Source organism: Rhopalosiphum maidis, chromosome 2, assembly GCF_003676215.2.
Source record: "Rhopalosiphum maidis isolate BTI-1 chromosome 2, ASM367621v3, whole genome shotgun sequence".
NCBI classification, from domain to species: Eukaryota; Metazoa; Arthropoda; class Insecta; order Hemiptera; family Aphididae; genus Rhopalosiphum; species Rhopalosiphum maidis.
In genome coordinates this window covers 82,023,731-82,167,909 of record NC_040878.1, presented here as the reverse complement: position 1 = coordinate 82,167,909, position 144,179 = coordinate 82,023,731, and the positions used below count along the sequence as shown (strand labels likewise).

The 144,179-nt window shown below is 30.5% G+C and overlaps 6 protein-coding genes across 10 annotated transcripts in view; 2 read left to right on the top strand and 4 right to left on the bottom strand.

The window, feature by feature from the left end:
• LOC113552360 overlaps positions 1–33,596 on the bottom strand; it is a 45,639-nt gene extending 12,043 nt beyond the window's left edge. The window contains exons 1-2 of one of the 3 annotated variants that reach the window (XM_026955221.1): positions 33,467–33,596; positions 9–211 (exon numbers count right to left, since the gene is read on the bottom strand). In XM_026955221.1, coding sequence (XP_026811022.1) covers positions 9–182 — 174 coding nt within the window. In that variant the 5' untranslated portion in view covers positions 183–211; positions 33,467–33,596. Of the gene's footprint in view, positions 1–8; positions 212–4,874; positions 5,476–11,800; positions 11,916–33,466 lie in introns of those variants that run through there. The other 2 variants (XM_026955223.1, XM_026955222.1) reach the window with 2 other exon arrangements.
• A 19,018-nt stretch (positions 33,597–52,614) lies between these two features.
• Positions 52,615–96,736, bottom strand: LOC113554993 (DNA N6-methyl adenine demethylase). Its single transcript, XM_026959234.1, has 18 exons — positions 96,477–96,736; positions 93,023–94,391; positions 70,362–70,436; positions 60,107–60,238; positions 59,867–60,026; positions 59,357–59,712; positions 59,103–59,266; positions 57,369–58,826; positions 57,122–57,299; positions 56,785–57,008; positions 56,512–56,698; positions 56,195–56,422; positions 55,971–56,125; positions 55,744–55,900; positions 55,547–55,673; positions 54,868–55,436; positions 54,634–54,780; positions 52,615–54,120 (listed from the first exon to the last, which is right to left on the bottom strand). Exons 2-18 carry the CDS (start codon positions 94,334–94,336, stop codon positions 53,716–53,718), a joined length of 6,036 nt encoding a protein of 2,011 aa, XP_026815035.1. The 5' UTR covers positions 94,337–94,391; positions 96,477–96,736; the 3' UTR covers positions 52,615–53,715.
• Positions 96,737–103,562: 6,826 nt separating this feature from the next.
• On the bottom strand, positions 103,563–120,960 carry LOC113554994. The gene is made up of 6 exons (XM_026959235.1): positions 120,826–120,960; positions 108,014–108,207; positions 106,048–106,140; positions 105,822–105,983; positions 105,444–105,629; positions 103,563–104,100 (listed from the first exon to the last, which is right to left on the bottom strand). The coding sequence occupies exons 2-6, from the start codon at positions 108,205–108,207 to the stop codon at positions 103,920–103,922; spliced, it is 816 nt and encodes a 271-aa protein (XP_026815036.1). The 5' UTR covers positions 120,826–120,960; the 3' UTR covers positions 103,563–103,919.
• Positions 120,961–125,571: 4,611 nt separating this feature from the next.
• On the top strand, positions 125,572–128,049 carry LOC113554959 (transmembrane protein 242). The gene is made up of 3 exons (XM_026959121.1): positions 125,572–125,788; positions 125,890–126,131; positions 127,577–128,049. Exons 1-3 carry the CDS (start codon positions 125,713–125,715, stop codon positions 127,769–127,771), a joined length of 513 nt encoding a protein of 170 aa, XP_026814922.1. The 5' UTR covers positions 125,572–125,712; the 3' UTR covers positions 127,772–128,049.
• Positions 128,041–131,284, bottom strand: LOC113554956 (mediator of RNA polymerase II transcription subunit 16). The gene has a single exon (XM_026959118.1). The coding sequence runs from the start codon at positions 131,025–131,027 to the stop codon at positions 128,592–128,594; it is 2,436 nt and encodes an 811-aa protein (XP_026814919.1). The 5' UTR covers positions 131,028–131,284; the 3' UTR covers positions 128,041–128,591.
• Positions 131,285–131,428: 144 nt separating this feature from the next.
• LOC113554957 lies at positions 131,429–143,311 on the top strand. 3 transcript variants are annotated; one of them, XR_003405318.1, is made up of 14 exons: positions 131,429–131,636; positions 131,705–132,117; positions 132,194–132,361; positions 132,539–132,798; positions 132,911–133,063; positions 134,147–134,257; positions 135,051–135,198; positions 135,265–135,330; positions 135,408–135,725; positions 135,884–136,015; positions 138,087–138,225; positions 138,306–138,393; positions 138,798–138,902; positions 142,774–143,311. XR_003405318.1 is itself a non-coding variant. In XM_026959119.1 (13 exons), coding segments are annotated over exons 1-12 (1,968 nt in total). In that variant the 5' UTR covers positions 131,429–131,635; the 3' UTR covers positions 138,365–138,393; positions 142,774–143,311. The 3 variants fall into 3 exon arrangements, 2 of the variants coding, with proteins under 2 accessions (XP_026814920.1, XP_026814921.1); XM_026959119.1 differs by lacking the exon at positions 138,798–138,902; XM_026959120.1 differs by lacking the exons at positions 138,306–138,393; positions 138,798–138,902.
• The last annotated feature ends 868 nt before the right edge of the window (positions 143,312–144,179 follow it).

Here is a 144,179-nt window from a genome sequence, read left to right as displayed (position 1 = left end):
TTACTCGCCTGGAATATTAGGTACCCGTTGTCGTACATCCAGTACGGAGAAGTTTCCGCTTGTTGCGGAATGTACCGGACAAGCGACTGTTTCTGAAGATGGATGGCCATACATCGTTTCAGTATGTAGTGGCATCTGCATCCCACAGGACTTTTGATCCTGCTACTGCTGCGAGCACTCATCGTTCACCAACTACACCGATAACACCGATCTGTCAACAATAACGCCCCCGTTAGACATATTATTTATTATTATTACACCGTGTTGTAGCTGCAGATACGTGTAGCTTAAAACGCTGCGGTACACGGTCGTTAAAGTCTCTGCGCATAATATTATAATTTTAACAACTATAGCTGCAATAATTGCGGTAAGACGGGGTTTACGGATAAGTTTGGCGTATCGTATAGGCGCATAAAATGTATATTATACTATTATATATTATGTGTATAGCCCGTGTAGGTACATATATACATGTATTTATACGCACATATTAAACCATATATGATCAATATATAACTCGTGGTATATTATACATATGTATAGATAGATTGCCGGGAGACAAGTTTTATATACAAACTGGTTTCACATGCGAGCCGTTCCTTCGTCGTCCTGCATTATGTATGTATATATATAATATAATATATACCCTCGTTTCCACCATTGATGCGAAATATCAAAATAAAAAAAACTCACGCACTCACATATATATACCTATATGTATACCTGTATGGCTATTTATATATATATATATATATATAGGTAGGTACATTTAACTTTCACATTTCGCACAAATATATTATATTATATACACATATAATACAAGCGCTCGTATCAATCGTGTTTTTTTCTTTTTAAGTACCGCCGTGATAACAACACGCACCACGTATAGGTTTAAGCTGCATAATATTTAAATTGCATATATACCTATATACAATGTATATTATGTTATTATAAATATGTATCAATATCCAATATATATATGTATAAAGTATAAATAATATATTATCCTATAAACTCCATTAGCGCGACGCATTACGTTATTATTATTGTTATTATATATATTATTTTAAAGAAAACAATAAACTACGTGTGATCTTTGACTTTCACAAATCGGGGTTTATGTTACTCCACGATGATGGGAACGCCACGGGAAACTGGATACGACGAATGCGACGATGACCGATTCTGTTGGATTCACACTATCAGCATTATTCACGTTTAATAAGTGCCTAATAGGTACAGTAAAATTCTGTCGTGTAGCATTTTCTTGCTGAGAACACGACAACAGTTTCCGTACCTACATTTACGATATGAAGTTATGAAATATATGTATATCACGGTTACGAAAACGACTACAATGAACGTCGAAATTCTTGAAATACAAAATTTAAATTAAATATTATAATTTATATGTCTACTCGAGTCGTATATTGTTTCTTTTACGAGCAACTCGTGCTATTATACTGCAGACTACTGCTGCAATGGTAGGTTAGATTATATAGGTTTTGTATTTTTTTTTTTTTTATAACTATATATCTATTATGGCTTTTTTTTATCATTATTGTTATTATTATTTATTTACCTACCTTGTAATTATTTTTGCGGAACGCACATATTATATCCACGATGTACGCGGTACGCGTTGTGACACAAATTTCACTTGGAAACGCGTGTAGAAAAAAATAAATATTGTACAAACAATTTCTATATACAGGCAACGGAATAACAATCCTATAAAGGTAGATTTGTTTTCGATTCGTGGACCATAAACATTGAATTTATAAGTTGTTCCTAGCACATATTTTTCCCGCATCAGGATTTGCATCATACGACATCATATTATATTATGCACGTGTCCAACCCCTCCCCTCCATTGATAATAATGTATTGTATAAATCGTACATGTATGGTCACACACGACTATGATCGTATATGAATACAACGTGGAAAGTCAGATGTATCACAAAGGTATACTAAAGTATCTATACATATTAAAACGCATAGTTATTATATTATGTTTATATTATTATTGTATTTGTATTCATATTAAATTTTTATGTTATTATAAAATATAATAATATAGGTACCTATATATTATAGTCTCTGCAGTAGACATATATTTGGTGTTAAATTTCAAAAATAAAATAAATTTGTAAAATTCGTCAAATAAAATAATAATGAACAACCAAGAAATTTATCATTTGACATAGAATAATGCGTATAGGTATGTACTCAAAAAACGCGTATTATATCACTATAACAGAGAACATAAAAACTGTGCGTAATATTAGGCATGACGAGTTTAATTTATATCTACTCGTAATAAATTATGATTAAAGTCGTTAATAAGAAAATTTATAATTTTTATTTAATTATAGAGCTATTTCCAACGCTTTAACGTTATTGATTAATCGTTTACCTTATGATGTTTTAATTTATTATAAAAATGCATAGACTCGAACAATCATATGCGAGGATCTCTGCAGACTATCACTGTGTAGTCTTTAATCACCTCTCACTAGGAAATAATTATTATTATGAAACATAACATCGCATGTACCTACTTGCAATCATCTGTATGCATTATTTATTGAAGTATTTAAGTATAATTATTTACTCTCGGTTAGACGTTAGTTTTATTTGAAAACACCGAGTGTATCGAACACATGCTAAAAAAACCCTATCCATGTATTGTGCTCATCATATATTATTCTATAGAAAACTATTGAACGGATGAGCGCGTGCTTTTTATGTATATAATATGTTTAGTACAGCTGTTCAAATATCATAACATACTTTTTATCATATGTATGGAGGTGATCGGTGGTGTTCATTTATGAAACTTTAAACCATCTGCTTGGATGCATTTGGGTCATATAGATATGTGTGCTATTCATCAGGACCGCGTCTCATAATGTGCACTTTACGTCATTTTGTATTTTTCTAATGATTCAACTGGAAACAAAAATCTGTTTCGTAACATTCACATATTATAGGTAGGTAGGTAGGTATTCTACGTTTCAATGGATTTTTTCATTTATATATGATGATAAATAAGGATTTTAAACATTCACGATTGTTACACAGGCAACGATGAGTGTGAAAAAAACCGAGTATTTGATTTTAGGTAATAAAGCTTAACATGTACAAAGCACAATAACAATAAGATATGTTAATGAATCATAATACAATATTAGTTTTTAACCCACTGAAATTATTCACTCTCGAACAAATCATAATAATAATATTATTGTATATTTTTTTATTCATTTTTTACATATAATACGGTGTTTTTTTAAAAAAAATTTAATGTTATAAATATATCTCTAAACGTTATTAGTAAATTTTAAAGTGGAGCATATAAATATTTGTAGTACCTAGTTGAAATGTGTACCTAATATTTCATCAACAACGTAAATAACGTAAATAGGTTATCGAGCACAATGTAATTATTATTACAATTTATCTTGTAAAAATTTAGAACAAAACAAAATTAATAAACGATACGCTATATTATATTATGAGAATAAATTTGAATTATTATATTAATCATATTTGTTTTCAAATAAAAAAAGGTGAACTTTTATTTTTAAAAGAAAACGTGACGGATAGGTACTTATTAACGTTGCGGTTAACGTGTCGGATAATCATATTATAATTTCGTTTGTTTACCGATTTGAATCATCGAAATTATACCTCGTCGAAGGTTTTCGGAGCCGCGTTAATGCAATATACTAATGGACTTTAAGTAAAAGTAATTTGTTTTTCGGCAATACACGTATATTTTTATAGATTGTGTTGTTTACGTTGCGTGTTGGTTTGTGCATTTCTTGACTGAACCCGTCTAGAGGCATATATTATATGAGCAAAATACATTTATATACCGTATACCTATATTAATGGTATTTAATATAATAGTAGAATACATGTATGTTATAACAATTAAAATATATATTTATTTTTAATTTCAGACGTAAACGAGCTCAACACACGTGATGAGTGTTATATACGGTACAACAATAATAATATAATATAATCCCCTCGCACGATTGCCGCGGTATAATAGCGTGTTATATGTACAATGCTACTATACCTATATATATATATATATATATACCGATATATCATGTATTTTGATAACCCTCCCTCGCGTGCCCAAACTGCAGCTCGAAATAAAACCACGATTTCCAGTATGTATAATGTATATACCTATAATACATCTGCGCGCGCGTTATTGAGCAGTATAGGTTTTCGGAAAAGCCACAGCTGTCAGGGGTGAACGCGTGCCGAGTATAAAAACCTCTGCAGTGTCCTGTGTGCCCGACACGGTCAGGACACGCGTGCAAGAAGAAACGCGACCCACCTCCTCCCCCCCCGTTAAATGTATCGTGTATACGAAACCCTCGGAGATATCCTATTTCCTCTTTGAATGTCTGTGTCTTGTGTGTCTTGTGTGTGTGTGTGTGTGTGTGTGTGTGTGCATACCCGACGCAGCAGCCGCGCAATGTCATCAGTCGTCATTGCAATAATACCTGCATAATATTGTTATATTATGTTATATACACAGCAGATAAATGGTATTATATTTACGTATATGCAAACGTCGACCTTGAATAGACTGCGATAAGACTTTATTATTATGTATTGTTTTCTGTTCTGTTCGATCGAACGACCGTGATCGGTACGATATTATGGTATATCGATATATAAGACGTATATACACGCTATAATAATACACATTCACAGTGAATACGCATACACACACACACACTAAAATACGATTCGTGAAGCCGGATTAACGCTACACGTATGTCTTGAAAAATGCTCTTACGAAACGTGCGGACCCACATACTACAGTACCTATATACACTTACAGTTTATATTATGCTGATAAACAGCCGCATCGACCCTGGACGGACGGCCAAACATGTGTCATACGACTGGTGCGAAACTCCATTTTTGAATATCTCTCTGCGTGTGATCGATATCGTATCGGACGGATCGAAAGATCCACGGACCGGTCGCAATCGTCTATACTGCAGCGCATTTAACAGACGCGCATGATATATTACGTCCAATTCGATACTGTTATTGTAATAGTATGTAGACACGTAGTCATGTAGGTGTAGTTAATTATACTAGAACGAAAAAAAAGTCTCTCTCGTATCCGGTGGCGCTTTCGTATGTCATCGATGCGCTATAGCTCGTGTATTTAATATACACCAAATCATACGTGTCGACATAAACGTGAATAAAAAATAACCAATATATTCGAGATCGTAAATATTAAGGGTAAACTGTTCAATGTTCAGAGTTCGCCTATGAAGAGACGCACAGGACAACAAGCTGAACGAAAATTAATAGATTATAACCCCGAGAAGAGTTTGATATCGACACGAAATAAAATTAGTGTTTGGCATTACGATACAAAGCATGATTCGAGCCCGACCGCGTGCGCGGTTTAATTGGAAAGAACCTTACACCAAGTGTCGGAACAATCGTAGATTAAAATTGATTAGTTTGTTCAATTAAAACGAAATTAGATTTAGAGCATGGCTGTGAGTAATAAATCATGTTTACATAACAATCACAAATTATTTGTACATAGCTGAACTTGAATCTCGTGTAGTTAGATGCATAGTATATATATATATATATATACACATTGGCTATTATTGTACATGCGACGGCCGCCGAACAAATTTACACACAATATAAAATAATATATACCTTTACTGTCCGACTTGTGTAGCGCGCAAACGATAACAATGCAAAGCCTATATATCTATATAATAAAATACTGCACAAGTCAGGTAGGTACATGCAATATTATATTGCTTTTTTTTTCTACCATCGCCGACTCGTAAACGGCATCGAATTCGACATCGGTCCTGTAGTACGGTCCACGCGAAGAATCGGTTTACCGCACAAAAAACATAACCATTCAATTAAAGATCCGCGACGTTTTTTTTTTTTTTTTACTTTCTGTTCGTCGAGCGCGCGTTTAATCGTACACGACGCGACGGTCTGATTAGACTGATCTCGTGCCGTTTACGCGGAGCAGCTCGTAAGCACGGCGTCGGCACAATACGCATACATATATTATATTGCATCGTAGGTACGTGTCTGATTTGAACTACACGCTCGTCGTCGTGTTTAGTCGTAACGCGAGATCCGAAGGCACTTTCATCGACGCGCAGCTCTCGACTACAGGACGCGTGGCTCACGGTTAGGTCGACACCACGACCGGACCCGTTCTGACAAAAACATAATTATGTCTGCGCTATGCCGCTGTCGTTTTTTTTAATATGGATATTCGGGGGAATCGGCGTGTGATGTCATTCAACGCAGCGTTAACTCCACTAAGAAAACTACACTTTAAGAGACGTTTGGGATTAATAAGGGTTATCGTTAAAATTTGTCTGTATATTATTAATTTTACGACTGAAATATTGCGTATAATAAGGGTATACCGGTTAGGTTAGGTTGACATAAATCTCAAAATGTACGGTTTTTTAATTGTTCCTATAATTGTATAGGTTATTGTCCGATAACGGCTTTAATATAGATCGTTCAGATATACTATATGCATATTATAGGTTTATTGAAATAATTATGTTTAACTTTTAAACTTAAACGCGCACTTATAGGTAATTAGTAATCATCACTATGACACTATCAATAATAATAATTAATAGGTTTGAAAATACCTATATGAAAAGTTTTTTTCAAGAAATGTGTGCTGAGTCGAATTTTTAGATTTTCATATTTTTGCAAAATCGACGACAAATCATTATGCGCACTAAACATTTTTTTTCTTATATAAACTCTAAATCTATTGTTTCTACTCATTATAAAATCAATACTAAACATCACACGTAACAAGCAGTTACAATAAATTAAATTAAATCAATATACAGGGTGTAACAACTAACAGGACTATTTAACAATTACAGAAACATTTGTAATGGAAGTTTTTTAAATAGTCTTGTTACACCTTATATATATATATAAAAATAAAAAATTTAAAAAAAACTGTAAAATCTGTCTCAAACGTTTACAAGTCTAAACTCCCGTTAACACTGAACAATGGATATTTATATATGGAATACACGTGACATGTTTACTATTTTTGTAATCCACCGATCAAGCTTAGCTATATAGTGCTGCAACGTAAAATAATACAACACACACGCCAGTCCATCGGGGGGGGGGGGCACTTCGTACGACGTTTACAAGCGATGAATCTGCGTATAATAATATAGACGTTACACTCGCACGACGTCAAATACGTAACTGAGCATTTATACTCTAGTTTTTTGTACGATAACGTACGATATAATAAAACATCGCAAATATGTCTTGAAATTCGCATTTTTAGTAGATTTTCCCGCAGCACGGAAGAGTCATTATATACCTACCTATAATATAATATAAGTATATATTCCACGCGAGTCCCTCTGTACTCCGCGATGCGATATAAATATATACATATATAGTGTTTACCGTTGTTGTCCGGAGACTTGTCCGCAGATCACAACCATCGTCGTCGTCGTCGTCGCGATATTACGTACAACGGTCATGACTGGACGGCGGCGGCGGCGTGCATAACCCTTTATGGGAAAACGGTAAACGCCGTGCGTATATTTCGGACGTGCCTGCCGACGGAAACTCTGTTACCGCCGCCGCCGACAAGGTCGCGTGCGAAAACAAACCCGCCGCCATTGTCCGGTGCCGACCAAAGACGCCAGTACATAATGCGTACCGCGCGCGCGCGAGCGCACACACACACAACAAATAATACGCGAGCTGCATTGGCGGTTCGCTACGGCCACGCTCGATGTACTATATTATATACAGCGTGTGTAAAACGAGGTATAAATGAAGTGAAATTTCGAACGGTTAGTATGTATACGCGTAGATTGTTCTGCGTAACTTAAAAGTATCTAAAGTCTAGAGAGTTTAGACGGTCGAAGTGGAGTGGCGCACGACTGCAGAGATTGATACATATAATAGTGATGTGGTATTGGAAGATCACGAAACGCGTCGGTCCGCTATAACACTATAATGTTCTCAGCTAGTTCGACCATAACATAATATCAAATAATTTCAACTGGTTGTGAGTTATAGGTACTGGTTTGAAATTTGATTTTTATATGTATATTATAGAAAATGAAATCAAAAACGTACGCCATCGTTCGAAAGAGTAAAAAACTTTTGAAAAAAACTAACGATAAAAATGTGACATATTTTAAGATCGAATAAAAAACTATTCCCAAAAACGTTTATTTTTTTCGATAACAATCTTTGAAAAAGAATCACCTCGTGGTGTACACTTCAATGTAAATATATCGTGTACTACACAGCGAACACCCGCGCAGCACGAACAGCTCGGTATATTATAAATATTATCGTTTAGCCATCGTAGGAAAACTCTTCACCCCTCGTGCGTAGGTACTACAGAGATATATCGTCGCAGTTGGTTATATAAACATTTTTGCTTTTAATATAATAATAATAATAATAATAATAATAATAATAATAGCGTAGGTATGTATAATATATTGTTCGTGGTTTAATATTAATATATTAAGTACAGTGCGGGATGTAAGTGACGACTGCTGCAGAGTATTGCCCCAGACAGGGATACGGTTTTGTTCGCTGTCTGTTTATGGATGTGGTTTTTCAACCGGCGGTGGCATTCACGGTCCGCCGACACAAACGCGTTGGCCTCGCCCGACGTGGTGTGTAAAAACCGATCTCGTATCAGTGGCGGCGGCTGCGGCAATCGCGTCTCGTCTCGGCACACACCGCACACATAATAACAACAACGCTAATAACAATAATAATGGGCCCGAGTACCATTACACGAGAAGGATTATAATAATAATATATTATATCATATGGAGCTGACAGACGATGCGATTCGTTATGTTTTTCAAATCGTTATTTCAAGAGCCGTCTTTTATTGGTTTTTTTCTCCCACAAATAGTTTATTTATTAGCAAAACCACTTTGCTAATATAATGTTATATGTAGATAATGAACTCAGATTTTTTTTTTTGAGTGTGGTGTCACCAGCGTATAGATGCAGGAACACCGTGACTCGTGAGTACTACTTCCCCTACCTACCCAATCGGTCGAGACTTGAGGATTTAAACAAAAATATAACACGGTATAGTATGGGACAACCAGATCATCCCTTAACTATATGTACGTATATGTAAATTACATTTCTTATAGTAATACGATGATTAATTATTTGGATACATGAATATATACAGTTAATAAACTAAGACGTATTGAAAACTGCAATTATACCAAAAAGGTGTTTTAAACGTAGTTTTCACTTCACTAGCGTTACACTTAATCTCGCTCAATCACAGTGATGTACAGGCCGCGTCGTCTACATTACTGCAATTTACATCGACTAGCATAATCAGGTATCTATTATACTATATTAATATGTATGCATATTGCATTTACAGTAATATGTAAATGATAATGAATTGATTAATTTCCTTGCGTTCGATAAGTATAATAATATGTCTTAAGTTGAGTATCGTGCGGTGGGATACCTGAGTGAGCGCACCCTGGGCGGGGTCATCGACCATCGTCTTATTTAATGTAATATTATTAAGTTTAATACCTACGCATGCACACGCGACTTTGTATACATATATATATAGTAGTTATAATGTATAATATGTATTATATTTACTAGATTCTTTTACAGTTTATACAGCTGCAGATGTATCGATATAGGTATACTGCACACACGTATACGCGGTCTTCAACACTCTTCACGATATCAATATATATATATATCTATATTAATATGGTAATAATAATAACATAATATAGATAAAGATACCTGCTATACTAGATATATATATATTATAGTTTGACGCACGCATTACAGATACGTGGAGTTGTCGACGGTATCTCCGTGAGATCGTAATGCCTATACCTACGTACAATGCGAAAGTGCGAGGCGACGATCATATTATATATTTTTATTATTGTTATATACGTTATACATGTATCAAGTATAAGTATAATTTATTGAGATAGCGTGCGATAACTTATATAATATGTGAGTGTTTGTATACACATAAGATTGCAAGAGATCAGAATTTTGTTTTAAAACGCGTCATGTGCCTATGTAAAATATTATGTGACACGTTTAAGTAACATAATTTTTTTTTTTTTTTTATCAGACACGACGTCTAACGCGAGAAACACGAAACACGCGCTTGAAACAATCAAATTATTGTAGTCAAGCGCATGCTCATAATGTAACTATATTATATTATATTATTATGAATTTACAATGTTATTATTTGCGTGATGTATACGATATAATCACGATAATTTAATTGCACTAAATTATATTATATAATTAACACACGATCGTATTACGAATAAAATTATAATATATGGTGGAATTTTTGTTCTAAAGGAAATTTAAAAATGTGACAGACGAAATGCGTAACGAATTTTATGAATATACATATAATACATAATTCAATTTAATGATAAATATGCGGTTAAATGGTTAAAATTAACGAGTTATATATTTTTTTGTGTGTGAAAATTATTTATAGAAAAAAAAGATTTTTTGCTAAATTATAAAATATATATAATATTACACTTAATAAATACTTATATATTATTCTATATAAAAGACGTATTTCGAATATAATATTTATAATTACAGCCTCACAAATAATATACATAGGATATAAATTATGATTTACAAGACAGGTTTATGAAAAGAAATAAAAAATACAATATTCCATTATTCGAAACAATTACTTTAGTCGGATAAAATAAATGACAAAACGTTTATTATTGTTATGTTTTTTTGATTATTTTACTTGAAGTAATAATATATTGACAGATATTATAATACATAAAAGGTAGTGCAATTTATAATTCTGACGATTGGCTCACCAAGACAATTTAAATTATACGTATTATTCAAATTTCCAAAACAATAAACTCGTTTAAATTCCAATGTTATATGTGTACCTACTGTACCTAATACAACAAAAGGAAAATTGCATAATACTTTTGTATTTTACATGGAAATAGCTTATCATTTTATTCACTTTATAATGTTATACAATGTACATTTAAAAAGTAAGATTATTATACATTTATTTATACACGATTTTTTATTGTTGGTGAGAGTTTTTAAATTGTTGGCCACTAATTCCAACATATCTTTATGTAAGCTAAAATTTCACGTATTTACCTTAAACTATGAATGGTTTGTCTTAATTTTTATTTTTTACACCGTTAATATTTTTAAATTAAAATCCCATTAAAAATAAAACTACGTTAAATGATAGAATTCTAAATTGGATTTATAATTAACAATTTAATTTACTGTTTATTAATTGAGTATACCTATGATAAAATGATAACAAGTTTTTAAAGTTTATTCTTATACTTGTACAATATTAAAGATTTCTTTAAACTGGCGTAACTGGACGAAATATTATGTTAGGTGATATTTTTTTTAATTATTACTTTTATTAATTATAAAACCTTATTAAACGATTTAATGCAAACATTTTATTTAAGATTTTACATTTAATTAAAAAGGTTGAATAAAAATTTCAGATGATTAAATTAAGGAAATAATATAGACAATCTCCGGAAAATAACAATATCTTAAAAGAATTTGTATATATAAGGCGAGCCGGTAGAGGTACGTAAGGAAAGAATGCAAAATACTATATGATACATTGATATTTAAAATTTATATAGGTATATTATATCTTATAACTTACCATACTAATTCGAATCTATGAGTAAATTAAATACTTATAAATAATATATTGATTTTAAATTAATTTAAAACAAAACAAATCATACTTAAAATGCACAAGTTGATAAATTACATAATATTAAAATATAAAAATAATTGAATGAAATAAAAGGATATATATTTTTTTAAATACACATTTAATGACACTGTAAAATTTTAATTTGTCCAATAAATTAAAAAATTTAATCGTATTTTGTGACAACCTTAAAATAGAGACGTTAAAGATTTGTAACTGACGGAGTACCGAGAATAACTGCGTTTAGTAAATAATAATATAAGACTAACCTTCGACGATCCCACCCACTTTTACCCTGCTAGACATAAACATCTGCCAGTTTTGGGGTGCAAATACGCGCCTACTTGGGGGAAGGGTCATTTTAGGGTTTTAAATAGAAAATCTGACATGCCATTCTTTGTTATTTTGACGAAAACTACAGTTTTCCGTTAAAACTACTAAACGGCAAAGCATTCCGAGTCTAGACTAACGTACGCCCACAATGAAATATCGTGTATAGGTACATTCAAACATTCAAGTACCTAAACGAATACTTATTTGCTTTAATTAACCATTACGAATGAATAAATGTTTTCTAATTACCACACGCATATGTATAATTTTAAACAATAATTTATCAGTATTATCATGACATAACGATATTTATTCCACTCAAGAAACGTATTGGTAGTATTATAACACTGCACACGATATTTACTCTACAGACGTATGCTTTATAATAACGTGCAATATGCACGCAATAATATAACGTATAAAGTATACATCTATAGTTTATTCTCGTTCGTATTTAAATTATGATAAACCGCCCAGAAGCCGCGTCACGCTGTTCCAGAGGTGTGGCGATCGCACGTGGTGATCGTTTTTACAATTTGACCTCTGGAAAAATCGAATAGTGACAGCAGGATCGAGTGAGAGTGGATCGGGTCAAGTCCGAATGATTTTCAGTTCAGGTCACTATTTTGAACCGACAGTAGAAAAAATTGTATTTTCAATTTTCGGTAGAAAGTGCGATGATACGTACAAGTAAACCACTATAAGTATGCCATGTTAGGACAAGCACAATCGACTAATATCGTTTGAAGTGAATCATATTATATGAAATTATAATGTATTTTCTAACCATATGGCAATGAAAACATAACTACTATTATTAGAGAGCGAACAAAAATTATCTAATATCCATTATTTTAACATTATAGCGTATTCTATATACACCTCGTCAAACACTTGTAGTATAACAATTACAGTGTGCATTATCATGCCATAATGCCACATGGAAAATCCGAGAAGTTAACGATACGTCTAATAACATTACACGGGATGCTGCATATGTTTTAAAATTTTATTAAATAATATCATCACTGTCTGCAAGAACTTGAAAATATGTTTAAATTATATTTAATTGATTTCTGCTTATATGTGAAATATAAAAACCGGGTATTAGCACCTATCTAATCTCAATTTATTTTAATCATTTGTTATTATTTATTATGTACCATACAATTAGATGAACACGAGCCTAATAACATAGGTACCTAATAATTAAGTGCTTTATATATTATATATATATATATCTAAACAAATTTAAAATAGAAAAGTAAATTAATTCACAGCATCTTACTGTTTAGTTATTTAAATTGAAACAATCATTTAAAGAATCCATTTAGAAAATAATAAACAGTATCGTTTATGTCTAAATGAATGAAAAAATTGCTGGTCAGACGATTTAGTTGAAAGTTAATACCGCTATTACATTCGAGTGCGACGAAGTAGCTTTGAAAATATTTATACGCTTCCCACGTATAAGATACTCGGAAAATAAAAACGTGAATAATAAATCATTAAGGACAAAACCAACGAATACAAATGATACGTCGTCGAATTTATTTTTAACCTTTCAACAAAAGTTTAATATAAAGTTAAAATAAGTTTAATATAAGTTTAATATTTTGTTTGATATCAACAAACATATTTCGCAGTAAGGAAAAAATACAAAAATTAAATTAAATCGATGTATTTGCTTAAATATTAACAGACAATGACTGCATTCCTATAATAGGTACTATGTCGATGTATTATAAATAATAATAGACAAATATGATGAACGAATGGAAAACAGATACAACAGCCTTAGCAGTCAGGACTGGGACGCGAGACGCGTATAATTTTCTTAGTTGAATTTTTGCCGGTTTTAATATTATGCACAGCGCACTCATACGTACCTATAGGTACCTAACCATTCACGTAAACCTATAGCTCAGCGACTTACGATCTGTCTGTTCCTTACGATATAATAACTTATCATCAAAATAAATAGTAAACACTGGTATAACGTTATTTACAATAATACTATACGTGAAGTAGGTACATATTATGATTATACAGTTTTATTATCAGTATAGACGTCGCCTCGTCGGTGTATAGCCCCGCGGGATCGCAGGCGTTCGGAATACTGTAAACAGATCATTTTGCAAAAAACACAACATCGCTGCCGCAGTTGTATGTTGTAGGTACCTAATATAACATACCTACATTATAATGATACACCTAGCCCGGGAATGGTGAGTGGAAAGTAAAATCGCGGACGGCTTACGCCCGTATATACAATATAATATTATTATATATAATGACACGTTTCTTCCACACGTTAACGCGTACACGACGACGATGTCCGAGAGTTTGTATCTAGTACACCTACGCGTATGGTTATCATACCATAAGATATAACTAATATTTACTTTTTAAAAAACGACAAGGTATACTACGTTCCCAATAAACACGGTTGTACGCGTTTGAATATATTATATTTTTAGATAATATGATAAAAATAGTTTCTAAATATTATTTGTATAATGCATAAATGCAACACGTATTATAGGACCTACATACATTATAGGTTCTTGCAATTGTAACGTCTTGTATTTTATGTCTTGTCAATACGTGCAAAAACAAAATCGTGCTGTGAGCCGAGCTGGTCTTATATATTATTATTTGACTGTACAGTACGCAGTTTTGCGCAACCGCGGGGTTTCGTCACGATCGACATTTATCCCTGACATTTTTTGTTTTTTTTTTTGACATGTTATCTATGTACAAGTATCTGCGGATATAGGTATATAATAATAATATTGTGTTATATAGCAGCTAGGAAAAGTTTCATTTAAACGAGGATAAATCACTGAATATTATATTCTGCAAATTCTCTATAAACACGTGTTCAATTTAATACGTATGTGATATCGTGATTCGTGATGACTTAATCATCGTATATTAAAATAATACCCATAAAATATTCACATTTAAGTTTACAAATTGTAATCGTACAACATTTAAAAAAAATCAAATTATCACAACAAGAGATTTGTACTTGAGGCCAACCCGCTATTATAGTAAAGCGTGATTCATTTCTATAATTGATTGAACAAGGTCGACATATTGATATAACAGAGGAATTATACATACGTACATTAGATTATTATGTACGATATATGTACTTAAGTATCAACTTAATTTTGGACACTTTGCTAATCAGAACATAAAAATCACAAACGTGTATTGTACTTTCAAATTTCAAAATATTTATAATATTTAGTGAGGAGCAATTTGTTATGCTCTTTACCTAAAATATTTTAACGAAAATTATTTTTTGTTATGCGAACAAGTATTAAAGTATGTTTGGGCCATTTGGATATCTTAAATTTTAATAATATTATATGGGATAACATGTAACTGCAAACACACCGATATGGTCGTCTATGTATGACCAAAGAAAAAATGTCTAACGCAGAGTAATAAGTAAACGTTAAATGTAATATAATGGGTATAAGTATATAATGTATTTATAACCATGCATATGTATGTGGTATGTGGAAAACTATGCGAAGGGGATAGGTACGTTAACTTTCATAAAATTGAGCGAACTTATTATACCATTTATATACAACATATTTGACTAATAAATGGTAAACCATGGTGTAAGACCTTGTACTCTATACATTTATCTCAAGTATCATTAATCATTACTCATTAGTCATTAAATAATTAATTATTAAACGTGAATAATTTTTTACTATATATTTTAGTTTACTAATATTAGTAAATTTGTTGTTTATTGATACTTTGATTAATTATACAGAAATGAATAATAAACATGTATAATTCAATCTCCCCGACAATCGAGATGTGTGGTCTATATATTACACACTAATTATGTAAAGTACCTACTGACTTTTTTAACTACTCCATTTATAATTTATCATTCAATTAGACGGTTTATATTAACTTGTTCGTTATATTTATACCAAATTTGGTAAATACCGCAAAACGCGTTCTTTGGAGTTATTGTGTCAATGAATGACACATGGACGTATATACATGATATATAATAATATCATGCTGTCTGTGGGCGAGCCAATGTAAGCGATATACCTAAGTATGCTGAAAGTAATCTCAATCAATAATTATACAATTATTCTTAACGATATTTATTGACGAATTTTACTGACACGGGAAAATACTTTAATAGTAACCAAAAATAGTGTCAACATATGAAATCAGCTTGACTAAACTTCCGTATGACTATATATAGTTCAAGGGAAAAGGGACGTGAGAGGTGTTCACACGTTTAAACGCTGCAATTACCAGAACAGATCGATTTTCGACATACACTCTAGTCGAATTTTATGATAAAAAATAATAATTACAGTTATAATTTATCAAAATTGTATGTGGGCGTAGAAGACAGTTAGTATTGTTTAGTGGCCCATAGGTCAGACGAGAGCGGAATTGGCCGTAGGATGCGGCGTTCAAGATCAAGGAAATCGAGATTGCACGTGATCGCCGTGATATTATATCCGCCACGCCATCATCGTTGTTATAATATATAGATATACGCACTATATACATACGAATTATGAAATGCTCTTAAAAAAAATAAAAGAACTTTTTTTTATTTTTACTTTTCAATGCAGCGCGCATGTGTGCACGTGCATATTATATATCGTATATTATGTACTACACACTATATAATATACATGCATACATATACATATAATATATCGATATAATATACATCTATTGAGTTGAAGAGTGCATGTAAGTATTACTTATATACACATATTATATTGTACACTATACGTATGTACATCACATTTATGTATAATTAAGCGAATCGCATGATGCCCATTGTTTCGAGCCGAGGATCTCATGACTGTTATAATGTGAGCGCGAGCGCGCGTTTAAAAAAGTGAAAATTTCCGTCTGAAGCGACTGTCCACGAGACTTTTCACTTCGATCCGACGTCTTCCCATGATGGGCCCGCAGCTACGATGACTGATGACGGTCTTATAATAATAATATAATAACAAACGCCAAAACGAACGTTTAGAACGAGAACATCTGTAATGAACGCGTGTGAAGAACTTTCGAAACGGGCTCTATTTTATTCCCCGAATATTTATATAAACGTATATAATATAATATAATATTATAACAAGAAGCCGTACATAACCATATAGAGCCACTTATTATAGACACATGGGTACACTGTGGTGCCAATGAGATCGCTCGTCTGCAAAAACATACACGCGCGATGAGACCGTATAGTCATTATACCTATAGCATTATGAGAACATCGCATATCCGTGACCTTAAAAAGTCGAACAGTTCGAAAAACCATAATTTCGCACTCCATAATCGTAAGAATATATTTATATATATATTAGAATTACACCTCGAAAACGAAGTACAAATTATATTTTGAAATCATATGATGCACGTAAAAGGAATGATATGTACGCGATATTTACTTAATATAATACGTTTATATTATTAATTACTATTTAGTGATAGTAATTTACGAGATTTAAGGCGTATTCTTCGGGTAAATACTCGTATGTGGCCATAAGAAGAAAACAAATAATGAAACAGGCCAAGGAGTTTTAAGCATCATCAGTGTTGGGTATCATCATGGTCGTCGTCTTTACTGCTAGCTTGTTTAGTGAAATTAATATTCCATAAGCTCAAAATCCGCAGTGCGAATAAAAAGAATATTGTTTTTAAATATATAGCGCAATCGAACACTGCGAGTGTTGTACAGCTTATTTATACCGATTTCATTAATCGTCGAACCAACGCGTGTCAAACCAATCAAACTCGATTACTATACGTATGACCAAAATTATTGACTTTATATCTAGATTTGGTAAAAACAGAAAACTCGTTTAAGAATGTCAACGAACCGCGGCGACCGTGACGAAATCCTAATAATAACATTTTCCCGAAGGGTAAGAATAATAAGATATCGCATGTTGACTGTTGAAATGGATTTAAAAAGTAGTTTTCTAAAACGTCGCGATTGCGCATAAACTTTAAACGTTGTCTGCGGGATTGAAGTTAAATGACTGCGGTTTTCTGCTTGCTGTGTTGAATAATTCGAACGTTTTGAACTCTCCACAATTCGTACATGGTATACAAAAAAAAAGAAAAATGTTTTGATAACGCGATTTTAACTATTGCAACCGGATACTGAAAAAATATAACCAATTAACCATTGTTTCATTTGTTTAACGTAGAGACCGTGAAAAAAAAAGTTTAACTATTACGTAGTCTGGTACAATCATCATATACCTACGCATATCTACTATCTATGTATACAATGTATAATATAAAATACGACCGTGGCTCTAGACTATCATTTTACGTCAATCTAACGGTTTAGATTTTAACGAATTATGTCCATAGCGAAACGATAAAATAAACAAATAAACACACTTTTAACACGTTTTTCACGAGTATACATTATACATTTATAGTTTGTATTATATTTTATAATGAGCTACTTAGTATTTTCTTCGTTTTTTTTTGTCGTTTTGTCGTTTTTTCTTTTTTTTTTATGCTCTTAAATTAGAATTATTACGACACAAAAAACGATTTAATAAACGATGTCGTGAAATAGTCGTGACGTGTCCTCGGTACTAATTTAATATTTTAAGATTTGTTTAGATTTTTCGATTTCCACGAGTTCCATAACAATTACGAATTACAATATTTTCACCCGTTTCGATCCCTCTCGCTCGTGTCCGTTAAATGTAGTAACGAGGTAGGTCGTAGACAGTTAGGTATATAATAGGTATGCATAGTATACAGATGAACTCGGTGCGTCAATTGCTCAATAGGTACACGAATTACGTCAGTGGCGTTACTACAATACATAACAAGCAACATTATTCGTCGGTTTTCCGTGTGCCATACACGTACCGGAATCACATTACGCGAATATTATCTCCGAGACGATCCGGCACAATCATCGCTCCTAATGAATTAATATAATAATGATATATCCCGAAAATTATTTGGTAATAGCCCAGTGCGATGTATTTATAGATACGATACCGACAGTAATTAGTATGCTATTGGTGTGCTCGAAAAATTTTATCAAAATAAAAAACGTCATTATTACAAATTACGAAAGTACCTGTAGCTAGAGAGACCGTCCCAAGGTCCATTTCGTGCGTTTGAAATATTTAGTGTTATTATTACTTTTTTTTAATCATTTCTTTTTCCATGGCCTTCATCGAAACCGCTTCGAATCAAAACGTTTCGGGGCCTATAATGCTAGTCTCTTATAAGCTTAACTGAAGTCCTTGCCATAATATTTTATGTTTATGTAATGTAAATAATAGTAATTAGGTAATGTAGGTGCTATATAAGGTGCATATTTAAATAATAAAAATGTCATTAAATTATTCAAAAAAAAAAACATCAACCACAATTTTTTTACTTAATAAACTTGTTAAATTTATATTAAATTGTTTTACAATTGATATTTTTCAAGAATATTATAAAATTATTTTATGAAAAAAAGGCATTAATAATAATAATTTTTGTGTACGTGTATTTCCTTTATGAAAGTATGTTCCAAAAAAAAAAAAAAATAAATAAATAAATAAAATAAAAATAATAGAAACATTTAATACATGAACTAAATTGCAAATAAAAATATTTTTATTGTTCTGACAACCGTGGAAATGTTTATACGATTGTAAAAGTTTACTAATTTGGTTTAAAAATACTCGTAAAAACAATTAGTTTTATTAAACGTATATGTCGACCTAGTCTCAAAGTGATTGTCCTTTAGGTACTTTGTTTGGTTAAGTTTCTCGTTTAAAAAAATTACTTTCTGACAACATATAGTATATAAATCATTAATTTAACATTTTCTTCTTCTATGTAATACAATTTTTTTTTCATTATTATTATTGTTGTTGTTGTTTTTTACTAACGTTTCGTTATTTCTGTTTTTACTGTTATTTGTTTAGCTATAGTGTAATTATTGTAATTAATGAGACAAAAAATATTGCGATGTTTTGATTGTAGGAAAGGATAGGTAAGTGATATAGAGGTAAAGAAAGTTCGAAAAAAATTGTTACCTATGTGTTCTGATGTAGTTTTCCAAATAAAATACGCTATGAAACCAATAACTATTTGTCGCACTCAATAACTCAATAACTTATACTTTAGAAATTGTTTGGGCATTTGGCATTATATAATTACATATATTAGACGTATGCACGCACACGATGGTCCAATTCAATAACGTTTTAGTACTGGTTTTCACGTAGATTTCTTGGGAAGTAAGTATCTATATAATCTGTAACTATGATGATTGATTTCGTTTTTAATTCGGTCGATTTAAAAAATAATAATGATAATAACAGGAAACAAGTACTGTATACAGATATGTATATGCAATACATCGTGAAAAAAATATAATTGATTAATTATTATTATGTACTTGACGAACGATAGATAGTGAGTGTTATTTTACCATCACAGGACTCACAGACTTCTACTTACACTAGATATATATCTGGTAATTCATAAGCAACTACTCGTAGTTTATTCATGTAATCAAATAAGTCTTTATTCACTATATATTCTCGGATAGAAAATTGACACGAATTATGTACGAATACGATATGTATGTCGTATATCTTCAGTATTTTTATATGCCTACTACCTTTATAAATAGTTTGCAATTTTTATTCTATGAACATTTTTCTAGCCTGAAAAATGGCGAACAAACGTCAATTATCTTGTATTCGATTTTGTTAGACTTGCTTACTTAATAAACTGCTATAGAATGTAGAAATTTGTGACTTTACCACAAATACATACATATATCCATATAGGTCCTATATGTTTTGTGGATATTGCAAATTTCCTAAATATTTAACAATGAATATACTTTTATACTCCAGCTATGTTATTTATAAAATAGCACGCGTAGTACGTTGATATACCATAGGTCTTTTACAATCTATTAGATTGAATATTTTATACGATTGTATACTTGGTTAACGGAGAAAATATACCGAAATATATTTTGAAAACATATATAATATAATTGAACACACCACCGTTTATAGCTCTATAGTGATATTCTAGGATTTGTCAGTAAACGTTAAATGAGCGAAAAAAATATATATAACAAACAGTTTATATTGAATTGTCTACCTTTTTTGTTTAGCTATGACGGTATATTATGTGTTTATGTCCAATGAACCGTACAATTAATAATCCACGAATAAATGTATTTTATAGGCGTACTAAGAAAAGTGGAAACGTGAAGGTTCAGTGAAAATTAAACGGTGTCGGGTGTTAAATGCTAAGTTCTGACGTCAGCACATAACATTTTAATAAATTATATTTTATAGCATGGGATATACAGAGTGATTCACCAAACATATACTCACATTAATTTTGATTATACCATTTAAGCAATGAGTGATACAAACTTTTTACCCGGCATCTCTCTAACCAAATTGTTTACTGTTATTTGAAAATATGGTCTTTAAGTATACTTAAAAATTCCAAAAAATCATAATTTAAATAAAAAGCGAAACCTCCTGAATTATTATGTTTATATAGTAAGTTACCAAGCACACATATGTTTATATATAGATCACATTGTAGATAATTGAGGGTTCTGTATTTTTAGAATTGAACATGGTATCTCGTGAATATAATATTTTAATATTTTTAAGTGATGCGAACAATACGATCACTACCATTACAGGTGTATTGCTTTGATTAGTTCTGGAGGCACACGCTAAATTTGATCGGTTCGATTTTAACGAGTTTTATTTTAAACAAACTTAAACACAGCAGAGACACGTTGTGGTGAATAAATTCTTAAGAATATATATTTTTATTAAATTCATTACTATTTATTATTAATAATTAAATATATTTGCAGTCAGAAGATAGACGTTTGATTAAAATACTGATCTGTAAAATTAATAATTATAAACGTAGTTTATCTTATAAATATGTTATTAAAATTATTAAACAATACCAAATTATAGATATATTTATTTCTTTGACTATTAGTTACAATATCACGTCGGTCACGATATAGAAAAGCGTTGAAAAAATTACCAAAAATGTAAGCCATGTATAACAGTATACATGGCTTATCATTCTTATTTCATCAGCCATTTTTCAATCAGCTAAAAACCAGATATTCAAAGTTAACTGGTGAGTTTTCCATATTTAACGAAATTTAATTTTTAAATGTGTCCGAAACGTCATCTACGGTTCCGTGGGAAAGATTAATTATAACTATTGGTAACATTCGAATGGGCGTGTGATAAGCAACTGCACACATATTATAATATATAATATTATGTATGTTAATATTTTATATTATACTAAATGTAATAATTATACTTAACCTATCGTGTTTCTCGTTATAATACGTTTGATGTATAATTTGAAGGAACGGCTATCTGCGAACAGTTATAATCTTATATCGAATTACGTTTCGCCAACAATAGCTGCATCGCGGTCCATGGCGCATAATATATCGGCTGTGCCCAACTATAATATAATATTATAATAAACCTATTATACACCGGTGCGGCAGATAATAGGGTTAAACAATAAAAATCGTGCAATTACTCGTAAATCGCAATATGCAGTTAATACGTAGAGGTACTTATAATACGATATTTAATATATAAACAGCGTATACAGATATGTAGGTACACACGACTGTTAAACATGCGTTGTAATAATATTCCGCCGGCGATTCTGTGGAGAGGAAAAAATACTCGAGTCCTATAATAACGAGAAAAGGGTACGACCGTTTTATGTGCACACAACTCAAATGACTGCGGCCTGCCACTACTTCGAAGCAAACCACCATACGTACGATATAATTATCCTTTATAATACGCACACACGTATAATATATAATATATATATAAATAAATAAAAATAGGCCTTTTTATGTACCATATGTCCATATACCAAGTCTCTAACGACAGTATTGAAAGTTACGATATTTTCAGAGTTTATCCAAATACTTCTTAGAATATCCCCACGTCGTCCATTTTTTAATTTTTTCATTTTGACGATGCATTTGAATAATTTTACGATTTTTTTTTTTCACAACGTTGTTGAGTTGTAAAAAATAATAGTATATATTATATAAATAATTGTATAATTGTATTTCAATTCAAAACTGCAGCGCACGGTCGGATCCGAGGAATTCATCAGCTATAGTACCTATAATATTTATATTACGATATCTAACAAGTATAATGACTATAACGAGTAATACCGAAGCATTCGCTACCGCCGAGGAAAATAATTGATATATTCTGTTTGTTTTTGGAAAACAATAATTTTTGAACATATAATAATAATATATATATATATATATGTAACAGCAGTACGCAGTACAGACTACGTCAATATGTTGTGTATAGACAACATGCCCGTTCACGCGCCGTACCATAAGATATATTAGGCAAGTATAGGTCTTGCACAATGCAGTTCGTGATGATCTTTATGGTTTTCCCGCTCTCTGCGTGTTGTTGTGTACAGTGAAAATGAATATTTTTTTTTGGCATTTCTAATGTATACGATACCCACAGATGGAATAATCCATACATATATAATATACAACGCGTAACGGGCTCGCGTGATCCGTCCGAGTGAAACTATCGGCACAACGGAGAATCGTGTGATTGTGTCGCCGCCGCCGCTGCCGCACGTATGGACCCACAGTGGCACACCGGATATCGTGTCGTCGATCGCCGATCGAGTATAGCATTGGCAGTGCGCGCAACGTGCAGGTGTGCGTTACTCGTACACATTGTATAGATAGTTATGGGCAGGTATAAGGTATATATATATATAATAATAGTGCGCGGAGATACCTATTTGTAGATCGACCGGCTCACGATCGCGGGATCGACGAAAACGTGAGAAATCTCGAGGCGCGCGCGACGACCGCAGCACATATTATAGGTGTACATGGCTTTTGATATAATATATTTTATAGTTATCGGCGTTACCGCGATCGGATCGAAGAAGTCATAATGCACGGTCAAATTGATTATTGTTATTATTATTACTACCCGGTTTTATCTTTATTTTTAATCAGGACGACCGAAAATATTGCAGATTATTATACACCGTTTCTGTTTGCCGAAATAAACAATACATTATTTATTGACTTGTTACTTCTCGTTCATGGCTGTCGTACAAGTATGATTACAATATATTGTTATTGTAGTTGAGTAATGTGTAAGAATATAAAGTGAAGACTTCGGAACGGGGTTTGAACGCGTCTGCACGTTGTGATAATCATGACGTAATATATTATTATATTTATATTGCCATATCCTATAATCCACACGTGTGATATACATGATGTGATAAATTGAGAATTTAACTTTTTTACGTCTCTCCCCGCGGACATGGCGCGAGTGGGCAAGTGAGCTCTGATCCGCAATAGGTGCTGTGAACCGTCGCTTATGTGGAAAAAACTCTGAAAATGTGACGAAAATCATACTTTTAAACGAGACGCAATAACCTTATTCTTTATCAAAACGCCTGCGATTTCTTTTCTCGTTTTACACTACGACTACGTTATGCATATTTTGACGGCAAACGTCGTTTTAATACGCGCGCATTTGCGATTATCGGTGATATAATATCATATTATTATTATATATTGTTTTTTATTTTTATTTTATTTTTTTTTTTTTTTTGGTTTGTGCAGTGACGGTCGAGTGGGATCGTCGCTGAAATAACCACCGCCAGTGTTATGAATGTCATTATACGCTATGCTATATTATCGTATTGTTATAACGCAGCAGGAGCACGTCGCGACCGTATAAAATGTGCGCTTTTCTCGGCGCACGATCGGTCGATTAAAACGTCGAAATCAAATAATATAATAACAATCGCGGCCAAAGGACAACCGCTTCGGTAGCGGCGGCGGTGGCGGAAATAGTAAGAGGAGAGAAAAAAAGTACGCCGATAAGGTCCCGCGTTTTTTTTTTTCTGCGTCGACTCTAAACACTAATGATTCGAACGAATAACGAATTGGGCGTACGTATTATTATAAATATTTTCCCTCGGCTACACAGCACACGCTCACACATTTCGCCGGATAAACGCTACATATTGTTCCGTTGTCAGTGTATTATTATTAGTTATATACGGATAGAGTTAAATACGTACACACGTCACACATACACACACATACGTCTATACGTATTATAGACGTACGCAATGTTTTAAACTCTCGACCGAACCGCATTGCCGTCGGGACGGACATAATATTATTATAATATGCATCGCAGCCGTACCTTTATATCAGATATTATTATAATATTATATTATACCATTTATTCTTTGCGGACGAAGAATCGCCTCCGCCCGCGTATTGTGCCGAGTCGCAAAAAAAAAAAAAAATACAAAACAATTTCACTATTTCCGCCGCCTATCGCGCGCTGTTTGCCCATCACGATTCGACGTCGTGTGCAGATTCGTTTTCGGAATACATTATATTAGGTCCGCGACACATAAAAGATCCCTAGCCATACACATCACATAGTGTATCGAAGACGACGACGACGACGACCGTGCGCTTTGTACGTATATATATATATAATATTATGCATTATTATTAAATATATATTATGATATATTATTATGATTGTGTGTAGGTACTGCGTATAACCGGACACGCGCAACGACGGCGATTGATTCGGTATTCTATCGTAACAATAATAATAATTGCGATCGCCGAAAACGGTCATGTGAAATTCTCGGTTGTGTTTGCGTTTCCGTCACTAGTTTTTCGTCGTGAAACCTGAACGCGCGTGAGTATAACGATATTATTTCTATTGCCTATTATAAGGTCGTGACAACGGGCACGCACCCTGTCCGCGGAGAGAAATAATATAGCGTAACACGAGTTTTGTGTCCCGTTGAAATCCTGCATAAATATTATGTACCTATATTGTTATTAAGTACTATGCAGCAAACGGCGGAAATGATACTGTATTTTTGGTATTCTTTTCCCACCAACTTCCGACTCTGCTCCAGACACTCGCTAATAATATATATATATATAGAAATAGTACGTAGTACTTACTGTTTATGAATTATATGATATTATAATATGTTTGTCGTAGTTACAGTTGAACTTTACAGGCCGTACAGCGTATATTGAATCCCAATCATTCTTGATCTACGTATAGTCGTATTTTGTTTTTTATTATTCAAATTTAAATATAAGTAGAGATTTCCGAAATTGCGGTATAGCTGCAAGGGTGTCATTTAATACAATGGTTTTTTTTAACGCGCGAACGCGTGCATTATTATATTATAACATATTATTTTGTAGGACATCAGGAAGTCCTTATATGCACCATGCACCCTATTTTTATTTGTATTTACATATACGTGTCGTACTCCGATGCACCCGCGGTGACCCGCAGATTAGGTTGCTGTATAAATCTATAGGTATGATATGACTTTCGAAACAAAACAGAAAGTTTGAGATGACCTACGATATGAATCCGTTCGGTTGTGTACAACGCATTTTCAAGAACGAAAGCAATGCGCGATTTACATAATTTTTAGTCACAAGCTAACAATTTTTCAACAACAATACTTGAGGTTTTAGTGCTTAGAAACTATATAGAGTGTTTCGATTTTTGACCACAAATCAGACTTAACATTGCCAATTGTACTTATACACACAACAACAGATAGATATAGTATTTTACACACACGCATAATTTTACGGTATTGCGTACATAATAATCACATAGACACATAGTCATACCTATGTGGCTATGTAATGTATGAAAAGTGAGTGGTATAAATGTTAAACGCGCAAACGTACAAAATGTGGTCTAAGTATTTATATACCTTGCGGTATAAAGTTGGGTTTTACGTACGTCCAAGAGAGTATACCAAGTAGAAAAATTATAGCCGCTTGACGATTTCCGTGATAAACATTCTAAATTCGTTTTACCTTACGCAGTACGTAATATACTGTTAGGTATACATATAATTTATTGTATAATTTATCACACAAAAATGTTTTTAAACTTGAAAATATCAGCGCAAATTGGGTACAGTTTTAATTTAAATTAACAACAAATAAAAACTACGTTTGTCTAAAAAAAGTCAAACGTTATTTTACTTTAACGTCTTCAACTACAGTGTGCCAAAGTAAAATAATATTATTAATTAATGATTTATAATAGCGATATTGTGCGTGTTATATGGTTAATGCCAATGTCGTCATCTGATACTTGTATTTGTAAATTAATGCGCAACTGTACATAAGATCAAAAATCACGAACATCGAATGGTTGCCTCAGTAACAATTTCGAAATAATTGAAATGAAATCGATTGTAATATATTATTTAGATTATGGTACTATGGCAATAAATATTATGTACTTTATGAGTTACGAATAACAGGTTATTGCTATTCACATCACTATCACCATATTATGTTAATTAGATATATTTATAATTATAAATTGTTTTATATAAGAGATGTATATACTTATAGAGATTATGTTTTAATACAAAATTAAGTTAAATTTTTTTTTTAAAGATTTTATTTAAATATGATAAATAATTGCTAAATAGACGTAATTTCGCATATTATATAAAATTAATTAATTAAATTACTTGTTAATTAATCTTCGAAATGTTTATTAAAATTTTAATCGTGACTTTTCTAGAGAGTTGTATTTAAAACAAAAGCCATATTATACTCTTATGAATGGCTATTAATTATATATATTAATGTTTATGTATAATTACATTATTAAGTAACTATAATATTTCGACTAATATACCTACATAAATATAATATTATGTTTCGTCGTTATTTTCGTTAAATTTATTATTAGCTAGTCTCATGATTTAGAAAAGCTCAATGTTTTACTGAAAGTAGATCAAATTCGCAATTAGAAAAATATATTAATAAGCTCAATGGCTCATATTGGTCCATATGAGAAATCCTAGTTGTGGTTTTAAGGCCGGATTAGACATTATTACGCGGTTTACCTTGTTCGATTCGTCTTATTGAGTGAAAAATTTCAAGAATTTTAAACCAGAAAATTACCAGATATAATAATGTGGTTTTTCTATAGGATTGAATTATTAGAAAGACCTCTTAGAAACATCCTCGTATAGTCGTATGACCCAAAGCCAAATAAAAATATAAAAATAAAAAAAAAACAATAATAGGAAATAATTTGACCGTCATGGTGATACGGTCCGGTGACGTCTTTAATAGTAAGCTAATACGGCGAGTGCATCCTCTTTCGTACTGAGTAATAGTTACGTGAAGTGCACGCGTACATATTATAATATATATTGTCGTACATATTTTAATAAATGCTATCAAATTATTAACAGTTGCAGTTTTCCCGTTTAAAATACTTAATAGATACTTAATAATATATCTACGTGCATTTCGTGCCTCGTCCATATACATAATTTATTGCCGATTATTGGATTATGTATTGTTAGGAATGTCTGCATTTCTGCAATATGTATTTAACTGTATATTGTTGTCTAGGACCGTTAAGTGCGTATGTAATCGTGAAAGTTTAGGACAATTGGCGAACCATTATGGAATAAAAGAAAAAAACAATGTGTGATTCGTTTTTGTAGTATAAAAAACACGTCAATTATTATAATAATATAAAAACAAGTTAACCACATACAATTAATAAAAAATGACGATGTGTCATTACATTTTTCATTGGATATATCGAATATGGCGCGCATAAGCAGTATAGTAAATAATAGGTAGTTATGTATAGGTACATATATGAAATAATATGTTTTCACTTCCGATATTGTTCAGAAGTAGGTAGCCAGCTGGTGTATTTTATTTGTCTATGTTTACCATAAAATATTGTAAATTCGATTAATTCTTATTTAGTTTTTTATACCTATTTGCAATATCATTTTAAGTGTTTCGATTTTTAAAATATTTATTTGATAGACACTGTGATTGACAATTAGGTTTTATGATATATTTAAGATACAAACGAATAAACGATATTATTTTACCAAAAAAAAAAAAAAATAAATAAATAAATAATTGTAATCCTACGTTATAACTATTAATCGTAATAATAAATGATATACAATTTCAAAATTTGATGATTTATCGACTTAATAGTTATGTACAATATACCAATGAGATTTGACCTGTGCAAAACGGGTATGTAGAAAACGATAAACCTTTTATCGAAAATCCAATGCTCGTGTATCGGTATGCACTATACACTAACCTAAAAATATGATGACGGTCGTTTTGGGTTTAAATAGGCGTTTTCATCCGTCTGACGTGTAAAAAATCCTTAGTCAGTCTCACAGGTAATAAATCAAATGTGCATCGTTTTCATACACGTGTAAATGTTCCTTTCGTTCGATCTTTCGGAGAAGATAGAAAAAACTTGAAATAGTCAATATATATTGTGCTTACGTAAACATTGTTTTTTTCATTTTAATGTTTTGTTGTTCTACTAATCTCTGCGAAATCGCGTTTCAGCAAGCGAAATATATCGCCACCGCATCTGTTTGTTTCTTGTATAACTTAAAAATGTATAATAATACGATATATACGTATATTAACGGTCTGATACGGTTGCAATGTGTTATGGAGTAGCTGCACTCGTAATCGTTTTCGACGCGTGACGCACTATGATGTATTATTGTAGTAAGTACGCAAAGCACGCAGATAGATATGTATGAATATGTAGGTAGAGTTGCTAAACGAAACTAACTAAGCGCGGAACCTGACCGAAAAATGTGGTTCGCGACGAAAATATAATAATATTATTATTATTCGATGTACAATGACGATAATGACGACGACAGCGACACTGTTGACGAAAGGCGTACATGATATTTAACTGCAGCCAATACGAAATACAATACAATTATATTATTAATTGTACATTAAAATAGTAAAATAAATAAATCGTGAGAATTGGCCAATTAGCTGATGACGGCGAGATCTCGAGTGCAAAAATAGTAAAACCACAAATCACAAGTTGCTTAATGGCGTTATTATACGCACCTCTCTAAACGATATTATCACAACGATTTAATACGCGTAAATACGTTTTTCTGCTGCAGCGAGTGGCGGAATTCGCGTACTTCTATATACCTATAGGCATGTATATTTATAATAAATCGCGCGCCAAAAATCGCTTATTGGGCAATATATTATATAACTATATATAATGCATATACGTGATAATGGTCACTGCCGAGAGAGATTGACGGTGTATGGCTGCTGCAGCGGTTAACCTTTACCTACCTATCTGCGTACCGCAAAACACTTAAATGTCGTTATATAGCGTTGCGCAAAAACGGCCGTAGTAGTCCGCTGGTCGTATATACTGCAACTCGTGGTGCGTTGGGAATCTCGTCAGGAATCGAGTCACCGTGTGCGCCTCGGGACAGTGATGCTGTGTACCCGCACACAACCATATCATCTCAACTTTATGCACGTCGGAATAATGTTATAGTATATATTATACCCATATACTATAGGAATTTATGAGCTGACGAGACATCTTGCTGTGAATGCGCGAGCAGCATAATGAAGGTCGTCAAACCTGGTTTCGTCGTTTCGTCTATACGCCAGAGAAACTCATTAATTAGATATTCATTTATATATATATATATAGAATACTGTTTTTACGCGTATTATAACACTGCATCGCACTTGCCGCGGACGAATACCCGAAGTAACGTTCCACCATCGTGCCGCCGAGGGTCATCGTATCGAAAACAACTCAACGCAAATTTCAAACGGACGGTTTTTCGAATAATAATATAAATAATATATATATATATAGCATCGACACATATATAACTATATCATACTATATAATAATTGACGAGAGACTAAGCACGACATAAACTGATAATGGTGTAATATTATATACGTATTATCCTATAGTAATTTATCGCATTGTTTGTATTAGAGAAAAACATCGCGCACTGTTATAATATAGGTAGGTATATAGACCTATAGAAAAAAACGCGTTTCGGGCACGAGTGATGTACGACTATGAAACATATCGCCGTGACATACGATTCGATTGTGCTGCAGAATGCAGAATTGTATTCGTTTTAGGTCAGACTAAAACCACTTGTACTTGATTATGCACCTACTAATATATTATATACTCGTAAAAAACCGGAAATCGACAGTAATATATTAATGATATGACGTTTAATATATGTTAATTTCTGTAAGCATCTCATAAATTATTTTACATGGTTATACAGTACCACCGATACCGTTATTACTTATTGGAAAATAACTAATCTTGGTATGATTGAAACATAATATACGCCATTATTTGAAAACTATAATATTGTGATTCTGTTTTCTAATTTAATATGGATCTAATTACAATACTTAGAAGATTCGGTGTATATTCTATGCGAATCGCTTATATATTTTTCAAGAGAAAACTATGGTACTCGTGTAAGAATTACTCTAGACATGGAAATTGTAGTCATGTTTATGTAAGCATTCGGTACTCTAGACATAACTGCATATATCATTTACATGATCTACCTTTATATCAACAAAAATACGTAATTGATATATTGATTAATATTTGGAATATATTGTTTTACTCGTTTCTTGTTACAATGTTATTATACTTCAAACGTAACGGCACTCGTTAGTAACACTTCGTTACGATGTAAGTATTTGCATCTTGAATTTTTTTGTTACCTAACTATAATAGATTTGAAACAATTGATGTTATTAGAATACTGTATGCGCCTTTTAAATTTGAATTATTCAATAATATTAATTAAGACTTAATATACATAGACTTGAGTCTATTGTATTTACGATAAATAAAAATTTATATTTCATATTTTTACATATAAATGTAGACCGATATTAAATTCTGTATATATTTTAGGTTTATAATAAAACAAACTATAATGCAGAACAGGTGCAGTTTATTTTATGTAGCATATGCATTTTACATTGAAATTGTGATGATCAATGTAATGTAAAACGAATAAAGAAAAATGTTTGCTATTATATTATTAAATCTTGTTTTCAATCGGAACACTGCAGATCTTTAACAATAGGTTGTAATCCCATGCGAATCTTCCTTTAAAAACGAAATAAATAATAAATTGCCGCAAAAAAACTCATGTCCACACGACGAAAGTAGCACTAATATTAAGATATTATATGTTCGCAAATGATATAAATTATAAACACATACAATTTGGCCAATAAATACCGATTTCAATAAGCTAATTTGTTAGCTATAGGGAAACATAAAATGGGATCTGCAGAACAAATTAAATGTTTGTAATATTTTATACCAACAACATGTGTTTCGTTTGCGATTGTTAGAACATATATTTAGAGCATCTATATAATATTATATTTTCGTTGCATACTATAATAGATACAGTAGAACGTTGATGGCTTTACTAATATTATAATGTAATAAAATACGTTCATAATGCTTATATAGAACCGGCCTCCACTTGTGACTTTCAGGCGAAACGACTTCCTGAATGCGTGTACCGTAAGAGGATCGTTATATTGTTATTATATGTACTACGCATATTTAACATTGAGACATACGACTTACAACATGTGATGATGAAGGCCGTTATTTAGTAAAAACACTATTTATTATTTTTAACGACAACGACCCTACAACATTGTACAATTATTACAAAAACACTAACCCCCTGTAGAGATTTAAACGCCCCGTAGGCATCGTGATTAGTGGGTTCAAACATAAACAAAGTTAGAGTGGTATGCAGTTATGAGAGGCTCGTTCGTTAATATTCAATACTAATTTTTGTAAGAATAAAATTCGAATTTTAAAAGTCGGTTACTCCCAAAAAAACATTATACAGTGGTCAGAAATCGAACGTTAAAATATTAAACATAGCTACGATTTGCTCAAGTTATGGACCATCGTATACATTACGTAAATACCACGGTAAGTCGCTTATAGAACCGGACGCAACAGGAGTAGGTATTTTCGATTCGATGGAATCTATATTATTATATCTAAAAAAGGAAAAACAATTTCCGGGAAAAATTTGATTATAACATCCCCCAAAATCGGCGATCCGTATACTTAATATACAATATGTATATTTCTACTACACGTGTATGGTTAAAAAATACACTTGTACCGTGTGAACCAAAATAAACATACTATTACATTTCAATATGAGGTAGGTACTCACCACAGTTTAAGCAGTCATCCGAGTCGCACATGTCCATGGGGTTCGGATGTGTGTGTATAGAGAAACGGAACTCACTGAACGCGCACAACAGACGACGCTTGTTACACGACCGCACAACGGAATGAACGCCGAACGGCCGCCGCCGGACGCACTTTACCTGCGGTGTTATCCTCCCCCCTACTACTACTGGTAGTCGACCGATGTTTTAATTTTTTTTTTCTATTATCATTATTCACTACACCACAAACGCTCCGTATGTCCACCACCTCTCCGCCCCCGACACCACCATTACCACTACTTTCTCCTACCCATATTATACATATGAGCCACCGTGTCGTTGACTGGAAGAGGTTGGGGGTCCCCGAATAACAGAATCACCTGCTCTTTTATTTTTTTTTTTTTTTTTTGTTACTATTTGTCTTTGTAGGAATATACCTATGCTTATTGACTTTTGACCTGTTGCTGCAGTGCACCACGCGATGAATGATTATTATTATACAACGACGATGAACACGACTCCGCCGCCGCCACTCGTTTCGTCGTTTAATCGGTAGCCACTAGGGCACTAGCCACTATAAATATATAAATACTATACTATATGGGTATTTTAATATTATTGCCGAACCTTATATGAGTGTAAATTCATTGATGGCCGCCACTGTGCCGTAGTATATACACGCGTAGGCTTATTGATATTACAGTGATAATGTGTATTATTACGGTAGGTACTTTAAGTACGCACAGCTGGTGTGTTATTTAAAAAAAAAAAAAACAGATTTCGCGCACGTCAACGATTTCCGGACGTTTTCCTCGTTATAATACCGTCTATAATATATGCCGACATACGCCTACCTCACATCGAATCTCACGTCGTCTCCAATTTAATGAGTATTGAGTATACATAACATTATTATACGACACACCAAGTGCGATTATATACATATTCCACACGAAATACACGTTTATAATTAATATAATTACACTGGATTATATTATTATAAAGTTTTACCGCTACGTTGAGTAGAAATTATCCAATCATTTCGTATGTATGACATCGAAATATTAACTACCCACTCATGTTGCAGTATGTGCAAAACTTTCATAGCACAAAAAAGAAATTCAATCTGTCTGTCTAAAATATTCGAATATAATTAGATGTAAATAATTATACAGATCAATAATACAATAATAATAAAATTATAGATGCTGTTTTATTACTTATTTTATAACAAATTGACATTTACAACTATATTATAATAATATTTGTATTTGAAAAAAAAATTAGAATTATGATTACAATACTACACAAATAAATAAATAATATATTATATATTAAAAATACAAAGTTATTATTAATTATCTTTAAAGTTCTAGTCGAATAAAAACACGATTGTGAAGTATGACTTAGCAGGTATTATACACATTTAGACATTTAGTTAGATATTAATACATCTAACAAAATAAACATTACATTTTGAATCTTTAATAATCTAAATGGAAGAATTTGATTTCTACTCGAAGCAAGCTATTTTAATACGTTCCCGTTCATTACATGCAGTACTTCAAATAAAAATGAGACTTGACGGAAGTAAATTTAAACTGCATTAATTTTCTATATTTATTATAAACATTAAAAGTTTTATTTCAACTAGACATAATACATTATGTTTTACTGACATACTGTTTGAATACATAATAATAACGCTCAGATATCAAGAAAAAATATGCTTTTAGTAAATACTAAAAATTTAACTATATAGCGCGCACAATCATTAAAAATAAAAATTAATATAATAGGACGCAATTCACCGTAACATATTATATAGTAAAAACGATTGAAATACCAATAACCGTATTCATTTTATAATATTATTAAATTAGATTAATTTATTGCTACACCAATAATAATGAGTTCGAGAATCGCTTTAAAGATACATTCTATAGGTACCTATGTATTATTATAATACATTAACTAATAAGTAATAACCAACGAAATGTTGTTTATAAAAAGAGAAAATTATTTAAGTATGTGACAAATGATTCCCCCCGAAGGCACTCCAAAAACGTCTAAGGCACCATTTAATAAGTTCTTAGATGAAAATTTTTCTTGACATTTTGAAATCAAATTAATTCGACAGATCAAACGCTATTAATTCGGGCATAGTGAAAGTAATGAGTACGATTGAACAAAATTGGACGTGCACAAATTTCAAATTAATAACTACGACAAAATCATCGTTATAATCAACTCTATGATCTATATAAAATAGTATATAATCCAACATAATATTAAATTTATTTTTCTTATTAGCAGCAAGTCCACTTGTTAAATTAACAGAGAAATCCGTATAAGTTATTTTTTATGTTTGATAATAGTAGGTATATAAAAATAATATAAGATATTATATTACCAAAACATAACATCACAATAATACGCTTCATCGAGTTTTATTATAATAAAATAGTTATTCAATTGCAAGAAATAAGAATCCTTGAAAACAAATTTATTGGTTGGTAAACTATAACCGTAAAATGTCTTAATTAGTAATTATAAACACTTCTTGGTTTGGCGAATATTAGGTACATACTAAAAAAGTAAAAAAAAAAAATCATTGACACTATTATCTTAATTACTGTTTGGGTAGTTATAATAATTTTGATTACAAAATATACTTAATAATCTATTGTTCTGTTTTTCGTATCATAATGAATATTTTCATAAATTAAACTCTCATGAATTCACAAAATTGTTATGTTTAAAAATAATACGTGGACAAACAGCCGGAAATAACGGTTATTCGGAACTATTATATTTATATAAGTCACAGATAAGTTACAACATTCAGTATACATTCATCTTTAATGAGTAGTATTGTCATACAAAAGTAATATTGTATATAGAGATTGAAAACATCAGGTTCTTTAAAAAAAAATCAAATCTTCATAAAATATCACAATACATATTTCCATGCCCGACATTCAATAATACCTATTGGTAATTATACAATCGCATAATTTAAGTTTTTTTTTAATAATAATATTATATACATTGAATTTAACGTGTTTTATATATTTTAAATTGATTTTTCGTTTTCTTCGAGCATTATTATTATAATATTATGAACTCAAGCTATACGATAGTATGCATATACCAATGTTGTCATATTTTGTTTGAATATTTTTTTAGACTAATATTCTAATATTCTTTCATGTATATATTTTACTATTATTATTTTTCAACAGTAAACATTAATAAGTTTCATTTAAACAGAATTAAAGGACAGCATGAAGTGAATTGCATTGTGTGCTAAATAATTATTATTTTAATGAGCATTGTTGTATACATTTATACATGTAAATATTTGTAAATTATACTACGTACTTGCACATGTTTGTGGCCTGACAATTGTTTAAAATTAATACTGTATTATGTATATTTCAAGAGAAGGTCTTTTATTTGTATTGAATTACAAAATTTGCATTATTTATAATCGGACGGCTTAAAAGTAATTATTCTTAACAAATTAGCTCAAATAATTTTGTGGAAAAATATTTTTTACAATTATATATTATAAAAAATTAGTCTTGAACACATATTTATTCGTTTGGTTTTAATACCCGTCTAGTCTAAAAGTTATATATTGATCGACAGACGACAATTTTGTGGGCATTTGAAAATATTTAAACGTTTTACTGTTTTGTATTGAATGAAATATTAACATTATAAACGATTATATAATTTATTATCGAAATATATTACGTACAATCTTTACTCGTATACAGTTTACTAGAGTGTACAGTGTGGACTATCAACGACTGCTTTAGGTGGTTATTTTTACAAAATATAAAAATAATCTTTTTCCTTCATTATTTTATATCTTATTTTAATTGGCATATAATATGTTTACTTATATTTTGAAAGTCTTTTGATTACTGATCAATAAATAGCATTGATAAAATAATGAATTCAATATTTCAATTCAATAACACTATTTAACATTTTTAATTTAATTTAATTTTTGGAATTCAGTATTTATTTATATATGTAGTTATTATTAATAATGATGTTGTATTAATAATTATTGTATAATATATATATATAGTAATAATATCTATTATTAATTTAATATTATCGTTATAAATGTATTAAATTCAAAATAAAATAAATGTGTTCATATACAATTACAAAACTCTCTCAAAAAATGTATTTTTTTATTTTTATATTAACAATCCTATTTTTGATAGTACAATAATAGGGTACTCGAGAGTCGAAATACTATATAGGTAACATACCAGTTGTGCAATCCATATGTTGAAATTAATATGGAAGTCTTTATAGCTTAATTTTTTTTGATTCATTGTTTACCGATTTAAAATAAATACTTTAAATTCCTTTTATATAATATGTGTGTATGTGCTTCTCAGACTATATTATATACGTTTCTTCTATACCAAACGAATCATGATATTTTTTTGTTCAACAAAACTAACCACTTTTTATGTTCCTGTTTCAACAAAACATCTTCGGGTATATCTGTAACAAATAACAATATATAAAATATTGTGTGAGTGTGTGTGTGTGTGTGCATTGTAAGTATTATTAACATTTCAAGTTGTACAAGAGCACGAAAACTAGAATCCAGTTAACCCAATCTGTAAATAACAACGTCAAAATTTTCACGATTTTTTTTTTTATATTACGCTATAATACTATTATTTTTTAATTAAAAATTACTTAATAAAAAGTAAAACTTTTAGTTAGGTCCTATAATCATGTTTAAAAAATATTTTTAATGCGTAAAATACAATCAGCAATAGGATAAAAATAGTAATTAGTTTTCACTTTAATACTGTTTTAACGTATGTATAATATAATAATATATATTATATATTAATACGTTTTTCATTGTACAATGTTATTATTATCGTTTAAAGTTGTACACAAAACTTTAATTTAAATATTCGTAAAATAATCAACATCACCTATACATCAATAATTCACTTGCTATTATATAATTTATAACATATGTGGATATAGGTATTAGTAATAGTTATTACTTTTTATGTATTACAAGTATATTATTATAGTAATAAGTATCAATATATTATTACTCGTGTAGTAGCAGTGCAATAATTTTGCAAATGTGTTGATTTAAAGTTTGAATATTTGTTTGACTATAGCCGTAGTTAGTTACCTATACTAAATACACGCGGAGTACCCACACACATCACGGGTAGTGATGGTAAAAATTTTCCTAAAATTGACCAACATAAAGGAAATATCGCTGCTATCCGTTTGCGAACAATTCAATAAACAGACTAACCAACGAATATCACGTCTATGTTTATACGTATATACCACGGTCGTTTGTAGGTACATATCTACGCTGGATCACTGGCTCGGAACTTCGCCGGATTTTGCCGACAGACGTAATTGATGCGAGCGTCCAACAATAGTTGCTGACAAATTAGTATCAGAATTCTGCGGTGGGGTTTAAGATTTATCTGCCTAGTAATACAATATGTAATTTTTATATTTAATAAAAGTCTTGTATTCTTCATAATTTCACGGTGATGAGTTTTTTTTTTATTTATTTGTTTTGTACGTTATTATTAAGGACTAAACCCCTATCATCGTTTCTCTATTAAATTTTAACAAACCATTTTTTTTATTCACTATTTTTCTTAATATTATTATTATATTTTATTGCATTATTATTATTATTTTTTAATGACGCGTATTTAAAAATTCTTAAGCTTTCTTTTTTTTCGCATCTATCCGTACAAATATCTCTATGATAATCGTACTTGAATTTGTTATAAGTATCTATGATATATTCCTCAAATCATATCTGCTTGTTTTATACCCTTATTATAACATTATATAAAACGTGATTAATATAACACCTATTCTTATGTCTGAAAGCCGATTACATGTAGTATTATTTGTTTTACCTATATATCTTACATGTATACACACAATATATCACTCATACTCGAACATCTATCATGTTACGTACCTAGTGTATAATGTTAAAAATGTATTACATAATATATAATAAGTCTTCAAATGAATATTATGAATAGTACAAATAATAATTTAATAAAATATACACTGACTGGTAATATATGAATAAACACCCGCATATTAATACTTACATAATATTAATGTATTATGTATATGTTATGTATATATTACAATAATTTTAAGACTATTGTAGACTATAGCAGAAATATGCAATACAGACAGTAAATTTTGAATTTTTATTTCCGTATATAGAACAGTGATGTACATATGGGGGGGAGGAGGATGCTAAGCGGACTATAGAAAAAAAATTAACCTCAACTTAATACATACACTTGACATGCAAACATAGACAAAAAATAAAAAGGGTATTGTTACAACAAAGAATAACACTAATAGATTAATGCAATTACAAGTCCAGTATAATGGCTAGCCAATTATTCGATATTATAATTTTTATCTGATCTATATGTTGTCATTTATTATTTTGACGTTATGGTATATTATTTACAGCGTAGGATGAGATGACTATTTTTATACAAATATAAATAACTGGTACAGACGATGGTTGGTATTCGGTAGCATTATTTGACAATAATAATAATTATGATAAGAAAAATGCAATCGCAATAAATTATATGTGTACATTAGTTATTAATAATTATATGATTTTTTTAGTATTTCAATACTCTTGGTAGGTATAATTTTTAGATAAATTGTGTGCTAGCAGTCCTAAGTCTGTAAAATGGGAAAGAAAAAGGTTTTTTTTTGTACTTATAATTAGGTTATTTTTAGGACTTAATTAGCATTAGGTATAGGTGTATAGTTAATAAACTTCCAAGTAAACTGACGTTTTGGTGTCATTTAATATTAATAATGAGAACCTAATAATGTAGTTGCGTATGTTTGTCCTTGTATATTAAATTTATGGTTGATAAATAATCAATTAATACAAGATTCTAACATTTCATATCAAATGAATATATATTTTTTTTAAATTGAAAAAACCCAAATAATTGTTACTTTATTTTACATTTTTTATATTGATCACTGCTATTAATTATTAGTAGTATTTAAATACTATGAATCTAAAAAATTATATATACGTCTGCTTTTTGAATATTTATGATAATAGTTTGTTTAAAAATCCAGATAGCTTTCAAAGTAATAATAACAAGACTGCAGGGTAGACAAAACTAAAATATAAATATAAAAAATATACCTAGCCCATTCATTATTAGAAGAATTTTGGTTACGAGATTTCGAAGAATTTTGTATTGGTATTTCAAAGAATTTGCATATCATATATTATTAAGTAGACTATCGAATTGTTTTAATAATCACTATTCAGCATAACAAATTTTTGTTTGTTTCGTGTCGTTGAGCATCATAATAACTTTATATTCGTTTTAAAAACCCATTACTATGTTGTATAATATTATATAGTATAATGATGGATCTGACAAAACGAACAGATCATTCATTTTTGGAAGTAAAAACTATTCATTTTCAACGCGTTATTATATGTGTTATACACATTTACCTACTGCATCTTGTCAATATGGAATGTTAATGATATTTTTCAAAAATTTCAAACTATAATTTTTTACTCATTTCATTAAAGATCATTAAAATTTGTAAAATAATTTTTCACTTCGCTGTATAGGTACAACTAGAGCTTGGATGTTATTTAAACTAATTTTAGCAAATGTATTAAATCTATTGAAATCGATTAACAAAATAAGACACACATAACTACGGTGGTGCATCCAAGTCATTTGACGTCCTACAAGTGTTCAAGTGCCAATGGGAATAACCAATATCCTTATAATGGAATACGTCATCATATTGGTACCACTGATTTTGTAAATACATAAGACGTAATTAGCGTAATGAAGTGTATTTGTAAATTCATGGTCGCAACGCGCAGCTATATAAAAATATTATAATAATATAATACATTGAAGTAACGAAAATAATAATAGGAAATCATCCATGGTCTATGCAACTGTCCATTTGTATAGGTATGGTACACCTACCATTTATTTTTTAATATACACATATATCACAAAGTCACTTGTATTGGGTACTAAAATAATATATGTATGCGTGTAGTAAGTTGAACGAATAAGGAAAAATACATAGAAACGCAATAACATACTAAGAATACGTCAAAATTACAACAACAAAAAAAAAAAGAAAAAACCGAATAGTATATAATATTTCTTCAGATTATTATAATAATGTCAATATAAACCACGATTACTAATGTAAAACCTAATTACACAATAATAACATTATACATTTATCTAATATTTATGATAGGTACCTAACTGTATCTCTCTTATTTTATTGTTAAATATATGAACATAGGCTATAGCGTATTCAATATAAGAACTTGTACTCAGTTATTTTTACTTATTTACGGGTACATCGAATAATTCTATACTTTAAATACGATATCTCCAGATATGACTGTTGACATGTCATTTAAGTCTGTTGAAAATGCTTTATGTTATATAGTTTACCTCTTTATGTTTTATATTCGAGTTGCATTCGTAACTCACGAGCTTTAAAAATATTTTAGCTTTACTTGAACGGAGATCATTCGATGTAAAATTTAAATTTATTTTAACAATAACTTATGGATTCTGTGTTAATAAATTACGGTTGATTAAAACTCAAAATTGCCACATCGGGCGATTAACTTTTAACTACAACCTTCTACTATAGATTTCGAGAGTATAATAATTAATAATATTTTACACCTTGTGTTTATTATACGTAAGAAATGTATATATTATATAGGTACCTACATAAATATCAGCGGCCCACTACGTAACAAAAGAAATTTTAAAAGTAAATCATAAATAATAATTTATAACTACCAGCTAAAACTTCATTAACGGCTGGAATAATGTCGGTTAAAGTTTTTCGACGACAATCAATTTACCAATCAATCATTACATGATTATAATATTTTGTATAAGTATATAAAATCAGTCACGTCCTGCACAACGCGTCGTTGTTACGTAGGTAGTATATAGGTTTATCGTATACCGGACTGCACGAATTACAGTCGATTTTCAATGTAGTATCACAATAATGTACAAAAATGTAGCATTTTCCTTTCACCAATGTCGTATGTTTTTTTAATGTCTATTAAACAAGCAAATGTTCACTTATAATAACATACTAATATTATAATAAAATATTACATTTTTTATATTGTTTATAGCCAAGCGTTCATTATTATACGCACCCAAATCGTGAAGTAATATATTATATTGTGAACCGCTCCCGTTATTATATTTTTAATAGATCAGCCGGTATTTATTATTTGAACTTTTTTTTTGAAATTAAAATATCGACAAACTATCATAACCATTACGTGTTTACCATGTTTCTCGTACAGTTTTAAAAATCGAACCCAATTTATGTTATTACTTTATTAGATAACATCATATGCGTGTATAACCATACATAGTAATTCGCCAATCATGATTTATTCCTATCCATCAATAAGTAATAACAATAAATTTAATTTAATTCGAATTTTAGGAATACTTATAACTTTATAAGTATATCTAAAAACTATAATATTTTGAGAAAGTGATACAAACTTATTTCATAATTGACCAACCTTTTTTTTTTTTTTATTATTAATTGTTATTTTTTGTTGAAAATATCGATGTATATAAAAAAAATATTTTTAAGTTATTTTACATTAAGTATTAAGGATAATAGTTCATGATATAATAATTTTGGTATATATAGAGTATAAATATGATCCTATGATATTTTTAAAATTATAGTTATAGTAATTAATATAAAGCTTTATAATTAGTAAAAATTATCTGGGTATAATAAGTACTAGACTAAATATTACACGTATATATCTTATATTTTATGTAAAAGTTTTATAAAAGACAATATAATAATTAACACAATAAATTTATTAACTCAGAATCTAAAAGTTAAACATTCGATTTAAAAGTGTCGACATTTTCAAAAAATCGTCTAATTAAAAATTTTAACTAAAAAAGGTGGTTTTTATTTAAAAAAATAATTTTCAATAACATTAGAATACACCTAAAATAGTATAAACGTATAATGATTTTAAAATATATGATATCTTAGTTTAATCAAACATTTTAATAAGCACTCAAATATATTATTAAATAGTAAAAAGGAAGTGATCATGCTTCATGAATTAACCTGAAATCGATATATTTTTTTTTGAGGTTTCATAATATTATGTTATCGTTATTTAAATATTTGCATAATTCAAAACCGGAAGATAACAAAAAAATCGTGTACAAAAATCCTAGTGGACAATCACTGACGGAAAACTGTATGTACTTGTTTAAAACCGTAGACTATTATTGCAGTATACGTATATCTAGTGGGTGGTCTCGGTTGTAAAATCAAAGACATCAAATAACTCATATCTGCACCTTTCCACTGAACGGTTTGACATAATTTGAAAAGTACACTACGGTGACCATATCATATATGCATATAGGTAAGGTACCTATCTAAGTATAATATACATCATAAAGTATTTGTTTCTTTATTTATTTATTTCCAAACGTTCTTTGAAAAGTTATTCCGTGTTCATAAGCGGTACCACGTTCTGCGATTTATTATACATACATACCTAATACGACCATTCGCTAGGAATTAATAATGGATTCTGTCAGTTATCCGGCTGATAATAATTTACATGTGCATAAATATGCAAAAATGTATAATACCTACGGTGTACATGTTATATTGATTTGTTTCATACGAATAGGTACTTTTGCGTAGGAAAAACATCCAGAGAAAGTTTTGTAACATAAAAACTCAACGGTTATCATGATGGTTTCAATCACAAACGTACAATTATGTGAACAAAAACTATCAAATACGAGTATACCTATAAAATGTAATACATTAAATTTTAATTATTAACCAAAGTTATTTCATTCGATATACGTGGCATATTTTAAGAACAAATGCAATGCAAAACATTGTATAGTAAAACCTATACTTACGAATAACAATATAAGTGATGATAATTTTATTCTATGTCGAATTAAGAACCTAAATCGATCGCTTTTAAGATAAAATAATATAGATACATCGGTGTGTTCGTGTTTAATTTTGTATTTGCGTGTTCGGTGTTGAAAAAATATTACCTTCATACAAAAAAATTAGATATATTACTATAATTTGGACACAGATGTTATGCATCTAAAATTGTTTACTTCAGTAATTTATAACATATGATGTATTATTAAACATTATTACACTTGACGTGCTGTATGATAGACAAAGTACACACATGAGTTGGACGATATTTTATCATTTTGTATTATTAGTATAGTATTTGCCGGCATTGAATTATTGTCTTATATACTCAATTCATTAAATAATTCGCGGAAACGGAACCCAAAGGTGCAAGATCAAATTTTTTTAAATCAATTTTTTTTTACATACATTGAGGTTTAATCATCAATGTTTTATAGCTGAAGCTCACGAATAACCAAGTATCTAAGCCTATTGTTTACAGATTTATCCTGTTTATCCATACTCAAATATGTTAAATCAACACAATTTATATATTAATTTGTTATTTAATATTGATCTAAATAGAACCTTTCGCGGTTCATAACGATAGTTTCATAAGTTATAACCAACGCGTTATATCCACATAACTAAATTATAAAATATACAAAAAATTACTATTTAATATAATCCATCGTGTCAACCATGCGATAATATTATAAGATAGTACAAACAGATAGATGTTTCTGCTTACGAACATTCAAATAACTATTAATGCTTATTGGGCATTGATAAAAACAACTAATTTTATTAAGTATAAAAGATACTAAAAATGTACAAAATATCCATTTTATGAATATAATTATCATTAACATATGCAAAATATTCAAAGAAGCAAAACAAAAATATACATGTTTAATAAATTGAAACAGTTTAGAAATGTATAAAATGTTTAAATAAATTAATGTACTTATATTAAACTTATGTAACTCGTTAGAAAATTGCATAGCACATTAAATTTAAAATTTAAAATTCATGGTCGAAAATTGAATAAAAATAAGTATTTTTTTATACAGTAGACGCCGCTTATAAGACTCACGGATATAAGGTTCAGTCGCTTATTAGACTCAAAATCGTCTGGAACGGTACCGACGAATCAAAATACATTAAAAGAAAATCGGTTATAAGACTCAAATTTCGTAAAATAAATAATAGAAAATAAACTATTTTAGTTATAATTTAGAAATAAATTGGTATTGAAAAATTAAATAATATTCGTGTTGGTTATTTCTAGTTTCTGTTAGTACCTTATAACGTATAATAATTTTTATCGCAGATAAAAGTTCACATTTATCGCAACAATTATCGTTATTATATTTTTGGAATATTAGAACAAAATAAAAAACAAAATAAAATAAAATTACAAATATTTTTTAAAATAAATAATAAGTACATTATAAATACATTCTTTATAATTTTTTATTAATGTATAATTTTTATAATATCTTTATATGTAATATTTACCTATTATAATTTTAGTTTTTTTTATCAGAATTATTAAATTTATTCAATAATAAGTATGTAATATGTAATATGTGTTAAAGTATTAAAATTAAAGCAAAATATGTAGTAAAATAAAATTTATAAATACGTAATTAATTTTTTTTTCCACTTCGCCTATAAGATTCATTCAGTTATAAGACTCACTTAGTGCTGGTCCCAAAGTGAGTCTTATGAGCGGCGTCTACTGTATTATTTTTCATGTATCACCTGGAAATTACAATTGATTATTAAAAACTTGAGTCTTACATAAATTTTCAAATAAAATCCACGGCTTTTCTTCAGAAAATATATTCCTAAAACGAGAAGAACTTCCTTTTACAAAATCCGTGGGTAAATTTAGGTCACGATTGCATAAGTTTTTACACTAGTTTTAAATTAACGATGTTATCAGTGTGGTATGCTTTCAGAAAACATTATCTTGTTATAATAAGATTTATCATTAAAAAAGTAACTATCTATCAGTTAAATATTAATAATAATTAGATATTATTCGAAAAGTCAAAGATAAAAATAATGAAAATGTGAATATATGTTGAATTAGGTAATAAGTTATTACTAATAAGTAATAACGTACGTTTAATGTAATACTATTTTGTTTCAATATCTATGTGTAGATTTTTAAAATACCTATGCAAAATTTTATATTTCATATCGATTCAATAGGATAAAATGCAAAATATGTTTGTCTTACCTATAATAGGACTATAGCTACTTTTTAAACTAACAAAGAAAAATATTCAAATGTAATAAATTCATATAATTCAGGGTTTTATACTTATTAGTTAAATACTTAAATATTTCACCACTGTATTATATAATATATACATTATTATTATTATAATACATAATATCATATAATTGATCACTTATCAACTTTCCTTTTTAATATTTTTATAAATGATTTACCTAATATTATTAAAAAATCTGAATTTTTTTTTCCAATGGTACTAAACTCTTAAAAATAATTAATAAAATAATCAAGATGCTACAGATTTACAAACAGATTGTAGTAACTTATAAAATCGATGTGGAAGAAATCATCTTTTATTAAATATTAAAGATTCTGCGGTTTCATTTAATCAAGAACCCAATTATTTTTAACTATTCTATTTCAAATTCTAATCTTGAACTTGTCTCTAATTTTAATGATTTCGTGATTATTTTTGATATCAAACTAAATTTTTCTTACCATACTGAATTTATTAAGAATAAATACATATTCTTGGTTTTATCAAACGCACATGTAAAGATTTTTGTGATCCTTTTGCTTTAAAAATGCATTAATTTTATCTGCTTCTTTCGAACCGCGAGTCCATGAATATCGTCCACTTATCTGGATTCATAATACGTTAAAACAAAATTAAATTATTGATTCCATACAAAATAACTTTTTGAAATGTATGTATTTTAAGTTTTAAATGCAACATACTAAGGTCAAAACATGGTTCATATGATAATATTTTAAATTACTTAAATCTTATTCTCCTTAAAAACAGACGCTTATACAGTTGCTCTCCAATTTTCTAAATAAATTAATATCTACCTTGACCAATTACCCAGAACTACTTTGTTTAATTAATTTTAAAATTAATTATTTTAAGTTTAGAAATCTTGAGCCTTTTTATTCTAATTATTCTGACAAAAATGATATGTTAAACTCCCTTGCTAATCTGTTAATGTCTGTAGGCGCAATACTTATACTTTTGATTTCAACTAGTTAAGTTATTATTTTAAAATTTTCTTAGATCTGTTTAATATATTGTATTTAATTTATTTAGTGTAATATCAAATATGTACTATAATAATTGTTATATATTTACATTGTGTACTACAATTATTTTATTATCTGTACATCTTACGTCTGCAGTAAATTTAACCATATTGTATAAGGACAACATTCGTTTAATAATAATAATAAATAAATAAATAAATAAAATACATCATTCAACTTTAAACAGTTTTATTTACATATCATAAATAATGTAAGCTGAATTCTGTTATGTTTTTCATAAATATATGAAATATCTAGATTGGACCAGCTTTGTAAAACTTATTGCCCTATATGAAGTTAGTCTTTTGTTATATTACTCCATTATTGTAAATAAGGTAATATAGATACATATTACATAATCTAAATTATATTTATTTATTGAACTGTTAACAAAATTACATATTGATATATATTATAGTAATTATACACAAGTCGTTCATTTTTTCCGTTGGTGTACATTGTATGAACATGATATGCACGCGACAGTATGCAAATATATGTCGAAACGTATATTTGAATATTAATAATCACCGCTTAAAGTCTACTTGACCAAGAATATATTTCATAGTTAGTGGTTTTGTTATTAAATACATTATTCGATCGCTATAACAATTACAAATAACATACATGAACACCTGTATAACATACTTTACTTAACATATCATTGATAAATGAATGATCTTTTTAACAGTATTCACTGTCTCGAAAAATATTAAAATTACAAAATTTTTGAAAACCAGTTATAAGTAGTAAGTAAGTACCAAGTTATATTTTTTGAATGATAGCATATTTTTACTTTATATCACAAAGTAGAATATTTATCTTAGAATTTTGAAATATAAACAAGTTATAACATGAATTTGAAGGTTAAATAAGTGGAATGTGTAACACAAAAATACTTCACAAAATGTTGATCTAATACAACTAATCTACTTAAAAATGTCTCGACTTATAAAAATTTAATACTGATACAAAAAATAATTCTTTCGATATATTAGAGATAAGTGTACTATATCAATGTATTATAGGTCCTGATATAACAAATATTAGATACTGAATCTGATAAATTACAAAAAATTTTTTTGATAATTTTTATTAACTAAAGTTTGTACTAGAATGTAAAATGCCATTCAATATTTTCTACTTACATATATAAAAAAAATAATAGGCCTCTAAATCTCAGAACCGAACTCCCTGCCACCTTAACAATACAGAATTGCTTGTGCGGCCTACTTAAACACCATTTTCTGTGTTCAATGATAATTAAATTAGCAATGGAAATAACACGAGACAAATTAAAAATCTTATTCGAATAAATTATGATAATTTTCGTTTATTTTCAAAAAATAGAAAATAAATATTTCTTCTTTGGTAATCAGTTTTTTAAGTAAAAAATAAATAAATAAAAAATGATACAAAACACACCTACGAATAATACAATAATATTATATTTCGATTTAAGATACTTGATACAAATTGACATCCATAAAAAAATTACAGTATACAAGTATAAATCATCAAAATATGTATCCGAAACACTACTCCTGCCTTTACGCATATATCCATATTATAAATTTATAAAATGCCCAGCCATTTACTACATTAACCGTCTCTACACCACGGCGGGCAATACTTAACGGATAGTTACAACGGCGGCGATAACCATGACCACCGTGAAGGGGCTGGAGAAAATCCACGCAGACTTTCATAAGGCATAAATACATAATTCTGCAGCCAAAAAAAAAAAATAAATAAAAAAATACGGACTCGCGTGAGCAATTTATATAATAAGCAATTAAATCTACAGTTTTTGTACGATACTATTATTAGATGTGACTTAATGAAGGTTCGTATTTATAAAAACTACTATGTGGATACCAAAAAAAAAAAAAAACGTTGTTTTTTTCATCGGAAACCATAATATGTTTTATATAATGTGGGCACAAACAATAATATTATTATAGTCATGAAGAACTGTCATGTCGCAGCCGCGGGGTCTTTGTGGAATGAAACCGTAAACAGCCGAAGACATTGGACACAATAAACGGAAAAAAATAATACGCCAAAACTCGTTTACGGGATTCTGGGATTCGATTTCCAAACTGTAACCGTCCGCGGGGCAAGCTCAACCTATTACTATCACAATTTCGCACAGCATGTCCGTCGTGCGGTGTGCGCTGATGATATTACACACATATTTTATGCATATTATATACGCATATCGTTTATTTTGTCCGAAAATCAGTCCGGTGTATTTGTTTTCGTTTTCAATCGGTATTCGGTGATGTCGAAGCGCGGTAAGTAAACACACAGCCGCCGTACTGCCAGCACTCCCGTGACTTGTTAATAAATAACAATAATACCTATCGGTACCTATTCGTGTAAAAAAATTATCGTCCAATAGCTTCGCGGCGCGCCTGCGCGTGCATAATCGTTAACCCATTATCGTATGTGTTATTTGATTTTTGACGTACCGTAAAAAACTCATAAAAATACATGTAACATAATATTTTCTACAAGGTGATTCACCTAGCATGCTCACCCCCATTTTTCTTCAATATTTAATGAATTTATTTATATTTTGATTATCTCTGGGTTTTTTTTTTAATCGAACCAGTAAAGTTTACGTTTTTTTTTATTATAAATTGTAAAGCAGATGATTTTTTTCTAAATATTGATATATCTGAATACAAAAATCAAACGAAAAGTTTTTGAGTTATTAAGATCTTAAATCTATTTATATAAAGGATAATTATAGTCTTAAAAGATAGTTCTGTAAACATTTACAATAGATTTAATATTGAATTTATAGTATTTATTATACTTAAAATTTTTATAAATTATAAAACTGACATGAATCATTATAATTTTAAAATTATCATAGAATTTATATTTTTCAAAATCTATTGTCATGGAATTATTATCTATAATAGTAACACCACAAAAGTAAGTAATTCAGAAATTAGTCGTTTTTGAATTTAATTTATGTAAATCAACATTTTCAAAGTCGTCTGCTTAACAATTTACCGGTAAGAACTTATTCTCATTTGAAAAAATAAAATTATGATATTGCCACAAACACTCCTTAAATGTTATGAACAATCCAAATCATTAATAACACGGTCTTTAAGAATACTTAAAAATTCTTAAATCAAAATTTTTATAGATTCATAATCAAAAGATAAAACGGGGTGTGAGCTTACATGCAGTGAAACATTCTGTATATACCATGGGAAAAACATGTTTCAAACTGGTCAACCCAGGTCTCCATTATATTATTATTATTATTATTATTATATATGTAACTGCATTTTACTATTACTATTATAAGCGTATAGATGATGCACACATGCCTCGGCGATAGCTTCACGCGATGTTTATTAATTATTATTAATAATTAATAACGTTTGACTTATGTGCAATAAAAAATTATGTGGTTTCAGATCCGTCATGATAAAATTTATGCCTCCAAACGGATTGTGGGTAATTAAAGCTTGTATTTCGGCAACGATTATTAGGTCAATCGGTCAATTATATTTTTCCGATGAAGTTACACAGGTAATATTATATGACTTACGTCTGTGCTAAAGAGCGAGAGAATACGAAAACCGCAGCTTAAAAATGTGGTAATAAACACTGTTTTTATTTTTTATTTTTTCTATTGACATTATTACTATTATATTTAGACATGACCTCATGACGTCATTTCAATTAAGTTCATACTTTCGTTGTCATTGCAATCGCTTGTACAGTTACTTTACACGAAAAGTCCGCAAAAGCGCGTTTGCATATACCTATAATATTACATGGAACAACAATATCTATAGTTAATTCAAAAACTCGTGCAGGTATGAAATGCCCATACAAGCATATTGTATTAATCACCTTCAGACGATATTTGTTGTAATTACCTTGGTCGTAGGTGTAATAATTGTACCTCGTTAATATTGTGGTACAATAGGGTCATTTGGCTGGTCTGGGATGGGCTCGACGACAGTAAAACGAGGTTAGTAAAACAGTCATCGGTATACGTAGACATAGGTACAACATAATTATTTGAAAAGTGTGTACAAACTCTTTTTATTCGATAGAATCTCATCGGTAGGTACATTCGATTAACTTACAACACTAAATTAAATACGTTTTTTTTCAGGGTGTATAATCATATAAATAAGCCTTAAAATAAATTAAAGTAAGGATACGAATAGTAAAAAAAAAAAAAAATAAATAAATAAATAAATAATAATAAATACAAAAAATAGAATTAAATTAATTAAAATGTACACGAAAAAAATCATACATGGTTCGGCGTTTATGAACAAAAAAACATTTTGGAAGACAGACTTTTTTTTATCATGAAAAATCCAGGTTAAACGATATAAAAACAAAACATACAATTTTCAATGGCGTATTAAAATTAAGATACATATTTTTTGTACTCGTCGTTAAAAAAAGCTCAGTGCTTATCAATAATTTCACATCATGATTAAACTAATAAATATATGAATACGAATGTCTTTTTATTATTTCTTAAAATAATTATCATTTAAACTTACAATATTATGGAACACACAATCATCAATAATTAAATATAAATATTATTGTTTTTTTTTTCATTTAGAATACAAAAATCGCAACATCTTAAAATATTTATTTGAAATTCAACGCATTATTAAATTTTCTTATATTTTTATCCTAAAAAAAGTCTTCCAAAAATATAATATACTTTATAATATTATATGTTTATATATTTATGATTTTTTTCCATTTGAAATACTGTCTTTTTACACAAATTTATACACTTGATTTATTCTAAAAAAAATAAATAAATTTTTAAAAATTTATGAGCGTTGTCGTTTTGCATTATTACTTATGAATAATGATTAAAAAATATTCCTATAACTAAGTAGGTCACACACTACCTCTATGATAGCTACCTAACTAATCAGTCGAATTTGATATATTTTTTTATATATTATTATTACATTTTAATTCTGATTCCGCCAGTGTTTTGTACATACTAAACACTAATAAGTGTGATGGACTTTCTACTTACGATCGTAGAGAGATCTATTTAATGAACACAAAATAAATTATTTAATAATCTTATTTTAAAGGGTGATTGGGGAAAGGAGTATACCTAAAATCGATCATTTTAAAACTCGCGGGTGAGAATAGTAGGTGAGTTTATCGACAGAATTACTTTTAGAATAATAATTTAAAAAAATTTTATACCGAAGCCGTGTTAACTTTGTTTCATCTAAAATTGTTTATACAACGGCAGTATAAATATTTAATATACATATAAATAGGCGATTAGTTAAGAGTACAAAAATAAAACACTAAATATTTTGAAATCATACATGAAAAAAAGTTGTCAATTAAAAAATAATACACACATATTCCTTATTTTTGGGAGAAAAGAGATGTTTTTCACTATAATATGTACAGAAAAAAGTAAAAACAAAAAGAAAACAAATTATAACAAAAATCGTGATTAAAAATTGATGCTTATACCTAGGGTTTTCTTATAAACTTAAAATGATTACTTAAGTCCTATCCAAATAAAAAATAAATCGATAATCGTATGTTATATAAAGCTTCTTTGGCAATCGGGTGAAATTCGGGAAGTGTAGTTGTGTGTATAATAATTTATTATATGGAGGAGAAATAACGAGTTTTTTGGCGGGTTGAGATAAATAGGGCTGGGTAGAGAAGAAAAGTCGAAATCACGTGGCGTGAGGAGCGGCCGATCGACTGCGTATAAAAACGAATATAAAAAAAAAGGAAGTAAAAAAACCTTAACCCTTTTGCTCCGGTGGCAAACGTATACGGCTACTACTGACATTGGTTCTCCTGGTACGGACCGGTTACCATGCAGGGGAACATTGGAAACAGCGTCGTCCACGTGGTGGTGGTCACAGTGGTCGATTTACGTCCACCACTGGCTGACAACAGCGGGTTGGCCGTGGTGGCCGTGGTCGTGGCTGCTGTGCCAGTGCTGCTATTGCAGTTAGTAGATGCGTTGCCCATCTTTCGCACCCTCATTTTCTCCTCCCACTCCTCCCATCCGTGTTTTGATCTGTTCAAATTTCGGTGCTGGTAGAACACTAGACTGATGCGAGTCGGGTGCAGTCTGTCAGGTTTCCGGAGTGCCGTGGTGGCATGCAATTCCTGTTTGGCCACCTCAAATAGCACAGAACCGTGACTTAGCGCTATAGCCACGCCACCCATTTGAGAATCCTGAAAAATTGCGCAAAAATGTTTTATAACTGCTCGAATATAAATTACTAAGCTAATGTCGAGAAACTAAGTTTGCGATAGATTCATGGGATACATTCGCGATCAAAATGGATGGTTTTAAACAATAAGTGTTTAAATGGAAAAAATATCTAATTAAAACGACTGTAATTAATTTTTTTTCTGGTATAAATAGTGGTGTATCGTGTATAGATACCATATGTATTGAATGGATCGGTAATTGAATAAAAAGTAAATTTTATTGTAGATTCCAGAAATATTCGAGAAACTAAATCTAATAATACTATATAGTAACGAAAATACGTAGTGCATCATTAACAGTATAAGTTAAGATTTTCGTAATTAAAAAAAAAATTAAGACTGGTTAATTAATAATTTTAATACCTTATTCAATATTAAAAATCTAAGAACTTTCTTCTTCAATGCCTACTGTCTTTTATCACACAAGCACCATTGTGCTCACCATATTCAAATAAACAAGTACATAAGACATACCTTGAAGCATTCTTCATTCTCTATGTAATCAGTCACTTCACCGATTGGATGTACTTTGGGCGCCGCTGCAGGTTCGGGCACAACTGAGGGGAAGTACGGTGTCGGTCCGTATAGATCCCATCTTGGAAGCTGGTACTGGGACATCCCCTGTAAGAAGCGAAATCGTTATTAATACGTATAATAAGTATATGGCATATTATTTATAAAAAAAAAATAAATTTAAATGTGACTTACCTGATTGAACATAGTTGTTGAATCCTGATGGTTAAATCGGGACGCATGCATTTGGAACGGCTGCGGTAGTGATGGTGGATATAAATGCGACTGTGGTTGTGGTGGTGGCGGTGGCGGATACAAAAGTGACTGTGGTGGTGTTGGTGGCGGGCACCAGCGATTAGCAGCAGCCTCGGAGTGCAGTGGCAAATACTTTGGTTGCTGACTATAACAATGACTGTATTCTGTTGGGGGGGCGGTGACAACGTTTGTCGCCACCGTCGGATAGGACAGGGCTTGACTAGATTTATAATAACAATTATAGTTGTTGACATTTGCCATCTCAGTCGGTTTCGAAACTGGTCTGCTCTGAGCGTAGCTGGTCGACTGACTATAGTGGTCTGATGGTTTTTGCACCATTGGAGTTAAATTATTTCCGGTCAATGCGGGCTCGACCGGCTTGCCACCAGGCAATCCACCACCGACGGGTGGCCATAGGTTGCGGACGTGATGCCTAGACGGCGGTTGGTAATTTGTCACGTTTGTTTTCGAGTTCATTTCCATCGCCATGCTTGGTGACATAAGGTTATCTATTTAAAAATGTTAACTATATAATATTATGATGGCTATGATGATTAAGAAAAAATGGCTGTATCATTTAGGTTACTTTAAATACTATATTTTAAAAATGTTAGCTTACCAATATTATTCCATGGACTATATTCTTGAACATTATAGAAATTAGATGGACTCTGCCCTAGTAATCCTTGATGGTTCCATCGTTGATACATGTTAATCGTTGGGCTATCCAATACAGTTGAAGATATCTAAACTCGACAATGTTTACAATTAGTTTTTATGTTTACGAAGAATATAATATGTTATGCCGAGACATACTTGTGAACTTTGTACTTGTGTATCACTATTTTGTTCAGATTTTTGTAGTCCTATGCTTGTTGGTGCTCTTCTAGGAGATTCGGGTTCTTCAACTTGGCGTTTCTTACGTCTACATGGCGTTAGTGGTACGGATCTAACTCTTACTTCGCACGGAAATCTATGGAAAATAATTTCATGTACAATTAATAACTATGCATTATAAATTATTTATAAATTATACTACATACTTGGAAAGCATTTCAACCGAACCATTTTTAAATTTATCACTTTGAGCCTGCTTGTCTCCAAATTCATCCGACTCGTCTACTACGTATAGAGGCAATACATGTAATTGTTCGTCATCGGGTTTTTGAAACCCTCGATGTTTGTTCAATGTTACTACCTAAACATTATCGTGAGTTAAAAGGAAAATATTTTTAAGACAATAAATAGTTATAATTAATTAACTTACGACTGTACAGCCATTGTGCATGTTGTGAAAGTCTCGGTGAGCGTGAGCACAAAAATCTATACAAGCTGTAACACTTGCAAAAGGACGACCAGGTTTAAAACCTAGTCTACAATCTGACGCTTCACGTTCACATTGTATTTGGTTGTTGTACGAACGTGGCGCTAATGATTTGTATAGAGGTGACAAATTAGTAGCTAGCATTTGCAATCGTTCTTCTAACTCTTGTTCCTAATTTAATTAAAAATAAAATAATATATTATTAACATATTACTTGTATATTAACTCGTATGTAAATTAATTATATCAACCAAATTTACCTCTGTCCGTACAGAAAGTCTGAATTTTCTCACATCTTTACTCCTTGCGTATTTACAACCATTGTAGTACATCGACCAAGAACAACCGAACGAAAACGAAGCTCCACATGTATCTGGGTCAAGGCCCTGACAGGCACATGTTCGTGGATCATTCGTACCACATCGTCTGGTAGTCGGTACTCCGTATCTATTTCAAATAAATCGATTGTTCATTAAAAACGTAGGTAAATAACGTGAGTTAATTAAAATGTTATGTCAATATTCAACACGCACTTGTTTAACTTATGCGATAGCATTGTATACAGATAATCGGCCTCGTCAGATAATATGCCTTCCCACGATACAATGCAAATAACAATCCAGGAATGTTGACATTTGTGCCCCCTTCGGTTTTTAACAACTATTAAGAGTTTTTCGTCTATCGACGAACGCCGTATTACCCATTTGGCCAAAGGACAGCCTTGTGTGGTCTTGCCTTCTTTACCAGTATACAATACCTATATAATTCAACACAAACAATAAAATTAACAACCACCAATAACTATATTATATATAATTGTAAGATTTTTAAAATTAAGTAAATATTAGTCGTTATAAGAAATTTTCTTACCTTTTCCATCCGTATGCCTTTTCCGCGTATACCAGACATATTTTCCATATTTGTTCTTAGTTCCACTAAACTATTAGCCGAACCCAAATGAGTGTAAAACGGTCCGGGTTCTGGTGGTGCTTGGTCGGTTGGGAAACAATTGCAATCAGGAACCGTAGCTTTGACATTAGTTTTTTGTCTAAAATAAATCATGCATTTATAAAACATAATACTTTAAATTATAACAAATTATAATAATATAACATACTTATCATCTAGATTATCAGAACATTGACTATTATTCAGGCCATTATCTTGTTTCACTTCCATTGGATCTATCTCTTCGTCCAACGTCTTTAATCTATGACAACACCCGTCAGACAAATGTTTAGTTGTTGGAGTATCTGTACCACCCATTCGACAGCACCATGGACCCGCCACAACATCAATAGGATTAGGTCCACCATTGCCACAGAATACATAGCCATTCTTTTGGCTCACTCTAGGATCGATTCCAAAAGGTAATCGGTGTAATCTCATTTCATACGGTATTTCAATAAACTCTTCTTTAACATGACTGTATTTTTGGATTTCTAGACTTTCTTTATAATCATAAATAGGTTTCTGTTGGATCTGCTGATCTTGCTGTTGTTGTTTTTCTTTTGGTTTTTTTAGTTCATTGTGGTGGTGGTAGTGATGGTATTTCGGATGTCGTTCGACTTCCGAATAGAAGCCACCACCCTCAGTAGCTAAGCTCCGAGGATGGTGGCCTTGGACTAAAAAATTATTGCTAATTAAGTTTTGTTTGGAGTCCGCCAGATATTGTTGGTGATCAGATTGATTCAATGGACTCTTGGCATCTCCACTGTCGTCGTTTCTTTGTTGACGCTGAAGCGCTTGATGCTGTTGCATTATTTGTTGTCGATGCAAATGTTGTTGGTGTATCTGCAGTTGATTATGCGTTTGTTGCATACTCTGATGATGCTGTTGTTGTTGTTGTTGTTGTTGTTGTTGTTGTTGTTGTTGTTGTTGTTGTTGCTGCTGCTGCTGCTGCTGTTGTTGTTGCTGCTGTTGTTGCTGTTGTTGCTGCTGCTGTTGTTGCTGCTGCTGTTGTTGTTGTTGTTGTTGCTGCTGCTGCTGCTGCTGTTGCTGTATTTGTTGTTGTTGTATCTGTTGCTGATGATGCATTTGTTGATGGTTGTTTTGGTCTTGCGGACTATGTCTTTGTTCAGTTTGATACTGATCATTGAGATACTGCTGATGCTGTGCAGCACTTTGTTGTGCTTGTTGTTGGGCTTGATGTTTAGCTTGTTGTTGCGCTTGTTGTTGCGCTTGTTGATGTGCTTGTTGCTGCTGAGCTTGCTGTTGATGCTGAACTTGTTGCTGAATTTGCACCTGTTGTTGTTGCTGTTGTTGTTGTTGATGCATATGTTGGTGGTTATTTTGTTCATTAGAATTATGTTCTTTTTGATACTGATCATTGATATATTGTTGATGTGGAGATTGTTGTTGATCTTGTGGTCTATCTTGTAAATATTGTTGTTGCTGATATTGTTGTTTGTTAAGAATCATTGATTTTATTCGATTATTTAAGTTGCTTTTTTCAGACACTGGTGTTGATGTATCATATTGAGTATTTGACTGGCCCCATACGCCAGTTGCTGGAGAGTCCGAAACTCGATTTCTCTCCTCCCCTATGGAATTTCCATCATTTTTACCTGGGTACCTGTTAACAACAATAACGCATTTTAATAAATATATTTTTATTTTAAAAATGTTATTATAATTTAAAAGCAAAAAAATAGTATGATTATACAATATATTAAGTATAAATCAATATAAAATAATAAAGTTTATATAAATGTTAATTAAATTGATTACTATCTAGAACTTTAAGATAATAGATATAATTACATTTTGCATAATTATAATATTATACTAAATAGTAAATAATAATGAAAAACAAATATAATATAAAAACTAGTAATAGCGATTTTTTTACCCATTAGAGTTGTGTAAACTCTGTTGCGATTGGGGAGGTTGTTGAGGTGGGTACCCAGGTATCGCGTTTCCCGCACCGGGTTGACTAAAACTGTTATTAACTACTTTGACAGATGCGTCGTTGGATGAATCCAAGGTCTGAGAAGATGGTGATTGTTCTTGTACCTAAAAGTTAATATAATAATAATGGTTATTAAAATAAAACTATATATATACATATAATATAACTTTAGAGAATGAATTTAGTATACTCACAGTCTGGGAAATATGATTGTAATTCGGTGTTCCGTTAACAAAATCTGTTCTACCCGAAGTCTCCAAGTACTCTACGTTGCCGTTTATAGTAGGCGCAACGTTCGGCACACCATTGATTAATGAACTAGTGGTTACTTGGGTGGGTTGATGAGCGAAACCATTACTAACTTGAATGAACCCGGTTGTCGGCGTTTGAGCCGCGCTAACCGTTTGATATCCTGGTTGATTATAAACGTTTGGTGGAGCGTGAGTAGAATAATGTAAAGTGTTGGCAGGCGAATGGTATCGTATGTCTTCTAATTGAATTTGTTGGCCAACATACTGAGGTTGAGGCGATTGAGTAACAGCTGTCCATCCTATATAAATATTACATCAATGTAATATGACTTATACAAATGTATTTACGCATAAATAAACTTTTTCACGTTATTATTTTTATTTTTTATGATTTTTTTGATCAAAGTTTATTATATAACGTGTGCGTTATTATTTGCGTGTTATCGTACTAACCCAATGCGTTTCCGTCAGTTGAGTGCCACACAGTGGCTGGCGTTCCGAACCTGCTGTCTCTAAATCCTATACCATTGGGATCGGATTCCATAATGCTAACTGCCTGATTGCCGTAAAAACCAGCCCCGTTTCCAGACGTCGTCAATACCGTACCGGAAAGCTAAAATAAAAACAACATAATATTATAATAACATGAGCCACGGGGATACCAAAGTATCTGTGATTCGAGTGATATCTTACCGAATTATGATGGGATTCGGTCATGACCACTGGCGATCCAGGAGCTCCGTTCAGTGGAGTTGATGGCCCGGGGGACTGTTGTTGTGCGCCCGAGTTACCGGATATCGAACGGTTGCCCTTATTTCTGTATGCCTGTTACAAATATACCTCAACGTAAGACTCTGATCAATAAATAACATATTAACGTGGCACAAATAATATATTACGATAAAACGTAAACAGACTGTTGATAATGTAAAGAAAAAAATGGCTGTTTGGGTTTAATAATAGAAATAACTGCACTGTGTGTGGGCGTGCGGGTATTTTTGATTCAGCGCCAAGCAACTTTCACGGGTTTTCATCAATGTGCGTCGGTGGTTTTCGTCTCTCTATAATAGTCCGCTTTTCGACAACTATATATAATACTATACTACTACAACTACTACTACTACTAAACTACTTAAAACTACTACTGACTGGTGATGATGCTGCATCGCAGCCAGAGATCGCGGGAAATGCGCTCGGGGGATTTTACCCGACCTTCCACAATCATTTTTCGAGGAACACACTTGTTACGCGCCATTTTCACAACCCACACAACATATATATAAGCACACGTATATATTGTATTATACTATACAAATTCCATACCCCGAGGGATAATAAAAGAATGAGTGCTCGGTGAAGTGTGTATGGCGGGGAGGAGTGAGTCGACGACTTTAAGCACATTGTTTTCCGAAATCAAAAGCTCTATTATTTGAAATGGGTCCAACTTGTTCATGTATAATATATAAATATTATAAATGACAATTTATACGAATGGAATAGAATCTTTCTTGTGGTTTGACTTTAGTCACAGCTCTCTGTGCATGACGATAACGTTAACTACTACCTATTTATCGGTGCATACTATATTACAACTACTATGATTTGATCGAGTTATCTCTAAACGACTATTCGATAAAATAATTATAATTCTTAAAGTGAACGTGCATAAACGAATACATTCCTTTAACTGTTTTCATAGTAATCTTAAAGATAATTATCGATGACCAAAAAAAAATTTTCTTAAGTATATAATTATTACTTATACCTAACCTAACCTCTATAATAATGTATAATCATTGATCAAACAAAAATTAATATTATATAATGATATCTGTATATATATATTGATCACATTAATCAAAATAAATAAATTCTTTGATCAAACTACGCGTTTGCGGGCACGCGGCAGGCTAAACAAATTATTATCGTAATCTTCTTAAAATAATCAAATCAATGGTCGGTAGGCTAATGGTATTATAATAATAAATTAATGTTCAAAATTGTTGATACAAGTTTAAATTATCACACTGTTTAATACTTATTCGTTTATATGTCCTCATTAAAACAGATTTGTATAACAGACATAATACTATACTATTATATTTTACGTTTAAATAATAGACCAACCTAAGAACAGAATTATATAAACGGACTTAATAAAAGTATTCTTATAGGTTGTATTCTAATAAAATATGATCTACATTATTATGAACAACTGTGAGGTTGTATAGGTACGTTAATTAAAAAAAATAATTTACAAATAAACCTATTTTCTTATTTTTACATTAATTGTGAATCATACAAATTATAATTTAAATTATCTTGTCCACTTCCTACATCTTATATAAATATAATAATATATTGTAATAACTGATAATCGTTACAATTTTTAGGCCAGTTAGATAAGTTTGAGTGTTGTGAGAACAAACAAATAACACGTAAGACAGACTTTTGACCTCGGATGGTATATACTCGTAATATAAAATCACCTGGATAATATATTTTCGAATATTTTAATATACATATTATATATTTATATATATTCACCATACATTAACGGTACGGCAAGCGGTAGGCTGTTCTATTAAGTATAATATATGTATACCACGTTATAACATATTGTGTTGTATACGCACGACGACGACGTAACATATATACATATTATACGATCGTAGAACGTGTGCGACCGAGGCCACTGCACGAAATTACCATGAAACATCAATAACGTGAACTGCGATTACTGCCGTACAATATAATACATTTGTGTACTTCCATAATTTAAACACACCGTGTTTTGGAGAAAAAACTAAAACTGCGACTACCTAACTACCGAACAACGGTTAAAATATTCTCTTGAAATTCGATTGTTATACATTGAAATTCTAAATACTCAGAATAACATGACATGATAAAAAAAAAACATTAAAAAAAGATAAAACTTAAAAAATATTAAAACAATAAAAATTTAAAAATATTTATTTTTAAAAAAATGTTTTCAAGTAACGACCTAAAAATAATATCGAAAACAATGTAAAAAAAAACATTGTTTTTTAAAATGATAGGTGTTTTACGAATAAATAAACCACCAACATATTATTATCGTTTAATCACGCGGGTGCACCGTAACATTATCAAACGTTACAATGCTCGCGTTCTCACAGTAATTTATTATTATAATTATCATCTGCAGAATTAAATACTATATATAGGTGTTGTAGTACGACTGTACCGTTTGCCTAGGGCCGTTATCGTTTCCCCTCCGAGACGTGCCCGTGCACAGAGACGAGCGAACTGATTTTAGCGTTTTCTACCTTGAAAATCTTAGCGAGAGTGTAGGTAAGTACCTATCTTCTGCCGTAAGTGTATATAATTTCACTGCAGCATCACCGTCGTATTATAATGTATCGTGCCCACCGAAATCATAACCCGTCTAATCGTTCTCCCCTGTACGGACATCCGTAGCGTAAAAAATAGTACCTACCTCCTATATGTATTGCTTGCGCGGACTCGCTCGATCGGCTAAACCGCGTATACTCGTCGTGTCTACCACCGTTTCCGTCTTTCGCAGGCCATCGTACGCGATTCGCGATTATTTGAATATTAAAAACTGCTGTCGTTGCTGGAGACGCGTTTGAATAGAATTTCGGCGGCGGAGTGCACGGTGAGAGCGCATTCGACGATATCAGCGGAGGTCTGACCGTGTGGTATTATCAGTAAACCGCGACTGTCCTCCGCCCGCGCCGACATACCGCCGCCGACGCCGCCGTTCCAGCCCTTCCAGTCGACGGAACGCGCGAGTGCACATAATTATATTTTTATTATTATTATTATTATTATTATTATTATTATTATGTGTAGTAGTAGTAGTAGTAGTAGTCGTAGTAGTAGTAGTAGTAGTAGTAGTAGTAGTAGTAGTAGTAGTAGTAGTAGAGCGCGCGCGCACAGCGAGCCGACGTCGAGGCCACCGCAGTGCGGCCGCGGCCCCGCGCCATAATTATCGCGCGCTACGTGCCTACGTCTTCGAAACGACGTCGTGTTTTTTATTATTAGGCACGTTATTGCTCTCGGTGGATGGTACGACTACATTACGCGTCGGCTCCGATATTTTTTTGTGGAAAGGGTTTGAACGTTTTTCGAAAAAATCGCCGGGAACGCGCGTCATTCGTGATGCGCATACGTCAAACGTCCAACGCTACTCGTCGTCGTCGTCGTCGCGTGTTCCCCTCTCGATCGGATCACCGACGATTGGGTATGAGTATACGTTAATTATTGCAGTAGCCATCTATTACGACCATTGTTATAACTATAACACGTCTGTCCGTTATCGTCGTAAAGTGCGGTAGTCGCTTGCCCTCCACCCCGTCCCGCGCGCTCATCGCCCACACCGGCCGGCTGCCGCCGCCGCCGCCTCTGAATTACGTGCGCGTTGTACGCTATTTGGGTCACGTCACACTTATCGCTGAGGTACGCGGGTCGTCGACCAGTCGTCCGATAATTAAGTATTGTGATTTATAGGTAATAATAATAATAATACACACGGATCGGCCACGAGCTCCATCTGCCCACTCCATAATATATTATATTACATTATATTATACACTATTATAGCTATTATTACACAGTCAATCACGGTTTGCTTGTAATATAAGGATTTACAATAATATGATACAATACAATATTATAGCTAATAGTCGTGACGTATCATCATCTATAGGCCGTATGTTAACGTATATAATATTATTTATACGATCGCGTGCGTAAATTGTGTAATTGTTCAGATATCGATACGTTTACAGGATGAGTTATCGACCGGCTTCCGCATAGGCAACTACTTATGTTCGACGCGACATCGTCGTTTCCCGAAAATAGATCATAATTCACGTATATTACAATATAATATACACATGTCTTGCTCGCAGCATTAAAATATCTATTCACAATTTATACCTGTAATGTAGGCTTGGAGATATATTATTTTGTACGTGCGTATAGATAATGCAAACATAAAAAAAAATTATTTGCCATTTTCACCGACCGTGAAATAATTAAATAAAAATATTGTGTAAAATATAAACCTATAAGTTACGCCGTAAATTGAAACTTTTATTTTTAATGGTTTCAACGACAATCTTTCCTTGATTAATGCCCCGGCCTCGTCTGACACGTATATAGTGTTCTTAAATATACTACCCCTTTAATACTGGTTTAATTAAAAATGTTTTTCCTGAAAAACTCATCGATACCTCAATTTCTGTATATTATGTAATAGAGTATAAATATTTATCGACAAAATCATTCGCTGATGATTCTTATCTAAACATATGTCTTAAATCTGTCATATTATTATATATGTCCTTTTCTATACTAAAGACCAACTATTCTGAAGCGATTTAGTAAAAAGGTAGGTATACTTCTGAACTTCTTATAAAAAAAAATTGATTGTCCAGAAATAATTCATATTACCACGCATTATCTTAATAATAATTAATGCATAACAGATTTTACTACTTTATTGTTTTCTTATTTTTGAGGCGTGAAAATTTCCAATCCCTAAAAATACATTTGCACTGCACGTATATTGCAATACACGTAGGCGTAATAATAACATTCTACGTCGTAATTATCAGCCTGCAAAACTTTGCTGACAGCCGTAATACCGCCAATATTTATTACATAATTTAGATCTCCGAAAGATTTTTCCATGTTTATAATTGCATTTGTAATAACATGATAACAAATTGTATGCAATAAAAAACGATATCAATCAGCGGAATATTAATGACCTTTATTTTTGCGTTTTTCCAAAATCTATTTAAAATATAAATTGTAGTTAGAATTTTTATTCGTAATTCACACAGCTGTGCACCAATTTTATCTTATTTTATTTTTATGCAAACATTATTTTTACTGTCATTTTGACGAACTTTTCGTCAAACCTATCGCGATTTGTCATTACACCGACTGCCGGATTTGGCGTGATCTATATTATGCCTGATAACGCTCGGTGAAACAACTGTCCAACCTCAAATAATAATATTGACATATTTTGAAATTCAAAAACTGTATCAATTTAAAGGCGAACAACTAAAGCGCATACATAGTCGGACCACGTGCAACTTACATACAATATTAGTACATCACCTTATCTAAATAATGTATAACGACCGTCACGTTCAATCTTTCTCGATGAATAGCTCAAAACCAATTATGTGGATCAAAAGCGTATAGAGAATTTCATAGAATATAATTTTAAACTTTAAAATTAAATAAATAATCAGTCACCAAATGGCAAATAGTAACTTATTAAAAATGTGAATAAAAATTCAAAACAATAATATAATAACACTTAATTTAAATAAAGTAATTATTATATGTGTAAAAAAACAACCATGTATAAAATGTGTCTCGTTTGACTCTTTCCTAACCGTGTATCAATGACTTAAAACGTATACGGTTTTTGATAAGTAAAAAATGAGAAATTAAAATGTAAGAAATCATATATAAGGTTAATTAACATATAAAAACCTAAGAATTTATCTTTTTTTTTAATAAAACATAGATCATAACTTTTAGGGATATAATGTATAGTGTAGCTAATGTCCAAATCAAAAGTAATATCTATATTTGCTATTCAAATATTCAGTGAATACAAATTTCCCGATCGCAAAATCACAAACCACAATGGCATATTTGGATAATATATTTTGGTACAAATGTTAGGCAGGTACTTATACTAAATCAGATATTCTAGTAGGTAAGTTTATATTGATTGAAAAAAAATATTTACAATAATAAATCAATACGAGGGATACGGCATTAACCTCGTTTGTTTTTTAACTACGAAAACCGCTGAGGTTAACATTAAATAAATCGTTTTTTGGAAATAAATAAGTTATATCAATAATGCCGCCATTATAGTAACACTATAATATAAAATCGATAGCAAACCGACCAAAATATAAGCACATTATCTATTTTCATTAGCCAAATTAAAATTTAAGGTTTCTAAAACCTTAATAATTTACGATATAAAAGATTACGAAAAGAATTAGAATTTATAAGATCTATAACACCGTTAATGGTATACTCACAAACTATAAACAAACGTCATTAAAATACAATACATAAAGTAGCAGTTCTTGCTGCAAATAAATGCATTACATAATGGTACCTACTGTATGTATAGAGTATAGACGAGACATCATCTCGACACAAGCATTACATGGTTCTTACAAGTGACTATATCCTTAATGAAACCAAATAAAACCTGATGCTATACAACACAATGTCTTTCTATATAAAGGTCAGCGGCGTTTTCACACATATTATGTGGATTATACGACATGCCACCAACACCGTGTGTTCACACCACGAATGAGCCATGAACAGTTGTTATGACATCCGTTCGGAACGAGTTAAATCTAAAATATTATAGACTATATGGAAGCCGTCGATCGTAGCGAGTGAAAAAAAAAATATTTATACCGATATATAATATAATAAACACGAAAAGTACCTACTACGTATATGTTCCGAAACGTATCAAATTACCGGATGTACCAGTTCTCAGATACTCGAAAGTGCCATTTAATATAAAACATTAAAACCTATGGAATTTGACTCCTAGAGCACGGGTTAGAAAAAAAATATATATAATAACAACAATAACATTATGTGTATTACGTGGTATACCCCACTAATCGATTCATTCTTCGTTCTTCAATCGTTGCATTCGATCTTTTGAATTATTAATCAAACACGCGTCAATTGAATTTCGGATACTGATGACCAACGTCGTTTTTCAATCGACGTCCAGTATATAGAGCAGGATCAGTTTATTATGATATTGTACGTCTTAAATAAAACACGAAATTAATTGTTCCAATTAGAATAAGTTTAACGTGGACGCGCATAAAGGTTGCTATGAATTCGTTAAAAAACATAATATGATGACGAAAAGTAAAAACGGCACAATTTTTTTTACGAGTCAATAAAAACATTGGCAGTTTTAGTAGTTAACAATAATTAAAAAGCATTGTATTAAACATATAAAAAAACATCATGAAATATCTGAACGTTTAATTCATTTCGGCCATTACGTCGTCACGTAGATTGTTGCCGCCATATAAATTAAAACGTCAAATTACGTCGAGCCACTTATGCTAAAAAGTAATTCCTTCAAAAAATTTGAGGTCGAATAAAAAAAAATTCCAATTAAAAATGATCGCACTCTCGTGAGATAAAATATTATAATAATGTAAACATCATGTGAATATAATATTATTATTAATTAAAAATATTTCCAACGCGTCCCCGTCAGATTCACGCGACGCCGCGCGTTATGTGCAAACACAAGACGGCGTACCCAAAAGTATGTTAGATTGCCTATCAGACAAAAACGCGGCGCTCGCAAAAAATGTTCGGTCGAAAAATCGATCGATAGCCCGGCAGTGTTACCAATCGGATTTTTCTAAGCAATCGATGGACTTGCCGACTGACGGTAGACTTACGAATCAGTAATTATTATAATAATAATTTATGGCGTCTATAGGGACGGGGAGGAAATCGCTAAAGCGTATTTTATCGCGGAAAAAAAAATAATACAAACCCTATAACGTCACACCTATTTCACGTACGCCACCGGATTATTCAATTACGTTGTCGGTGTACACAAAACGAGTGATTAGTTTTTTCGGCCGAGGGGCTGCCACCTACCCCCATGAGTACATCCTCGGCGGACGTTTGTCCGCGTAATGGAGTTTCGCGTGCGCTAGCGTAATTACCGCGAGGCAAAAACGTGTGTTCGAGGCAATTACTACAAATAAGAGGGTGAAACCAGCGATCGGGATGAATGTGTGTACGATTCTCGCACCTCTCCATCCGCCAACCACCCCCCCCCCACGGTCCTAATCAACCTATACAGGGGTGGCCGCGAGATATTATGAAATAATAAATAACGCACGCGAAAGCCGCGCGCCGCAGACGTCGTCGTCTGCCGCAGACTGTGTGTGCAATCGCCGACCGATCGATTCGCCGCGACACGATACGAGTCTTCGTCGGTCGACCGCGACGGACCCTCCGATGGTTTCACTACGTCAAAGAATAAATTAAACATTGTCGGTAGAAGCTATTGGTACCATGGTAACCATCACGCGAGCCAGCATCCGTCGTGTGTTTGCAGTAGTGCTTTGTATCCACCGGTCACCCGCACCTAATATATAATGCGCTCCGTGTACGCGCATTTACGGTACATCATAAACGTATGCACACGCGATATTATTAACGCAAACACGGTGTACATAAACGCCGCAAACGAATAACTAGGGGAACTTTTGAAGGCGCGACAGCGGTTGTCAACCGCGAAAGACATAATGTACCTGCAGTATACCACGACGCAACGGGTCGTGGTGAGCTTTTCATCAAAACCGCTAGCGGTGACGACGACGACACCGCAGCCACCCCTTTTTCGAAAGAGTCATAAACTGTCCTACCCCACGGAGGCGACGATCCGTGAGGGGCGGGTTTTTCTGTCTCCATTGAAAACACCAGCGGTGGATGCATATAGTAGCGGTGCAGGCGTATAATAGTTGATGGTGGTGCAAGCCGAAGCGGAGGCGACAACCACGACGACAACGACAAAGTGCCCTTTTAACCCCCTCACACGCAGTCAGTATGGCGGCGGAGAAGGATTTTGCCTAATAACCTCGTTTATGTTATGTGTACGCAGACGAGTGGTGGCCCCCACCGAAAATCCCGCGGGCCTTTGTATACACACCAGCCCGTCCGTCGGCGGAGAGACCTTAACCCTGAATGCCCCCGACCTAGATATAACATCTAAATCGCGAGTTCGTTTACCCGTTTACCGTCGAAACTACTTTGACGAGACAGTGCAGCTGCACGCACAACCTATAATAAGTTGCAAAAAGAATCAGCCCCTACATTTTTATTTTATTCACTCATTTAATCGATTTCTAAAGCACGTTATCGTCCACAATATATTAAGCGATATTATTGTATGTATTTATTAAAATACTTTCTAATCATATTCAGATTCATAAATTCGTACAAAATAATACATTATATTGCATTTCTTAAAACGCAGAGCTATAAAAATCAAGATTGAACGACATTTATATAATTTAAATAATATGCATTGTATATTATTGTGATGTGTGCACTGTAAAACGGCATTTCAATAGCCCCGCGATTTCCATTTCAGCCAATTTGATCACATGAATTCTATACGGTTATTGAAACCTAAATTCTTTTATCTGCTGCACGACGAAATCTCACGCAAAAACCAGCTGAACAGTATGATAATAATGTGTACAGGATGGACCACCTTGTTTTTTCCATCATGACCGTATCGGTTACAAGTTATAATATATTACATGGGAAAATGCGCATATACGCCAAACGATTAGGTCAACGGTATTAGTCAAATACAACTATTTTATACGAAATTAACCATTACGTTTTCGTGTATACTGTGTACTGGGCACTCGAAAATCGATCGGGTAAGCTATACGTTGGCGATAGGAGTTGTGTTAAAGCCGATTCCTGGCAACGACAACTACTATAATAATACTTTATTATACCTTTATAAACCGACAATATTACATTGTAATTTCATTATTGTTTTCGATTTTCCTGAACTATATTACTTCCGTCCCTGTCGTAGTTACTGTTTGGTGCACTAGATGCCAGTATACCACTATATTTACAACGACCGACAACAAAAAATATTACGCGATTTTCATTTGTTTTTAATTATTACTTCGTATTTAAAAAAAAAAAAACCAAAATATTTTCTTATTATTTAGCTCAAATTGTGGACGAAAAATCAATGTTCGAAGTATACGATGGGAAAGTAAAGATTAACTATTAAAAAACCCAAAGTGCCATAAATAATAAATAAAAAATAAAAAACAAAATAAAATAAACATACCGCTCGACTTCCTTTTCCACGCCCTCTTCGATTTTCCCCTCGAGGATAGGATTCGTTGGTCAGGTATAGGAGGTGCTGAAACAATATAGTTTATAAATTTAAATAAACGAAAACAAAAAATAATCGTAAAAATAAAACATAAATGATAGTAGTAATGCGCGAAACCAAAACCTATGTATCACGAATTATTAGGTAGATATACATATTGTTATAATAACAGTGGAAACCACTTATAATTAATAAATCATTAACAGCCACAGAGCCACTTTTACATCGTTGCTTATTTCTTGTTCGCGTTATAGAGAAATTGAAAAAAAATTATTTTTATTAAATTATGCATCAATTGTCCACTACAATTAAAACTAATTTGACGTCTAATTGGTTTTTATAACTCGTTTATTATATAATTTAATAGAAAAAAATACTCCTTTTCAGGTTTAATGAAAACTCTTATACTAGGTATATATTGTACCACGATATCATCGTGCATTATATATCCTCGGACTATCGTTATCGTCGTAGACGGATTCCCGAGACGACCACCACTATGTATAATAATAATAGAATGTGTTTAGCCGCAGTCGTCGTTATACACAATATTAGTGTTATTACAACAGTAATATCATATATGCGATAGCTAAAAACATCAAAACGTACGTTCACCTAATACGTGTAATGCATTGTATATTTTGTGTAATGCCTATGTTTATTGAATATAAAATAAACATAATATATAATATTATTATTGTACAGCTTTTGTACGTTAAATCAACATGACGTGTAACTCTATATAGGTACCCGGCGACAAACAAAAATCCTAAACGCGTGCGCACATGATATATATTCACCGTTCACGATGTTGAGTGTAAAACATGTATCCATGTATCATATAATAGTATATTAAAAAAAAGGTAAGTGCTCCAGTTAATCCCGCGCGTACATAGTGTATACATACCCAGCACGGTCGGGAGCATATAGCGTCGTCGGGGTGCGCGAAAGTGCAACTCTCGCGCACACGCATACTGCAAGAGCGTATACAATCTAATTTTGGACCGTTTTTCACGTGTCCTGTACGAATGCAGCAGACTGAGTCTATATACACCATGTTATATTGCGTTACGGTAAGGTCATCGCGCGTCTACCGTCGTCGCCGTCGCATATGTCAGTCTAGATCGCATATGTATATATATGTATAGGTACTCGTATATACGACTGTAATACATACATATATATATATATATATATATATATATATATATGCTATATACACAATATTATATTATACATGTTTTATATATATTTATTACACGCACACGCGTGTATAGGTATACGCGCGGGTTTACGCACACCGTGTGTAATATATGCGCATGTGTGTGTGTGTGTTATAATATATGTGCAGTGTATATATTGACATCTGGCACCCATCTGCCACGCGATTATATAATTATTATAAACTATATACATTCACGACCGTCGCGCGTACATTAATAATATATGACTTGACTGAACGTCGAGCCGACTTATCCTGGCCGAAGTAGAAGTAAATAATAATAATAATACAGTATAGTATTGTAGAAGTGATATTAATACTGCAGTAGTAGTAATAGTAGTAATAGTAGTAGTAACAGCAGTCATAGTATATAGTATGAGTGGCGAAGGACGCGAATATAGAAGGAAAATAATGGTTTATTATTCGCACACGAATTGCACTATTGCAGTCGATTTCTTTCGAATAAACCCCCTTCTGTTACGTACTCGAAGCGCGACCTAAGTAATAAAACATATACATGACGTCGTCTCACCGTCTGCGACGCCGTCTGTGTTCTACAATATAGCCTAAACGTGCGTAATGTCAATGTGTATATATATATATATAGGTATAATATTGTTACAACCCCATTAAAAACTACACCGTTTCATTCAAATCGGAGATCTTCATCAGCAGGTTATATTAATGCGCATTCGCATTTAACCCCATCATATCGAATCGCGATTATCCGATTTATTGGACATCAAAGTTTTCACGCAGCAAAAACAGCAGCAGCAGTAGGTATTTACTAATTCCTAGACTTATACGTATTATGTTATTACGTATACATTTTAATATACAGGATACAGTTGTTTTATGAACTCGCAGTAACTATAAGTATTTATCGGCGCGCACCTATAAATCGTATTACAAAAATTAACAATTATTAATCAGTGTAAATATATTTTATTATCATTCGACTATATAAGTCGACGATAAACTTAAAAATGTACATCGATTTACTTTAACATCATATACCCGATGTTGATCTCCTAAATAATTGCATTATATACCTATTATACTCATCTATTCACTACGACGATATATTATATTTACGTACATATACATAGTATATTCGCCGTGACTCATCCTACCCCCGCGCCGAGAACGCGGTGCGTAGACCAGCGCAATCGGTAATAACGCCGTCGGAAGTACTCGCGGGGTGCGTGGAGGGGCGCGTGCGCATAACGTATACACCCGATGACTAAAATGTTTATATATGTGTGTGCGTTGAACGTCAACCCTTAGCCGTGCGCTTGTGTACGAAAAAATATATATAATATATATCGAATCTGGTGCCGCCGAAACGGTTTACGGCGAAAATGTTGTGCATGGAAACTTTACGCGCGCGGGAGGCGGTCTATTCGCACGGTTGGCCGCGACTCGAGAAATCCGTTTTCGTCATCGCGCGTCATCGAAAACACTATCGCGAGCACAATAGTATATACATTCATATAATATTATTATTATATTACTATTACGAGTTCGCATATGATAGATGAAAATCGTATTTTTGCGACGAAAATAACTATCATCGCGATAAATTGGCGCGTACTATAATATATTTTATTGTTCTGGTGCCAACTCATAGCGGTGAAGGTCTCACAAACGATTAAAAAAAAAAAAAATTATATAATATACGATCTCGAGAATCCGCGAGTTACGATGATGGTCTTTCGTTGATGATATTAAATTATTATTATTATTATTATTGACGTCGCGCGTATACATAATGATATGACTACATTTAGATCAACAAAATATATGGTATATATAATAATTGACAATAATATTATATGGGACGAAAAAAAAAATACTTTTTAAACGAATTAAGCGGGTCTGTAAATTAGAGCTCAATTATTGCAAAGCACATGCTGCCGTATACGTTATATTACGTAGTGTATTATATATGTTTTGCTGCGCGCGCTATACATATAATATTATATTTTATTTAACGATCGCATTATACGACGACGTGTGGTGAAAACAACGACGTCAGACGCGCAAAATAACGAAAAAAACGAGAACAACAATATACTGCAGCGGAGGCCGAACGTTCAGGACTATTACAGGACTATCTGTTTGTATTATGACGTTTTAGAAAAAGCGCATCTCCGCTCCGCTGTAAATGCGGAAATGCGCTTGCGGTCGTCGTCAAAAACCCGTTAAAATTCCGGGGCGCGAATTCATAAATCTTTAATCTTCTAAAATATATCACATAATATCATCGTTACCGGGGACGTATAGGTACGGAAAAAACGGTCGTAAAATAAAATCACGCGTGCTAACCGCACGATGGGTATACGGTTCGTCATTCCGTTCACGGGACTTCGGTGGACAGCGCGTATATACACGACTGACTAGTAATTAATGGATTTAATTTGATTTTTAAAGACGCATCGTACGATGGCCGCTATAGAACAGTAATACTTTGCTTGAAAACGAAAACGATTGACTCAAAAATCGTTTTCGAACCTCCCGAAGTCAAAAGTCATTGGATAACGGTCTTCGGTGCCGTAGCAGATCGCCGGTCTGTGTATACATATATAAATATACATATTATGTATAAACGCTTTGTAAATACGCGCGGCCGCGCAGGGTCGTCTGTCCGTCGATATTATCGCGTGGAGACGACGGCAAAAAAAAAAAATTGATCGCGCGGCGGAGGCGTCGTCGTCGTTGATGCGATGCGCGAGAGAACGCATCGGCGGAGTGTCGCGAAGGGGACGCGCGAGAAGCGGCAGCGGCGGCGATGAATCACACGCACGCGGCTTCGGCGGTCGGCGGGTGGCGGGTGGTCGGCCGACACGCATAAAATCAATACTTTATTCACACGCACAAGCGGGGACTATACGCGCGCCGCACCCACGTGGTGTCCGCCCAGCGACGACGGCGACCGCGGCGGCGATACCACGTGCGATCCGCACGGCCGCGCCGGCGTTCGAGCGCGGCTGTCCGAGTGAACTTGAAAACGCGACGGCGGCGGCCGTGTTGTGGATGAGCGGTCGGATGCGCCGCCGGTGCGAGCGCGCAGGCGATACGCACGTCGCGGGCCGCCACCGCGAGCGGAAACGGGAAAAAGTGTATACATACAAACACCCGTCGCCGAGTTCTTTACCCTTTAACCTTAGCGTGCGATTGTTTACTACGACAGTACGCGCGCGTAAACGTCGCTCTACTCGCTCTTTGATCCCGCGTATGGTTCAAGTGCATCGTACTTTTCTATTTCCCGCCCAAAAATAAGAGCCTTTGATGTTTTTCGCGCGGACCGCGATCGTTTCGATGCATAATATTATACCTATGTAATATTATTATTTTTATTAATATCGTAATGAGAGTATTACGTAGGTAGACGATTATAATAATTGTGTTAGGCGAATTGAAATGGTGTTAAACAGATCCTCTCACCCCGTGTAGATGGTTCGAAACGAATAAAAAAAATAGGTGTATATCATATTATAATGGTATTATTTCGAACGTCACCGCCGCGATGTTTTAAAAAACTGTGTGATCATTGTTCCAAAAGAAAAACCGTGCGTTTCGTAAAATATTGATTAGTATAGTAACCGACGATGTGTTACGGTCTATGTATAGATATATACGTACTGTTGTGTATTTATTTACTTTAATATTGTTACAGGCTTTCATAACGTGTGAATAAATCCAAAATCAGTTATATAATGTTTATTAAAATGTTCAATTTTATAGTTTTACAACAGTAAATTTCATAAAAATAACATACTACACTACACTAAAGTATAGAGTTAAATTGGAATGTCTAAAAATATTAGGTTTTACAAAAAAATGTTTTTCTGTATTAGAATCGTGTACATAATACATGTAATCGAGATATAAAATTCCATATTAAAAAAGATACTCAATTCAAGCTTTAAGCCTTGGTTATTATATATTATCATAACATTTATAACCAATAATAAACATAACAAGTAGTTTATTATACTTTCTTATAACCACGCGTACTTAAAATGTTTTTAAAATGGATCGATCGCGTTTGTTAAATTTGTATACGAACGGTGAAGTATTTAAAGTAAAAGAAATAAATCATACGAGATGGTTGGTGCCAATGTAGCGAACGAAATAAATATTATATTATGTGTATTATATAGAGTGATTGAATATTTTTCCATAAAAGTTTATAATAATATGCTGAGATTACATTTTCACTTTATGACCAGAAATACGCGTTACATCGTAGTATTTGTATGGAACATTTAACATTTACGTGTTTAGCCGCGAATGCTCATCGGAGGGGAAAAAATCAATTTAGGTACACCCTTAAACTTAAATATTCTGCTATAAGTCATGTGTATATACACTATGCTCTATAGGTATAATCATACATAAATACGTAATACAAACTTTAAAAGTGTAAAGTGTATATGGTGTTATTGAAGTTTTCATCATTGGCGTCGTATATGTAAACATATTATTATTATGTATGTGAGTGCAAGTGAGTTCTCCCTTATTCGCTGTGGCTCGTGCAGGGGATGACGTCTTTTTTCGTACGTCAATTTGTATGCAATACGGTTAATAATAATATAATAACGTTTTAAAACATCGCGATTGGAAAGTAATTATTAAGTAATATTGTTATTCTCATTCGAAAAATAGATATAGAGTAAATACATATATTATACAATATACGTATCATTACTTATTAGTACATAATAATATAATATTATAATTTATAGTATAATAATAATATATGTATAATGTATATAATATATTTTATAAATATGTATCACGAGTTCGAATTAGACACGACGACAAGACATCTGCTCTTTATGTATAGTATATATTTATTTGTAAAAATCGAATATGCCAAATTTCGGTTAAAAATGGCGCGAAACATTTTCAACGGCATTAAAATTGAATTATTTACGCTGGACCGATGCAAACTGAGTGCAAAAGAAGCAAATAGATATTTTATGTGTACGAATATATAAATATATACGTATGAAAAGAGAGCGAGAGAGCTGAAATGTGGAAAAGATAATACGATCGACAGAGATAGAATAGAGTGTGTGTGTGTGTGTGTGTAAAAGACTGTCAGAAAGAGAAAGAGAGAGAGGACGATAGATGAGTGAAAGAGAGAGAACAAAAATGAATTATTGTCAGACGCATCAGCGGCGACACACACGAATATATGCAGCTGTTCATCATCGTTTTTACTGAGGGCCACCTGGCCACCGTTTTCGATGTATCCGCTGCCGTTACAAGTATTATAGGCACCTCTAAGGTCTATATGGTTTTATTATTATTATTATATATATATATATTTTCCATCATGTAATTTTATACACACCGTCCTCGCTTAGTTAGCCCAACGGTTTTTTCCGCATTTGTTTTGTTTGCTTGTACTGAAGAGTACATATATATATATATATATATATATATATATATTTATGTGAATATAATAGATATATACGTTGCTAACACACCTTTTCCATCCGTGCCTATACGCATTATAAAAAATACCGTTATCATCGCGGATTTATCCTCTGAAGATCGTTTCTGGATGCAACGGCGCGACCGTAATGTCAGTTCGATTACCGACGAAACCTCGAAATAGTTGGCCGAATTATTGCTTTTGCTATTTTTTACGATTGTATAATTTCTGTAAGCTCGAGCGAGAGGTATGCAATTATAAATGTCACACTTTTTTTAGGGTGCACTGTACTTAAGCCTCCACCTATTGAGGGGGTTGGGTTGAGCATTATCAATTGTTTACCCCTTATCGACGGGTCGAGCATAATATTATATACGATTACTGACTTTTGATTTCAAGTGTCAACCCCTACACGCGTTTTCGATTAGGAAATAATACGACGAACGAGAGGGTGATTATTGTACATACATAATTATATTTGCATGTATATAGTGTTCTATTTAAATAGTTTCGAAGATTTATTGCGTTTATATAAATCTAATATTTAAAACTCATTACAAATTTAAATTAAATATTTTAATCACGTGTCTTTCAATCGGATATATTCATAGCAAATTCTCAAAACTATGAATAATATATAGTTCATAACGGTTTGATTTAGATGGTGATGTCATTTTATATCATCATATTACTATTTATACATTTTTAAGTCATGACATTTTCCTAAAAATGTCATATTACGTAGAAGTATAAAAATACTATTCGTTTGAGAATTCTACAAGCAAATGAAACATCCGGTACGTAACATACTACGTCCTGAGCCTCTGGCGCCATATTATTTACGCAACTGAATATTTGCCGCATGCCATTGCATTTGCAGTTGATAATTTAAAATGTAAATACTTTTTGACACAGTATTTCGAAACCAAACAATTTTCTACTAAATTTAATCGTGAATCATTTTAGCTGTTGATTTTGAAACCCGTAATATAATATATGTTATAGAACTCGTTATTACAAAAAAAAAATATAATTATAATAATAATAAACGTGTGGAGCAAATAATTATTATTCATTACAAAAAAAGGGACAATGATTTTAGACCGTTAAGATCATCTACCTCTGTCAGTAATACACACGACCCTTCTTTTTGTGAAGTCAAAATTAAAAATGCCTGTATAATATTCATATTCATCTCGATATATTATGTGGGTAAGTGGGTTTCTTTGATCGAAAAAAATAAATAAATAAAGAAGAAGAGTACAAAAACCAGCGTGTGAGTGTGTCATTAGCATAAAGTGGCGAATTGGTGAGAAAACAACTACCCACGATTTAACTTCTCTCTCACTCGCTCTATTTTACCGTACTACATTTCTAAAAGGGGTTGAATAATTTTTTTCAGACATATTCCATTCATCGTATTGTTATAATTTATTTCGGCCTCTAGGCGACATAATGATATTACGCGTTATATGATAACTGGTTTTCCACATACTATGTTTGCGTGTGTGAGTGTATTTATAATATTGTATTTTTTCCTATCGTTTACATCGTCATGGAACGACTCGAAATGTAGTCCAACTAGTTTATGTATAATATCAATATGCTAATGTTTATACTAACTATACGGAGGAGCGTCCTCATTTCTTACGTGATTGGGAAAATTCACGATCTTCGTTTTTAAACACATAGAATAAATTATCGAAAATTGTATTCAAATAATTTTTCTGCGCGGGAGCATATTTTAACAGTAAAATTTATGGTGCATTTACTATTTAATAGAAATATTCATGCAGATACTATTAGATGAGAAATACAGCGTGAGACATATGAGATGGAAACCTAATACGGGCGGGCGCCGCCTACGCGCAATGAGGTACATCCTTTTTCCTGTTTGTGTCTGTTTTTCGAAACCCAGTGTGCTGCCGTTTTCTGAAGTTTGAATACCAAAAAAAGGTTGGTTATTTAAACTTAGGAGTATTTGTTATTCTTATAATCAAATGTTCCCACGTAGTATATAATATAGGTACACTATGTTTTTAAAATATATAGATTCATAATATTATTTACAAAAATAGAGAATAATACATGATTCTCGATTCCGACAAATAACACATATAAAGTCTTACAAAGTCAAAGTTATATTAAATGAAATATAATAATTGACAAAATCATAATTTTATCATGAAATATATTCCATATGTATTTAACTAAATACACTACAAATATAATTGTATACAGCTATCTTTTATCTGCACCCCATAGTTATAAAATATTTCGAATAATTTTAAAAGTTCGGGTGAAAAGGTCTAACAACTATACGTTTTGCTAAAACTAGTTTTTGTGAGAGAATGACGTCAACATAGAGAATATATAATAGTATGATAGGTGTATAGTATATTACGAGTATATCAGTATAATAATATAGAAACGAGTTTTCCAGACATATCTATCAGTCGTCGTAGGGATGGGAATTTTAATATCTCGGAATGCGTTTCTCAACAAATAAGTTGTTGTGGTACCATAGAGTGTAGTATCTATATATATGTACTCATAAAATATAAAATAATATATAAAAAAATGTCTATAGGTATAATAATAATATTATAATACATTAAGCAAACGGTACGTATAGTCTTCGCCGTCGTCGCTATTTACAATACACGGTTCCGATAAGCGTTTATCTTTTCGTGTGTTTGACTTGTGTCTGTCACTATCGCGCCAACTAACTACACTCCACTCGCGTTTAGGAAACATCATTATCCGTAGGTACGCACAGTACGGCGGCGTTACCTCCATATAAATAATAATGTAGTTTTTTGCCATCATTTAAGTCTCCGTCGATGTACATCAGCTATATATACAACGAAAATTATCATATTTAAACCTATAGGCTTTACATTGCTGAAGCTAAATGACACAACACCCTATGCATAATATTTTTTTCTGATAATAAACGTAGTGGGTACATTGCGAAAAACCAACGAATCAAGTTCGAAAATCATAATACTCGAGGTGTCACTCTCGAGTTGCATGGATATTCATAATCCATCATTTATCTATGACTGTGCGGTGCAGAGAACGTATTGAACAGTTATTGATTTTCGCGAAGGCGGTAAAATAAATCGTATACGAATAAAAAAAAATTAGTCACTTGGGAACACGGTGCGTATTATGTATTATATACGTTTTTATAAACGAATTATATCGTCTATATATGCGTTATAGTACAATATACAACATAATATATTTCCATCGTAACGCGCGAGTGTACACGTGAGAGTGTGTGTGTACATGACAAATAGGCTTCGGATGAATCATGTTAATACGTATTATTTTATATATACGTATATCATAAAATTATACATGTATATGGATGAGCGCGTGTGTACGTGTGATTGGAAAAGGGACGCAGGAGGGATGAGCGATTTATATATATATATATAACTATAGAGCTATATAAACGGCCGCAGTTTATATCGATCCAGTTTCCCCCCTTCCCCCCCGAGCAACCCCCGGACCCCTCCATGATACATATATTATATAAGGTCGTTCCGCGCGCACACACTCACCGTATAGTATGTATAGTATATATATATATATATATATATATATATATATATTATATTATATTATACTATGCTTTAAATATATATATATATATATATATATTGCTCTGTATAATAATAATACGTGTGCGGAATATAGTCTTTTTTTTTCCTACCAACGGTCGCGCATTCCGTGATGACGGTTTCGCGCCCGAGCCTCTAACGAACTCTAATTGAACCGCCTGCACTGCACCGTTCCCAGGTTCCCGCGAATGGATTTGATTTGTTTTTTATTTTTATTATTATTATTTTGTCGCTTTTAATACGGAGCCTACGATGTTCTTGACCTCAATTGCGTCCATAAATAAATCAGACTGAATGATAATCACCCGCGACTAAAAAACCACCGTCCGATTATATTATTAGCGTAGGAAAGTTGTTAAATAGTCCGACGAAACAATATTAATGTATATTATGCTGTATGATCATATACATAGAGTTGTTAAAAATAAACACAGTTATTCAAAAGTTTCGTTCGAACGTGAAAAATAAACAGACATTTAAAAATAATCAAGTGATATATCTGTATTTTAAATAATACTAAATGTTTTTTCGTAGATTTAGCGTTTTCGAAGTACTATATTATGTAGATTTCTTTGCATGGGGTATTTTACAAAAAATGAAAAAAAACATAGAATACCGATTGGAAAGGTACAACCAGTGTTTAACTCTTCAGCGAATCTGAAAATCACACCTACATACGCGTCTAAGCCGATCAAATTATATTAATGTGCATATTATATGTTATACAAAAGGTAGGAGCGTAAAAGGTAAATAAAACAACCCTATACACGCAATGTGCATGTTTGAAATCAAAAATCTATGCTCGTATAAAATTATTGTAAAACTGTTTGATGATTTATAAAACACAATACTATTGTAAAATTATATAGAATCGAAATGAAATCCCACGACGGTAATCGATCAAATAGCATATAGTGTAAAGAATATCGATATTATATATATATTATTATATATTTTATGAGTGATGAATGATAATATTGTATTACCGTCTACCTATATAAAAACGTCAATTTAAATATTATCATTCTGCAGTGAAATTTTTTACACACGCGTGTGGTGATCTTGTTTTTTTTTTTTTTTTACTTTTTTGTCGTTCTTGCCGTGACACATAATATTCGAATAATATATTATTATCATAATAACGTCGTACACGGCGAATTTTCCACCCGAAAGCCCTTCAAATTCAGACGCACCGCAAACCCGCCGCGACGTCGGTTTCGTATGTACCTATACCTATATACCTACTGATATATATATATATATATAGGTACGCGATGAAGTTTCCAAACTGAAAACCGGTACGCGCGCGGCCGTTTATTCAGGATCTTATTGTCGTGCGCACATATACGCATAAAGCGTACGTCGGAAATCCGGCAACCAGGCGGCGGTGGTGTTAAGTTACGGCATATAATAATATTATATACTCTGCGTGCGTGTGCATACGTGTGCGAGTGTATGTGCGCGCGCGCATGTGTGTGTGTGTGTGATATACGAAAAGTTGTGTGCGTGCGTGTGCCGCGTGTTGGTTAAAGAGACATTTTGAAAAGGATCGACAACATGGCCGCTGCGCCGCTGTATACACCGACAGCTGTTCTTACGCACACCGCCCTTTTGTGCGCGCGCGCGCGTGTGCGTGAGTGTATACGCGCGCGCTCGCGTATATTTGTACGTATGTGAGTGAGTGTGTGAGCGACCGAGTTGTGTGTGCCGCGTATACGCCGCGTGTGCATTATGTTGTTGTGTTGTACCCTGCGGGCCAGGGCTGCTCAGACCGTGCGGCGCAGCGCAGCCGGCGGTGCACGCAGTCGCCGCGCAAAACGACCGGCGCCTAGGCCAACTGTTTGCGGGCCGCCGAGAGACCAGCCGAAACGCGCGTCCGACGTGCCGGCACGACGGACGTCAACGGTTCTCGGCGGCCGCGCCAATATTGCCGCGAGCGCGCGCGCATTTTAGACACCCTTGGACAGCCGCGGATCCCTGGGCGACAGCTGCCGTCGCCGCCGTTTTGTACCGGTGGTGGCGGTGTGCCCCCACCGGCCTCCCTCCGCCGCCGCCGCGCGGTATTTCACCGGTGCGCGCGTATTATACACGGCTACGACGTCGATGCGTGCGTGCGTGCGTGAGTGCGTGCGTGCTCGCGTACGTACGACGTGCCGTTTCGGTAAGCCATTCGATTATATCATAATAATATAATATATTATACACACGAATAATAATAATGATATACTGTTTGCGTCAAAAACAAATAGTATTACGCGCGCACGAAACACGCATCGCGTATATTATTATTTCGTTTTCGTCGCGTACGATAAAAATGAAGTAAGTGAGACACATAGTGAGCCCGCGAATAACGGGCGAGAAGTGCGCGTTATATAAAATATATAATAATCATGTGTTGTAGATGGCCAAAGACAACCGTCGTCGCGGTGGCTGTCGTCGTCCTTGGACAAGGACGCCGTTCAACGGCGGCAATATGCGTCGAAACGACCGACGTTTTAATTAGGGTTATTCTCGGGTGTGAGATGCCCACCGTGGTAGAGCGTGATATTTATACGTGTATATGTGTGTATATGTATAATATAGTACGTAGCAATCACAGAGTGCACGTTGCATAGTGCCGGTAGCAGATTCGATATACTACTAGTAGTAGTAGTAATAGTAGTAGTAGTAGTAGTAATAGTAGTAGTAGTAATAGTAGTAGTATAGTAGTAGTAAAGTAGTAGTATCAGTAAGCGGTCCCCTTCGGTCGCTCGAGGGTTAAACGAGGGGCGGAGACAGCCGACCACGCGACGACGTAGACGCGTGGTCAGGGACCTTTGAACGGATCGCCGCCGACGTCGCACGAGACGTAGTCCCTCGACCGCGGTTTGTATACAAGCATTATTGTGTTGTCTAGCCGTGTACATCCGCGGCCACTGACCCTCGTCCACCTCGCCGATTTGACGAGACATTCGACCGTCGACGACACGGGGGTCGTATCTTTTTTTTTGTTATTATTTGTTTTTTTATCCCATAAAATCATCCCTCGACGACGCGTGGCTGTACCCAAATTCTGTGTTACGCGAATACTGTTTTTCGTACAATACACATCGATTTTCATCTGTTATATACTCGATATAGGTGTGTTGTAGGTACCTACCTATACAGACATTTAGTTTTTTTTTTACGCGTACATTATTATTGTTATTTGAATAATAATAATAATATAGGTAAACCGCGAGGGCGGCGGCGGCAGTGGTTTTTTTTTTATTAAACACTGTTGTTATATTATATTTTTAATCAATCGAATTTTTTATATATATATATAATATAAGTACCTATGTTTTCACAGCAGCTGCTTGCACTATTATTACATACATCACTACCGTTTGGTCATTTGGCCAACAGAACTACGCGTAGGTATAATATATTAAAAAATATTTTTTATTTGTAACATAAAAACTCGGTCGAGTGTCCGGAAATCAATTTTCAAACGCAATATTTACTTTAATGTTTTAATTGGAATAATTTTTTTTCAGTAAAAAACAACTTGAGCTATTTTTGACTGTTAGTGCTGTGTACACGCTTCTCTGTTATAGTATTTATAAGTTTATTTCGATTTCGGCCGTCTCAGTACAACGACTTTATAATAGAACAAACTTTACTGAAACCACCTGGATTCTAATCCATCGTAACTAATAAAAAAAAAAATTAAACCCACCTGGATTTGAACTATGTTATTATAAAAATGCTCATAATGTGCATGTGACAACAATAGAATTACGTCCACCTGGAGTGTAATATATGTATTTAATACAAGTATATACGTGTAATATGTGTATTATGCGCAGCAACTATAAAATCATAAAACTCGCTTATATATCATCTATTGTATAAGTGCGTTTTCCCTAGACAGATCTAAATCAAACTTTATTAAAAAAAAAAATACAACCAAACTCTTTTTATTTTTATTTGCTTTCATATTTTATTATTCAGACAGCAGACTATGTACGTAATTACAAAATTTAGGTATAATATATTATTATTTGTATTATATTATATACACGTACCTAGTCAAATTGTAATGGATTTAAAAGTACGCATCATACGTTAACTTTGATATTGACTCTCAGCAACTTAAAGTTAAAATATGATGAAAAATATTCTTGTCATCAAGGATTTATATTTTTGAAAGTTTGAATTGCCGGAGTACTTCATCAACATTATACTATTTTCTATTGTACAATTTGTATGGAATATTATATAAGTAGAAATTGTAAGACTCGTATAGTAGTAAATAGTAATATTTAATATTTTCGGTAATAACTAATATAATGTAAAAAAAATGATCGATTATAAACCAAATTGACTATATTAGTTTTTACTATTTTAAGTTCTATACAGGAGCATGCTATAAATTAAATCATAATACAATGAACATAAATTTAATCTATTTTGTATAATATATATATAAAAAATCTACAGTAAAATTATATTGATTTCGTGTTATAACAGTTATAAAAATAATTACGATTGATTGTAAAACGAACCGTTATTCATTTTGTTTAAATAATGCGTCGCGTATTAAACCTACCAACATCATTTAAAATAAATACGCGTTTTAAAATTACGAGTATCGCTTAAAAACCATCATAACACATAACGGTTTAATAACGATTTATTATATCGGGAAATTTATTAGCATCGCACGATAATATATTAAACGAAATGGTTGGCGCGCATTTACAGTGTGTGTATACGTGGATAATAAATGCGCTACACAATCTGTGAAATTATCGTCATATATATATATATTATATTTATACGTTTATAAAATATTTAAATCGACCATATTATTCGAATGATGATATAATATATATATACATATGCATTGTGCATGCATATAAGTGAATACAACAATAGAGAGAAAGAGAATAAAACATCATATATAGTAGTCAGTTTCGCGAATATTTAATAATCGCGTACACGCACAAACGCTTACGAGTTACGAGAACAACTCGGGGGTAGTCTGCAGAGGCCAACATCATACACACACTCGCGCAAACATACGCACATACACACACGTACACACACCACATATATACATATATATATATAAATGTATATACGTGATTTAATCTTTGTCACCCTATCGGTAGGCGAGGCGGGTTGAAAGGGGGGTTTTAGGTGCAATGGCGGCAGCGACGGTGGCAACGTATATAGCTCTCGTTTCACCCTATAACATTGACCTTCAACGGTGCGACGTTGCCAGCGCCCGCGGACGTAATCTCAGCGCGCGTAGTACACGTCGTAAAATTTTTTGAAGTAGTGTACCTTTACAATATATTATTGAATAGGTAATAATAACAGCGAAACTCGCATTACGGTCATACGAAAATATTATCGTAACTCTTTGACCATCGGAGGCCTGTAGTATATAGGTACGCTGAGAAAGAATTTTACACGTAGCGATACTATACACCATAATAATAAAAAATGTTATCTCATCGCGGGTGGATCCGACCGTAATTAATCGATGTGACGATGTCCCATCGTTCTTGGTATTTATACATGTATACCTAATGATAGCATGTAAGTATAAGTACCTTGTCAGTACACAATGTTTAGAACATATTATTAGGTATTGTATAGTGTACTGTATAGATAGGTACGTGAAAAAAAGGCTTCGCGGCCGGAAACGATGTCTCGTGTTCGTTTGCGGTGTGTGTGCGTGCAGTGCATGTGTGTATATATAGGTATAGTGTGTATGCGTGTGCTCCAGACACATGAGCGGTGTGCGGCCCGTGCGGAAGTGCGGTCTCCTTGGTCGCCAGTATCATTGTCGGTTTTTAATGGCACACACGGTGTATGACGTCATATAAGTCGTAAAGGGATTTCCCCCATCCGCCCTGTCATGTGCACGCTTTCTCGTAAATGCAGTTTATCGGCGATTTTGGATTTACTACTTTTTCGCCAAATGATGCGCGGAATGTTACGAACATTTTGTCAAAAACGGTTTTCAATCGGAAACTTTTATGCGTATATAAATAAGCTATACATAAATGCTAACACATCACGTTATAAACGTTTAAACCTAAATGTATCGTATAATATTATATGTTATTCACGATGAAAAATATCGTAGCAGTATATAATATAGTGCACAGTTGCCGCGATGATTACGATGGGGGGGGGGGGGGTGAGAAGCGATTGAAAAACCACCACTGTGTTTCGAATTTGTTATTTCACAATTATTATTATTATTATTATTATACATGCGAGCGCAGAGTTGGATGCTAAGGGATGGGGGGCAATCTATTTAGAAAAATAGAGAGCACTGAGAAAAATGGCCGACGTTTATTGTTTGAATCGATCATAAAATGCATTCTGCGTTGTATATCGCACGCCAGTCGCCACAGATAATCCCCTCGAATGATTTTTACATACCGTATATTATCGATCTATATAGTATACAAACTATATACTCTGCATGGTTCTATCACATTTAAAATATTAAGTATGACGACGGTCGATCTACATACAGCTGCAGCTGCGGTTTTATTTTAGAAGTTTTGGTTGGTAGCTTCTCAATATATACATAATATATAAACGGTTTTTTTTTTTTTTTTTACTTGACTTAATGATGCAAATTTCAGACTAAAAGAATTTCTGTGCATTGTATACTAGCTGCAGCATGCATTGGTTTAAGGGTGGTTTAAGTCGGCTGATAATAATCTGCTATATGAACTCCGCATGTACATAATACATATATACAGGTATATTACATCCATATACGAGACGTAGACTAAACGACAATATTGCGGCTCTTCTCTTTCTTGTCCAATCTCGATTTTCATGCACACCTTCACACAGCGTGGGGCCTGCCACCAACGGTTTCGGTTTTTGACCAGTTTTGATGGGAACAAAATTCACAAATGTTCTGTATAATACATAATATACATTATATGCTGCACCGTTCTATTCTACGAAAACAATAATTTCATGTATACGGCTGGCAGGAGGACAATGAGGAGAAATATTTGACGATACAAAAAGACATTTTACTGCCCTGTTCAGTATTCAAAACAATTTATAAAGGATGAGAGTATAAGATTAAATTTTGAGAGGTATTGGATTCTATGTTAAATATGACTATTTATTATTATTTCTTTTTTAGATTATAATAAATAACAATACAACTTTTTTTTGCACCATGATAACGAAATAACATTTTATTGACGATATATCAGCACGTATAATCAAAAAATATTGCAGTTTAAAGTAAGTTTTAAGTTCTTGTACTATATACAGTTTCAATATAACCAACATCTGATATAATACGAGTTCAAATATATATAAATATATATAGTTACACAAATGTCATTATATAAAATGAATTATGTGGGTTTAAAATATACTATAAGCCACTATTCGATAAGAATTTTATCGAAACATTAAATTCGCATAAACGATATTTTTGTTAAATATTTTTACAATTTACGTACAATGAAAGTATATAAAAAAGAGTCAGTTTTTGTCCGAATACTTTGATAGTCGACAGGTATGAATAAGAAAAACATACATGATTTACGAGCGTTTAAAAAGAAGTCTTATAAAAAAATGTCAGTTCAAGCGCAATTTACAATTTTACTCAAAACCATAAAATCTGTGTAAATGAGGTGCGTAAAGCGTAAATATTAAATACCCAGTCAAAATATATTAAAAATTATATTTAAAAAGAATGGACTCATCGAAAAAATCGCTTTAAAATTAATGTTCGTCAGCTTTAATTTTAAGTTATAAACAATACTCCCAACAATCTTGAATTATTTTTAAGATATATTAGTATTTCCTCCATGCAGAGTTATAGCTTTTTATTTTCTGTTGAATTACGGACGGTCTCATTAAAATCCTAGAATTAGACAATTGAACGACTATTAATCGCCAATAATAATTTATCTTGATTTTTGTATTTCCATTTAAATACACATTTTAATACAATATTCCGCATTTAATCCACTGTTTTACTACTAATTTTCTTATTGAATCTATGTCAATATGGATCTGTTATATCGGACGGCGAGGACCAATTGATGTACTTTCAACTTCATAACTTACTTATCTCTGACAGTCAATCGTTGATGATTTCTTTTTTGTTTACAGGACAACAGCAATTATTGTATCATCTCAGACAGAACGCCGGTCATTTTCAATGAAGAATCAGACATTTTTAACGTTGGAACCAGTCAATAGTTACACAGTGTACACAATGACTTAACCTTTGTATACAAAAATTTACTTTATAAAGTCAGAAGTCTGCGTAGCAGTTTTACTGATTTTAGACAAAATGTTTTGTTCTTGTGACCTGCGTAATCGGTCTTTTTCTATGATTTGTCTATAACTTTGAACGCGCACTATTAATAACTAAGTTTGATGATATAACAATTTATAATGTACTCGTATCTACGATTAAATACTGAAAGTTATCTCTATTTCATTTCAGTTTAATATACCTATTTGATATTCATCAAACACAACTCGTATAACATACGATAGTAGGTATATTATTATGACGGTTAGGTGTCAATAAAGGGTTTATATCGTTTATAACCTCTGTCCTGATTTATATGATATAACATATATTAGAACGTTTTTGATAAATCCGTCAAATATTATACAGTTTTTTATAGATACGCGCATAGGACCCATATTATAGGTATATTAGAGCACATTATGTCTAATATAAAATGTTACACCGGAGGGTTGTAGGCTTGTGGCTGTAATGCTCAGGTGTAGTGTATCTACACCTGAAAGTGCGGGAAAGGGGAGAGAGTAAATTTAATGTGGCCGCGAAAGGCGATTCTCGCCGTCCCGAACCTTTGACAACCACCGCAAACACGCAGACCGCTCGGGGACGCACCGCGTCAAAACCACCACGGCCGCGACTACCACGACGACAACGACGGCGGTAGCGGCGGCGTGTACACATCGGAAAGAGGGATGCGACGCGCGCAATGAGTCATCGCTGCCGCTGCTGCCGATTCCGCTGCCGTCGCTACTTCTGCCGATGGCGCGCGTATATATTATGTACACGCGTATTATGTAGCGGCCGACGCCATTATGGGGCCTCTCTGTAGTATCGATCCGATCACCGCCGCCTCTAAGCTCGCGCCCTCCGCTCGCCCACACCACTCCGCCACTACCCCACCTAGTCGTCCAATGGCCAATGCGATATTTTTATTTTTTTTTCTCTTCTTCTCACTCGCTCTCTCACCATTTTTGCTTCCCCCCGCCACCCATCTAACACCCCCGAGTCCGTTTTCCCGACCCTCCGAAACTTTTACCGCCGTCGTGTGTATATATACATATATATATATTTATATTATAACGACGCGACGACGACGACGTTTATACACGCACAAAAAATAATATATAAACGATATTTTACGTGCGCGCACGCGCGCTTCCAAACACAGTAAATATTATAAATTACAATAATGTAAATCTACTTGTGATTTTATATTATATAGGTACTCGTGAGATGTTCTATTTATATATATTTATATGAGTATATTATGACGTACTTATATAATCAAATTGTGTTATATAGTGCGACGACTTAAGACCGATTTCTATATAGTTGGGACTTTGTCAGTGTTGATGATAATAACATAAATTGTTTAGTATAAACTGCGCCTTACTTGAATATATAAACCTATATTTTACAAACGTTTTGCTTGAGCTTTACACGAATCTATATGGCTATTTATTATACATTACACGCACATATAAGAACTAGATTGGTAAAAAATACGATAAATTCAAATGAACGGTTGTATAGACTATGAAATTGTCAGTGCGTGATATTATAATATAGTAAAAATAACGATACGGCGAAATTTTAAGGAAACTATTTTCCAACAGAATATTATTGTATTGGGGAACCTAACGACGCAGTGTGATGAACGAGTCTCTCGTTTTACGAGAATTGCGGTCCGTGAACTGCGAGTTGTGGCATGGCGCCTTAACCACAAAGTATAAAAACACACATCAGTCACCTATTGCTTAGATTTTATTTTTAAAGCCATATTAATAGGTAAATGTGTATATAATAATAAATTAAGTTTATTTTTGGATAAGAAGTGCCCAGAATATTTTATGTATACTTATTATAGATTATAATATTCGCGATGACTACATGTTATTTTAGAAAGTCAGTTTTGGAATTTTAGAGTTTTAAATTAATAATATATTCTATTCAATACTGATACCTAAATACACAAGTAAAAATAATTTGTTAGACACTTATAATTTATTTTTCCATTTACTAAGATAGGAATGATAGGACAACATCTTAAAATATTTAATACGTCGATCAACATGACTATATAAACAAACCCCACGAATGTTTATTATATTGATTAAATTGATTATATAATAATATAACTATGTAAGTATATATAGTAATAGATGCTACATTATAAGTGTAAAATTACGCAGTAGTGTGGATTCGTCTTTTAATTTTGATATCGACTAAAAGAACAGACAAATGGTCACAAATTTACGAACGACTCTCAAAGCGAAAACATTTCAATATTCGTAGGTATAACATTTGTAATTCTAATTCGATTTTAAAATTAAATACATGTTCATTATATTATATCTTACGAAATACGGTATATTATTTATTCACTTTCCATAAGTACTATTATACTATAGTAACGATAAGTATCCGGAAGTTAATTTATAATGTTTATATTCGGTTTGATAATTGTTGATATGTTTTGCTTTTTAAATCGTTAAGTGAATGCAAATTTCAAATATTATCTTGCACCTTTCGGATTCTAATACGATAATATTGTATGTGAAAATAAGAAATCCGTTACGTCGTAAAATTACAAGGTATAATATATTTGATAAAAGTGAAATATAATGCTTAATTTACCATGATTTTTTTAAGACTCTTAATCAAATAAAATGTATATAATTTAAATAAAAAAATGTTTAAGTACCTACATGAATATGCAAAAACAAAAATTATTATATGTATAGCCTACAGTAGGTATATAGTTATATTTTTAAAGTGTGCGTATTGCATGATTATTTATAAGGTACAAATACATTATGCACAATACACATTTCAACTGTATAAATTTTATAGAATTTCCGGGGTCTGTACATTATGACGAAAACATTTAAACCGCTTATATGATTTCATAAATAGCTCAAAAGTCCCGAGACATTTTGCAGTTGAATTGATTGAGTATATTGTACGATTCGTGTACGTTTATTTAATAAGCATTTCGTAACATTTATGGGGTGGTGGGTGGAAGTAAAATATAATAACTACTAAACGCGCAGGCGTACGCTTTATGTATATAAACAATATCTGTTTTTTGTCAATCGTTTCACACGTAATCACCTTACGGACGCACCCTTGGAAAAAAAAGTTTTAAACGTAAACAATCCAGAAAACCGGACAACGTCTGTCCACCTTTTGACCCAGTGCCCTTGCACTCGTCGTCACTAATCACCGTCCATTTGTCTTTGGACCCGGTCCCCGTACGAGTATATACTATAATATACAGTGTTCGTCTGTATGCGCGCGTGCGCGCATGTGTGTGGGGGGCGGCAGAGGTGACGAAGGGTTACGCAGGTGCCGCCGCCGCCGCCGCCGTAATGTGTGTCAAGGGGAAGGTCCCGTTGACGAATCATCAAAACAACAACACACTGCAGCAATGTGTATATTATACTGTGTACATACATATACGCTAAAACCGCGTGCACCCACTCGATGAGCACATGAAGGGGTTGTACTGTTTTAAACTTTCGTGACACAATTCGTACAATATAATATAATATATAGTAAATACCTCCCATATATTATAATTTGCGAACGAAATGTGTTAGCATTATAGACTTAATAATATAATATAGGTTTATGTACGCTTAGTGGACAACATTATACGAAAAAATAATTGTATGTGTGCGCTTTATCGGCTGATACTCTTAATGTTATAATGCATAATATAGGTCTTATACGTATCTTGTAAAAAAAAAAAAAAATTAACAAAGGAATGGAGATAAAATTTAAAAAAAAATGGATTCGAATTTAAATAATTATCGTGTTGTTTCCATTGTCGCACCGCACTTTCGGCTACTTAATATACAATATACACAATTCATAATAAACGAGACCTATATACGTACATGATATGTGTTAGACGTGCGGTGCTTATCATATCATAAATAGTTATCTATAATAATGCATTACGCTTTTTTCAAAATAAATTTATCGCCGTGCTCGACGGTTCCCACGCCATTCGCTTACCTTTTTGTCAGTGAGCTTCTCGCATCTCCTCATCTTGCATATCTGATGGCTCTTGTCGTTCCTGCACGGCGCGCAATCGCCACAGTTATCCTTCCGCTGACACCCTATGCACTCGCCGCAACGTTTTCGCTTCTTTTTCGTCTGCTTATCCATGCCGTTGGCGCCGTTCTCGCAGTGATCCGAATCCATCATAGATCCACCCACGTTGCTCACGTTGCCGCCTCCCGTCATGCCGACCACGTTGTGCTGGACCAGCGGCGACTTGAAACCGGCGGTGCTGCTCACGGCGGCCACCTGTCCCGAGCTCTCCACGCTAGAACTGCCCACGCCGTCGCTCTCCACCGAGCTGTCCATGCTGGAAGCCCGCACTTTTCGCCGTTCTTTTTTCCGAGACTCTTGCAATCCACGCGGAGACAGCGTATCTTCCATCTTGATCGAATCGATGTACGTACCACCCGCGTTCTGGTACACGTGGCTGGGTATCTGAGCAGACACAATAGCAACTGGTTCGGTTTTCACCACCGTCAACAGTGTTGCCTGGTTGGACTGGTGGTGCGGAGCACCCATAAAGTTGCCCTGGATGATGGTATTCTGATGGGGATGGTGGTGGTGGTGGTTTTGCTGCGCAAACGCTTGAGGCGGGGGCGGAGGCGGCGGGTATTGTGGACTCTGGAACAAATGTATGGTGCCAGCCCGGTCGTCCAGGAACTGCTGCTGGATGCCCGGCACCAGGGTGGGATAGCCTCGAGGTGCCGTGGCCGCCGCCACGTTCACCGTAGATAGCGTATGGAAGCTAGGTAAACCAGGTGACTGTGTCGGTGACACGGCCGCCGGTGTCAGCGTGGTCAACGAAACCGTTTCCGGTTGCTGTTGATCGTTTTGGAAGTTGAACTGTGATTGGAACGACGGCAACTTGCTGCCGGCCGGCGACGGAGGATAGTCAAACGACCCCTTGGACATAGAGTCCTGCGAGTTGCTGCCGTCCAACTTGCTCTCCCATGGCCGGTACGACTGCGGTTGTGGTATGATCATCGTAGTCGGGTACAGGTCCGGCCTGTGCAGCCCGTCCGGGTTGTAGTCCCAATGCATATCCATTATCCGACCGGTGGTCGGATCGTAACCGTCGCCTGGACCGAGTCGGGCACCCAGTCCTTCAGCCAACTCGACCGCCGAGAACGAACTAAACGGTGGTAAACCTGGCGCCGGGCCTGGTGTCTTCGACTCGGGAACGGTTGATGACGGGGTGGCAGGCTGTGGTGGCGGGTAACCCGCCGTACCATATGAGGCCATGGCCTCCCCGCCACCCTCGCTCATACTAGCCGACGTTGCAGCCAGCGTCACGTTCCCATCGCGTCACTTCTGACGTACACTACAAACAATTAAAACAGAAAAAAAATTCGAGCGTTACATCTATAATACAATAATATATACAGGGAAATTTCATCAAAAGTAACGCGTCAATATTATTACAGTCGTGAATGATTCAGTTTCTTTCTCTAAACCAACAAGATTTACAGGATTATTGGTACCTACGTGCCTATATAATATAATAAATCCACACGTACAATACGTATATATAATAACAAAGGGGTCGATTTCTATTGCCGAACGGAGTGTACCTACCTGAAGGCTGATGTTATACAGTTATAATAATAATGGGTAAACGAAAGAGGGAATTACAATACGATAGATAGATCGTGTGTGCGCTAACCGTAATAAAGCTGGTAGGTGCCTATATATAATATATATGTATATGTGCGAAATCCATGCAAAGGTATAATATATAGTACTAGTAAATAGTGAATGATTTTATTACAAAACGTACATGAATTACAGAAAATCTGTAACGGTTGTTGCTGTATACACTAGATGTCAATGTCAACGGTGAAACTTCTTAAAAAATAAAAACACACCCCGCGACCTACACCACGAAGTAATTCTACACGAGGGTTGACGTAGAAACGTAATAGAGACAAGTATATCTCACACAAATGTTCACCCCTCCAAGGAGTTTCCCTCGTTTTCACGATAATGCGAAATATTTTCCGCTCAAGCACGTTCGGTCTTATATTGAATTAGTAAAACGGTCGATGGATTCCGTCTCGAAAACGGTTTTATGGAATGTCTACAATGGTTGGCTGCAAAATTGCTTTATATACCAATTTCAATCATATAACGCTGTTTAAATAATAATTCACGTCATTGATACGAGTAAAAATATGTCGTATTTATCGAATTAATCAAAAATTAACACAAAATCCATATCAATAACCGCTTATTGGTATGTCGGTTACTATTTTTTCTCTCCGAAAACCGCTCCGTGTGAAACTCTAAACGTCAGACCGCGTTAAAAACACAAACTGGTCCACATTATAATAAAATAATAATATTAATAATAATCTGCGACGGCGGTCGTGCACGTCGGTTAATCAGGAAGGATGTTTTTATTGTTGAATAAAAACACTTTATTTAATAAAATGACATACACAAATTCGTGTATATACATATATATATATATATGTATGTATGTATAATAATATAAAATACATATACATATATATATATATATACGCATGTTGTAAATATAAAATGCTGTTGATCAAAACTGCTACTGCGCTCATACGCGTATATGACAACAGCCAATTATAACGATATAATTTATTTTCCGACCAGATAGCCGATGAGTGAAAATTATAGAAACGAGCAAATCAACAATTAAAAGGAACGCCGTAAATAAGTTCGTCACAACTCACAATATCAATAAATCCCTTGACGACCGACCACGTGAGTGCAAACATATAAAAAAAAAAAAATAAGGAGCTTAAAAAAAAAAACGAACGATAAAAAGAAAATTCGCGTGGGAAACTCAACAAAAATAAGGAATTTCAAAGTCACGTATAAATGGGTCAGAGACCGGAATATTTCCGGTATTGCGCTTTCATTTTCAGTAGAACGACGGTCGGCTGTATGTTTGGGAATGAATCGAGAGGGAAATTTTAGCGGGCAACGACGCCGTAGTCATAAACCGCCAACAGTCGACATGTGAACTTCAAATTTTTAAATGCTGACGATGAAAACGAAAACTAACATAATCAAAAGGCAAAAGCTCTTTGGTTTACCGATATTATCGATTTGAGATTTAAAATCATCAGTTGCATAAAATAGAATATAAATATTTAAAATAATTTTGATATATATTAAAATTAAATAATAGTGATGGGTATGATGACAAAAGTCCGATTCTAAGTTGTATGGGGGTACTTACTACAAATATAAATTATAATAACCTTATAATATCACCACAATTAACTATACGACATTTCGTATAGTTTCGATGTACTTAGCATATAGATATTATAATATATTCATTATTCGCATCTATACGACACTATAGTGTGATGTAAAAAAATAAAAATAAAATTTATAATAACCGTTGTTTTTGATGAGTACTCACTTAAGATGTGTGGTCCCGATGTGTGTGTCGTACTGCACTTAGGTCGTGCGAAAATCGGGGGGACAACGAAAATAAATAATTTTTTTCTTTTTTATGCGACGAGAAATTTTTCGCGTACACTAAGGTCCAAGCATACATTCATTCAACAATAACAATTTTTTATCACACTCACAATAAACGGACAACAAAAACGGACACGACAGACACACACGCGCGCGCCACTCACTGGGGCTCGCATACGCACACGCACCGCGACACGACTGTTGCCTGGGTGTAGACGACGGACGGACGGACGCGGCGGCACCACGCACTCACACACACACACACACACACACACTCACACACACACTAACTCATACGCACACGCACACACGCATCACGCACGACGCACATTGCACACAGGGTACATAATAATAATAATAATAATCATAATATAACGTTCGGCGCGCGCATACGCACGTCGCAGACGGCGCTCGCGACGGCGACGGCCTACCGCGCGCTTAAGCGGTACGGAGTTGTAGTTGTCGGCCGGTCCGCTAGAGGGGTAGGTTTTCGTGTATGATTTTTCTATATAATATTATAATATTTTATAATATTGTTATTGCACCGTGTACCGTATATGTATGTATATATATATATTATTAATTTTTCGCGCCGTCGACGTACATATTGTACACCACCATCATCATCGCCGACATCGCATCACCATCACCATCACCATCACCACCACCACCACCACCACCAGCACACGCAATATCGGTTCGTAGTCGCGTTCCGTTGGGGCAGCCGCCTCTGTTGGTGGGGGGAACCGCGGCGACATCCCCCTGCCGGGTACCCCCTCCGCTGGAGCCGCGCCACGGGGTGGCAGCTGTACACCACCGCGTGCAGCCGTCGTCGACGTCGCACGCACGCGGTCACTGCGAGTGTTCACCACTACCACCGCCGCCGCCGCCGCCGCCGCCACCGCCGCCGTCGCATCATCCGCCTATGCCGTCTTCATTGCCGCTGCCGTGATGCAATACCGTATTTATGCACGTATAACGCACCAGAACCTTACCCCCGTCCGCCCACTGTCGACGTCCCTTCTGTGCCCCCGCGCGCGACTATTTACCACCCCGTCTATACAGCATAATATGTACGTGTATATATGTATATATATATTATAAAATGCCGTGCCGTTCATTTATTTATTGTTATATATATTTTTTTTTCCGTTTTAATTATTAATATTGCTTTTAATCGGAATACAAAACCAGTTTGTGCGGCGAACAAAAGGCCCGGCGACGGACGGGCTTGTAAAGTTTCGTAGGCGCAGCGTATTTCGAAGGAGCGCAGCCGTGGCGGTGCAGAGGACGAGTAGGAACAAAAAACAATTAAATAAAATTATTATACAATCGTCTGTTGCTGCAGCGTGCTCGTCGGCAGATGAGTTTACCGCAATATTATAATATCCATATAATATTAGCTGCGTAGATGGGTATATATGTGCTCGGCGAACGATTTCGCGTACACGACGGTATAACAATGTTGTAAACATCGCGGGACTACGATACCGCGGGACGATCGAGAGATGTAAAACCCCGCGAAATCGTCGCCAATCGTTCGCGTATATACTTACGTGTAAGCCGTACACTACGTAATGGCGTATAAAAATATATTATCGAGAACGGGACGGCCGAAACTCATATTATACGGTTTATCGCGAGTAAAGGCTTCGACCGGTAGTCAGAATTCGTACAGTCCATATACCAACGGTATCGCCATCACGATGCAAACTTTGTGTTGCGGTATTGAATTTATTCGTTTTTACAGCGATTGAAAAACAATAACTACCACATTTCGGTTTGTTGCGTATAAGATATCTGCATGTTTGAAATGGAAAACTGAAACGAAACCATAATATATAATATTATGATAGTTTTCTCATCCAAATACCTATTGAAACATTTCTATAACCTCGGTTTTTTCGAATGTCTCTAGTTCATATTTAACTAATTATAGCGTATTAGTTGCTATAAGATAACGAGGTAATATATTCTATAATATTAGAAAGTATTACAATCAAAGTTTTAAGACTAACCATTAAGGAGTAGATTCATTTTTAGAGTTTAAGTTTCTCTAAAATAGATTTTTTAAGTTTTGGCAGTTCTACACCAAGGGTGTGATATGTATGTATTGTACAATATAGTACATGCACTTTATCAAAACCGAGTAGTAAAAACACAACTGTTTGCCGTTTACTCCTTTGGGAGTCACTAAAAACGTCCATCGAGTTTTCGGTTGTATACATACCTGCTCCCGTGGAACCATAAATATTCGTTATTAATTTATTATTTTTTTCATTTTTTACAGTATACCTATTATTTAATAACTATTTTTTAAACACCTAAAAATCATTACTCATAAAATACAGCCTCTTAAATTAAATTTCACCCTGTCATAAATACGCTTTAACGAAACTTTTTAATAAGTATTCCATTTTTTTTTTTTTACCACGAATTTTCACGATCAATATTTAATAACGTAAATTATAAATATAATATATAGGTACGCAATATAAATTCGATATTAGTACTGCAGCAATGACCTATATTTTTTTAGTTCTAATACATCATGTTTCCAAGCATATTTTAATGTGATGAAAATTAATTTAAAACTCGATTTTGTTTGATCAAAAATACAAAAAAATACGAAATATGTTATTATAAAGCTTATAACACACAGTAATAATTTTAATAAATTTAGATATACAATAAATTGCACAATTTTTAATATAACTAATAAAACAATAAATGACATTTAATTTTAGGACTGAAATTTAAGGGGATAATTTTTAGTAGTTTTTTAGTTACTTACAAATGGAAAATAAGTTTCACAGTATATTGATTATTTTATAAAAATGGTTTTTAATTTTTTTTTTACATTTTTAAAGAAAATTGCATGGACTTTTAGGATAATTTCACGAATTGTAATTTTCTTTTACATTATAAATAACTGCTTATTTAAAATATTGATTATTTTAGCATTTGTTAATTATCTCTAAAACCACAATTTATTATTGTTATGTTTTTATTTAATTTCACTGTACAATATATTTACAATAAAAACCATCATATTAGTTTAGACATTATCAAATCTATAAATAATTAAAAAAGGCAATAACAATATTTCAATTTTAGAATATTTTAAGATGTATCCTAAATAATATTCTTAACTTTAAATTTTATATTGGTTGATTTACTTTAATATTATAATACCGTTAACAAACAACTTTTGGTTGTTTCTGATAAACACAAATCTGATATGATATACGTGAGGCCCTGTCGTTTATTCGAGGAGGGAATGAAGGATACCGTCCTCTCTCCGTGCACAATTCCTTATCTACTTACAGCAAATAAATTAAATTTATAAATTTGATTTGTTTGTAATACATTTTATATCATAAGTTAAGTTAGCTATATAAATAGGTTATTAATATATATAGTCGAAATCATAAACCAAACGTATAACGCAAAACAAGTATATTCGACAAAATTGATTTTATGATTTTGTTATAATTCAAAAACGAATAAGTGCCGAATTTTGCAAGCCGATGATCGCCATCCTTTCAAAAATCACTGAATATGGATGGCTAGCAATTTTAATGTTATATAAACTTGAATATTTCACCAAATATTCGTATAAGTATTTTTAAGTATGATATAATTATTAAATATTTTTAAATCGTTTTTAGCTATTTTATAAACATTCAAAATCTTCAATTTTTTTTCTATAGCTATAACTTATAAGGTTACATTTTTTAAAAAATTTAAAAATATTATACTATATTCTTCATAAGTTATTCTAATAAAGTTCGAAAAATATCAAAAATTTATGTTCACAGTTTTTATTTAAAGATATTTTATATAATTTAGAATTTTTGACAGACTTTTAAAAGAAAAATAACAATTTTAATTTTTAGTTATTTTTTTGCAATTTAAAAAATATAAACTTTAGAAACTTAAAGTATTTTATCACTACGTTTTCGTATATTTTTATTTTCTACACACAGAGTGATTTTAAACTACTACGAATTTACAAACTATTTTTCACCGTTCTACAACTATAATATTATGTTCATCGTTATTGACTTGAATCAATAATAACAATAATATTATATAATTGATTACCTAGCGTATTAATGAAAAGAGATACTGCACTAAATATTTCAGTTGTATGATCTTGTATTGAAATGGGGTTTTGGGGAATGAAAGGGAGTACCAAAACACAACATTTTATAGACAAATTTCAAATTTTTAGTCCTTTATTTTATTTTATATTTTTGCACACTTTACATGCTCAATACTACAACTTTTTTTTTTTTAATAGCAACACTATTTTCTCTTGAAAATTCGAATACAGTATTTTTTTCACTATTTTTTGTATAAAAAGTTTTTTCTAATTACAAAATTAGCAAATGAAATTTAATATTTACGAATAATTTATTTTTGAAACAATTTTAACTATTTTCAATTTATACTTTAAAATCGAAATTATATCTTTGATATTATTAAAAAACTGTAGACTATTTGTGAAATGTGGATTAATTGGTGGAAAATTTAAGTCATTATTTTTATGACGGTAAAAAATATCTAAATTTTTTTGTTAATCAATTACCGTTACTACTTTAAAATGTCCCATTGACTACACTGAAAAATAAGTATTTTCAATAAACCGGTGCCCCGTTGAAACAGAAATAGACTTATCAAACTGTATAACTAAGAATATTTTATTATGTATTTAAATTAGTAATGCAATATAACAGGTTGAACTAAATTTTATGAAAAACAACTTTTAATAATATATTACTCATATTTTATAATAATTATTACAATTTTATCGACTGTATTAATTAAATTAATTATAAATTATTATTAAATTAGTGAAAAAAAAATAATTTTGTCGAAACCTGGTTTTGCAGAAAATTTTTGTTTTTTCCTCATATTTTTCACCACTCTAAAAGATTATGTTAGAGCACAACAAAAAAATTATATAATTTTAAAACCAAATATAATCTAAAAAAATAAAATCTAACTTCGTATATAAATATTTCCTTTAAATTTTTTATAAAATATTAAAACCACAATAGACATTGTTTCCCGAGACATAAAAATAAAACAACGAAACAACAACTATAGTAGATTTAATTTTTTTTTCAAAATATATTATACAATACACGACATACGTAGTATATACTGTAGGAACTATTTAGCAATCAAAGTTTTGTTTTATTCTATGATCTAAATATCTTTTTATTATTTCACATATACAATAGGTATATCAAAAATAAAGCTGTGCATATTCATTGCATTATGCTTTCATTCCTCTCATTCATGTATTCGAAAGCAGATGAGTTGTATACTGATATATGATATAATGATATATATATATATATATATATATATATATATTTTTTTTTTTAAATACACACAGTCACATTTGTGTGGAATGTGTTTTCGAGTTTCCCATGAAAAATTCGTTATACGTGATTTACAGCATAATAAATATTATAATATAATACATATGTAAAGGTAAAAGGATGATATTTGCTGTCGTGTTTTGTATGTAGCATTTACAAACTAAAATTATTTATGTCTTTCTGTCCGTATTCATTTGTCTTTTAATTGTGTAAACCACTAATTTAATTACGCTCTATCGACTCTGTATAGTCACTATTATTGCGAATCAAGCAAAGTTTATGATTCATTGACAGAAATTATCGTTATCATTACAGTTATTTTTTCTGTTAATTCGATTTCGACGTTTGCCAAAATATTGTTAAGCACCCGCCAACGTCTGTACGAAATAAATTCGATTGGCTGTAATTAAAAATGTTATAACAAGTAACGACTAATGACGATATATATAATATAATAATATATTATTACACGCTATTCAAAACCAATTATTCGATAAATGTACTCATTATATAATATGTTTAAGACTGATACTTTTTTTAATAAATCCTGATGATAAAATATTGAATATTTAGCTATTCATCAATATTGAAAAAAAAAATACACAATTATTTTGATGAACATTTATTTACTTCACTCCAAATCTTTAACAGTATATTATCATACCAGGTTTCAAAAGAATGATAGATTTTATAACCAATTAATCATAAACTCAAAAATACGCTTCATGTTATGGATTAATAAACCAATTTTAAGTTTTAAAATTATTACTATAATTATTCATTAAAAAGAAATAACGTTGTCAATAATCAAATAAGTAATCAATAATTATTAATTTCTTAAGGAATATGATAGCGTGTGCTGCAATTAAAATTATGTGTGGCATTTTTACATTTCTGTTATATTGATTTGTTAATTTTTTTTTATAAGTAGTCAGTGAATAAAAATTTATTTTTTAACGATTTCAGTAGATTTATCTTGAGTTCACTTCAGAAATGATCTCTCATTGTCACATAGTTTCTTTTTTGAAAAAAAACACCTGGTCCGAAAGATTGATAAATCGAAATTGCAACAAGCAAGATACTACTTTTGTTCACAGCAAAAATTCCATAATTGTATTGTAATATATGCTTACAGTTGTACAAGAATTGTCAACAATAAAAATAAATAATTATTATAATATATATATATATATATATATATAAACGAGACTTTTCTTCAGGTTACTAATTAGTAATTAAAGAAATTGAAAAAATGATTTAATACCAATATCTGTGATTTATCAATATTAAAAAGTACAAATATTGTTATTTTTATATTTTTATATAGAATATATAAGTAGTTCATATTATCTTACAAATGAATAATTCACCAATAAAATAATAAAAATATATTTGTGTTTAATTAAATAAAATATTCTTTTTTTCTATCTTAAATAACAAGACGAACAGATTATAAACTGTGAACTTTTTATAACTATTAACTTATGATAATCATTATTTATTATAGATACCTATATTATTTTTGTGTTTATGTGAAACATAATTTTTACATTCTCTAAAACAATTTATCCATTAAAAATAAAATGTTTACAATATCATATTAAATATTATAAATTATAAATGAAGCATTAAAAATATCTGTTTACAAAATAAAATACAAGCCGTAAATAATGCGTAACATGTTTAATTACGGTTGAAATAACTATGAGTAAATATTAATCATTTGAATATTCCGTGACTACTATTAAATAGTATTATTCATAATACAACATATAGTACCTATACCTATCATAATAAAATATTGGCTTTTGACACAGCAAAACTATTGTATACTATTTTATATCATATTGTATTATATTATACATATATTAAGTACCTATTAATGCAATAAAGAAAATCATATTTATTTTTTTTAGGTGTTTTCCTGAAAGAAAAACGCCAGTTGCAAAAATATAATATATAGGTAGGTATTTTTTTTTTTATTACTATTGTTCAACCCTGGCTATGTTACAAGAGCAGCAATGTGGAAACCAAAAAACGTCCACGTACAAATTATCTCCGGTCCCTTGCAATGCTACCAACCGTTTTTGAACAAATTTCTGTTTACACGATGTACTGAAACCAAGAGGTGTATCGCAGATTCCGTTGCACGGCTGATCTGGCTCTCTGGAAATAATAATATTATTTATTTTATTATACCGAGTATCGTAATTATGTTATTTTAAAATACAAAACAATAATATCCGCCCACGGGCCCGAAAAGAAAAATCATTTACACACTCAAATGGATTCATATCAATACTATTTGAAACAACTTTATAATTATTTTTTATATTATGAAATTGTTTTAGTCTTATTAATGTGAGGTTTAACCATGTTATTTATATTAACAATAAACATGCTAAGTGCGTTTTATGTACTTAAAAAAACAATCATTAATAAAAGTGATATTGATTTGCAACAAAAATCCATGGTATAAAAATATTATTAGCTGTTATTTAAATTATTATTCTTTCAATAAAAATATTATCGAACAAAATGTTTTTTTGCGAATTTAATAATATTTAAAACAACATTTTTTATTAGGCAAAATCAAATGACTATTTCAAAAATTAGATGTGGACATTTTTATTGTCAATCATATAATTTTTATTTTGTTTAACACTTTACTTTATTATTTTATCCAAGTTTGTATGTTATGTTGTTATTTAATATTTATATTTATACCAAACTAATATTTATAATGAAAATGTTTCATTCATTTTAATAATTGTGCGCAGTTGTTTATACATTTTTATTTGACATTTATTATATTAGTAATATTAATTGTATGCAAAATGTTTATATATAACATGCAATGGTCTTTTTTGATAGGGAAGGATTTGTCATTTAATTAAAACAAATAATATTTTTATGACTTCATATAAACCTCTTTGTTTTATTTATAATATTGGTTAAAGATTTATGATATTCAAATAATATCAAAATTACCATTTCGTTTTAAAATTTGTAATAAAATGTTATGAGCATTGTATTTGTATTTTTATGAAAAATCAATTTTACGCTTTGCATCATATTAAATTATACTTTATAGCAAAATGTCCAATTGTATTTAAATTTATTTAAACTGAAAAATATTCTAATACTTTAAATTAGCCAATTAATATACATACTATAATATTGCTTTATTAGAGCTATCATAAATTTACTGAACTTAGGATTTGATTAATAGAATATAATATTTAGCATAACAAAGAAAATTTAAACTTTTAAAATGTATTGAACTTAAAAGTAGAGTCGTAGAGTTTAATGTAAAAATTAAAAAACTAATTAATAATACATGGTAATAAAATATAAAGCTATTGATTTATAAATTTCCAATGTTATAAATAATTCTACGGCGTTAGTTATAGGCAAACATATGTACATAAATGTGTAGATATTATACTAGTTTGCGGTATAACGACATTGATAATTTTAAAAATTTAGTGAAAAAAAAATGAACTTACGCGCAGATTTCCGACCTTATAGATTGTGTATACATATCAGACGGTGTGCGTACCATATTAACTACATATTTCCATTCACCTTGAATGTTTAATGCTGCTTTAGGAAATATGTTATTTGTTTTAACTTGGCATAATTGAACATCATCTTGTCTTTTTTTTCTATTATATACACCTCCATGATTGATACTTAAAAATCACAATAAATCAGTAGTTTTAATTTATTTATTAAAATAGTGTACTATTTTAACCATCTTACATGAAATATTAAGTTATTTATCTCTTATAAATGTGACTAATTTTTTTAAAGTACAAACAATTAAATAAAATAATTTCAAGTATTTTTACCTGAGAATCTACTATCTATGATTGATTTCTTACTTGGGTGTTAGATGTCGATTTTGATCTATGATTGGAGACTCTGTTAAGGATATCTCAGGTAAAACGTACGTTCTATCTGGATAACCGACAAACTCATCTTGGGTGTCGTTTTGATAATCATGGTAATTGCCATAACCGTTATGATAATTATTTATATTCTGACTAAAATCAAAAATCAAACTTTCAAAAAAGTCAAAACATTTTAAAAACTTTTTTTAATATTTACTTTTGATAATAAGGTCTGTCGACAAGTTTTTCTTCGTTAAAAAAAGATTTAAAGTTCTTATCCGATTTTGTAACCAGGTAACTTATTAATTGTCTGTAACATATTTATAATACGTTAGTATTCAATATTTCAATATCATTAACATAAAACAGATATAATATTTATTTACGTAGATATATTATAATTCAGCTAACAGTCACAGTTCATTGTATAGCGACATAAGTAAGTTTGTTTGGGTTATATTAATTTGATTTAACCAACAGATGGGAGTTGCAGCCAAACGGATAACTGATTGGCGATTGCTGATTGGATTTACGAAGAACATATCAGACGAAGATAACTCAAGTTTTTTATCTACGTTATTTATACATCATCAAATTTGTATTGAATAAAATTTATTTTTAGTTATTTTGTCTAAATTTTACTTTATTTAAATAGATAACTATCTGTTTATGATATTTTCCTTTAAAGTTAAGATATAGATAATTTTCTTTGCACATAATTATACGATTATTGATGTATAATAAATACTAATTGTATAATATTATAAATATATACTAAATATAATTTAAATTTGTTTTTATTTGCCAATAATTTACTATGACTACTATTTACTATGAGATAGTAGTGTATTGACTGACAAGACGAGACAGCTGGCATTATGATTCTGATTATGCTATCATTGATAGGTCATTTCTTAATTCTCAATAATTATTTGTTATTTATTTTCTGGTATTGGCTTTGGTTTATTAGATTCAAATATCGTATTAGTTTAAATAATAGTACAATATTACGAAGGAAGGAGTTGGCATTATCCAAAGTAACCACGATTACTACTTGCATAGTACACAAAGTCTACCAATAATCAAAAGCTATAATAGAGCCATGGGTATAAATATGAAATCGTTATAGTTTAGAATCGGAAAATCCATTTAATTCAGTGTATCACTTACAATAGTGTACTTAACTGCAAAATCTACGAAAATATTCCATGTTAAAAGGTCATACTTTAACCTAATAAATGAGATAGAATGTTTATAGTAAATTGGGAAAATTAAAAATGCAAAATGAAATTAGGTATCTAAACTTCAGGTTTTAAGTCTTAACATAACAATACGTCAATAACATATGAATATTTATTGACAAGTATAAATTGTATTGTATAAACGTATTTGAATGTTACTGAAAATATTGCTGATATATATCCTACGAAAACCGAGGCATTTTAATGTTGTATGAAAAAAGTGAAACTCGTATTAAATTCATATAAATAGTAGGTACCCAATAAATAAAAATTTGAATGCCTGCATTCATAATGTGTTTGAAACTAATGACAATTGATTTTGCTCAATAGTATAGTATATTATGATAGACCAATATGTTATTATTCAACTATTATAAAATAAAGCATTATTGTAGTTAGATAGGTTTTTATTTTTCGATGTAGGTACGTGGTATGTCTTATGAACGATTAAATAAAACTAATTAGTTAAAAGTATATAAAAAAACAGAATTTTGATGACAAGGGTTTCTTGGTTACCTAACCTATTTATTTACCAGGTACATATCTGGTAAATTATCTGTATTATGTTAATATTTTTAGAATTTGGTACAACATGAATGCAGTACCATATTTATTTATGTGCAATGTGCATAGTATTTATATATCTATACTCATATATGTGTAGAATATAGAATATTATTCAACTATATACATTTGATATAATGAGCATTGTTCAGTAGGAAGTAGGTACCTATACTAGTTTTAATGTTTAAGTTTCATTATTGGTCATATTATTCCAATAATATAAATAATATTATATACATTATATTGCGATTGAAATTATTCACATCAATGTGATACAATATATTTATATGGATACAGATATATAATTGTAATGAATTATAATTTTTGAGAGTTTTTCATTTTCGTTTGAGATTCATATATATTTTCAAAACGACTTACTCTGGATATCTGTCGATGGTTTCACAAAATGTGACGTCACCGTGATAATTCTGAACGCACCTGGGGACTTTGCCGACAGGCGCGGGAACGAAGGGCTCGTTGTATCTACACCCGCCGTATGAATGTTGACAAGGCGCGTGTCCGTAGGCTACAGACAACATCAACACCATCAGCGCCCACCACTCGCTAACCATCTGCAAACAATCGACAGTTATACATTGACTATCGTTTCCGTTTATGACATTTAAAATATATAATATTATAATCGATAAAACCCATTAGTAAGATGAAAACGTGAAAATAAAACGATTAACAACATATTTTCATTACATAGATAGCAATTATTAATGGAATTATCTGCAGGTAATGTACTAATAACACATTTTAAAAGCCCTACGAATTAATTAATTTATAATAGGTATACTAGTTTTGTATTTAAAATGTAATATAATAAAATAATTTATTTTAACAAGTCGACATCACTATATAATTATATTTTGGTGCAAATTATCAAACATTAATGTGCCTATAATATGGATAATACTAAGATTAATATATCACCGTTATACTGTTACAAATGTTACAACATGTTTGTAACATCACTTTTTTAAACGAAAAATAATTTATTTAAGCTTTTCTATTTACATACAAAAACGATTACAAAAATTATAATAATCTGTTACTTTGTGTATACATATAAAGAATTTGTATTAACATGGAAATGTATAGATAGGTATATTAGCTAAATTTTATTTTAGATTAATAATAAGTTAATGACCATAATATGTACAGTTTTCTTTTTTAATTTTAAAATGTAAAATAAAACCGTAAATAAAACCAAAACAATAATAATGTAAATAGATTTACTTTAAACTATATACATTTTTTTTTTTAATCTTTTAAACTATTATTTATATTTTAAATCAATACATTTTTGAATTAAAGAATACTATAACTAAAATAAACTATAACTCATATAAGATATTAAGATGATTGATAACTGAAATCATCTCACTTATAAATAATAAGCCGGAATTTACGAGTATAACAATCCATTATCACACAACTAAAATTATGAGTTTTTTTTTTTTTAGTTATTATTTAATAGTGTAATAATAACTAAAATAAGTAAAAAATAGTATACACATTAAGAACTACGACATAGTAGAAAACGAAGAATTTACCCTAGTATATCAATCAATATTATTTTCATGATGATAGTGATTTTTGTAAATAATTTAAATATGACATAGAAACAAAACGAATAAAATATGCGAAACAATTATTTTTCATGCATATACTTACACAAAAATAATAGTCATAAGTAGATAAGTAGGATTCTTATTTTCATTAACATTTATTTACACATTAATACGCGCTACACACGCACTACAGTTGAATTAAATACAACAAAACTAATATCGCTGATTTAATACATATTAGGTACCTAATATTATTATTCAATTGATATATCTATTTAAACTTTCTCCAAATTATGATTTTAACTAATCCAAGTATACCAAGGCTATAAGTTTATTATAGTTTTTTTTCTACTTTCTATTTTTGTCCAAATATTTACACTGTAAAATATTATTAATACTATATAAGTGTAATTATTTTAATTAATCAATAAACCAATCCGATTTCTTTTAATAATTGATGTAACAATCGTCTGTGGGTGAGTATAATATTGTTATGAACAGTTATTATAAGTGGGCTTAGATTAATGAACACAATAATGCATTATTCAGTAATAATAAATTATGTATACTCCGAGAATCGTAATAAATATTAATTAGTTGAGTACAATACCATTTTAAAAACTGACATAGTCAAAAATATCTAACTACTATAAGTTTTTGAAAATTTATAATTTAATAATTAATTATTTTTTGTATAAATTACATATACATAGAAGCAATTAAAAAATATACTAAACAAATCTGTTGAAAATTAAAAATTCTTGGTATGATTAAAATATTATGAAATAGTTCCTGCTAAAACCTATAAAATATAATGATGAGCTGTACTTAATAAACATTATGAATATACATGAAAATAATATACATTATTATCTAATATTATAAAACAATATCTATATTATATCTTATTGTGTTGGTATTTAATTATTACAATAGTTGTTTAATAGTTGCACTTATTATATTGTACTTTCGATTTTCTATTTTCAAGATTTATTTCATTTCCTTTTGTAATTATGTTATTTTCCATGGGAATCATATATACATTATACTATTATACATATATTTGCATATATTATATATAAATAATAAATTAGATCAGAATGTTATTCAAACGCAATAGCATCCAAGCTGCTTATTCTTTTAATACCATATTTTAACTTTCAATATTGTCACAACCTACATATACAATAAACGTTATACAAAACAAAATAATAAAACTGGATTAAAACTGGGGTTCTTGAATAAAGTATACTTACGATATATTATATTTATTTAATATTCACTTATGGTATGGATAACTCGCGACGATGGCATCAACCAAGGTTTTTATAATAAAGTAAATACAAATTAAATATGTAAAACAAATATAAAATATATTATGTACGTGCACACGAATATACACGATCAAAGCTTAAAAAGAAAATATATGCATAAAAGAGCGGGTCCGTTATAAATAGGTACAAAATGTATTAATACAATAAATTTGTTAGCCACTGTGATTTATCAATGTTATCGCCAATCGTTATATTATGTACATATAACATATACCTATCTAGTATCTACTATAATATAATATAGGATACATCTTATTATAGGTAGTAGATATATCATATAATATATACCTAAACATTTGTAATTTGTTACTTTCATGACACAACTAAATAAAAACCATCATCGACGCACGCACATAATATCTCATATAATAATGCACTTTATAATTTATATTTATACATTGAAGTTTGTACGTATTATACACTACACAAGTATAAAATACGATAAGTTTCGTGTATAAAAATATCCTGCAACAAATGTTTGAGAACGAAATTTGATAAACTATTCAAAACACGGCATGAATACAGTACCTATATGTTATATCATAGACGTGTATTATATGAATATTGTATGCGTCAAACACTGAAAAAGCTCTCAATTTATTTTACTTTAAATATCTACCATTTACCATTCATACCTATTCATACTATTAGTGCCTATATATATTGTTTAATATAGAAACATTCAAAAATGCTATTGTATTTACTATTTCAATGTAATAATATATAATCGTAAACAGGTCGGATAAGGAAACCGAAAAAATATATTCTATTCTAAGTTGTACATAATCAAAAATTTAAACTTATTGAATATTATGAAACTAAAAGTCTTAAAAACCGTTAGTACTATTAGTCAACAAACGGATTTACTTTATATAAACAGAAAATACGCCTTATACTATTATAACGTGTTATCTACCTTACCTATTTTATTTTTCAAAACAGGCAACGACAAAATAGTCAATAACACGAAGAAAACGAATTTCAATTTCCATGGTTTATAAGCATCATTACGCTTTTAAACCTATTTTAGATTAATTTTATTGTTCATTAACGCAATACTTAAATTATAAAATAGTTTATACTTTATAGTTCCAGTTTTTATTAAACCACACGAGGTTAGTATTATAATCCATAAAATACATTTATTCGTCTCGTACTTAATAATTCCTTGTTATGAATTTGTATACCAATTTAAGTTACTATTTTCGTTTCCAAACTTCCAAGGTGAATGTAATAATATAATGACGATAATAATGTAAATTGAATTTCCTCCATCGCCTACTTTTTTTTTACGTATACTGTTATGAAGTAATTTTTATTAGTTTTATTTTTATGAAGACATTCTTAAAATCGTCATAAGATTACATTTCCTTTATTATATTCAATGGCGTTGTGTATTCTTGAGAGAAATATCTCAATATCATAGTACCTATATAATATATATTATTATAATCCAAATATAATATTTGAAATAGCAGAAAATTACTTTCAAAACCTTGTAACCTTTTATATTTGTTTTCAAAACACTATAGATGTGTGTATACTTTTTATAGTATCAAGAAAGAGGTCGTATAATTTGAATGTGTAATACTATATATTACCTATTAACAAAACAATTAATTCATTGAATAAAACGAAATTGCAGTGTAATTCAAAAATGTTTAAAGTTGTACCAACTACAGTTCAAAAAAAAATGTCCACGTCTATAATTTATAATTTATAGCACACAATAAAAAATACAATGAACACCCTACACAATATATCTATATAGTTATGTATTGCTGAATGAAGTTATTGGCCTGCAACGGTTTGTTGGAACTGTCCAGGTGCATTTAATGGTTTTTGCTAGTTAGCTAGACCTGGTTAACACCTGGCTGTAGTTATTTATCAAAGAAATTTGATTTTTATTTCAAATAATTTTTTATACAATTTAGTTCATTAATTCTATAGAATTAATTTACACCCCATATATAATAATAATAATAAATTGTAAATATAATATTATAACACAAATTTACTACTTAACTTCTATAAGGCTAATATAATGATTAATAACTTATTTATTTATTAACTACCTAAGTCAAACAACTTTGAAAAAACGTTAAGATACCATAAACATTTTAGTTATATATAAAACTTATTCATCATTATTTATGTTAGCTTATCGTAAGTATCTAACTCAATTTCTTATGAGATTTTTATCTGCCCAACTGTGAAATTTACCAAATAGCTTTTAGTAGGATTACCTTTATAAGCATACCAATGAGCAATGACTAAACCAAAATAAAATTGAAAAGTAAATACTCAAGACAAACTGGGTTCTATGACCTTAATTCAAATTTTGAGAACCAAAAATAATTATTTAGATTCTATAAACTATACAGTATACAGGTACAAGGCTAACGTGCCAAACTATATTCTATGCCATGGAAAAGTATTCATTTAATCTTTAGATTTATCACACATATTTAATACTCCCAACAAAACAAATTTATGAAACGGTAATTTCAATATACATCTATTACTATTAATAGCATAATATACTGAATAGTGCATATTAAACCTTGAGGATTTAACAGTTTTGCTAACGGAAATTATATATTTAAATTAAAAAAGTGTACGTTTCAAAAAAAAAAAAACATGAACATATAAAATCTTGCCCAAAACAAACATAAATTATTTAACGTGTTGGATAATTATTTAATATTATTATTAATTATAATGTATAAAAATATATTGTATATGAATGTGATAAAAGAGTTATTACTTATTAATTATTAACCATAAATATTTATAACCAAAACAATTATTTTCTGCCTGTAAATATCAGTCATAAATCATAATATTGTAAAATCTTATGAATAATAATTAAATATGTATATATCTTTAAATAAAATATTTGTGTCAAAAGAGTGTTGAAAAAGAATTTGAAACTCTGAGTCTGGTTTACCCAAAATAAGGCTTAGCATTTGTTTCAAAACGGATGACAAACATTAATTATATACTTAAACTGAGAAAAATTTTCCAACAAATACCATCACTTGAAAACTACACACATCATAGTAAAATTTTATAATTTAATAGTCTTGCGATCTGCTCAAAATCCAAAAGCTAATTAACTGTAGAAAAAAAATAAATTAAACAACAGACCGTTACAATACGCATTAATCCGTTCGGACAATGGGCACGACATATGTTCAGTATACGGTTGCGCTATATAATTCACTGGGTGATCCAATCGTGAATTAATACATATTATAATATAATAACATACAATATTTACTGGACGTGCGTTGGTGCGTATATATGTACCTATATGCATCACGTGTGCATTATAATATTATATCGTTCGTATACACCAGGAGAATAACACTCACAATGCTATGTTTGTTTTTTATTGCTATTCTAATGTATAATTAATATAAAACTTTCGCCTTTACTCCATCTTGTCAATCACGAGAATATTTTACTGAGTCAAGGCCGCAATCGTCTAAACTAATGCCTGCAGTCATTGCCACCGTCGTTGTCATCGTCTTCACACGAATACGACCGCGTAATAATATTATAATAATAATAACAGCAAAAATATAATAGCAATTATAACTGTGAGTTATTACACGATTCTTTCTCACGCCAAAAACAATGCGTATGTGAGCGTGAAAAACCCCCCTCTGAAATCGGTATATAATAATATAATATTATCGTGAATTATTAGGTCACATTAATTTAAATCGTTGAATAGATTGGCTTACTCAGTGCGGACTTGAGATGTATAATATTAAAGACCATACAGTATACAGTATACACTGCGAATTTGAGCACGTTATTTTTGTCGGCAAACGTCCACGCGTAATAATAATTAAAGACTCTGTCATGAAGATCGTGCCGACAGTTGCAATTGATTATGGTACAAAAGATAATCCTCCCCTCCCCCCACACAAAATAAATAAATAAATAAGCAAAATTATTTTAATCCAACCGGTTTTTTTTACATTTCCTGCAAAGCGCGTATTACACATTTACACGTCGAAATCCTGTTACGATGTTATGTTCCGTCGCCACATATTATATCATTAATAGTTTTTCGATTTCTATGTAAATAATATAAATATATAATATATTACATAGGTATGAGTGTAATACTACGACTGTAACAGACGACCGCAAATTCCTATCGGCTTCTTTTTTTTATTATTATTATCGTTAATCTTCTGTAGTTCAGTCGTTTTGTTTTTACACGAGGTACGGCGGCGGCGCGTCCCGTTGAAAGATTTCCCCGATTTCTATACTTATAGCTGCAGTTCCCGGTTGTCAATCCCGAGCAGTCCCGTGTAGCATTATAATACAAGAAACGCGTTACGCAAGGCACCACATACAGTCGTACTGTGCGCGTACAGGAATTGCTGGTGTCTTCTTTGGCGCGACCTGCATATCCGTGTCAGTAATGTGTGTATTGTGTGACTCTCAATTTTTTTTTTTTTTTACAAATCCGGTTTTGGATGATTTCACTCTGAGGCAGCTACGACGAAGAAGACCGAGCCAGCCGAATTATATTGCCACCTCTAGACGTAATACTGTGCATAATAATAACAATTACAATAATTGTATACGTGCGACACGTCATCGATTTCAAAACATTTTTTTGCGAACTGTAGAGCACACAATTACGGCGTGTTCTAGATGAATCATTAGACGGAGCACTATAGGGTTTTACCCACACGATTATGAGTTGATGGCTATTGCGGGAATATTATGAAATGTTTATTTTTCGAAAAATCATACACAATATTATGTGCAATTAGCAAGTGCCACCGTGAAATAAGTATGCGTCGTGTTGAGGTCTTCGTATGATAATAAATTTCAAATAAATTATTTATTTTCTGTCGATTATAAATCAACACCGTAATCGAACACCACACACCATACTTTGCGAACAAAGCGTATACGTCTAAAGAACGCGAATGAAAATCAATTTGTCGTTTGTCCACCGTAAGTTAATGCAAACGACAATGACTATACTACGGAAACGTTGCAGCAGAACTCCTTCACAACTTAGCCACAAACACCATAATTACCGCAAGTATCCAAAACGCAATAGATGATTATCAAATTGTCAGGCGCGCGAGTTATTAGCGAGATCGCGCATTGAAAATTTGAAACCATAAATCCCGATATCACCCTAGTGTGTGCGTGACCCCGCTACTAACCAATGATACAGTGCCGGTCAGTCGATTGCAATTGTGAGTGAAGATTTTAACGTCGGTCTGAAACCATGAACACGTTCGGAAGCGGTTAGGAATTCGTGAAATATAATACTACTATAATATACGCAATAATGGTAGCTGGGGCGATTGTGCCAAAATTGCAGTTAAAATGTAATACCGAAATAACTCGAATACGCAGCCCGTTTTACCATCCCGTCCCGAATACGATGCACCCAAACTATACACAAATATTATAATGAATATATCATATGTTATGATATATAGTGCCTATTATACCTAACATTAATAATGCTACGATTTAGAATTTTATATTATATTTGTATTCATACAATATATACCATTGTACCTATGCTATATTTAAATTCACATTAGGTATACATCCAAATATGTGTATGCGTATTTCATAAAATGTTCAAAAGCTTGAAAATTGAATATAATATTTCTCATAAGTTGTTTTTATACCTATACAAATTAAAAACATTGAAAATACAAAAGAACAGATTTTTTTTGAAAATTTAAACGAAAAATAGCGATTTTACCTCGATGGATTTTAATCATTTTCTTGTAATTCAAAAATACAAAACGCGCGTAAGTTCGTAGGCAGGTACTTTAAACTTTTTATCATTGCGGTGTTTATTAATATATACAATACAATTTTCTAAATACTTAGGCTAATTGTAACCTATTCATACCATTATATGATACGTCAACATTGACTTCTAAATTGCATACAATATTTTTAGAAAAAATCATTTCAACCTACCAAATTTAAAAAATTATAATGTGTAATAATATAATAGTGATATAAAATACATAATATTATACATAAATCGATACTTTATACTTAAAAATTGATGGTGATCCATCCGTTTTTTTTTCGCTCAGATTTGTAGATATCACAATAATTTATTGATGAGTTTAAATTTAACCCATCCATTACTCTATAACAAGGCTGGCATGTAAAAAAAAAAACTATTTACAACAATGAATTCTTCAACTTTTATAAATTAAATTATTTTCTTATGATAAAAAAAGTTTTTACAAAATAAAAATAAAAAAAAACTTTAAAATACAAATTATTTTTAAATAAATCTATATTAGTTTTTCAATATTATGTGTTTTTCGTTTCAGACGACACCATATACAGTAGAAAAATCTAAACTTTTTAAGTATTTTCTGGTAGCCAATTGGGTTCAAATGAGTACTTACTACTTATTAGGAGGTAAATATTACCGAAAAGAAAAAGAAAAACAGGAATTTTTCAAAATCAATTTTTTTTTTGTGTGTGTGTTAATTTTTGTTATGAATTATAACTATTATAAGTTATAACTTTTAAAGACTCGAATTTTCATGTATTTGTATTATAGCATTTTTTAAAATTATAATTTTAAAAATATATTATTCATAATAAAATTTTCGATTTTTATTAAATTGTCTAGTTGACTACTTTATCTAATTGTCTAATTATGGTGAAAATAAAATTGTATAAATAAAGCTTAAAATGTCTATACAAATTTCTTTATGCCACAATTAAAAGATAATAAACGCACTTTTTTAATTTTAAAATTTTAACTAACTCATCGAAATCACGAATATACAATGTGTTCCGGAGGAAAGTGACCGGCCAATATCATACGAAAGTATATCTAAAATTATGAAAAAATACCCTCTAAAGAGGGAATCTAACTTCTTTATTTTTTAAGTTATGGGAAATTTAACTTTTTTTAAATAAAACCAAACCTATCAAGAACTTTTTTTATGTTAATCCAAAACTTTTCAACATTTAAACATCATTTTTTATTTTATTTTAAAGCTATTTAATATTCCATCGACTATCATACGCAATTAAATATTTTTATCAAAAGTTAGAATTTTTAAAAATAAATCTCGTATTACTGCAAATAATTCAATATTCAGTATGGGTATTTTGTTTGTGTATTATTTATTTGAATAATACCTAGAAATGCCTTATAAATTTGGTTTTCATATCTCCCATAATTGCAGGGTTCGTCATTTTAGATATACTTTTGTATGACGTTAACCAGTCACTTCCCCCCGGAACAAATTGTAAATAAATCATTTTTTAATCACAAATTTAATACAAGGTTTTTTAAATGTTTTTCACTAGAAATTAAAAAAAAATAGTAATTTTAAAGACATGGGATATTCATTTTCACACGTAAAATAGCGATTTTTATGATTTTGTTATAATTAATTGTAAAAACTTGAAAAATTTTATTAATACTACTAAACTATCATTTTCTTTAAGTACTTTATGAAATTTTCAAAATATTTATGCAAATTTATACTATTTATAGGTACATGCAACTTTTGAATTAATTTAATCTTTTTTCTATTAATATTGATAAAAAAAATGTAAGCTAAGCCAAGGACTACCATTATTATTGAATATATGAATATAATATTCCCATAAGGTTTTCTTATTGACATTTTGAAAATTTGGTACCATTTAGACACGATTTTTTTATATTAGTATTTTAATTTATTATCGATATTACAGAATACCTAAATATTTAAATAAAACTATCAATTTAAGTTATTTTATTGCAATTTAAAAAATATTATTCATTGAACATAGATACTTGAAACTTTTCGTTGCTTCATAAATCATAATTTACTAAAACAATGACATATTTTAAATATTTAAATTAGTTTTAAGGTATTTATAAAATTATACAACGAACGTATTACATACCGTTCTATGGACTATGTACAACTGTATAGATGTATATGTAATTATTAATATTAGTAATAGTATATGAAATAATCTCTATGTAGTGTAAAATTAGTTCAACCTACCATTATATTACTTATAAAAAATAAATTACTAATATTTATATAAATATATCATAGAATAACCATAATAGAAATATAGAGTAACAAATGGAATGCCGTATTGCCACCTTTGCAGCTACAACTTATTTTTATTATAATCGTATTCAATGATCTATCATAAAATTAAAATTTAACACATTCATTAGATAGGTAGAAGGTATATTATTATTTATTATATTTATCTACTTAATGACAACATATACTCAACATCTCCTATACAATACAACAACGTCCTAGGTTTTTTTTCAATTATTTGATTACCTAGTAGATTTATGTAGTGCAATTCAATATAAATTATATATAATACATATAGAAGTTCAAAGAGATCTATTAAAATATCAAAACTCATTATTTTGAAAAGTTGCAAATTTTTTTATTATATTATTTTTACACGATTTGATGTCATTATAAAACAACTTTTTATCCATTTTATTAAGCTTATACTTTATTGAATGATAATTATTATTATGTTAACATACGTTTATAATTTAATACTCTAAAGCAGAAGTATTTAAACTATACATATTCAAAGTTCTTAAGAGCGAAGAATTAGACCTATAGATATGGACCCAGATAGATATAGGTATTCATCCTTGCAATTGCATTCCATAGAATCTCTTTATATTTTACAAATATGTTATTATAAATTATTGACGATTTTCAAACATTGGTGGCTTCAGTTATTTTTAATGATATAAGTAATCATTTTTTTTTTTAATTTCAATTTTTCTCTGCTATACCATACATGATAGTTTGATAACTCTTATAATTATTGTATGCATATTTTACTACCTACATGGAACAGGAACAATAACAGATATCATGCTGTAAGGCGAAATATTTATAAGGCGAAATATTTAATAACCTCATTAATTAGGTACATCATAATTTCTTTTATCAGTCAAAATTAGTCTAATGATCGTTTCTAAAGTTGTTGAGCACCTCATATTATATTTATTGAACTATTTGAACAATTTATGTAATTTAATATCAAATATTTCAGTTAATAACATTATCTTCTGAATTTACTTTTGTCCAATAATTTTTAATTAAAAACAATTTTAATAAAACTTTTAAATTTAATCGTTTTAATTTATATTAAAATCGTTATTTTTTAATCTGATAGTACTTATTTGGGAAACAGAATCTACGTAAATTTCTGAAATGACGCTCCTGCCAGTGTCACTCTACTTCGATCATCTAAAGTTTAAAGATTAACTAATTAACTACTCGTCCGACATATAATTATATATTTATATGATATAAATGTTATAAATATTAAGTTAACTTTTATGAAAATACTATGTTCATATTTATTTACCATTTTTATACATTTTTATACATTTTTATAGTTATATTATGTTTCATAGTTTACCGGTTGTTTGTCTATGATAATAAATTACGAACCATGAAAATATAAAATATAATAAATAGCTATAAAAGTTATATCTCGTGTTATTTAAAATTAAAAGAACTACATTTTATACAGCACATTTATAAAACGAAAATATGATAATACATAATTGTATTTCGAATATTTAACATTTAAATTATCCAAATAAGCTACTGGTTATTCGACATTTTCTATTATAATATGTTAATCATATAGTATTAAATTAAGCAACGCATTCTATTTTATAATTATGAATAATGTCATAGCTAGTGTGAGTGTTAGCCAAAGATAGCTAGTATCAAATCTGTCCTATTCCATTTCGATAGGTTCCAACATAGGTATAATTGTATTTTAAAACTGTTATTTAGCGACCGATATGTACAATGTACAATGTCCACACTGTACATATAATTGTATATCGTATTTTATGTAAATGTAAATTAGTAAATTAGTTACCACATTATTATAGGAGTACCGTATCATTCAAATTGTATTGTGTTGTGATCTAAGAAAATCTACGACCGCATTATTTTATTGTATCGTATTGATCCAAAATTTAAAACAAAACCCATTTTAGCCTGTTTTATTTTTCATCATTGCAAAATTGCCAAGTGTAAAAAATTGTTTTACCTCGATAATTTATGACCTGCAGAACATTTATTGAGTATTCATATTATGGGAAATACAAATATACAAAATTCAAAATCAAATTCATAAACAAAAAAAGGTTATGGTTTAATTAATCTAAGTTAGTCTTAAAAAATATATAAATGTATTTGAAATGGATGTATAATATACTCACGTTTGGTGTTCATTGTTAATTAAACATACTAGCAAAATGGAATGCATAAAAAATAATAACTGATTTTTCTATAAGACAGCGGAGTGGGCGCAACACAAAAACACCTCTGAAGGCATCGGATGCATACTAACTCAGAGGATTCTATAATACACCTATACTACAATATAACAGACAAACCATTATATTATGTTAGGTAATACGTCGGCAGGAGTAGCGTGTCCAGCGTATTTGAACTTTCACCTCGTCTCCACGCCAAAATCTAAAAAATAAATACATATTAGTATTCATATACCTAAGTATGAATATACTTATATATATATATATATATATACCTACATAAAAATATAATAAATATTAGTGATTTATCTACACAATAAAATATTTAATTCTTAAAAATATCATACTTGATATCTATTTGTTGTATTTTTATGTATAATATGGTTGAGTATATTTGTGAAGGTGACTTTCAATCATTCGTGCAAATAAAAACTATTTTTAAAACCACAAAGCTTAATTTGATATTATACTTAAGTTTTATGTTTCTTAAATATTAATATAAAACCATATTATTATTTTCAATTGTGTGCATTTTATTTTCAAAAACATTTTTCTCTCATAAGTTAGATATTTGGAACTATGTTATTATTTATAATATATCCCCACAACAACGGAACACTAAAGAAAATGTTTGTATTTTACCAATTAATCTATAATTTTAAGGTCGTGAGCTTGGTCCCATAATACTAAACATTTTACGTTTTTTTCATATGCTACTGCATTTTATTTTTGTAAAAAATGCATTACAAATGTTAGTTTAATAATGTAAACTACTAAAGAAATACTTATATTTGAAAAAACATCATATTATTATAAACATTTAAAAATTTAAAAAAAAAATACATTATACAATTTTATAAATTTTTAAATTAGTTTTCTTCCATTAAAATTAAATAAGAAGATAAATTCAATAACAATTCTACTAATATGAGAAATGTTCATTCACAGTATACACATACATTAGGTGACAAAATAATAGAAAGTACTTACCATCATAAAATTATTCATTAGTAAAAAAATATTTGGTCAAATATGGTTCTGATACCTAACAATATGCAATAATTTTAAAAGGAAACTAAAACAATTAAAACTATTTCATAAGTTGGGACTTCACAACTAATAATTATAAACATAATGGTAAATGGCATATTATATGCATAATACGCCATTTGTATATTATACATTATCGTGTATTCAATTTTAGTATTTATTTATTTTTTAATAAAAATAACTCACGACACCATTTGGAATTATTGCATTTTTTATGATATTTTTAGTGTAAATGCCATTTTTTAGATGAATTCATGGGTATACAATTTATGTCAATTAAATGATAATACATTTATAATAGTTAATGTGTTAAATTAATAATTGTCCAATCCTGACTTCTGCAGTAAGGATAACATGTTGAATATCGGAAGACCACTGGCCGTGAATCACGTAAAGCGAATCCTTATTGACTATTGTAGGCAATACTATTAAAGTATTTAAGGGACCTCTTGAGTATAATAACTTTAAACTACGAATAAAATTATCTCTTTTCTCAAAATAATATAATATACTTGTGAAAAAAAGTAAAAACAAAAATTACTTTTACTATTTAGTTTACACAGGTATTAATATAGAAAATATAAGATATCTCTATGCTCTAAGGCTATAATCCATATTTATTTGTTTTTTTGTATAGAGTAGGTATGCATGCGGGAAAAAAATTGTTGAAACATAGAGCATATAACATAAAAGAGAAAGATAGACAAGTGATACCAGCTTTGCTATATGTTAGATATCGAGTGGATCACCATCATAGGCTTGTTAAATTTGAATTCATGAATTTGATATATCATTAGATACGAAAAACGATTCTCGATTCTAAGCGGTATATATATATACCACTTAGTATATCACTAAGTATATTTCGTGATATGTTTTTTGATTTTATATAACTATTAAATTTAATTAGGTTGATAAAATTTTTTCCAGAAATATTACATTTACTGTATTATTTATTAGTATTTAATTATTATAATAATATATATGTATACCATATTATATCAATTGATATTTTATATATAACTTAAAATGTAATAACCACTTTCTTTAATAATATCTTTTAATACCATAAAACAAAGCATTAAAAATATGTCAAAAGTATAAATAGAAAATAATAATATTTTAAAATAAATCAAAAATTTGATTGCGTATAATAAAATTCATAATATGCTTAAAAGTTGCAAAATATCACTACAAACAATTTCACCAACGACTCTATAACCACTTAACCACTCCAATCATTTAATTTCAGAACTGTCTTCAAATCTTGTAATATAAAAAGACTTAGAAAAATGTGGCCCAGAGATTTTCTAGTTAGTGAAGTTAGTAAGCTTGTTAGCAAGTTATAAAGATTTAATTAAGTCATAAAAAAACTACTACCACCGATATGCTGTCGCTGGATGACCACTTTAATTCAAGCATTATCTATGTAAAATAATATTAGGAACATTTATACACGTAAGAACAATTTGTAAATGCTTATAATAAATTATTACTGATACTATTGATTTTCATCACTATTCGCTAATGCTTATTGTACCATGCGCATACAGATTGAATAATTAAAAAATATTCATGCCTATAAATAGCTCAAAGATAATTTAAATGTTTTGAAATCTATCGTAAATAGAAAATGGTAACATAAACATTTAGTGAAAATTTCAAATATCTATTATAGTTATATGTTTTTGAATTTTGAGTTTAATTATAAACATTATATATAATATGTACAAACTAGGTATAACTTTTATTTTAATTAATTAATATATATATACATTATGAGGGTATAGAATATTATGGTCAATTTTTATTGTTAGTGTTTTGAATATATAATATTATGTAATAATAATGTACCTAATATATGATATAACTCAAAGGGGGTGTCATAACCCCCAAACACCCCCTTGTACCTATACGCCACTGCAAATTACCAATTAGATCTAATTTTTCACCAGACACTACTCCTATTTTTGAAAATCTAAACATTTTTACTGTTCCAAACTTCCAAAGAATTAATTACACACAGAAAAAAAACATCATTGTAAAATCAATACATTCATTACTAGCTCAGTATCTAAAATGAATAAACAACTATATTGTGAGCAAACAAAAAAATCTAAGCCACTATAATTAAATAAATTATTATTATTTATAATTAGAGTATTGCGTTCTATTTTTATATTAAATGTTATCGATTCAAATATTATTAAAAATTTTAAACACAAATTGAACCTAACTTTAAGGTCATCATAAACCATTTCAATAATGCTTAATTTAAGTAAATTAATATTATTTCTAACTAATATAATATAATAATGATAAACTAATTTAATAAAAATGTTTCAACCTAAAAATTGCGAACGCGATTTTAAGCAAATACCGTGTTCTGTTAAATAATTACTCCATTATACTTAATAATATATCTTTAATCTTTTAAAATTTAACACGTTATTTAGTTATCAAGATTAACCAGTTGATCTTTTAAATAAAAATTATTTTTAAAACGATATTTAGTGAATGATGATTTTTAAAATGTTTTAATGGTATAAAAAATCCATTTATTAGTTAATAAGTAATTTTATTTGCTCTCATCATTATTAAAATAGAAATTCGTTTCGTAAATATGCAAAAATGTTGTGTACTTAATGATTAACTCTTGAATATCAGAAGGTTTTATAATTCTCTTTTGAAACTTAATTCAATTAGATATTTGCTTAGATCTTATAACAGTATAACACTTAAACCATAGTCAAATACTGAAATGCATAAATTAAATTAATTTCGTAAATTTGTACACTTTATTTTGTAAGAAAAAAAATCTGTGTTAATTAACCGAAAATATTGGCTTTCTGAAGTGAGTTGAATACGTTAAGAAACGATTTTCGAGTAAATATTTAAAAATAAAAGAAAGGATATTTAATTACACTGCCATTAGGACGAGACAGCTATATTATACAAACCTGTATTAATTTTTTTTTTTTTTTTTTTGATTATGATCCTGAATATGTTTTAAAAAAAAAATCAAAGAAATATTTTTGTTATGTAATATATTTCAACTATTTTTCGTTATTGAACTTGGATCAATGTAATGAATGAGTTACATTTGAACTCAACGATAAATCATTTCAAACGAAAACTATTCTGAGCAAGAAGTCAAAAACAGTAGGTCAGTCTTTACTGTCAGACATCAGTTAATCAGTTTTTATTTTTATTTTCTAACGATATTTTTTAATTTTTGGTACTGAACGAAAGAACGAATGCGTTATTTAATGTCATTGTTTGCATGTGGAATGTGGATCTCGGATGTCACAATTTTATGGAATAATAAAACAACTGCTTCAACTTGAGATTTATTTCAAGTTGCAAACCCGATCTAATAATATTTAAAAGGTTTCAAAAAGGTCTATGAGTACCGGACTTATAAAAATAAAAAATGTTTTAAAAAATCACAAAAAAAAAAATGAAAGATGGATAATAATATAATATAGATACTAAAGATTTCATACATTTCATGTTACAGTTCTTTTGTACCTACATTTGTATACACTGTGAGTTACTTATATACGACCAAATTGATAAGTTAAAAATTAAAATTAAAAAAATGTTATCATTATTTTATACCATGATAAGAACTTGTTCAAAAATGCCGGTTTTAACAAATATTGTAAATCTTTTAAAGTATTTGGTTTTATATTATTTAAGTAAATATAATTTGTCATTTTGATTTTTGTCTGATCTCACTCGACACTCATATTGATTAATTTGATAATAAACTTTTTAATGGTTGTTGTAAGTAAAGATGAAAATGAGACTAACAAATTACCACAAGTCGCAAAAAAATCAAGTGATACCATGGGTAGGTATTATTAGTTCTATTTAATTAGTAATTGCATTAATTAATAATACTTATGTCTTATATGATCTATTTATACAAACATGGACATGTATCAATTTTAGCATCAGCTGCGTTTTTAACTTGCGTTGCGGCTGGTGCTGGTTTATTTGCATTTGCTTCAACTCTGGCATCAGCTAGAAAAACAGACCCTACCATGTTTTCCAAAGGTCAAGCTCCTCCATTGCCCACTGCTGAATCAGGTGTACAGTTGGCTATTAGAGCACTGAAATGGGGAACTTTCTACGCTTTTGGTGGCTGTGGATTGTTTTTTTATGGTGTTTGGAAAATGAGCGGAGCTAATGATGCAAGTATCTTTTATAATGCAACTATTATAATTTAGTAAATGTTGTATAATATATGAACTAAAACACAAGGTCTACTTGTAATTATAAATATAAATATTATATAGTATATTATAATACAAAATACAACTAAGTAGTTTCTTATATATGTTCTGCTGTAATTTCAATGTTTTTCACTTTTTTTTTTAACTTATACAAAACATCAATCAATTTTACACTGAGGCTATTTCCCTATTTTAAAAACAAAAGTATCTTGTTTTTTTCTATGTTTTAGAACTTTTATACTAATTTTTAATAATTATATATTTCTTTAATGACGCTTACAAATAAAGCAATTTAAAATCAAATCAATCTGTATTAGGTAGGTACTAATGTTTAATTTCAGATTAAAAATTGTCAATAGATACATACATAAAAATATTGCAGAAATTTGTAGAACTAATGAAAAAATATACATTATTACCATTTATACTATTTAGATAAACAACTTATCTGGTTAGAACATTAATTTTTAACAAAAAAAGTGTATGCTAAAATCCAGACATAAGTCTCTTTTCCTACTTTTGAGAAAATACCTCAAACTTATTATATTTTAAATAAAAAAAAAATAAAGTATGTGCCATAAATATTATTAATAATGTTATGTGAGATTGTTTAAGAAATCATCTTTATTGTACTCATCACAAAAAAAGTAAAAATAATAAGATGCTTACTTAAAAATTCAAAATTAATATATTAATAAATATATGTGAATCATTATCTTAATACTTTATGATAACTTTTAAATTATATACATTTTTGAATTGGCAATTTAAGATTTAGCGCAAGGTGCTATACTTTATTATAAATAGATTAAAAAATATTTAATAAGTAATGTAATCCTAAAAAAAACCTATTGTCTATTGTTAGGCATAGTAGACCTACAACAGCTATGACTAACCACCCCATTATAAGTATTGTTTTGACATACCTATGAACCAATATCATAATATCATCACAAGACACTTACAATTTTAAAAATTATAAAAATAAATATTTCTCTTTTGTGTTGTATATTTTCTAAGATTAAATTTAAATTCAAAACTCTGCTATATTTTATATTAAATTTATATATTTCTCAGTTAGTGTATTCCAATAATTGTATTATTCCATTTGTCTAAGTATTAGTGTATATATAATTAATTTGCTATAAATACAATATTACGATCTTTGAATTTAGTATTTATAATCAGTAATTTCATTAAAAAATAATGAGATTAGTTATTAAATAATATATTTTTAATACATCTATCTATTAGTAAATTTATATGGGTTGAGATTCACGTATATTTGTATTTTTACTGTTAAAAAAAATACTTTAAACTATCGGTAAAAAAACAATAATCCTTGGATCTCAAACCTTTTCAACATCAACATACTATAATATCGTCGTATTTTAATTTCACAGATGCACGAGTTTAGACTGAAAGTTGGTTCACTTCTCCCAAGGCTTACTCCAACCGTTCACAATTCTCGAACAGAGTTTGAAGGATTGACAGATTTAATGACATATTTGGCTACAGACTATTCAGGACAAACTCCAAAAACTAAAATCATTAATGACTCAAATAATGAGACTAAAAATGAAATCCCCAAAAATTGATAGAAACATTGTAATGTATATTACATTTATTAAATAGTTGTTTAAATAAAATAAACAAACAATATTTTTTTTTTCAAATAATTTACAAACAAAAATACATAACAAAAAAAAAAAGGTTGAACAAATAAAGTGTGTGCTTATAATGTAGCATACTTAATTATTTCCTAGCGGCTAGGTATGTACAGTAATGTTGATTTGTTTATAAATTAGAATATACTTAACCGTGTAAATGTGATCATGATAACAATATTAAATAAAAGAAACTTTCATTTATTACATCAAGTTGTCATATTTAGTATTATGAACGATAAATTAATCATCATAAGATATAATAGTAAATATACATCATTAAACTATTCTAAAATTAATTATATTTAACTAACATTTCAGAGATCAAAATTTAATCTTGAAGATTATTTCATACTAATGGTTTGTATAAAAAAACTTCTTAACCTTGGCGATATTATCTGTTGATTTATTCCTTTTTATCAAATACACGGTATAATAGAAAATTTAACAAAATGCACTTAATTAAATAATACATTTTATATAAAACAGATTTATCTAACTGATAAAGTAATAATTGTTTAAATTATTATAATTAAATGACTCGAAGGAGACAAACCATATTATAAATAATAATTACTTAATTAGTCATTCAGTAGTTTGTGTTAATTAACATCAAACTATAAACATTATATTGGAATCATAATCGCCTTTGATAGTTTAAAATTGAAGTTCATTGTTAAATATATTAAATTTTAGGTTTAATAATAATAGTTTTAGTAATAATGTAATTCTCTATAATTTAACTTACTAGCTACTGCCCGCCTACCTTGACTGTCCTCCACCTACCACCACACCGGCAATTTCTTGCCCACCTATTTTCCCACACTCTAATCGCTGCTGTTCTTGAATTTCCTACCAACTGCATTTTACCTTCACATCTATTACATTGCTTTACTGTTAGTGGACATTTACCAATGTATACATTCCTAATGACATCATAATCTTTCATGTAGTCGGAATGTTGTTTTCCATTTGTTATTGTATCTATGGAAGATGTATTATACCTCAAACAATCTGGTTCTTGCCCAAACACCAACTTCAATGGTAAATGTTGGTAGTAAAGAGCAGGAGATGCAACTTCATGAATTCCTGCTGCGACTGACGAAAGAGGAGTTATATTGACCTGGCTTTGAAGTGTATAGCATTCATCAAACAACATTTCATCATGCTCACCGCCTAGTTGAACAAATCTTGAAAGTAAACGAAAAGTAACTGATAAAACGTCTAAATTGTCAATGTTTTTTATAAAGACTGGTAAACAATTAGGCCTCAATAAACCCCATATACGAATCATAAGCAATAGTTCTCTTATTGAATTTATAGCATACAAATCATTTAACAAATTGTATCCAGCATTGTCCCGTGGCTCTGGTATTCTAGAAACTACGTTTAAAGCAAGTTGTGCTACCCATTGAATGAGTTGATGGAGTGATTGAAGAGTGCTAGGTTCTACAGTAAAATCTTTACCACCCAAACTAGGTAAAATTTTATCTATGTCCACAATAGGTTCTTTAAGTGCATTTGATATATTCTCGGCTGGATCTCGATCAACCATGATGTCACTGACACGTAAAACATTCTTGAATGCATTACATATGGAATGAAGCGTCATTAAATGCATAAGGTCAGAACGCTTTCCTTGTGCTCCTGGCATCATCTTGTAAAGAAAAGAACGAATACTCAAATAGGTAGTGTACTCTTTTTGTTGAAGAACCTGGGATTGTTTATGGAAATTTTCACTGAAGCGATTGCACACAGCCTCTAGCATGTTAGGTCTTAACGATATAGCCAAATCCCACCAATCCAGGCCAGTCACCAAGCAATATTCAAGTTGTAATGTGGCATAGGCAACAGTTAATGGCCCATTCAGTTCTGCCACAGAAAGTAGTTGAAATAAATATAAATTTCCCATGTTGTCGCAAACAACAAACACATTTCCTAGGTAAGAAATATCCAAGTCTGAAAACTGAATATTGCTACTATGCTGTAAACCTATTTTTCCTATATTATCTTCGCAATAGCTACTCAATTCAAACAAACATTGTTGAGTAAGTTCTCTGGATAAACAACATACTTGATGATTACTAAATGCAGCCACTACATATTGACTGCAAGAAGATTGATTGTAAGATATAGACATTTTGGGTGTAGCCAATGCTGTTAATTGAGCTCCTACAGTAAATGAGCTTTTTTTAATCCAACACACTGTTGGATGGTCTTCAGTAATGACTTTTTTAAAAACTTTGTTAATTGGATTAGTTTTCTTAACTAATTCCCACGTTTCTATAATACACCCATTACTGCTATTACTTCCAATAACTAGGGATTCGGATCCTTCTCGTAGTAAAAATTTCACATGTGAAATGACTCTATCCACCGTTTCATTAAAAGATAAGAAAAAACTAGGCAGCCACTGTGATACTATAGTGCAACTCTTTTCATTAACAAGCTTTATTGAAACTTCATAACAATGTATAGGTGATCGTGGCCGTCCATCAGATGTGACAATCAAAAAATTTCCATTTTGTCGATAACTGATGTCAACTACAGATATACGGTATCGAGCAACAGCCAAACTATTAGTAGCTGAAATCATAGGCTCCCCGCTGTCATTAGTCAATAGAGCAGCAATCATACCTGTAGCAGATACAACCAAACATCCAGGCAATCCAGTGCCACCCCATGTTCGTAAAGATGGTGTAAATCTGACATAGTTGAATTTTTCAAAATAGTTAATATTATCTGCCTTTTCATTGACAAGCATTAATTTCTTGCCCAAATGAAAAAATGTGCCAGCTATAATAGGTTCACCTCGAAAATCTTTTGAACCGACCTGTACCCAGTTGGTAAGGTTGTGATCAGTACTACAAGTCCATATTGATACTGCTCCATTTTTATCTCCGATTAACAGTGAATATCCATACATATCCCATTCTAAAGTCGTAACAGTACAATTATTTGATGTGATCTTGTGGTACTTCCATGGCACGTTAAGATCGGCTATGTAAACATGTGAACCCCAATTTATGTTAACATGATCATCTAAATCGAATGTAGTTACCCAAGCAACGATATTATTAGCAGAGATCTTGGCTAAACACTTGAAACACATATCTTCCTCCATTTGTTCATTTTGAAATTGTGTTTTCCAAGCTTGTTTACGAAATATTGAGTATACCAAATCCATTATACCGGGCCGGCGAATTGTGTGGACTAATACATAAGTATTTTGATCACTTGCGTACAATCAAGACACAACAAATACACAACATTCAATGAAGCTTGAAAAGCGTCACAGAATAGTTTACGGTGTATTTATGTCGCAACATAACATGAAACGTCGAACTACAAAAACAGTTACGTACGTCGAGAAATGAAAAAACTAAAGAGCGAAAAATTAAAAAGAAAGTTAAACGTAAACAAAATGCTTCTTTTTTTTATCATCGAAAAGCGCTATCAACACAACAAAATTGTATTTGCACCGTTGCCGGATTGTTTCTTAAAACATGGCTTGTTATCATAGTTTCCACAGTCTCTGCCATAAGGAGTGACAAGCTGCGCCAAAGTAACTTGTGTTATTGTAATAATTGATGTTGTATGTATATTGTATGTACGCGTACTGTGTAGCCGTGTATAGGTACTTACTACTTGGTTCGTACTAATTTATCGATTTATGTTTTTCAGTTTTTGTAACGCACTAACGCAGTACGTTCAAAACTGACCTATTTCGATGTCTTTTTTAGTCTTGTACGAATCGTTGTAATGTCTACGAAAAGCGTTTGACAAATAACAACGAGTGAGCATTCATGCATACGGCGGAAAACTCATATGTACACAAATTTAATATGCATCTCTTTTTTTCAGTGGAAAACCAGTCGATTGACAATAAACCGGCCATCGTGAGCCCGCCGAGACAAGTTCTGCCTGGTTATGTGGCACAACAGCCTCCACCACACACTAACCAAATACACCTGCAGACAGACTTTACGTCTCCACCACCAACACACCCCCATGGGTTCTGGCCACAACAAGCTTTTCCCAATTCATGGCAAACACAGTTCCGTATGCCCAGTCCTGCACCACAGGCCAAGACTACTGTCACAAACACTACGACATGTAATAATAATGCTCCTACGTTCAGTTCCACTAGTAACAGTACTATAAGATCACCTTTGCCACGCTGGAGGTCGTTCAACAACACAGCACGTCAACGAACACCTTATCAATATGGGAATACTCCAAGAAACAATTATCCAAGACAATTTTCTCAAAATGCTGTATGTTACTAGTAATTTTAATTAAATATATATTTATTATATAACACCTTCTTTTACCCGCCTATTCTTTTTACAGAACGGAAATTTCTTTGCTAATTCTCCACAAAACCCACAAACACCATCTTCATCATCAACACAAAATTGGCCACAATTTAATCAAAGACCTCGGTTTATACCAAGACAACACATGCGTATGAACAGACCTCGTAGTTCTGTTCAAAATCAATCAAATGGAACTAATCAGGTTAGAGCTCATGATTTATAATTCAATTGTTTTAAATATATTTTATGGTAAATTAAACTATTTATTTGAAAAATTGTTCTACTTTATGAATTTGTTCCATAAATCGTTTACTGTAATAGAATATTTTTATTAATTTAAGTTTTATCATATTATTACTTAATTTGTTGTAAAATTTAGGAAACAAATGCCGTGACAGAGTGCAAAACACGGAAGCGCAAATTAAAATCACAGCAATCGGGAGAACCACAACGTGCTCAAAAACCATGGAACCGCGAGGATGCTGTAAAAGCAATTGCTGCTGAAATGGAACTACGAACACCTAAAAACAATCAGCAAATTATGATAAGATTTCCAGATCATGAAATTACGCGGCAAATTGTTCAGAACTTTCATACTGACATTAAATCTGTACATTTCCATACACCATGTAATCCAAGGTAAGTAACTTAACTACAATCATCAATTAAATACAATTTTTGCTTTTAATTTAAAAATGAAATATTTATTTGGTGAAAACTTAAAATAATTTCTATTTTTATTTCATTTTAGATATTGTTATGTGCAAGTACAACCAAGTGCAAATATTGAAAATGTTGCAAATGCGCTAAATGAAACAGTTTTCCAACATGAAAAATTGCGAGTAGAAATTAAAGAAAGTCAGTTTGAAGAGAAGGCATTCCCAGAGTGTATTGATCCATACACGTAAGTGTCTTTGATTTTAGATTCATATAACTACTAAAAACAATATATTTTTTAAATTTGAAATTCTTTGAAAATTTATTTAGTTTAGATAATTTACAGATTTGTAGATATTTGATAACTATTACAACTATATCTCTATAAAATAATTATATTTTTCTATTTTAAAATAAAATATACATTGTTCATATGGATACTTATATGTTATAGTCTTCCCTGCCCAAAAAAAAAAAATGTAGTCATTACACAATAGTCAATATAAATTAGATTTTAAATTTTTATTTGAATTATTATTTAATTAGAAATTTGTACTTAAATAATTATTCAAGTTGAAAACTATATATATTCTCATTTATAATAATTCTTTGGCACAAAAATGTATTGATGGTTATTCATTAGACCGGGGGTTGGCAAGTAATTTCTATTGGATTCCGGAAGATAAAATAATAAATAAATGAGGCCCGCAAAAAAAAATGTTGTCAAATCTTTATAATAAATTAATTACACAATCTTATTGAGATATTTTGATGGCTCAACTTTCTGCCTTCTGCTGTCTGTCAGTTACCAATCATTGCATTAGACCATAAAAAAATAAACTTAATAACTTTTAAAAATGACTATGGCATTCTCAAAATTTTGAAACTAAATGTCGAAACAAATGTAAGCATTTTATGTAAAATATTTTAATTTTAAATTCAATAAAACTATTTTCATCAAAATATAATGTCACAGTTTATCATTTTATATGATAAATAATAGTAATAGTAATTCATTTAGTATAAATATAAAGGAAATGCTGAGTAATGTAATAATATATCCATACATATTCATAAATTAACAGAATATCTCAAAAATAAAGTTAATAAATGACAAAACATTGAAACATGATAAAGCAATTTTTGTAACCCCCCCCCCCCAGGTACAATAACAGATAAATATTAAACACCTTATAGTTTATATACTATATAGTTATATGTATGTACATTAAAATAGTTATTTTTGTACAAGTTATGTATACAAATTAGTATTGATATTAAATATAATTATTATTATATTATGAATTATAAAATAAATTCATTTCTTCAGATTATATCTTGGAAATTTGCCGACAAATATCACATCTAATGCTGTTAAAGATGAGTTTCCAAAAGCCACTCGAGTTGATATCGGGTTTGCTAAAAAAATGAAGTACACAAGGTAAATTCTAAATTACTACTATATACTATTAAAATCAAATATATTTTGTGTATAAACTAAAGATCTACATGGGCCAGGCCGGACCTATAAAATTCTAGGCCAGGCTGAGCCGGACTGGGCTTCTATGAAAAATAGAGAATTGTTCTTCAAAATTAACTATAATATATATTATTTAATTTTTTATTCAAAGGACTTAATGTATAATAACTAAGTGATATTTGATATTGAAGAATTTTTATATATCAATTATATTAAATGTTTTTATTATAAATATGTTGTTAAGTAAATTATAGTTATTAGTTAATGAATAAAATATTAAAAAAAAAAAAAAAAAAAAAAAAAAACCATAAAAAATTGGGCCGGACTTACATACAACAAATGGTTACCGGGCCAGGCCGAGCTTACTTAAAAAATTACCAGGCCAGACAGGGCTACAAATTATTGACTTGTGCAGACCTCTAGTATAAACTCATTATTTAGGTACCCTTTTTTTTGTGGTCATAATTTTCTTATAAAATAATCTCATAAGCCCATAACAAATATTGAAAATAAATCAATAATATGTATTATAAATATAGAAATACTATTCAAAAATAACAGATACTAAAACTTTTTGTTGAGAATATTCTAAAAAACAAAAATTTAGCATCAATTTTTGTAATTATTTTTTTCTTATGTAATTTCAAAAAATATATAAGAAATTTCCTGGTGTGAAGCTCCCTAGCTATATTCCTGTTCATAAATATATATATGCTAGTTACACTAGTACAAGTAAAACATTATTTTTTATTAGATATGCATTTATCAAATTTTCTAATGCCGAAGATGCGATACAAGCATATAAAGAAAAATATAATTTGGTTATTGATAGCCGATCAGTTGTATTAAGATTTAGACGCGGTAAAGGAAATGTGAATCCACCTGGACAAGTAGATAAATTAGTAAGTTTTTATCTTTTGAATGAAAAACAACCAATATTAAAAATTATATAATGTTATTTTTTTTAGCCAAATGAAATGAATGAATTTGACATACAAAGCTTACGGAAAAAAATCAAGAGAGAACCTATAGAAGTAAACATTACTTTATTTCATAAATGTTTGAGTAGTTATTATTATTTAATTTTTACAATAATTTATGCTATTTTTAGGAAAATATTGATGAATATGATCCTCCTCCAATTAATGTATCCAGAATAGTTAAGCCTGAAATGATGGAAGAAGATGATTATGAACATGATTCTGTGTATGAATCTCATGTACCATATGGAAATGATATAAATATTAAATCCGAGTGTCCTGATTATGATGATGAGTATGATGAACAATATTATGAAGATGAAGATCCATCAAATGTATCTTATACTTTCCGAAGAAATGAAACTGTCAGTATGGATGTAGTGCTTGCTGATAATAATAGTGTACAGTGCATTCAAACTAATAACAGTGACGATATCACAATACCTACTGTAATTTTAATTTATTCATTTATTAAGTTTTCATAAACTATATATTGTCTATAAAAAAAAAAAACATTAATTATTATAAATATTTTGATTTATATTGTTTTTTTCTTATTTAATTAAATAGCCGACATTTTATTTAATACTTATCACGGTTTTTTTAGGGAGTTGAGGATGAAGACAGACGATGGAATGAAAAACCAGATGACGAAGATGAATTTGAAATGCCATATTCATTTGTATCTAAAAAACAAATATTATCAGAATGTAACAAAGACATCACTTTGCCTACATCCGTAAGTTTATTGAGAACTAATTTGAATGTTTCATAGAATATATTATTATATTAAAGATAAAGAAATTAAATTTATTAAAATATCACAAAAACCAATTATAATAGATTAATTTATAATTGTATGCAATTAAAAATCAGTTATTTTGTATCTCTTTTAATTAGGTATTATATTAATGTGAATTAAATAAAAAAATTATTATTGAACTTTAGACAGCTATTGGATTAATTTCTACAAAATCAATAAGGAAACTTCTTTTAAGTATAATTAATTGATAATAAATATAAAAGTTGTGTTAATAATCTAATTTTTAATACCACTCTATTTACTTAATTTATGTTTGTATATATATATTATACAAAGTTATTCACCAAACTAATTATTTTTCATGTAGTAATGAATTTATTCAAATTTTGATTTTTGAAATTTTAAAATATACTTAAGAGGATGTCTAACCTGTATATGTTATCTCCATCTTACACACGTACGACATAGTAAATTTTTGTTCACCAGTTTCAATAGTATGCTTTTAGTTTTAATATTAAAGTGAATTGACCTATTTCAAACTTTTAGGTAATAACATTATCTGTGTTCTCTCGTTGGCTTTATATAATATTTTAATTTTTAAGTGAATTATGATCATTTTCAAATATTTAACAATTTCATACTCATAACTCACCTTCAAATTAAATTATCGTAAAAAGCCAACGAGAGAACACAGATAATGCTCTTACATAAAAGTTTGATAACGGGTCAATTCACTCTAATATTAAAACTAAAAGCATACTATTGAAACTGGTGAACGAAAATTTACTAAGTCGTACGTGTGTAAGACAGAGACAACACATGCGGGTGAGACATCCTCTTGAAGAACATTTTTCCAAATTTTTGTTATTTTGAGATCTTTTGTACTATATAAAGAGTGTCTTGTGCTGTTACAAATTTCTGTTTTTCCAAATGAGAATCTCTTCTTTTTTACAGTAAATTTTTAAGGGGCCCCATACAAATATTTTTTTTTTTGTCCATCTCTCTCATAATCATGTCCAAGAATATGACCCTGGTTTAATTTAGGACAAAAGCACCTATTATATATTTTTAAAAGAAGAATATTTTCTGTGCGTTAACCAGATAGATTTTTAATATTTTCATTTTTGAATAAATTAATAATAGTTAAAAATAATCAAAAATTTAAACTAAAACATGCTTATATTTATAAAACATTTTAAATATTAAAAACCATCCAGTAAATGCACAGAAAATATTATTCTTTATAAAATATATAATAGGTGTCTGCCCTAAACTGAACCAGTGAGTTGTTTTTATATAATGAATAATATCTACAGAAAAATCAAATGTTGTAGTGACAGCTCCTTAATGATTAATTGTTTTGAAAATTTGAACATAGTTTTTAAATTATAAAAATGTTTATTTTATAGATAACAGTCCTTAAAAGTGTTTATACAAAAATATAAAACAGATATAATATTGAATCTAGTATTTATTATAAATATAAATTACTAAAATTTTGAAATTACTATAGTACCCACATATCTTTCAGACCTATTTTCCTTATTAGACAAAATTAAATAACTCAGAAATATCTATTTGATTTTGATATTTTCAGAATTCACAAAAAAATTATCCACTAAATTATTTACTGTATAAAAAGAGTGTTTTCATTTAAAAATTAAAAGTTTGTGTCTCCATAAGATACTCAATAAGTAATAAAAAAAATTATTTAAGAATTTTAAAAATAAATATAGTTTTCAAATATATTTAAAAATTAAAAAAAAACAGACTTTAATAACTGCATTATTGAAGAAAAGTAAGGGGTGAGCATACTTGATTAATAATCTTATATAGTCAGATGATACTAATGGATAAGTCAATATAATAAATTGATAGTTATATTAGCATAATAAATACATTTAAAAAAAAATAGTAGACCAATCATGGTACGCGACTATAGCGTGTTTTAAGGTACCATTAACTCACTATTAATTCATTAAATGTTTAGTGATTATTTATGTAACTCAGCAATAGTATTTTATTATATAAGATTTATTTATCGAAGGATGAAATTCATGATGGTGGGAGTGACAGGGAAGACCAAAGATGGAACAATTCTTCAGATGACGATAATGATGATGGTGGTGCTGAATACAATTGGGAAGGATTAAATGAGCAAAAAAAAACCGAGAAACAAACTAAAGGTAAATTTTAAAAATAAAATTTAGTTAGTATTAATTTATTAGTGACTAAAAAGTTGACTAATAAGTAAAATCACAATTAGATTATGAAAAACGAGAATATAACTTTAAAAAATCAGATGACATTAAAGCCGTTAAATGATTCAAATTCAAACTTGAAATACACACGAGGTATGTTTTAATAATTTTAGTTCTCACAGCCACATTATTATGTGTATAATATTTAAGAATCTATTGTACTGGAAAAGTGAAACATTAGTAATATACGAATAGAACTCATGAATAAGATAAGTTTAGCCGATGAGTCATTCGTGATATGTAGAGTGTTTAGAAGGTATATAAATTGCGAACTACTCATAAATATAATAAATATACAAAATGCAAATGCCAAATACAACCAAAATATTTATTATCATCAGGTTTGGGTTATTTGGCATTTTATTCAAATTTATTTAAACGGCACCTCGTTATTATTGGCCGAGATTTCTTTTCTATTTTATTTTGTTTTGTTTTATTAAAATTGATTTTGAATTCCATCTATGAAATCCCCGTGGTTGTTTTTTTTTAATTTACAGTCTTGTTCACTCAATGTGGCCAAAAGGGTATGTAGGTTTGTATCGGCCCGGTATTGGGGCATGTCAAGACGCAAAACTGATGCACGTGTACTGAAGCGACAGAAGGTGAGATCAAATAAAAAAAAAAAAAATGGAATGCACTAGAAAAGTTAAATGAAAACCTAACAATTCTAAGTAAAAATTTTAGTTTCATATTAGTTTAACACAGTAAAAAATATTTTACTATTTAGGTATACAAAATAAAACTTTAAAAAACCATTAAAAAACATTCAAATAGTCAATAAACTAGTAGTTTGTTCTTTTTAGTGCTACAAGATTGATTTTTTTTAATAATTCCTCAATAAATATGTAATTATATTATAAGTAATGAGAGTAGAGTGAGATTTATAAGAAATGAAATAACTTATAAAAAGTTTTTAATACAAACATATACAGAAAATCAATTGAATATTTTAAATACTAGTAGGAATAAAAAAAACCACTAAGTCTTTTAGTAAATTTGATGGAATATTTTTTATTATCACACATTATAATTTTATTAGTTTAAATAGTTTATATTTTTCTAACTTTTTAAGTAGATACGAACAATTAGTTAAAAACTTCCAAAACCTTTTTCAAATTAAAATTATTCATTAACCAATTATTTGATAAAGAGAAAACCTACACTTTAAAAAAAAAAATATTACAATAAGATTAGAATTCAAACTTAAATATGATGTATTTAATTCTGTCATTTTTTTTGTTTACGCTATTGGAGATTATATTTTTGTTTAGTTACAGTTAAAATAAAATATATTATTTAATTTATTAATAAAAAAAAAGTATTCAATATTAAAATTCAACAAAAAGGTTATAAAAAACTAAAATATATAAATATGTAATTCTTACTATAAGATATATAGTAACAGGTATTGATATAAAAAGTATTGAATTTAAATTGCATTAATCAGACATACATTTTTAAAATTCTATTTATTCTTTTAGACATATAAATATGTATATTTTTTAGTTAATGTATTATACTGTGTATAAAATAATATTAGAAATATAGAGATGTAAAATTAATTGAAAATAACAAACCTAACAAATTCTTATGTACCTAAAAAAATTTTTATTAAAAATTTAAAACAGTGTAAATAAAAGTAGATAAAATATATAATAGTATAATTAATAGATCTTATATTTATTATTTTTGTAACTATTCTCTTATTTTATTTTAATCAAAACTATAAATATTAACAAAGTGTTAATATTTTAAGATTAAAAGAAAACGAAAAATTTAAAATTAAATATTATTTTTATTAGTATATTACATATTTGCATTGATTCCGCGTGTTTGAAAAAAAATATAGTGGAAAATAGAAAAATCCATTAAAATAAAACAATTTTTTTAAGTAGGCAGTCCAAATTAAATCCTATTATTCGTAAATTATAAATCACCTCCAATATATTATATACATATATATATATATACATTTTTTAATTATTTAGATTAAAATAATAGAGATATACAGATTTTAAATATTATTACTTTTTAAATTTCTTTAAATATATAAAAGAAATATTTTAATTTATAAAATATTTAAAGTAATAATCCTTTGAGCATGTTTTGTTTTATAGGTATTTGGTATAGGTATTATATTTAAATATTCTTAATTTAATTTACACATTGTATACCAATGTCCCATTTGTGTTTAAAATAATGAAATGAATAAAAATCATTACTCTAGATGTATATTACTGATTACTTCAATTTGGAAGTTTGAAGGCATAGTTTTCAAACTTAAAAAATTAACTTTTGTGATTAAACTTTTCTTCCAATATACTTAAAATTGTTTGAAACATAAAATTTTATTTTAGTTGATAACATTTATAGATGATCAACTTAATATATTATGTAAATACTACATGTATAGCTTTCTTTATGTATGTTAACAATGTATTATCATTTTAAACATTAATAGAATAAATATCTTAATATATATTCATCCCTGTAAGCTTAAAAACAATATAAATAATTTTTTATCATCATTATTTTTATTTATTAGTATAATTTATTTTAGGTAATACCTATAATATTGTTAAAGTGATCAGATAAAATGTGTGTAAAAGTGAAACTAATATTTACATAGTCGTCCACGGAGGGTGACCAATTTGATCTAGAAATCAAATCATTAAACCTAACTTGGGTTAGTTAATGAATTTTTCTCTACAAGTTTATTTAAGGATGTATTAGAAAATATATATATAATCTTTAGTTTTATGATATATACCTACATAATAATTAAACAAAATAATATTTATGTACGGTGAAATGAAATATTGTATTATTTATAATAAATGTGATAGGTCAGTCTTATGTCAAAAATAAATAAATAAATAATAACTAACAATTTGTGGAAAAGTAAAAGTTTCGTAAAAGTTGGTACATTTTACAGTTACGATTTGACCACAATCTTTAATGAGATACCTACTTGTAACTCAGTGCTAACCTACTTTAATTGGGAAATTTGATCTTATTAAGTATTGTAGTATAATACTTAAACAACAAATTCTTAATTGATATGTTATATTTTTTTTTAGCTTATATTTTTTTATTTGATTTTAAATATATTATTTTCACAATTTTTAATACTTTTATATAAATTTAAATTTTGAAAAACAAGTAGAACAATATAACAAATTGATTGCAGTGATATATAAGACTAAGAAGCCATTTATTGAGTGTATAAAATTAATCAATATTTTTGAAAAAGAATAAATAAATAAATTTATGTTTTATAGATGTTCAAATTTTTATAATTTAAATAGTACTAGGTAAGTTTATTATAGAAGGGTTATCTATCATTTAATAACTTAAAGTATGTAGAAGTAATATTTTAGTGTAATTTTAAAAGTAATCTAATATTAATTTTTAATCTAGATTAAAATTTCACTTTTAATTTTTAAATCACACTTAAGTTTATTAACTATTTTAAGATGAATTATTGTTTATAATAAATTTAAATATACTGTGGCCTTTAAAATATTAATACAGTGAAAACTGCTCTTATTTTCTCTACTTGTAATTTACTCTTCACAAATAGGAATTCTTTTGCTGAAGAAAAATATTGACAATTTCAAAAAAATTACTTTGGTTAATATATCTAAAGTTATATTGTGATTTGAATTCCTCGTTTTTTCTATTTAAACATTTTTACTGTATGGCTGGTGGCCCTTCTATTTAATAATTTGACACCATTAGTATAAACCAAGGTATACACTGTTATTTTTATATTTTACACATACTTGAACTTTAAATTTAAATTTATAATATTATAACCTTTGGTGAGGAAGGGCATTGGAAATAAATTATAATATTTAATTTTCAGCAAAATGTACATGTCTTATGGAAGCATTATAGTTCAATACTTGTATATTTTACCACAAAAAGAATTAAAATAATGACACATAGATAATATAATTATACAAGCTTCATTTAAACAAACACACCAATGAGGTGTTGGTCTTTTGAATTGCCTTCTAAACACAGCTATTATTTTTTTTGTTTTACTTGATTTAATATAGTTTTTAATTGTTATATATTATATATATTGAAATATTTAAAAAAATATTATTTGTTTACTTGTTATTCCTAGTGGTTCAGTAACTTGCATCTTTATGGTAAATGTGTGTTATACTGTTATCATATATTACATATTTATTTTATAATAATCATTGTATGAATATATGATTTAAATTGTTAAAATTTAAGTAAGATGTTTCTGTACACATAAACGGCATTGTTCTACCAGTTTTGATTAGTTCTATGGAATTTTAATCAGAAATTTACTAATATAGAATTCCAATGCCCTCTAGTTTTGCTCAGAAACCTGGTTGAACATAAGACAAAACTCAATTATACCCGAGTTAATGTTTAATTACAGAAAAATAACAGGCGTACCACAAGTATGTAATTGTTGTTTTTATTTTGTAGGAACGTTGATCACAAGCTGTAAATCAAACCTCAAATGAATGGAACTCACAACACGCCATCTATTCTATTTTCCAAATTGTACTATTGAACTCAACTTACACTAAGGATCCCTTCAAACATTCCTCTGCATCGCGTATGTTTTAAATGTTTTAATCCTATATATTATCATAATTAATCAATATTATATCTTGTTGTTAAAGCTGTGTGTTAATTGGTGAATATAGTCTTAGTAAGAATCTATCTTTCTGTACAAGGTGTTCCTCTAAATATCATTGTACTTTTTTGATTGGCCGCTGCTTTAGAATCTGAGTGATTAGATGAATAGAACATCCTCACCCCAGTTTTTGTTTTGGCCAATTGAGAATAGTGCTTAAAATTATCGAGGTAGCCTTTATTAACTATTTATATATAAGTGTAGAATAGTTATTTCCTCTTGTAATTTTAGCATAGTATATTGTGTTTAGTACTTTAAGTTTTACAATAATTATACTTATATAGTCAATATTATATAATTACACACATCACATATAATATAATATATTATACCATAAACTAGTTCCTCTATATTCAGTGTTACAAATACACATACATTTTATCATATATTGTCATATTTTTTTCTTTATAGTTATATACTTTCAACATAATTTATGATTTAAATTATGTAAATATAAGAAAAAAGTTGTACTTGTGTGTTGGGTGTATATGAATAATGTCTGTTAATTGTCTACAATGTGTTGTGAAGCTAATGTTTTTAATATAATATTATAAATGTACGGTATACAAAAAAGGACTAACGATGTTATAAGATCTTGATGTGAAAGTCATTTAAATTGAAAGTTTTACTGAATATTAAACTTGTGTATTGACTGTCATACTGTCATGGTATAATATTGTATAAAAAAAATTTTGACGGAATTTGAATATTTTTTTTTTTTATAGTTTACCAATAAGTCTATGCTCATTATTATCGTATTATATTTACATTATTTTTTTTTTTATATATACATACTAAATTTCGATATTTAAATAGATATAAGCTTACAGTTGTTGTTTTGGCTCCGCATAATTCAAAAAATATGAAAATTATAATTATTATGCATCATGCTATAACAAACATATCGGGTAATTTATGAGTATTTATATTGTATAGCTTGCTTTAAAATTAAGATTGATATATTTAAATAGTTAACATTAGCATATATTGTAATTAAAATCAAAAGAGATTTTAATTAACGTAATAAAATACTAGAGATTTTATGTATATATATATTAAAATAAACTACAGACTCTTTGATGTTTGTAGCTTATATGAATAAGACTTTTAGACAAAAACTTATATTATTATTACTAAAATGTATTAAATTTAAGTTTGCATATAACATCATTACATATTTTGATTAGACAAT

Bases quoted from the DNA above. Each gene is read 5' to 3' on its own strand.
- LOC113554993 (XM_026959234.1), bottom strand. From the start codon at position 94,336: ATGAGCGAGGGTGGCGGGGAGGCCATGGCCTCATATGGTACGGCGGGT. The intron at 55,901-55,970 runs GTATGTAGTATA...TATTTTCCATAG, and splicing joins TCGGTTGAAATGCTTTCCAA to ATTTCCGTGCGAAGTAAGAG. The intron at 55,674-55,743 runs GTATGTCTCGGC...TGTCGAGTTTAG, and splicing joins CACAAGTACAAAGTTCACAA to ATATCTTCAACTGTATTGGA.
- LOC113554994 (XM_026959235.1), bottom strand. From the start codon at position 108,207: ATGGTTAGCGAGTGGTGGGCGCTGATGGTGTTGATGTTGTCTGTAGCC. The intron at 106,141-108,013 runs GTAAGTCGTTTT...AATATGTTACAG, and splicing joins ACCATCGACAGATATCCAGA to ACAATTAATAAGTTACCTGG. The intron at 104,101-105,443 runs GTAAGTTCATTT...TATTATTTCCAG, and splicing joins ATAAGGTCGGAAATCTGCGC to AGAGCCAGATCAGCCGTGCA.
- LOC113554959 (XM_026959121.1), top strand. From the start codon at position 125,713: ATGGTTGTTGTAAGTAAAGATGAAAATGAGACTAACAAATTACCACAA. The intron at 125,789-125,889 runs GTAGGTATTATT...TATCAATTTTAG, and splicing joins AAAATCAAGTGATACCATGG to CATCAGCTGCGTTTTTAACT. The intron at 126,132-127,576 runs GCAAGTATCTTT...TTAATTTCACAG, and splicing joins AAATGAGCGGAGCTAATGAT to ATGCACGAGTTTAGACTGAA.
- LOC113554956 (XM_026959118.1), bottom strand. From the start codon at position 131,027: ATGGATTTGGTATACTCAATATTTCGTAAACAAGCTTGGAAAACACAA.
- LOC113554957 (XM_026959119.1), top strand. The intron at 135,726-135,883 runs GTAATTTTAATT...CGGTTTTTTTAG, and splicing joins ACGATATCACAATACCTACT to GGAGTTGAGGATGAAGACAG. The intron at 138,226-138,305 runs GTAAATTTTAAA...AATCACAATTAG, and splicing joins AACCGAGAAACAAACTAAAG to ATTATGAAAAACGAGAATAT.